This window comes from Osmerus mordax, chromosome 4 (genome assembly GCF_038355195.1).
Source record: "Osmerus mordax isolate fOsmMor3 chromosome 4, fOsmMor3.pri, whole genome shotgun sequence".
In the NCBI taxonomy this organism is placed as follows: Eukaryota; Metazoa; Chordata; class Actinopteri; order Osmeriformes; family Osmeridae; genus Osmerus; species Osmerus mordax.
Window position 1 is genome coordinate 4,473,983 of NC_090053.1, and position 122,206 is coordinate 4,596,188.

General features: G+C 42.2%; 15 protein-coding genes and 1 non-coding gene across 31 annotated transcripts; 6 read left to right on the forward strand and 10 right to left on the reverse strand.

Annotated features, from left to right (window-relative positions):
• The first annotated feature begins 4,230 nt into the window (after window positions 1–4,230).
• Window positions 4,231–10,196, forward strand: LOC136941930 (inosine-5'-monophosphate dehydrogenase 1a). Of its 4 annotated transcripts, XM_067234595.1 has the most exons (16): window positions 4,231–4,481; window positions 5,385–5,483; window positions 6,005–6,053; window positions 7,021–7,122; window positions 7,218–7,292; window positions 7,381–7,587; window positions 7,690–7,777; window positions 7,874–8,073; window positions 8,238–8,328; window positions 8,463–8,558; window positions 8,691–8,834; window positions 8,976–9,120; window positions 9,300–9,443; window positions 9,526–9,609; window positions 9,971–9,987; window positions 10,096–10,196. In XM_067234595.1, exons 1-16 carry the CDS (start codon window positions 4,243–4,245, stop codon window positions 10,194–10,196), a joined length of 1,881 nt encoding a protein of 626 aa, XP_067090696.1. In that variant the 5' UTR covers window positions 4,231–4,242. The 4 variants fall into 4 exon arrangements, with proteins under 4 accessions (XP_067090696.1, XP_067090697.1, XP_067090694.1 ...); XM_067234596.1 differs by lacking the exon at window positions 9,971–9,987 and having other exon boundaries at window positions 4,423–4,481; window positions 10,096–10,117; XM_067234593.1 differs by lacking the exons at window positions 4,231–4,481; window positions 9,971–9,987 and having other exon boundaries at window positions 5,386–5,483; window positions 7,218–7,277; window positions 10,096–10,117.
• Window positions 10,197–12,404: 2,208 nt separating this feature from the next.
• Window positions 12,405–16,106, reverse strand: prrt4a (proline rich transmembrane protein 4a). Its single transcript, XM_067234172.1, has 2 exons — window positions 16,100–16,106; window positions 12,405–14,993 (listed from the first exon to the last, which is right to left on the reverse strand). The coding sequence occupies exons 1-2, from the start codon at window positions 16,104–16,106 to the stop codon at window positions 12,865–12,867; spliced, it is 2,136 nt and encodes a 711-aa protein (XP_067090273.1). The 3' UTR covers window positions 12,405–12,864.
• A 4,082-nt stretch (window positions 16,107–20,188) lies between these two features.
• Window positions 20,189–23,893, forward strand: si:dkey-5i3.5 (uncharacterized protein LOC565091 homolog). Of its 3 annotated transcripts, XM_067234511.1 has the most exons (5): window positions 20,189–20,367; window positions 20,743–20,875; window positions 21,479–21,790; window positions 22,837–23,083; window positions 23,238–23,893. In XM_067234511.1, the coding sequence occupies exons 3-5, from the start codon at window positions 21,560–21,562 to the stop codon at window positions 23,597–23,599; spliced, it is 840 nt and encodes a 279-aa protein (XP_067090612.1). In that variant the 5' UTR covers window positions 20,189–20,367; window positions 20,743–20,875; window positions 21,479–21,559; the 3' UTR covers window positions 23,600–23,893. The 3 variants fall into 3 exon arrangements, with proteins under 3 accessions (XP_067090612.1, XP_067090609.1, XP_067090610.1); XM_067234508.1 differs by lacking the exon at window positions 20,743–20,875; XM_067234509.1 differs by lacking the exon at window positions 20,743–20,875 and having other exon boundaries at window positions 21,486–21,790.
• A 696-nt stretch (window positions 23,894–24,589) lies between these two features.
• Window positions 24,590–33,273, reverse strand: swap70b (switching B cell complex subunit SWAP70b). Its single transcript, XM_067234507.1, has 12 exons — window positions 33,140–33,273; window positions 32,507–32,647; window positions 29,984–30,157; window positions 29,033–29,260; window positions 28,175–28,321; window positions 27,861–27,969; window positions 27,305–27,486; window positions 26,446–26,553; window positions 25,907–26,073; window positions 25,295–25,493; window positions 24,954–25,050; window positions 24,590–24,810 (listed from the first exon to the last, which is right to left on the reverse strand). Exons 1-12 carry the CDS (start codon window positions 33,233–33,235, stop codon window positions 24,689–24,691), a joined length of 1,770 nt encoding a protein of 589 aa, XP_067090608.1. The 5' UTR covers window positions 33,236–33,273; the 3' UTR covers window positions 24,590–24,688.
• Window positions 33,274–34,164: 891 nt separating this feature from the next.
• wee1 (WEE1 G2 checkpoint kinase) lies at window positions 34,165–39,560 on the reverse strand. The gene is made up of 10 exons (XM_067234584.1): window positions 38,757–39,560; window positions 38,039–38,262; window positions 37,861–37,927; window positions 37,563–37,735; window positions 37,151–37,419; window positions 36,804–36,902; window positions 36,555–36,640; window positions 36,265–36,435; window positions 36,027–36,172; window positions 34,165–35,361 (listed from the first exon to the last, which is right to left on the reverse strand). Exons 1-10 carry the CDS (start codon window positions 39,234–39,236, stop codon window positions 35,205–35,207), a joined length of 1,872 nt encoding a protein of 623 aa, XP_067090685.1. The 5' UTR covers window positions 39,237–39,560; the 3' UTR covers window positions 34,165–35,204.
• Window positions 39,561–39,930: 370 nt separating this feature from the next.
• znf143b (zinc finger protein 143b) lies at window positions 39,931–47,073 on the reverse strand. 5 transcript variants are annotated; one of them, XM_067235316.1, is made up of 16 exons: window positions 47,004–47,073; window positions 46,062–46,177; window positions 45,706–45,798; window positions 45,381–45,476; window positions 45,137–45,217; window positions 44,714–44,907; window positions 44,504–44,569; window positions 44,299–44,415; window positions 44,084–44,159; window positions 43,628–43,753; window positions 43,264–43,443; window positions 42,895–43,122; window positions 42,538–42,674; window positions 42,066–42,218; window positions 41,688–41,834; window positions 39,931–40,436 (listed from the first exon to the last, which is right to left on the reverse strand). In XM_067235316.1, exons 2-16 carry the CDS (start codon window positions 46,165–46,167, stop codon window positions 40,353–40,355), a joined length of 1,884 nt encoding a protein of 627 aa, XP_067091417.1. In that variant the 5' UTR covers window positions 46,168–46,177; window positions 47,004–47,073; the 3' UTR covers window positions 39,931–40,352. The 5 variants fall into 5 exon arrangements, with proteins under 5 accessions (XP_067091417.1, XP_067091418.1, XP_067091415.1 ...); XM_067235317.1 differs by having other exon boundaries at window positions 39,933–40,436; window positions 41,688–41,837; window positions 45,381–45,464; XM_067235314.1 differs by having other exon boundaries at window positions 39,933–40,436; window positions 41,688–41,837.
• A 628-nt stretch (window positions 47,074–47,701) lies between these two features.
• akip1 (A kinase (PRKA) interacting protein 1) lies at window positions 47,702–49,574 on the reverse strand. The gene is given in 6 exon segments (XM_067235053.1): window positions 47,702–48,395; window positions 48,397–48,458; window positions 48,596–48,622; window positions 48,625–48,705; window positions 48,794–48,874; window positions 49,107–49,574. Coding segments are annotated over 6 exon segments (507 nt in total). The 5' UTR covers window positions 49,245–49,574; the 3' UTR covers window positions 47,702–48,277.
• Window positions 49,575–50,158: 584 nt separating this feature from the next.
• On the reverse strand, window positions 50,159–52,452 carry rpl27a (ribosomal protein L27a). Its single transcript, XM_067235482.1, has 5 exons — window positions 52,429–52,452; window positions 51,794–51,857; window positions 51,641–51,716; window positions 51,124–51,298; window positions 50,159–50,332 (listed from the first exon to the last, which is right to left on the reverse strand). The coding sequence occupies exons 1-5, from the start codon at window positions 52,429–52,431 to the stop codon at window positions 50,204–50,206; spliced, it is 447 nt and encodes a 148-aa protein (XP_067091583.1). The 5' UTR covers window positions 52,432–52,452; the 3' UTR covers window positions 50,159–50,203.
• Window positions 51,398–51,528, reverse strand: LOC136942629 (small nucleolar RNA SNORA3/SNORA45 family). The gene has a single exon (XR_010876624.1). It is a non-coding gene; the product is annotated as a small nucleolar RNA SNORA3/SNORA45 family (small nucleolar RNA).
• A 3,302-nt stretch (window positions 52,453–55,754) lies between the features above and the next one.
• On the forward strand, window positions 55,755–67,608 carry ca12 (carbonic anhydrase XII). The gene is made up of 12 exons (XM_067234173.1): window positions 55,755–56,010; window positions 56,386–56,513; window positions 56,624–56,737; window positions 56,861–57,013; window positions 57,265–57,400; window positions 62,251–62,430; window positions 63,404–63,546; window positions 65,258–65,353; window positions 65,440–65,503; window positions 65,741–65,898; window positions 66,101–66,227; window positions 66,935–67,608. Exons 1-12 carry the CDS (start codon window positions 55,755–55,757, stop codon window positions 67,606–67,608), a joined length of 2,229 nt encoding a protein of 742 aa, XP_067090274.1.
• A 4,798-nt stretch (window positions 67,609–72,406) lies between these two features.
• man2c1 (mannosidase, alpha, class 2C, member 1) lies at window positions 72,407–78,718 on the forward strand. Its single transcript, XM_067234604.1, has 26 exons — window positions 72,407–72,572; window positions 72,722–72,847; window positions 72,954–73,077; window positions 73,156–73,226; window positions 73,321–73,498; window positions 73,576–73,765; window positions 73,860–73,966; window positions 74,143–74,253; window positions 74,357–74,449; window positions 74,537–74,653; window positions 75,014–75,109; window positions 75,203–75,348; window positions 75,589–75,712; window positions 75,834–75,955; window positions 76,047–76,132; window positions 76,220–76,375; window positions 76,515–76,597; window positions 76,691–76,785; window positions 76,871–76,975; window positions 77,083–77,239; window positions 77,377–77,520; window positions 77,623–77,732; window positions 77,829–77,908; window positions 77,995–78,137; window positions 78,217–78,320; window positions 78,471–78,718. Exons 1-26 carry the CDS (start codon window positions 72,472–72,474, stop codon window positions 78,580–78,582), a joined length of 3,081 nt encoding a protein of 1,026 aa, XP_067090705.1. The 5' UTR covers window positions 72,407–72,471; the 3' UTR covers window positions 78,583–78,718.
• Window positions 78,719–78,740: 22 nt separating this feature from the next.
• On the reverse strand, window positions 78,741–82,383 carry neil1 (nei-like DNA glycosylase 1). 7 transcript variants are annotated; one of them, XM_067234611.1, is made up of 10 exons: window positions 82,339–82,380; window positions 81,171–81,651; window positions 80,947–81,066; window positions 80,069–80,159; window positions 79,890–79,980; window positions 79,564–79,685; window positions 79,444–79,471; window positions 79,267–79,337; window positions 79,082–79,190; window positions 78,741–78,923 (listed from the first exon to the last, which is right to left on the reverse strand). In XM_067234611.1, the coding sequence occupies exons 2-10, from the start codon at window positions 81,623–81,625 to the stop codon at window positions 78,880–78,882; spliced, it is 1,131 nt and encodes a 376-aa protein (XP_067090712.1). In that variant the 5' UTR covers window positions 81,626–81,651; window positions 82,339–82,380; the 3' UTR covers window positions 78,741–78,879. The 7 variants fall into 7 exon arrangements, with proteins under 7 accessions (XP_067090712.1, XP_067090709.1, XP_067090710.1 ...); XM_067234608.1 differs by having other exon boundaries at window positions 78,741–78,915; window positions 79,258–79,337; XM_067234609.1 differs by having other exon boundaries at window positions 79,258–79,337.
• Window positions 82,384–82,472: 89 nt separating this feature from the next.
• Window positions 82,473–84,256, reverse strand: commd4 (COMM domain containing 4). The gene is made up of 8 exons (XM_067235012.1): window positions 84,225–84,256; window positions 83,827–83,898; window positions 83,676–83,741; window positions 83,552–83,591; window positions 83,357–83,476; window positions 83,192–83,272; window positions 82,937–83,113; window positions 82,473–82,833 (listed from the first exon to the last, which is right to left on the reverse strand). Exons 1-8 carry the CDS (start codon window positions 84,225–84,227, stop codon window positions 82,793–82,795), a joined length of 600 nt encoding a protein of 199 aa, XP_067091113.1. The 5' UTR covers window positions 84,228–84,256; the 3' UTR covers window positions 82,473–82,792.
• Window positions 84,257–84,870: 614 nt separating this feature from the next.
• Window positions 84,871–91,844, forward strand: sema7a (semaphorin 7A (JohnMiltonHagen blood group)). Its single transcript, XM_067234689.1, has 14 exons — window positions 84,871–85,040; window positions 85,331–85,470; window positions 86,120–86,161; window positions 86,326–86,421; window positions 86,721–86,823; window positions 86,982–87,092; window positions 87,228–87,370; window positions 88,094–88,272; window positions 88,609–88,717; window positions 89,312–89,507; window positions 89,737–89,852; window positions 89,955–90,100; window positions 90,216–90,274; window positions 90,379–91,844. Exons 1-14 carry the CDS (start codon window positions 84,947–84,949, stop codon window positions 90,822–90,824), a joined length of 1,980 nt encoding a protein of 659 aa, XP_067090790.1. The 5' UTR covers window positions 84,871–84,946; the 3' UTR covers window positions 90,825–91,844.
• Window positions 91,845–95,012: 3,168 nt separating this feature from the next.
• Window positions 95,013–98,780, forward strand: islr2 (immunoglobulin superfamily containing leucine-rich repeat 2). The gene is made up of 2 exons (XM_067235090.1): window positions 95,013–95,036; window positions 95,764–98,780. Exon 2 carries the CDS (start codon window positions 95,773–95,775, stop codon window positions 97,918–97,920), a length of 2,148 nt encoding a protein of 715 aa, XP_067091191.1. The 5' UTR covers window positions 95,013–95,036; window positions 95,764–95,772; the 3' UTR covers window positions 97,921–98,780.
• Window positions 98,781–100,197: 1,417 nt separating this feature from the next.
• On the reverse strand, window positions 100,198–109,348 carry stra6 (signaling receptor and transporter of retinol STRA6). The gene is made up of 17 exons (XM_067233903.1): window positions 109,266–109,348; window positions 108,357–108,423; window positions 107,471–107,553; window positions 107,182–107,315; window positions 106,319–106,485; window positions 105,482–105,607; window positions 104,740–104,810; window positions 104,188–104,267; window positions 104,035–104,096; window positions 103,671–103,833; window positions 103,258–103,333; window positions 102,667–102,800; window positions 102,402–102,519; window positions 102,111–102,212; window positions 101,867–102,030; window positions 101,178–101,315; window positions 100,198–100,515 (listed from the first exon to the last, which is right to left on the reverse strand). The coding sequence occupies exons 1-17, from the start codon at window positions 109,346–109,348 to the stop codon at window positions 100,265–100,267; spliced, it is 2,019 nt and encodes a 672-aa protein (XP_067090004.1). The 3' UTR covers window positions 100,198–100,264.
• Between the last annotated feature and the right edge of the window lie 12,858 nt (window positions 109,349–122,206).

Below are 122,206 nucleotides of genomic sequence, written 5' to 3' on the forward strand. Positions count from 1 at the left end.
TACAAGAGAGATGAAGAGAGAGATGGAGCAGGAACCAGAGTGTCACTGGCGAGAGATTTTCCTGCTGAGCAGAGAAGGAATGAGGATGGGAGGGGGAGAGAGGGAGAGAGAACGAGGGAGAGAACGAGGGAGAGAGAGAGAGTGCAGACCGCGCCTATCGATGCAGACGGAGTAGATCAGACGCTGCAAAGGAGCCTGGCTGGTGAGTAAACACACCTCAACTCACTTAATAAAAGGTGTGTATGTGTGTGTCTGTGTGTGAGCACATGGCTGATGAATAATTCAGACAGAAACCATACCAGCCTTGCTTTGTTCTGTGTGTGTCTGTGTGTCTGTGAGAGAGAGTGGTGGTGGAGGGACTATTTAGGGGATGTGTGTGGTTGTAAAAAAGGTATAGGTAGTCTACATTATCAATAGGGAATAAATATGACAGACCAATTATTTATGAGTTAACATTAACGACTACCAAGCAAGCTGACAATCAAATCAGGTAGTCAGGTGGCTGAGCGGTTAGGGAATCGGGCTAGTAATCGAACTGGCAACTGAAGGTTGCCAGTTCGATTCCCGGCCGTGTCAAATTACATTGTGTCCTTGGGAAAGGCACTTCACCCTACTTGCCTCGGGGGGAATGTCCCTGTACTTACTGTAAGTCGCTCTGGATAAGAGCGTCTGCTAAATGTAATGTAAATCAGTACATTATATATTAATGTAGCTCAAAATTGTTAGCTAGCCTAGCTAATGTTGCTGCTCAAATGCTTAGATAGCTAGCCAGTGATAGCTAGCGACTTTTACAGTGTGAGTTACTAGATAAACCTTACCTTCATAATTGTTGATGTTGCTCGAAACATACAATTTGAACCCCTTTTCCCTCTTGCTTGAAGGGCATCAACCTAGAATCCGATGTACATCGTTAATTGTCATTTTGGTAAGATAACCCGAAAAACTGCATTGTGTGTGCAAGAACTAGTTCTAACGTAACTGCTAGCTACCGGAAGTTGTTAACCTGGCTTTTGCAATATGCGTAAGTAATGCATGGGGGTATCAAATAGTATAGAAGACTTCTTCCAAACAATATACTCTTTGCTTCTTCTATAGCTACTCCTTGGGGGTATGCAAGTTAACGCTGAAATGTCAGTTGGGCTACCGTCAACGTGCCAAACGTAACATTGGTTGATGAAGAATTAAATGCAAAATGTAATTTAAAATGTGTAAACATTTTCATAATTATATACCAATATTATTTAAATATTTTTCACATTTTAGTAATTGGTTTGGCGTTCCACCTGCATTACCCTTGCGGACCACTAGTGCACACATACACACAAACAAACATTTAAAACAATTATATGTTGTTTACACATGTACGTATATATCCCATGATTTTCTGCAGCACTGTGGATAGGCTACTGTCTGCTGTTACTTAGGTAACAGGGCTCTCAAGTCGGAGTTTTCTGCCGAGTTGATCTCGAGTTATACAAAGTTATATGCTACCTACCAGCTAATCATCATAAACATCACCAGCAGCATCCCATCCGTCTCCCAGATGTTTGCACCCAAACGATGACAGGTATGGTAATCTCACGCCAAATTTTTGACAAAACTTGAGAGCCCTGCTTTGGTAGGTAGACTATATTAGACATTAGTGAAACTGCTCACCATCATGAGATGATCTGTTTCTCTCAGGGCTAATTGGACCCATGCTGGGAGATGAAGCCTGATGAAATCGATGCCAAAAACAACACTGAGTGCATGGACTCAAGCTCTCAATAAATGGCAGAGGAAAGTACAAATGTGTGTGGTGTGTTTATGTACATCTCTGTGAGCACGCATGGTGTGTAATTCTCCTGAACTACATCGCCATCTAGTGGTTCCTAATGGCGCATAATTATTACTGATTATTACTTCCTTGTAAAGTATTTTATTTGCGTGCTTGCTATCTGCAAGACATACTATTGTTATATCATTTATATTGAGAATTCCTCCATCAGGAGGAATATTTATCAAGAGTATGAAAATCTGTGAAGACGTAGAATCGATTTTTCCTTTCAGATAAATAATTGTATCAAGGAAACATAATTGGGGTCCTAAAACAGCAGTCATGCACTTGAATGCTTTTGAAATATGGGCCATTGGGTGTACCTGTGCACGAGGCCTTAGTCATGTGGTCTGCGGTTTGCTTGTGGATGCAACAGCAGGTGGCATGGTATTCATTCCCATTGTGCTGAAGGGGCAGTCTAGAAGAGTAAAACTGTCAAGTGGTTCCACAGGCTTTTTCCTACAGCACAGGAACATGAATAGACATTGAGCCACACATCACCTCTACCACTTAGTCTGCAGTCTGGCAGATGCAACGAGAACCTTATCTCATTCAATACTTTCACTCTCAATATTCTGAAGTGTAAGCAAGACGCCACTACGTTGTATAATTTTTAGGCTATATATAACTTTCATAAATAATACATTTCCTATACATACTTTTTTTTTAGGTAAATGTTTGTCCTTTAGTACAGTATACCCCTCACATGTTTACATGGGACTAATTAAGAGAAGAAAGAAGAAAACATTGTGTAGCCACCTGCTGGTGGCAGAAGAGATGGCGAAAAGAGGTATATGGGGTCTACGTGCTGCAGTCTATGGTGAGAGGAAAAGAGGAGAAAGAGTGTGAGAAAGACAGGGAGGCAGACAAAGAAAGAGAGAGAAAAAGAGAGAGAGAGGGGGGAGAGGCAGAGAGAGAGAGAGAGACTGGGTAAGTAGGTAAGAGGCTTTTCTCTTCAATCCCCCAGTAACTGTCACTAGCAGTCAGTCAGTCACCTGCAGATGATGTTGTTGAGGGCATCCCTAGCAACAGAGCCTCAGTTTCCCTCAGTCAGTCAGCCTCAGTCAGTGTTTCACACCAACATCAGACACACACTCACCAAGCAGCTGTACTGACTGTTATTGTGACATGTCACAACCTCCTGAGGAGATTTGATCCTTTTAAAGTTGGTCAAGTTTGTCCAACAATATTTTGCAATTAACCAAAACAAAACCACATGATAAATACAAAAAACGAACACACAGATGCACTGGTGTATTTCTATAGAAACACACTTGATAAACACTCACACACACGCACACTCCCATGGAAGAGGTTCTACTTCAAATGGTATCCTGGGATTTGACATTTGTTTGTCGCTTTCAGTTTGGTTTCCTTGAGCACGCACAGCAGACACACACACTCACACACACGCACAAACATACGCAGAATGCACCATGGCAATACCAAGTGTGCAGCACATGATAAAGTTATCTTGGCCCCGCCCCTCCTGTACTCCATCCGCACTAGGCCCCCCTCCTCGTGTTTTAATTCCCCCAATCCTCTTTGAGGGAGTGACGTCTGCTGCTGTCAGAAACAGAGTTAAGCTCAGCCAGTTCTAACTGAGGAGACTGGAGAAAGGTCTCTCTGTCTCAGGAGTTTACAGTAGCCTGTCTCACCCACACCTCTGGTTCATCTGACCTAGCTCTGCAGGTCCCCAGGAGGGCTGACGCCCGCCCAGGCTCCCTCTACACTCTCCCTCCTCCAGGGCTTCGACACCAAGCTGACTAGGAGACAGCAGGGGACTTTCAACAGACGCATCTCCTCATCTTGCTCTAAATCTCCCGAGTCCCCCTAGCCCTTGTTCCCCCACCCCTCTCTCTGTGTCTCTCTCTCTCTTTCTCTGTCTCTCTCTCTCTTTCTCTGTCTGTCTCTCTCTCTCTCTCTCTCTCTCTCTCTCTCTCTCTCTCTCTCTCTCTCTCTCTCTCTCTCTCTCTCTCTGTGGGTCTCTCTCTCTCTGTGGGTCTCTCTCTCTCTCTCTCTCTCTCTCTCTCTCTCTCTCTGTGTCTCTCTGGGTCTCTCTCTCTGTGGGTCTCTGTCTCTCTCTCTCTCTGTTTCTCTGTCTCTCACTGACAGAACTCTGGAAGTGCTTGCAGACAGGGAGGCAGGCAAGGGGACACACCAAAGACGGCCCACAAATTGAGTCATCTGGAGGACCGGCTCAGGTGTAAGGAAACTGTGATGACAGATCAGATCCATCGTTACGACTAGCAACGTGTTGGAGGGCGTGTGTTTGTTGGAACCCTTCTGGACTGCTGTGATCTGCTGGGGGACTGGAAGTAGAGGGGAAGAAGGCACTTCCGGAGGAGATTTGGTTCGTGTGCGAGTGTGACCGTGCGTCTGAGGCAACAGTGACCGTGGAGGCAGGAGCCCTGGATTTTCCCGAGATGGAGGGTCATGGTTATGACCGCTTTGGGGACGGGGAGAGGGACACCTACCAGATTGACTATCGCAGGATTGTGGGAGAAATGGAGCCGGCCCGGCCCCGCCTCTCGCTCCGTGATGGAGAGCACCCCCACCCCCTGTATGGACCCTTCCCTCACTCCAACCCCCATGGGCATGGGCATGAGACGGCAGCACAGAGATACAACGCTACTCGCGTCCAGGCGGGATATGAACCTGAGAGGTCAGTTTTGAAGGAACAAACACACACACACACAGCAGAGAAACCCAGCAATCGACACTCACACAGACACACACACAGACACACACACACACAGACACTCACACAGACACACAGACAAACACACACGCAGACACTCACACAGACACACACACAGACAGACACACACGCAGACACTCACACAGAAAAAGTTCAACCCACACAAACGTGCAGTGTGTCGGTCAGAGCACTCTGGCACTAGAAACTGTTGAGCAAAATCCAGTCATCAAGCTAATCAAGTAGCCTTTGCTTGTGAGTTTGTGTTTATGTCGAATAAGCAGTCCCTTCCTTAGTAAGTCAACTGTTGGACGTCTTTCAGTTTGTTTTTCTTGTGTTTTCACTCTTCGCTGATGTTGGCTGGCATCTTATTATAAAGCCCCTGAGCTCCTACCTAGACACAGTGACGTAACCAAATCTGCTTACCTGGCCTATGGTTGTCACTTCTTCTTACAGAGAAGTTTCCATTCACCTGGCTACGTTTTTGCTGCTCATGTTACTCACAGGTGGTTATAGTGTCACAGACCAACAAGGAGTCTATTTACAAACACTTTCCTCAAGTGCATCTTTAGTGCCAGACTGAAAGTAATTTTGCGAAAGTAACCATAGTGTATTATATTTGCACCAAACATGAACAGTAAAAGAGTAATGTTGGCTGCAGGGTGGTACATGTTGGACTGGGTGTTGTAGTAATGGGGACATGACAATATCAGTTTCATAAGCAGGAGCTTATGTGAGGATACAGAGCGGGATTAACAATGCATCATAGCCATAATCTTTATATTTAAAATTACAAATCCTGGTTGAAAACGACAAGCCCTATGTGTGTGTGTGTGTGTGTGTGTGTGTGTGTATGTATTGACCGCACAGCATGGCAGACTACCTGATCAGTGGGGGGACAGGGTACGTACCGGAGGACGGACTGACAGCGCAACAACTTTTTGCCATCGGTGACGGACTCACATACAAGTAAGGTCCCTGTAAAACCTCATGTTCTGATGTGTTGAGCCATGTGGAGTTTTACAGTGAACATTCACCGTGAAAGCTGTGAGCCATCAGCTTGCTCTTACAGGGAGGATTATTGTGGGAAGGTCAACTTCGTTAGAGTGATGCCCATATGTAATGTGTACCCAGGACCATGTCACATGGTTGGTGTATCTTCTCTCCTGGAAAGGCTTTCAGGGTGGAAAATGTGAGCATGGGTGAATTGGTTTTGCAGACTAGGTTGAGTGGATGCAGGATAAACCGTTGGTTAATGGCAGAGGTCAGGTGTGAGTAGGCAGGGGATGTGAGAAGGAAACCATCCAATCTTTTCTCAGAAAATATTACCACTGCTGATGACTGCTTTGTCTGAAGCCGACCTGTTGACTCTTTCGTTGGGGCAGTTGTTGTTGTTGTTGTTGATTCGGAGTTGATTGTCTCTGTGGTTGTTGTTTTCTTGTTGTTTATTTTCCTGCTGCATCTCTGTCCTCTGCTCTTCCCTCACACAGTGACTTCCTGATCCTTCCTGGGTTCATAGACTTCACATCAGATGAAGTAGTGAGTATCCCTGGTTGTGTTTGAGACATAATAGTTTTTGGGCTGCATGTTATGGTCGCTCTGGACCCCATGCTCAGCCTCTCTGAAGACTATGTCCTTTTTCCCAGCTGACTCATGTGTAAAGAACTGTCCTCCTGGCCAATTTACACTGACAGGACCAGAACCATGACATTTGATTTGGTTCAAGGGGACCCAGGCGTGTGTGTGTGCGTGTGTGTATGCATGTGTGTGTGTGTGTGTGTGTATGCATGTGTGTGTGTGTGTGTGTGTATGCATGCGTGTGTGTATGCATGTGTGTGTGTGTGTGTAAGCATCAACCAGCTTTTTCTTTGAGCATGTTCATACTTGCATTCAGGATGAAATCTTGTCTTCTGAGACTTACATACATAACAGTGTCTGTGTGTGTGTGTGTGTGTGTGTGTGTGTGTGTGTGTCTGATTATCGCATTGTGACTCAGCCCTTTTAAGAAATTTACCATATTCTTGTATATTCCACAACAATTGATGCAATTTCCTAATTACTGGAGTAAGAACTTCTCAACCTACATTTCAATTTGCTCTCTTTTTTTGTTGTACTCTTGTGATCTCTACAGGGATAATTAATTTCCTGCTGAGGTTACAGGGTTCGTACTACCTGCTAAGCAACGCACACCTGGGTCGCCTAATAATTCTCAGAAACAAATGATGCTAAGCTAGCTCATTGCATAAGCAGACTGACTGGTGGCTTGTCACACTCACAACTGAGTGTGGCATAACTGATGACATCAGCAGAACAGGTCCCTTTTTACTAGTATCCACATGCTTTGGAATTACCACAGCAAATGCATGAAGAGGTGTTTGTCTGCTGTATGTTCATAGGCTACAGGATCAAAACAAATCATTTCCCACAGAGGCACTATGTGTTCAATTATGCAGATCAACAACACAGATCTGGGTGTGTTTGTGTATGTCCCAAACGTCATCACCAGGATCTGACCTCGGCCCTGACGAAGAAGATCACCCTGAAGACACCCCTGATCTCCTCCCCCATGGACACTGTCACAGAGTCTTCCATGGCCATTGCTATGGCAGTGAGTGCTGTTTTTCATCAATGTGTCTTTGTCGGTGCCTGTTGTTTAGATGACTGCCTTTTTTATTGTTTGTTGACCCGTTGGTTGTTTTTCAGCTCATGGGCGGGATTGGAATCATCCATCATAACTGTACCGCTGAGTTCCAGGCTAACGAGGTCCGCAGGGTCAAGGTGAGGGAGGTTTATTCAGCTTCTTTGTAGTCGAAATGAGCAGCTGTGTTTCTACACGGTTTGACCTGGGTTTTAATTTTGTCGTCAGAAATTCGAGCAGGGCTTCATCACAGATCCGGTGGTGATGAGTCCTCGTCACACGGTGGGGGACGTGTTCGAGGCCAAGGTACGGCACGGCTTTTCCGGTATCCCCGTTACTGAGACAGGGAAGATGGGCAGCAAGCTGGTGGGTATCATCACATCGAGAGACATCGACTTCTTGTCCGAGAAGGACCACGATAAACCTCTGGAGGAGGTGAGTTCAGGCCTGTGTGAGTACGTGAGTTTGGTCAAAATGTAGTCACTAAATATCCCTGATGATGTGAACCATGTTTGTGATTGAACTATTTTGTTCCAGGCAATGACCAAGAGGGAAGATTTAGTGGTTGCACCGGCTGGTGTTACATTGAAAGAGGCTAATGATATCCTGCAGCGCAGTAAGAAAGGTAGCTGGCACCCAGGTCACAACTCCACTGTCATATCCTCCAGGTCAGGTGATGAAGATTTGGTTCCTGAGCCTGCTGTGTGTGTGTGATTGACAGGTAAGCTGCCCATCGTAAACGACAGCGATGAGCTGGTGGCCATCATCGCCAGGACAGACCTGAAGAAGAACAGAGACTACCCCCTGGCCTCCAAAGACTCACGCAAACAGCTGCTGTGTGGTGCGGCCATCGGCACCAGAGAGGACGACAAATACCGCCTGGAACTGCTCATGCAAGCCGGGGTAGACGTGATTGTTCTGGTGGGTCTGGTTCTCATAAACCCGAGGTTAGGTTGTGGTTGACATGCAATTGATTGACATGCAGAAGAGCCCCTTACAGTAGATCCTCATGATGGTCTTCCAAGATGAAGGGGTCGGTGTTTAGCTTCAGCAGGATGACCAGCTGTGCACTGTGCTTCTCTCAGGACTCGTCACAAGGGAACTCGGTCTATCAGATCAACCTGATCAACTACATCAAACAGAAGTACCCTGAGCTGCAGGTGGTGGGAGGAAACGGTCAGTCTCCCCCCAAGCCCCGCCCCCTCCTCCCCCCTCGTCTCAACCCCCCAATCCCCTTCTCTTCTGCTTGTCCTGCGTGTTACTGTGGTTGCCCACCCTGTCTCTCCTCTGTCTGTCTGTTCTTTGTGCAGTGGTGACGGCCGCCCAGGCCAAGAACCTGATCGATGCTGGCGTAGACGCCCTAAGAGTGGGCATGGGCTGTGGCTCCATCTGCATCACCCAGGAAGGTATGACACGAGGAGGAGGGGTGAGGAAAGAGAGTCAAAGAGGTGAAGCGGGGTACGGAGACGTGGCATGTATGACGCCGAGCCGGGCCGGGGGGGACTGATGGTGTCGTGTTCCTTGTCGTCCCGACACAGTGATGGCCTGCGGGCGCCCCCAGGGCACGTCGGTGTACAAGGTGGCCGAGTACGCTCGCCGTTTTGGTGTGCCCGTCATCGCGGACGGAGGAATTCAGACTGTTGGGCACGTGGTGAAAGCTTTGGCCCTCGGAGCATCTACAGGTGTGTGTTTTTGCTTCCGCATGCATGTGTGTGTGAGAGATCGAGAGAGTGACGGAGTAAGCGGGAGTGTACGGATGAAAGAGGCGAAGCTGTGATCTGGCCTCCTTCCGCCTCGCACTTCCTTTTTCTACCCTCCTCCAGTGATGATGGGGTCATTGCTGGCGGCAACCACCGAGGCTCCTGGGGAATATTTCTTTTCGGACGGCGTGCGTCTGAAGAAGTACCGTGGCATGGGCTCCTTGGATGCCATGGAGAAGAACAGCAACAGCCAGAAGCGTTACTTCAGGTAGACATGGAGAGGGGTGTGGTGGGGTAGGGATAGGAGGTTGAGAGGTGGAGGAAGGGAGGGGTGGAGAGGAAGATTCTGTGTAGAAACACCTAGGCATGCAGTTGTACACCTAAAGTATGATATGCTTGGGTAGGGTGCGTGAGCAGTTTTTCTCTGCCTGTGTTGTGTGTGATTAGTGAGGGGGACAAGGTGAAGGTCGCGCAGGGTGTGTCGGGCTCGGTCCAGGACAAAGGCTCCATCCACAAGTTTGCCCCATACCTCATCGCTGGAATTCAACATGGCTGTCAGGACATAGGAGCCAAGAGCCTGTCCATACTGCGGTAAGACTGTGTGTGTGGGTGTTTATGTCTGGGTGTCAGTATGAGTGACAGAGTTGCACTGATGTGTGCGCTCCTCTCCCAGGTCTATGATGTACTCCGGGGAGCTGAAGTTCGAGAAGAGGACCATGTCTGCCCAGGTGGAGGGAGGAGTCCACGGGCTCCACTCGTAAGTCGGACTGATGCTCTGGCGTCCCTTCGCCGTCCTGTGCTCTGTGTGATCAGCGATCCACCCTGTGGCCTGTGTCTCTCCTTGTCTGTGTCCTGTCATCCGCTTGGCATGTCTGGTGCTTGTTGTTTCCATGAGGACGGGGTCTCTGTTGGTAGAAGCGGCACCTCAGACGGTTGCCTCTTTGTGTGACGTCAAGTAATCAAGTATAATGACTGTTGATGGTGTCTTCTATAATGCTATTGCAGTTTGTGCACTTTGAGTGCCCATGATCCCCCTGCGTGTTCTGTACAAGTCTTCATCTATAAATTAAACATCAACATGTGTTGTCTTCTCTCTTCTCCATATAATGCACACTTAGATATTCATTTTTGCCATGTAAGTACACCATGTACTCCTATCTGCTTCCTTCCGCTACAGCCCATTTGATATTTACAGTTGTCATAACCAGATACTATGATCTGATGTATACGTGTTGTCCCGCAGTTACGAGAAGCGACTATACTGAGGCAGGAAGTAAGGCCAGCGTGCGGGGGGGCCCTAATGTGCCGGCTCCCACAGCAATGAAGAATAATGGACACCTCTGACCAAACTACAACCACCTGATGGTTCAACCAACTGCTCTCTCTTCTATCTTTGGTGTTTTATAGTATTACACGTGCACACACACACACACACATATGCACACACACACATGCACACACACACAGTGCTCTATGAGAGATTGTTCCTGTGTGTGGCTGCCTGTACTGGCACATTGCAGAGAGCCGGTCATGTACAGCAAGAGGGACTGTCTGTGTAAATGGAGAAACTGTTCAGTCTGTACCATGAACGTGGGAGTTGTATGAGCCAGATGAACAGCTGTTCTTAAACAGCCTCTGCTCGTTTAGTTTTGGTCAACCCCCCCCCCCCCCCCCTCCTCCCCACCCCCCTTCTCCAAGCCCCAATCCCCAGAGTTCAATGAGAACCTCAGCCCTGTACACTTGTGGGACAGTGAAGCCGTGCTTTGTCGCTGTCCACTAGGACAGCTGTGCACAACTCTGGATAGCCTTGCACTGTGAGCTAGGTCTCCACTGTGCCTAGAGGTAGTCTTGTTTATGAAGGTATAGCAGAGATCTCTACAAGAGACAATAGAGCTTAGGAGATCAAAGATAGGCATTAGCCTTAAAATCAGGGATATGTTAAACCAGAGCGCCTTACAACAGAAAGGTAGTCTAAATACAATTAGTCAACGTCTGTTATTTTATTCTTCATTCTTATGGCAGTGTTGGGAATAAGTGGCAGAATGTGGTTAGTTGACCTATTAGTTTATCCTGAAATTGTATACTGTAACGTATCATTTGTGGATGTTAGGAACATGTTGTGTGCATTAAACTCACTAACGTTTAAGGAATAGGAAATGAAAAAATAAACATTTATGATATAATTATTTGTTTGTTCCTTTTTTCTTTGTTGGCTACATTGCATATCATTTAAAGCCAACTTTACTCTCAGGCTTTTAAATCTTAAATACAACATCCTTGTAAAGAGGATGAATAGGTCTGTTAAACTAGTACTTCCATGCTGTGTGTTTTGATAAAGCTTCCATGTTAGTGGGACCTTTATATTTTCAACAGAAAATCTCAAAAATAAATAAAAGTGATATGAAGCTAAAAACGGGATTATGATATTTCTATAATGATCAGGGAGTGACACCTTTAGCACCGTCAAAGAACATTAGAAAGCAGCCTAAACTAGATTCTAAGCGATTACAAAGCACTGCTGAACAGCAACAAACCACTCTCAAAGCATTACGTTACAAGAATAATTGAGTTTGTTGGAAATGTAGGCTTTTGAGTAAAAACATTCACAAAGCAGGCAAATTCACCTTTGACCTCTGAGTTTGTACTGTAAGTGCAGAGTTTTATTTATTTATTTGAGTTATGAATGTACAGAACTGTTAAATAAAAACAGTGGTTTTACACTTAAACATCCTATATTTATTCTTACCGAAATATCCATTATGTCCCCTTTTGTATAGCATTTATGAGACCATTTTAAATCTTAGTGTAGCATATTATTTACAGAGCATTTTGTATGGCATCTAACAGGCACAGCAGCAGTATGCATGTTTTACTAAAGCAATTAGAAAATAACCTGATTTGTTTTAGCAACAACACAAATGATCAAATCTGCACATCATAACAGCGGTATATATAGCACTGGATGCATCCCGTATTGTAAAGATAGGACTTGCAGAAATTTGGCAGTTCAATCCAGTACACTATTTCCATGGCATAATGCCTATGTTTCTCCAGTAGATGGCACTACAGCATCACTTGTATTACAGAAAGCAGTCTGTGCAGCTTTAACTGACTGCAGAGAGGGTGGGAACAGGCCCCCCACGCCTTGCTCCTCGGCTGTGTGTCATCTGGCTGCAGGCTTGAAGAAAAGGCCCCAAAGGATCTTGGGGGTATTGCATTTCTGTTTTGGCACCCAACTCGTACCGGTAATTTTATTCTATAAAATCTATTCAATAAAATTCTATATATTCAAGTCAAAATATCCCAAAACATCCACCAGATAAAACCCTGGCATTATTGCAAGTGTTTCATTTGTTGTAATTTTATGTTATTAGGTTGTAAGCTTTTGTTTGCTTCACTAATGTTACATTTACATTTAGTCATTTAGCAGACGCTCTTATCCAGAGCGACTTACAGTAAGTACAGGGACATTCCCCCGAGGCAAGTAGGGTGAAGTGCCTTGCCCAAGGACACAACGTCAGTTGGCATGACCGGGAATCGAACTGGCCACCTTCGGATTACTAGCCAGATTCCCTCACCGCTCAGCCACCTGACTCCCCCCTCTAATGTTGTTGTGTTGTGCACGGCAGGGCCACCTTGGTATTATCTCAAGTCCCCTCACTTGAATGTGCTTGCTGGGAACACAACTCAGTGGGAGTTTGAGTGTGTCAGTATAGAATCTATAGACATAAAATGGTGCTAATGGCTCTAATGTATAATTCTCTAAAAGGGTTTGTAACTGTTTCAGTTACAAACCCAGCATTTCATTTTGCAGACTCACAATCGATCTCGGTTGTTTTTGGAAATAGCTAGCACTACTATAACATGATTCGGCTTGTCTCAAGTTTCACTGAGGCATTCCATCTACCGCATTAATAAATATTTATGAGAAAATCCTCAACTTTTCACCAGAAAGATTTATATATATAAAGAGTGAAATTGGCTAATTTCGTTACCATTAAAATCTAACTTCCTATAGGTCAATAGTATCACTACACACGCTCAGAGAGTCTATCTGTCGACACACGTTGATGAACTCTGCCTGGACAGCCAGATCTTGCTCCAGCTGCCTGCTCTCGCTCAGGTGCTCGGTCCCCTCGAGTCTGCCCTCCCCCCGGCTGTACTGGGAGGCCGAGCTCAGGGTCCGGTAGCGTCTGTGGTGCGGCATGTGGGGGATGGCCCGTGGCAGGCTGCTCTGGGGGAGGTGCTGCCCCCTGGTGGCTCGGGGGCAGAAACGACTCTTCACTTTATCAATGGGACTAGAACACAGTCCCTGGGATGAACTGCTCAGAGAAGCCTGGCCCACAGAGCTGGCATTACTTCCCTTCCATCCACAGGGCTCAGGGGATCCTGGAGTTCTGTTGTGGTCTGGCTGAGGGAGCCGCGACTGGGACATGGAGTCATCCTGGTCCACGTCTCCACAGGAGGAGGTGCGGTAGAGGGGACTACTGGCCGAGTGGCTGCCTGGGTATGAGTCTCCCTGGCTGGGGGAGGTTAGGGAGAGGCTGGAGGAGGCATGGAACAGTCTAGGAGGGCTGAAAAGACTGTGGGGGAAGAGAGTTTCACTGAACAGGGCTTGGTCTATGCTGCGGGACAGGTTTATGGGAGAAGGGGGACGCAGGTCCACAGTAGAGTCACTGTAAAGAGTGACATTGTCCAGGGAGAAGTGCGAATCAACCCCATCTCTGGGTCTTCCTGGGGGGCTGGGAGGGTTGGGGAGGAGTGGGGGTATGGAGCTCCTGGTGTGGCTGGGATTGGAGGGCAAGCCTGGCCCATTCTGAGGGGGGTCCACCAGCGAGTAGAGAGGCAGGTCTTCTGACGGGCTCTTAGTGATGACTTCACAGACCACCAGCTTGGCCTGCTGGGACAGGGCCCAAGGGTAGTGTGGAGGGAGGTTGGGGGACTTGTTCTCCGCCTGAGGAGAGAGATTGGGCCCTGTGGAGGGGGAGACACAGGGCAGTCGAGACCAGGATCCCGGTCGAGGGTTCGATCTAGTCCTGGAGGAAGAGCTAGTGTGACATAAAAGAGGCTGTGCCCCAATGAGCGACAGGGACAGACACACCCCCACCTCGCAGAGTCTGCAGCCCATCTGGTATCCCCACCAGGGCCAGGGCTGGAACCCCGCCCCCGCACTGACCCCACCCAGTCCCAGGGCATGCAGTATCCCATACAGCTGCAGCCCTCCGCACCCCATCAAACAGAGGGCGGCCCCCACCCCCGCCCCCGCCGCCTTACCCCACTCCCCCACCTCCGCGAATGGACACCTGGCGGGTGGGCCAATGTCGGGAGACCCCCCTTCCTCGCCGGTGTCCCTCAGCTGGTAGATGTGCGTGTTGTCGGCCCGTACGTGGCAGTAGAAGAGGAGGTAGGAGCAGGAGAGGAGGAGGCACAGGGACACAAACAGGCCCTGGGGGAGCAGGAGCAGGACAGGGAGGCTGGGGAGGAGCTGCAGGAGGCCCACACAGCCCAGGGAGGCGCCGAAGTGAAGCAGGGAGAGGCCGAGCAACAGACAGGGCCGAGGCGGGGTCGACAGAGTGACAGACAGGGAGAAACGGAGGGAGAGGCGCATGCGCGAACGCTGAGAAAGGAGGATGAAGGAGAGAGAGAAGGCGGCGGTGAGGCAGGCTAGCGGGAGCTCAGACAGAAGAAGAGAGCCCAGGAGAGGAAGGCGGTCCTGGTGACTGTAGGCATCATAGAGGAGAGAAAAAGCTCGGACTCCCCCAGTGGCCAGGAGGAGCAGGTGCAAGACGGTGAAATAGGGGCTGCCGGCGGGGCAACGCAGGGGCAAGCCTAATAAGCAGAGGACAGAGATCAGACCAAACCCAGCGAACACAGAACCCAAGCCATAGACGTGAGCCTCCCAGGCCAGTCCCCATGTGGCCATGGCAGAGTTCCAATCAGAATACAGAGGCACAAAGAGAGGAGGGATCAAAACCAGAGAAGGACGTAGGGATTGCTTGGAGGTGATGTCGTCTGGGTCCACTGGGCTCAGGGGTTGGTCAGACGTGTTGCTGGGTAGGGTTAGGGAGCTCACGTTCCAGTCAGGCGAAACAGATGTCTCATTGGTTTCTGGGTCCCACCACTCCTCATTTGAAGACCTACCTGTGAAACCAAGACAAAGATGGTGGAAATGTGTGTGAGATCCTGACCTTAGCAGAGAACAGAAGACCCTTGTGAATGAGTGAGTGTTTCAGTGTGAATACTTCCAATAACAGCTCAGCCACTGAACATTCAGCCCTGGTAACATATCCTGATCTCTGAACGTGTGTTTATCTCCACAGGTCCATCCAACCAACTCTGCTTTCCGCCAGTGTTTATCTTAAGTATCTTACATTTTCATGAACTGGGCAATCAGCATGCTCTGATAGATTGTTGGATTGTTAGATACATGATCGGCATGGCAACTAATTGCCATCAGTAATGTGGTTGATTGATTCATGGTTCCTCCAGTTGGCTCTGATTGGATGGCCCTTAGCCCACTATCCGTCTGGAAAATAAAGCTTTCACACACTTACACAAGGTACAGAGGATGGATTGGTGGAGTGTCCTAAAACTATTACCATGTATGCATGCCATTGAATATGAAGGCAAGAGAGAGGAAGAAAGAGACACTGAAGTGTATGACATGAGTTTATCCATTATAGAATAACTGGCTTGGAACTGGGAATCTCTAACTGGGTCAAACAGAGAGAGAGAGAGAGAGAGAGAGAGAGAGAGAGAGAGAGAGAGAGAGAGAGAGAGAGAGAGAGAGAGAGAGAGTGGGTCAAACAGAGAGAGAGAGAGAGAGAGAGAGAGAGAGAGTGTAGAGGGACAGAGAGAGAGGGGGGGAGGGGGAGTGTATGGATAGATTAGGTTGTATTGACCTTTTTGCTGCACTGAACTATTTTTCATTCTACATTATTTCTAACATGACATGATGTTTTGCATGTGTGCTAACGTATTTCATTGTAGCACATCATCCTTGCGTAACAGATGTATACAAATACCCATAGCAGACCCCATACCTAAGTCTCGTGTGACACTATTGAGTCTGTGTGTGTATAAGCATTTGTGTGCCTGTCTATCTGGTTGGTGAAGTGGGGGAAGGGGGGTATGACAGACAGACAGACAGACTGTCTGACTGTCAGAGGTGGGAGATCGTCTAACCTAGTTCTGTCATGTAGTCCACCCCCTCAGACCTCTTCAACTCTGCGTGACTCTGAACGTACCTCTCATCCTGCTTCCAGAATCACTGGCCTCCTGTCTGTCATGTCAGGCCTTCATATTGTGCAAGATTGTGGCAGACCCCTCCCACCCTGGCCACTCCCTGTTCCAGCTACTCCCCTCCGGCAGAAGGCTGCGGTCCGTCAGGACCAAAACCTCACGCCATAAGAACAGTTTCTTTCCATCTGCTACTGGCCTCTTCAACAAGGCCAAGGACTCCCATTGACATTCATTCATTATTTAACCCAGTATCTGATTGCACTATTGTACTATGTTGACCACTCATGCTGCTCATTCCTATTCTTATTTTTATATATATTTTATTTTATATTTAAATTGTTTTATTCTTAGATTGTATAGTTCTTAGGAATAGTTAAACTTCTGTACCTTTACTTAATTTAAGATTCGTATATGTTTAGTGTTTGAACCTCCCTGCCACAGTAAATTCCGTGTTTGTATAACATACATGGCGAATAAACCGAATTCTGATTCTGATATGTGTGTTTTTATGCACGGTCTGACAGGACATCTGAGAGGACCGCAGTATACTACATGGTACAAGAACTGTAACTGCTTCCTGTTATGTAGGGCACAGGAGGAGCTGTGAGGAAGAGATGGGGAGATCGAAAAAAGAGATGAAGAGAAAAGGGAAAGGGAAAGTGAAAAAGGGGATAGAGAGAGGAGATCCTGGTAACTGTATTGCAAACTGCTCTATGAATGTAAAACAGTTGTACTTGCCAGCAAAATACATATCACACACACTGCAGTACAAAACAGCACAATAGCTCTGTGTTGTTTACTGCTATTTTCCAGAAACCAACTTCAAACAGAAACCAGACAAGCTCTGCAGTTTCCATAAAAAGCCTCATAGAATCATCGTCCATCATTTAAAGATATGGAGGCGGGGGAAAAGAGGTTGTTAAACTGGGCCAGTGCTTCCACAGATGGGGGAGGGGGGTGGTGGTGGAGAGTACCATACCTTTTTCTTTCCCTGTGCTGATACTGCCCGTGTTTGAAAAGTCCTTCGTAAAGTTCATGAATCCCTTTCCAGTGTCCTCTACCGTGGGTGCTGCGGCCCACGGCTCCTCTGTTAGGCTGTCTGGTTGGTCAACAGGTGGTTTAGCCCTGTCTGTCGTTGGAGGGGTAAGGATGAGGGGCTTGGAGGGAGCAGGGGTGGGCGGGCCTTCCCTTGACTCTCCAGTTGATGGTAAAAGGGAGGAGTTTGGGTTTGGGGTCCTCCCTGTCTGGACCAGGCTGGAAGGAAGGAGTGATGAAGAACTACCGGTGACCTCTCTCTGCATGACTGGGAGAGTCCAAGAGTTTTGTCCTAATATGCCCGTGGTATTGCTCTTAGTTGTCCCATGTCTGGGTGCTTGAGTAAAGTGGGGTTCCCTGTCCCTGGATAAAGTCCCTGGTGGAGGATGGGAATCTGTCTGTGAGGTCATACCTTCGTCTGTGGAACCGGAAACTTGTGGTGGTCTTCCACCAGGAAAGGAGCTAGTTGGCCACTCTGAGATATCTGCCATATCAGCATATTCACCAATAATTCCTCTGAACTCATCTGTGGCATCCTTCCAGATAAAATCCTCTGAGGTTGGTGTCAACCAACCCATAGGCACTGGCAGAGAGTCCACCATTTTGGTTCTCACTGGGAGAACTACAGAAGCCTGCGTGGTCCACACTGGGGGGTTTAACATTCCGGCAAGATTGTCTTCCTCTGCATCAGTGATTTGCAGTGGTGTGTCTGTGGCACCCTCTCTAGTGAGGGCCAGAGCAGGGTGGGCGAGGGAGAGCAGAAGAGACCATATCCACAGGGCAGTCATGGTGGAGGAGCTGGACACAACACTGAACAGTTACATGTTGTGTGTGGATGTCATTTTCCTATTACATGGTGGCCTCAGGTCCTGAACATGTCTGGTTCAGCTCATCTGGGAGGGGGGAGGGGGGGGGGGGAAACTGAGATCAGGAATTTGTCCACTTTATCCCCAGCCATGCTACAATGTTCCAATACTTCTCAAATATACAACTACATACATGTTTTGGCTTGCAAAACACACACACAGCAGGCTAGAATTCAGCAATGCATGGTAAATAATTCATTTCTACCATCTTCTGTCCTCTCTCTTACTTCTCTCTTACACTCTTTTTTTCTGGTCTGTTTGATAGTTCCTCCTGTCTCATAAATCCCCCCACATTGCCGCAGTCTGCTGTCTCTCTCTCACATGCCGCTGTGCACATTGCTGCTGTTATTCTCGGTCGTGCTGCGTTCTCTTGTACTCACTGTGGAAAGCGTTGCTCCCTCTCCATCGTCCGACGTCAGGCACATGGGACAAACTCCCACCAGTCACCAAGTCCAGCACTGCCGCTGCAAAGACCCAGCCGCCCCTTTGAGCCTCGATCCAACCTCCTCCTCTTTTCAACAGCAGAGTAACAGTCCTACTGAGTATCTCCCACCTCTCTGTCTCTCTCTCTCTCTCTCTCTCTCTCTCTCTCTCTCTCTCTCTCTCTCTCCTGCTCCGTCTCTCTTTCTCCTTACACCTCACTGAGCAAATTATTCATCAGAAAGGGGAGAGGGCTGGTGTTATGGGATGGTTCAAAAAAATGGATTGTGCACGCACGCACGCAGCCATCCACACACAAACGGACACAGTGGAGAACACTAGCCGATGTCACCGAGAACAAATGAGCCTCATTGGCTAGTGGGTGGTACACAACGCTGAGCTAAGATCAGATCAATAAATAGTATTTGAAGGGGGAGGGGGGGGGGGTCCTTTAAAGGTTGTACAAACCAAGACACAGTGCTAGAAGCACTATACTGTAATAATATACATTATGAAATAGTATAGAGAGGAATTGCCTAAATCTCAGCATGTAACATACAGAAACATAGCAATATAGTACTTTTAGGCTATAGAGCTTTATATTTCTGTGCTTCAGTTTATTTTGGAGCTTATTTGGTATAAACCTTTGCCACACTGGACAGTGTGTAGTTAGTGTGTATTAAAAGACAGAGTGTGTGTTTCAGCTCTTGTTAACATGATATTCTAATGAGTGAGGCAATGTCGCCGATTGCCATTCACATGACTCTCTATCCCTTTCGGTGATGGGTCATCACTGATGGCCTGCTACAGCAACATCTTCAGAAATCTGTCCTCTTTCATAGTGTTCTGTGCTATCACCCCCCCCCCCCCCCCCCCCCACACACACACACACACACACACACACTCCTCCTCAGTCCTAATCTTCTCCACATCTCCTCACATCTATGCTCAACCTGCTGTCACCACTACCACCACCACTCTGCCCCCTCCCATGTTGTCAAGACTGATGGCTGTTCATTTCCCAGTGGGGGAAGTCCAGACCCATGTCCTAATTCAATTCCTTATTGGCTGCCTCTAAAATAGATGCTGTTCCACATTTCGTTTAAAGGCTGCGCAGAGTAAAGTATGAGGCATTAAAACTGATTGGTTACATATTTTCCATTCAAATGTGCCTGTGCATTATCAATGAAAAGGATGAGGAACCAATCATTATACTTGACTTCAATAAAGTGCAGTGTGAACTCGGCGGCAACGAAAAGATTGGTTTATTGTTTAAACTTAAATTTCTCCATAATTTCTGAGAGAAGAGAACTCCAGTCTGGCTCTGGTTGAACCCTGGCTGTCTGATGACAGCACAGGAAGGCATCAACCCAGCGGAACTGAAGAGTCCAGAGAGGAACAATACCTGGTCAAACAAATGAGCTCAGCTCTGTGCATGGCCAACCACCCCCACATCTCACTGGCTACCCACACACACACACACACACACACACACACACACACACACACACACACACACACACACACACACACACACACACACACACACACACACACACACACACACACACACACACACACACACACACACACACACACACACACACACACACACACACACACACACACACACACACACACACACACACACACGGTAGCCTAGCTGGCCTCTGTTTTTACAAGTCACCCCCATGCCCATAACATAAAGTACATGTTACGAAATGTGTTTGTGCTCGTTTCCAGTGCTCGTTTCCAGGCTATTCATAGTTGCATGACGAACAACCAACAGAGAAGAGCACATAGTCTTTCCCTGTTCTAGGGAAAGACTGATAAATTATACGACCACATGCTCGTATAATTTATTTTGCGTCGTAAAATCGAAAAGCGCAACATTAGAATGTGAAAAGGGCCAAGCTCAACTCAGTGATCAGTTATTAACAAGATAGTTAAAGGTAGGTAGCCATTATATTATTGATAATAATATAATTCTCTAGCTCTATATGTATAGAGAGCAGCACGTCGCTTATTTTGAGTGATAAAGCATTGTAGGCTACATTGCATAACGCAAGGGCGGGCCAAAGTTGTTTGATGCCTGGTGTTCATGGGGGAAGTTCGACCTAACTAAGTAACTATAACCAATAGTGTAACTCGCTTTCCATGTCAATATGCACGTAGATTTTAGCATACCGATTACATTCGTACTTAATTGTCACTTTTAATCGTGATTGATTTCAGAATAGTAAGTCTTAACTCGAACATTGTGACTAGTAGCCTACTACTATCAGCGTTGTGGCAAGTACATTTACATTTTACATTTATTCATTTAGCAGACGCTTTTTATCCAAAGCGACTTCCAAGAGAGAGCTTTACAAAGTGCATAGGTCACTGATCATAACAACAAGATAGCCAAAAAACATGGCGAGTAGCCAAAACACGAAGCACACATTGTGAACAACCAAAGTAAGTGCCAAAGGGAAGAACCATAAGAGCATGTAGTTAAACAAGTTACAATTAAACAACATGAACCGCTATAAGTGCAAGTGTACCTGTGGAAAAAAGCAAGCAACAGTAATAAAAACAATATATCACAGCGAGAACAAAAATGTAAATCAGTTACCACTAACCACAAGAGCAACAAGTCTCTAAGCAAGAGTCATTGTGATCCTTGAGGAAACTAACATCGGGTCAAGCGAACCATTCCTAAGTACCGTTGTACTCCCGGAACAAGTGCGTCTTGAGCCTTTTCTTAGTAGTGATCTGGAATAGTTAGGTTTATTTAGGTTTAGGATCAATTGTGGTTGTTGCTGTAGTTTTCCCTTGCATTTTTTATTTTCGACAAAATCAAGAGTAGGCTGCTTGACAAGTTGATTTGTTTTGATATACCTACTGTAACCTCATCAAACATTTCAATGGCGTTTAGCCTACTAATTATGGCGCGGGTAATTGAGCTACCATGCAATTAAATCTTTCAAAGTTCCATGCTTAGATTTAAACGTAGATAAGAGCGTCTGCTAAATGACTGAATGTTAAACATTTTCTGCTTTCTTCCATTTTATTCATGAGAGCATAGTTTTCCCAGCGTCTTTGAACCCACCCTTTCCAACTGGCTCCCTGACCTCCGGTGAAGGACGTCTAGCTGTCACCATGCTACCCCGGGTCATCAGTAGTGGGGTCACAGTTCACCGCATCAGCAAGAACATCACCTTCTACCTAAACGAGACGGCTGCCCTTGAACCTACCGGAATTCCAGCCCCTGTCAAAGCTAAACCTCTCCTTCTGATGCTGCCGTGGTTGGGGTCTCAACCCCATGCTGTGGCCAAGTACTGTGACATCTACTTCCGCACTGGCTTTGATGTGCTGGTTGTGGAGAGTGAGGTGAGCAGGCATTGTGACTCATTTTGGGCAAGTTACTCAGGAAGGATAATAATTTACTTTTTACTCACTACTTAAAAGTATTACAATTGCTGTACATATTAATTGGTATCAAAAGCACTCAGTCGCAATATTATGTTACTTTAGCAACTTGCTTTCAAAAAGCAAGTTGAAAAAAAAAAAAAAAAGTGACGCAACCTGTTTAGACAGCTCATTTTAGAACTTAATCCACTTCACTAGAACAATAATTTACTTTATATGAGGTCAACAATCACCTTAACTGCAAACACTGCAGCCTCTCAACTCTTGCAAAACACCACATTTAGGCTTGAATTGTTGTGTCAAGATTCTTGTTTGGTTATTTCTGATCGGACATATCAAGCAAAGTCCTAATCTTCAGAAGGGAAACAATGATTGTATCTCATTAGCAGAAACTTCACAAACCTTTAGACAGTTTGTTCCTTCTAGTGAGCACCAATCTCCTAAGATTCTCCACAGGTGCGCTAAATGGGGTCAGTGATGTACTTCATGTAAAGAAGTTATAGATCTGGTTCAGTGTCTCAACCTCGTACACCCCCACAGTGGCTACCAATCTGCCATGCATTCCATCTTAATCTGAATTTCAATCTGAAATGTGCCTGCCTCTGATTCTTATATTTGGCTTTGTTGCGCTCCAAAGTTAAACTTCTGATCCAGTGAACCATTACACCCAGAAAACATGTATTAGCTGTCCAGATGAGCCGAGGTGAAAGTTTACCTCTCCGAGTGTACTTCCAATTAGATCCCATCACCGCATATTCTCTCGTGGTAGCAAGCAAACGTCTTTCTTTGAGGCAGCTTGACATAGCTCTTTGTCAGTTTTTCTTCTCCTCGACAACACCCCAATGACAAGCTTCTTCAGACCTTGTCCACTTATCGTCTCTCTCCACCGCTGTGTACTGCTCTGAAATCCAGTCTGTTGTTTTTCTGATCTCTTCATCCAAACAAGTTCATCCATGCCATCACTGAGTTTCCCAATATCTCTCTGTACCTTAACTCCTTGCCTTCAGGTGAGTCTGTTCCTGTGGCCTCGATGGGGGCTGGACTATGGAGCACGGGTGCTAGACGTGCTTCAAAGTGAGCAGTTTGTTTCACGCCCCCTGCTCGTGCATGCCTTTTCCATAGGCGCTTACACATTTACCCAGCTGCTGGTGCACGTGTCCCAGGACACGCTAAAGTATCAGGAACTCACCCAGAGGATTAGGGGCCACATCTACGACAGCCTGGTGATGGGCTCTCTGGAGAGGATGGCGATTGGTGAGTTTGTCTGGACAGCAGGCCTTAATGTGTAGACATTCAAGGCGAAGGTGGTTTAGAGTTATGTCTATAACTGTAGTGCTTTGGTTTCAACTAATTACTGAATTTCAAACCTCTGAAGTGTTTGTTCCAACATTTGTACTCCTTATCTCAGGCCTAGGTAAGAACATATTCCCTCGCTTCGAGTACCTAGTGAAACACGGCAGTATGCTTTACTTTTGGGCCTTCAAACAGCACACGGTAGCATACTTCAACAAAAGCATTGACGTATTCTGGAACAATCCGGTCACCGCGCCAGCCCTGTTCTACTTCTGTGAGAACGATGTGCTGTGCGACCCGCGGGGAATGGAAGAGATCAGTGCCTTCTGGAGGAAACGAGGAATGAGTGTCACAGAGAAGAAATGGGAGGATTCGACACATGCAGGCCACCTTCGGCGACACCCCGAGGAGTACTTGTCCACCCTGGAGAAATTCCTCCAGTTTCTTAGTTTGGCTCCACTGAGGGCCAAGATGTAACAGAAGGGCACAGGACTCCTAAGGAACCTCTTTTGAGCGACAAAGTGTTACAGTGGACCTCCAAATATAAACCTAAAGTTTGACCTGGAAAACATCTGCAATACTGACTGTTTTGTAAATGACGTCACGTTTGCCTTACATGTTTCATACATAATTAAAATGTAACGTAATTAAAAAGAACCTATGCTAGAGCATGAATGTACAAAAGCAATGGCAATTTGTTCATAAGAATAAGTAATTGCTTTTATGATATGCATAAATGAACGTATTAAGAGTTTAACAAGTATTTTTGACAGTTTCAATTGTGATATGACAAATGAAGGTAAAAAAGCAACTGAGAATTTTCAAGTCTATCACAGGCACAAACATGAACATTGCACTATAATTACAGGAATGTGTGTTTGTGAGTCACCGATATCATTGACTGCATTACAGGCACTGTGCACTAATATGTGCACAGTGCCTATAATTGCATATGTTTACACTTTATTACAGAGTTCAGTCTTCTATTTACAAGTATTAAAAACCGTAAAGTATAAAATCTTATAGTATTTCAATGACAAGACAGAAGTAGACCATAATGGTGCACAGTTTGCAACCATGTTTCAAGTGAGGCTATATGGAAGCAAATCAGTGAAATAACTTCATATTTCAAATTTAAAGACATTAATTCAAAACCATCAAATTCGGTGGTGTTTAAATTTCAATATTAAGTACTCAATGCCTTTTAAAATTCAAAACATGTCACTGATTTGCTTCCAGAAAACTGACTTCAAATTACTTTTGTTTGTGTTTTTATGCAAAGGTTCAATGTTATGTAGGTTTGTTTGAATGGTACCCAAGTAAAGGAATTTTTATGGCAGTAGTATGACAATGGGTTAGTGAATCACACAACAATAACTATACTTAAACTAAATTATTTCACTTAATTTTTTCAGTAAACAAGTTGCCAGAAAAAGACCAACATGTAAATCACTACAGATGCAGTGCAGAGCCAATTAAACAAAACATCTGTACTACAACATTGTTGTGATGTGTGTTCAGGAGGGCACTAGTGTGGACATGTGTGTGTGTGTTGGGGGGGAGGTACTACTGTGCCTCAGTGGGGGGCCTGTTCCTCTTTTCCTGCCAGTCCTTCTCCCTCAGGCTCAACTCTCCCTCGCTGAAAGCTGCAGGCCCCCAGTTTGTCATTTTCTGCGATCCTTTGGAACCTGAGGATGGACAAAAGAAGTTAAAGAAGAGAGAGGGGGACAAAGGGTCAAAGTCTAGAGCAGGGAACAGCTTAGTCACTCCCCCTTGATTGTGAAATGGCGAGGGGGTCAAGAAGGGGGAACGGTCTATTGACAGGTGGTACCTGGTTGAATGAGGCGGACCAGGCCCTCGTGGTGGGCCACTTTGTGCTTCCATGTCCTGGTGTTATTAGCTGCATCCTCCAGTTTCTTCATCACTTCCTGTGTCAAACCAACCAACCGCACAGACAGGAAGAGCAGACAGAAACAGAGAGAATACACAGTCCATTGAATAGATCCGTTAAGGTAATTAAGGTAATTAATTATTATTATTAAGTATTTAGTTAACCACCTTCCATTGGATTTTATTCTAAACTCAGACATCAGGATTAGAATACTCTGACACCAAAAATTCTAGCCTATAGGATCAACAATAGGCGTACATTATAGTAGTGAAGTATCTGACCTGGTATTGCTCTAGCGCCCCCTGCCTTTCACTCTCAAGCTGTCCGAGTTGCAGCATGGCGGCCTCCAGGGCACTCTCCTTGGCCAGCCTGGCCTTCTCCAGCTGCTGCTTCTCTGCCTCAGTCTCGGAGATCGCCCTCTGCTGGTGGATGTGGATCTGCTCCAGCTCAGCCCGCTTGACTGCTTCCTCCTCCAGTAACCTGCCCAGAGACAAATTCAGACTTTTGTTTACTTGCTTTAAATATGTAAAACTAACACGCATACATACACTTGTGGCCAAAGTCAAGTATACAATGACCTCAATAAGTAATAGGACAGTATAAAAAAAATGTTTTTTTTCATTCTCAAGGCAGGTGGATATTAAAACGTTGTCTTTAAAGACAGCATTTTTGATTGCGTTAACCTCTGCAAAGAGAGAAATTCATGCTCTTTCTGTAAATTATGCTTGCATTCCCTTTACACCTGACGGTAAGGGATGAGGGAAATCATTTTTGGTCCTGAAAAATATGTTTCCATTTCCCTGTGTATGGTTTCCAAGTTTTAACAACAACAAAGGGGTTATTTGATCTCTCTGGTGGGTTTTGCCCTTTTGCCCGCATTGTATTCCACTTACCGGGCCTGCAGCCTGCGCACTGTCTCCTCGTCCTGCCTGGCACTTCTCTCGTCCTCTAGTGCCTCCTCCAGGCGGTGATACATGTCTTCTAATTCCTTGACCCGCTGCAGGTATTGCTCCAGCTCACTGGACTTCTGGGCCACCTGCTCCTCCATCTGCTGACGCACCTAAGGAGCCACATATGAGGGCCACTGGCTTCTTTTCAGGTGGTTTCACTGCCTACACTTACAACCACTAACACTCAAAACGAGTCGAAGAACATCCCATCATGATTTACTCGGGTCGTCAGTCAAACAAACATACAAACAGTCGTTACCAACTGTAGGGGTTAGACTGCATGTCTGTGTTATGTATTTTCAGGAATTACAAACGGGAAGCTACTAATGTGTATGGTTCTTAAAAAAACAAGCTTGATTTTAAAATAAGCTGAAGTGGATGTATGATAACATTGTAAGCCCCTCCCCCTCTAAGCCCCTCCCCCTCTACAGATCTGGACAGACTCAGACAAAAGCCAACAGAGACAGATGAAAAATGTGTACCATTTTCTCTCTCTCCAGGTCGATCCTGTAGCGGTCCTGGAGCTCTGTCTGGGTCTGCTGTCTCTTCCGCTCCTCCTCTGCTGCGCTGGCTGCTGCCTCGTCTAGTTGCTGACCAATAGCGGAGGGGTACAGTTAATACACACAAGAAAAGAAAAAAAAGGGTACGTGATCAGCGGAACTTTGGTTGTGAAACGTCATCGTTCATTCTCATCAGAACATGAACACAGCTGTGACTATAGATATATATAAAGGCCTTTATATATATCTATGGCTGTGACTGTTCATAGGACCTCTCTTACTCCATCATCGCTGGGGCAAGTTGGTGAGGTGACCATCTGGAGACAGAAGGTTTTATTGTGTACATGTAAACCCAGGGTTCAACAATCTGTCTGTGTAAAAAGATCTGGTATGTACTGAGGAGCGAGGGTGATGAGCACCAGGGACAGGGACTGACCTCAATGGGAGTGTGGTCCGTACATTATGAATGGGGCACAATGGATGCTCAGACAATGTGAGCTTGTTGACGTAAGTCTGATGATTGTGCCTCGACTGCAATGTAGGTTGTAGATCACATATGAAACTGCTCGAAGTTTCACTTGTTGAAGTTGAGATTGCAATAGTTGATGATGACCACAAGTGAAGAACTTTTGCTCTCTAACTAGAAAAAACACCCCCCACAAAATACCCCCCAAAAACTGACGTTGTGTCCTTGGGCAAGGCACTTCACCCTAATTGCCTCAGGGGAATGTCCCTGTACTTACTGTAAGTCGCTCTGGATAAGAGCGTCTGCTAAATGACTAAATGTAAATATAGCCTAGTTTGCATTGTGCCTGTCAATAATATTACAAATGAAGTTTACCTTCCTTAAGGCATCCAGTTCCTGCTGCTTGTTCTCATTGGCTGTCTGCAGCTCCATCATCCTGAGCTCCAGCTCGTCCTGCTCCGCCTGCTGTTTCTGACGGAGTTCGCGACGCTTCTGGCGCGACTCGCGATGCAGCGCCGGGCGGCCTAGCTTCAGCAGGCTAACGCTCGTCTGGATGGCTGAGAGGAGATAACGAAAGGGTCAACCGCCCGTTTGACATGCTACGCTAATCGTTCGCTAATAGTTTAAATCATGGGAGACGTAATCCGTGTGTAGAGAACCTAGCCCCATGCAAGACATATAGAAAGCTCATTTTACTGACACGTCACACACACACACACTCTGCCTTCAAACAAAAGAAAATGTTCTAGCATGGCAACATATTAGACAATAAAAAAAAATGAATCTTGAACTATATAAAATGATTGGGAGTCATTAAATAGACCATTAAATATTCAACACAAAAAAATGCAAAACTCATTTTTTTGCGTATGAGGGAGAAGAGGATTTCTGCTGACTTTTGTGAAAATGACGAACTCCTTCCATCTCTTACCCTGAATCCATTCCTGCTTCCTCTTTTTATCCGATGCGCTGATCTCAAAACTTTTCTCAGAGCACTTGACGTAGAAGAGGCACTTTTTTCCTTCCTTATCCGGTAATGACTGATGGTGAAAGCATAAGCATTTGAATGTCTTAAAGGCATATTACTTATATGATGTGAATACCAGACCACGGTCAAATAATTATTGCTCAGTTTACGCTAAGCAGTTTCTCAGTATCATATTTTATGAAGCCAACATAAAAAGCCTTCATATGGAATTTGGTACATACTTCCCTCGAATTCGCTTTGTTACAATGCTTTCTTACTTCCACACAGCAGTTCTCGTCCAACATGATGTCCCCCTTCTTCTCCTTGAGGTCTTCGCTCACATAGTAGGCAACTGAGTCAGGCCGCAGGAGGAACCAACGCTCTATCCAGTTCTTCCTCTTGTGGCCCTTCTTCATCATGTAGCCCTCCAGGGTGAGACCAACATTGACAGTGTGAGGACCGTACCATCTGAGAAGTACACTCTATGACAGGGGTTCTCAAAGTGGGGTCCCCGAACCCCTAGGGGTGTGTGAACCATAGCCAGGGGGTCCACAAATAATTTGCTATAAATTATACAATTTTAAAATTGTGCTGTATCATTGAAAAGTGAAAAAATATAAAATGTATAGATGGGGACCATTTGCACCAATAAAACAAGAATATTGTGTCCATTCAAGAGCACAAAGGGTATGCTGAATGGATGTTACGATTATGGGGGGGTCCTTGGAAAATGTTTTCCCCTGTAAAACCACTCCTGGCCCCAGAAAGTTTGAGAACCCCTGCTCTATGACTCCTGACACAATCAGGCTATCATATCATTAATATCAGATCGTGTCCAGCAAATTAGATATGGCTGTGCTATGTGTGACACTATCCAATTCGGTTTCGTTTTATGATAACTTTCCGCGTAGGTTTGTGCAGTATTTTCGTCAATAACAATTGCTAACGCCATGAGGAAAGGAATGGGGGATAGGCCACATCAAAACAAATGATCTCAATGAACCACAAAGTGAAGTAGGGCGTCCCCTTACTACAGGAATTCAGACATTACAGCGAAAGAATTTTAGAGTGACCAATTATGCTAGACTACAATGCTTTAGTACAGACATGAAAGCAAACAACAGAGCCTGTTGAACCTGTTTGAGCACATCCAGGATTAGCTCTTGGTAGACCTCGGTGATGCCCATGGAAAGTGTCTGGTGGTCCATGCCCTTGCTGAAGCTCCCAGTGCCCACCAAGTGGATCAGCTCCCAAGCATTCAGACACTGCTGCTTGGCACTCAGCTCCAGCTTGTAGTCCTCGAACCTCTCCTCCACCCAGCTGCCCCCCATGGCCTCGGTCAGCTTCCGTAGGAAGTACTCAATCTAATGGATACACACATCAAGATATTTCAGTATCAGTATTCACCTATAAAAACATACACATATGCAGTGGAATCCAATCTGATCAACATGCATGAACACCCAATTGAGGGTTTAGGTTGGTTGAGGGGCAGTTCTATGGGCATATGTGAAGCCCTCTGTGAAATGCTTGCGTGTAAAAAGGGCTATACAAATAAATTTGATTTGATTTGATGAACACACAATTTTAATCTATTTAATAGTCAAAAGTATTTCATCAAAGCAACAGTACATTTATAACCCAACTAATGCATTGGTCGTATAATTAGCATCAACAATAAATCTTCAATTCAACAGGAAGCTGCAAACTTCCTTTTCTGTGTATGCGGTTGAGCAATACTGGTCACTACAAGGATCGCTACAGTATTTTTGCCATTAGTCACTGTGAGCTAAATCGCCCTTCTCCACTTCATTCTGAAGGCTTATGTTTCTGTCAGTACAAAAACAACATTATTTATTGTCTTTGTCTTCTTTATCGCATTTCTTCCTTATCATTTAAAGTCCCTAATTCCAAAGTAACTCAAACAATCAGTTTGTAGGAGCCAGGAAACTCTGGTTTAAACAATGTGTAAATGATTAACCCAACCTCTACACATAACTGAAGTGCACTGCTAACATAAGTGGTGATCATTGTTTATTTTAGGTGATTCTGTTTTAGTGAACAAAGGCCCTTCCAAGCATTTTCACCTCTTCAGTGACCATGGTCAGTGGATATTTATCCTCGGACAGGAAGTTGAAGATGCACCAGATCTTGAAGGCACTGTCATCCGAGATGAGAAGGTTGCTCCTATCCAGGTTCTTGCGAGCACACAGGGTCCAGCACATCCTGTTAAAGTCCTGACGGTCAAAGTTGTCCTGGACCTGCAGCGGGTGAAGAAGCTGGTCAGGTTGTTTACGTACACAGAAGGAGACACAGTTCAGCATACAGGGATCAGATCTACAAGCATCAGCCACAGCACTTCTCTAACTTTATGAAAATTACAGCAATGACAACATAGGTGGCATGTGGGTCACTCAATTTGTATTGAACTACATTACATTTACATGTAGTCATTTAGCAGACGCTCTTATCCAGAGCGACTTACAGTAAGTACAGGGACATTCCCCCAAGGCAAATAGGGTGAAGTGCCTTGCCCAAGGACACAATGTCATTTGACCATGAATCTAACTGGCAACCTTCAGATTACTAGCCCGATTCTCTAACCGCTCAGCCACCTGACTCCCTACTGAACTACATAGAAAACAAATGTTTCTCGTTTACAGGTCCACAGTGAACGACAGAGAGAATTGTATATTTATTGTATTTTCTCTCTGAAGCTCAGATTTCAGAGCAGTTGAGAAAAGGCCCTTGAAAAGTACAATCAGTGCAGTGGAGGGCAAATGTTTTCTCCTCAGCTCTAAATACAAGCGTTTCCATAGAGACTTGGCAAGTCCAGCGTGTGATCATGTGGACAGGAGCACATCTCGTACCAAAAGCAACGCTGGGCAAGCAACCTGTCCCAGTAGGACGTTCAAACCACTGAGTGTGAAATATAACACTTTCAAATTACACAATAGATCGACACCTTAATAAAAGGCAGAACAATCTGGTATGGCCTTTAATAGATAATAAAAGACCAAGATCAATTAACAGGTAATATAAGTATAATTGTACCAGTTAGGACTTCTCGGCTCAGAAGTTCTTTACAGAAGAGTCAACAAACATTTAGCAGAGAACAACTTGAGAAATACTATGTTTGCAGACAGACGGGGGAGAGATCACCGTTGTGAACGCAGCAGATTATCTTTCTTTCTTGTATCAACATGTCAAGTCTTCGTGCTCGTCAAGTTCTCTCTGCTTTCCAGACAAGTCAATACAGGCAGTGTGGCAGTGGCTCGTTTACTATCTCTCTTCTTTCTCAATCTCTTTTCCTTCCTCCATGCCACTCACCCACTCTCTGCACCTCGACAATGGGGGCTTTGTAAATGCATGCGCAGCAATGGGGGCTGTCTCTATCCACTCCACATAGCTACACATGTTGATTAGCATGCACTAGCGTGAAGAGAGAGAGGTCTCCAGGCATTGTTATCACTGGCCTTGGATTGTCAAGGAGACAGAGACCTACAGATAGAGAGACATCCCTTGTGTATCTAGGTCATACTTAGAGGAGGACAGTAAATAGTGAAAAATCTAAATGCAGACAGAACGTGTGAACTATTTATAGCTACTACCGTCTTTGCATTGTGGATTGTATTAACGTGTTTACACACTTTAGATCTGCTAAAACAAAGATGGTAAACCAGCAGCAATTGGGGCTACAAACATATTGATTATTTCCAAAGAAGTGGTGAAACAGACAACCTCTACTTTCCCAACTATAAATAAGTATGCAGATATGAGTAAAACATGAACACAGAAATGAACCAATCATAGCAACCTTGGGGCATGTAATAATAGCAGGTCATGTATTTGCGACCTAAAAAATTGGGTTGTCTCTGTTCCACATTATTTGACCGCTTCTCTGTCAAAACAGGTCCTAATCAACCATGCATTCCAAGAGTGCACAGAGTCAAATGGGTGACAGGAATGTTATGCTCCACACAGGCAGAGCGCGCTGTGTCCAAAATGTTTTCCGAAGTGTTTTTCAGTGTTAGGCTACTGCATTTGTAATTTGATTGGTTAATGAATTAATTTGGATTTCTTTACCATCCAAGTCATTTCAGGACACTCTTGTCATCAAGAACTGAACATGCCAGAATGTCTGTAGTACTTGGTGCTATGAGGGTAGAATGCCTGGCAAGAGAAGTGAGTCAGTTAAGAGGGTGACACCAAGGGGTCAGTAAGGGTGGAGTTTCCCGGTGGTGAAGGGGAGGTGGACAGACCAACACCCATGTCTGCCTGGTGACATTGGTCACAAAAAAGACCAGGTTCATGGACATTACTGCGTTCTCTGTACCCTATTTCCTCATGGCTGCCAGTCAAAAAGAAGCAGTCATGAAGTAATGTCCGATGAAAAAACTTTCCATTACCTATTCTGATTCTTCTAAAATGTATTATGTCAATTTTTATGCCACCAACATTCCAGTTATCTCGACATCTAACCATTCATGATGAATCACTTAATTACCACACAGTATTTCCAAGCTCTCAAAGAAACAAATCAATAAAATGATTTAAAGTAAACTCCAAAATGTATGATCGATAACATTCCGTGGCATCGTTTATCTCACCTTGTCCAGAATAAACGTATTCAAGTAAGGCATGTAACCCTGATTGGAAACAGGTCCCTCGTCGTCATCCTTAAAGTGCTCTTCAAGGGCCACTGGGTCGTGAGGGATCCGCATCACCGTGCATAAGTTGTGGGACAGCACCTACAATGGCAGAAGACGATTTATGAGGGTTTCATGTGTAACATTTTACTTACGAATATAGTAATTTCAGGTTCAGGTTTCATTCAATGTATTTCAATGTATTTCTGCTTAGAAAATCAAAAAGTCTAAATCGACGTAGCCTACTTCGGATTGCGCAATTCACTTTTCAAATCGATCAATCTTAAATTTGTTTTTATTCGTAACTACCATGCATTGCCCGCAGTTTAACACATAAATAAGACATCTCTCAATTTGAATACACAGCCACTGATTCACTTGACACGCACAAGAGACAAGTTTTGTTTTCTCACACATTTTAAACCACCATCCACGGTAAATGCAAATTGTACAAAAAAATGTTTTAAGTATACCAATGAAACACAAGTAATTTGGAAGTTCATGGGAAATTCTTAACTGTTAAACCTAGTCTGATATTCGGAGATGTTCAGATTACAAGTGACATCAGTTTCACAAGTATTCCGTAAATCGTACCTTTAACTGGGACTTGGACACTTTTCCGCTTTTGTCCACATCCAACGCTGTAAAAGCATGCCATATTGACTTCAGAAGTTCGTCTCGTAGTGCCATCGGTGTTTTTGTCAGTGCTCTCTCACTTGCTGTTTTCGCTTGCTCTTCTGTGTTGAAAACTTTACGGAGAATTCAGTTGAGGTCACATGACATGCTGTCAGATACTCAAACAATATCAAGTGCTTATAGCACCGCTCAGCGCTAATGATGGGCATTCCGGCTCTTTTTCGTGAGCCGGCTCGTATGGCTCAGCTCACTAAAAAGAGCCGGCTCTTTTGGCTCCCTAACGGCTCTTTAAAAAATACATGTTTTAACTATGAATTTGACTATGATAGGTGTGAAAACAATTTGATTACATTATGAAATGAAATCATACTCGACCGTAACCACATATCTTTAAAAATGCATTGATTTGTCATGGCTCTCCTCCGAGTTTTGACTACTCCGACTGTGTGAGTTGGCTCGGCCCTCCCTCATGCAGGATTGACAGGAACAGACGATGATCGTGTGCGCCTTAAAGCATACAAGTATTTTTTCGTTGTTCTTTGAATTAGTCAATTATTTTAGATACAATTAAATTTCATTATTTCATAATCATTTAGTTTTTATAGGCTGTATTAATCTATTAAAAATAGAGTCGGCTCTTCAGATATTCGAGCCAGCTCCCGACGTTCACCTTCAAGAGCCGGCTCTTAGAGCCGGATCGTTCGCGAACGACCCATCACTACTCAGCGCCTGACAAAAGCATTTAAATTAGGTTGTGGCAGACGCACGTAACTTTTAGTTAGTTTACTTTAGTATTATACAAGTGTTATCCCAAGTGATAACCATTCAGTGTGGTATGTGAATACCGATGTGATTGTTTAACGTGTACGCAATAAAACATTTAACCATGCCCTCTAAAGGCAAACTAGTTTACCTGTAATAACCAAATCTCATATTATGAGATTGAAAATGAAAAAAGACACTACAGATGAATTTTACAGGAATTTATTAAAAGAACTGACAATAACAAAACATTTGGTATGGCAATTCATGAGCTAGAAAATATTTAGGAGCTAAGAAAGGGGCATTATTTTTCCAGTGCAAAGTTGAACTAGACAAGCCCACTGCAACTGTTTTTAAAGAATGCATCATCTATTCACAAAAAGACTCCATAGAACAGAACAATGATTGTTTAATGCCAGACTGGGTCAGCGCCTCGAATTAAACCACACCTGAACTATATTTCACTAGTTGAAGCGTTGCCAACAAATGCTTTATCATTTCATGAGACCAGATTTGAGAATTGTTTACATGATCTATTCACCATTTCAAATAGATATCAGTTTAGAAGATAACAAAATATACAAATGCATATTAGGATTCCAAAAGGAAACATTGTCTTAAGAGCCAAGGATTTCAACTCACAGCAGTTGGAAATGAACAAATCCACCAACCTCTATTGAACAGACAAACATGAATAGCAGCAGGTTCTCTGTGTTTTTCTATACAAGACTCCACAATTATTTCCTCCAAAGTGGCTCCAGCTTGTGGCACCAGGCATATGACAGAAGCAGCCATGGAAAGGGCTTCCTCAAACCAAGGAAAGGGCTTTTGCTGTGGTCCACTTTTTTGAAGAGCAAGTTTAGGCTTAACAGAAAAAGTGCAGAAAGACTAGAGAACCATGGCCTTAAGTCTATGTGACTTTAGGACTGACAAAGTTAGAGTAGCTCTGTCGGTAATGGCTAGACTTGTCTTGAGACATGTCCATTACAATTGGAACTTGGTCAAGTTGAAGAGGTCATTCATACTTGACAACTTTGACCAAGTCTGGAGCATCGACTCATAGCCCACTGCAGGTCTGACAAAGGATATTCTCCGTGACAATGGGCAAGATTTCTCAATCTTAAGGAGAAATCGGTGTTCCTTATATCTAAAAATATACTCCAGGGATACCATTGGATATTTTCAAAGTCCATGATCCAGCACCCTAGGATGGACCAGCACCCTACTTAGGAGGGCATGAATTATCTTTATTGAGTCATTCTCAATAAATGGTCAAACTGACCGACCGGTTCATCTTCTTGCCAATAAGTCTGGAGGGTCTGGGATTGTGTTGGACTGTTGACCGTGTCAGAACCCTGTCTGTGGATAGAAACTTCTCCTCAGCAACAGCTTTGGCCATCTGGGCCTTCTTCAGCTCCCTGGGGAAGAGAGCAAAGAAACATCGTTAGATTTGGGAATGAGCAAACTCCCAAAGGTGACACAATTTATATGAAGAGCAGACAATAGCATTTGCAAGACCAAGTTCCTAAACCTGTAGAACTTGATCTATTCTTTTTAAGGTTCTTGAACACTGCCCCTACAATTGTAAGTAAGACTTTATTTATATAGCACATTTCATACAAGAATTGTAGCTCAAGGTGCTTTACATAAAATCAATAATACAAGTGATAAAAGTAATAATTAAAATAGCAAATAATAAAAACAATAATATCACTAATAAAAGTAGTAAAACCCTTCTGAGATAAAATTACTTAAATGCTTCGGTAAAAAGGTAGGTTTTAAGCTGTATTGTAATGTGTGCAGTTGCATTTTAAATGTTGAAAGAAAAAGGCGAGTGCAAAGTCCACAGAAAAAGTTGTCAAACATTTACAGCAGTAACCTAGCAAGCTATACAGACTTTTAAACTAAAGCTGCCGTTATAGTAATAAAAAACATGGTTGCAGTTAAGTTACCAGGATGAAATCACGTAATGCAGTAATAAGGCATTCACGCCAACACCAGCTTAGTGCGTGTGTGGGGGGGGGCACCTCGCTTTGCCGCACCACTTTGGGTACTGGAACTGTACTCTACAACATAGACTTACTTCTGAAGCAGGGCATTCTTGAACTTCTCAGCATTGAGTTCTACACGCAGTTGGTCAGCGCTCATCCTGGCTGCGGTCAAAAGCACCGGGTGTTTGATGAGATCCGAGGCGGACGGCCTTCTCCCAGGGTCAGGGTGGATCATCAGCTGCAGCAGGAGAAGAGGATGGGTTAGCACCTTGACCATGGACCCCCAAGTCTTATGAACTCTTGTGGCACAGTTTCAAAATAGATTCTTACTTTGAGCAGATCCAGGAAGTCCTTAGACAGTGATTGTAGGATGGGAGGCAGTTTCCCCTTGCGGATCTCATGCCATTTGTCCCCATTGGTGGGTAGAGGCTCCACCCCTGAGGCACTGATCACAGTCAGGGCTAGGGCAAATATGTCTGCCTTCATCAAGTTACTGTAGTCCTATTGCAAAAAAAAAAATTACAACTGTATTATAAAGCGATAAGATACAAAACTTGTGACTGGCATACTTCTTAGCTGTCAACAACAGTTTAATCTTTTTAGAGTGAGAGGAAACTTACCTCTTGAAGGACCTCATTTGCCAAGAACCTGCTGTCACCTTCTTCCACTTGAGGATTGTTCACCCTCGTCACATGACCAAGGTCACCTGAGCAATAGTGATTAGAATAAAAAATATTATTGACTGAATATTAAATGCACTCAGTCATAGAGTTAAATAGCAAGGCTGGGCACAAAGATTAAAAAGCTACTAAGAATGAATAGCAAATGCTATAATTAACTGCAATAAAAGTAACTCTGCGTGACCTTACCTATTTTATACACAACACTGGTGGTCAATCCATCCCCATTATCGTCTTCTTCACACTCATCAACACTGGCAATGGTCTTGCGTGAGATGAAGATGTTACCTGAGAGAGAAAGAGTAAAAAAAAAAGCAAACTCAAATTATCACACGGAGGTGGTAATTGGATAATTTCTTTCTTATTGGTGTGTTATATGGAACAATTTCTGACAACAGAAAAAAAAGTCAGCTCTGAAAAACACAGGAACCGGCCATTGGGCTTCCATAACTTCCAGATGAAAGACATGCTTAGTACTAGCACATCGGTTACTCAGATTGTTCAAGCACGTCTGTTTTACTCCCTGGAGTACTCACTGGGTTTGATGTCCATGTGCACCAGCAGGGTGGAGTGGATGTACTTCAGGCCGCGCGTCACCTGCAGCAGCAGGCCCTTCAGCTCCAGCTCTGTCAGGAAGCACAGCCGACTGTCGTTCTCTGCAATGACGTCCGACAGGGTGCCGCCGTTGCAGTACTCATTCTGGATGAGCATGTGGTCGTCCTCTGCCCATGCCGAGTAGTAACGCACCACGTGGGGGTGCTGGCCTAGCACGGCGTGAGCATACACCTCGCGGAGAGCGTTCTGCCTGCGATGGAGAGGGACGTTAGGATAATCTGTCAATACCATTTAACAAGCTTCAGTTGTTTTACTTCTGACTTGACACACATTTGCATCCATTCCAGCAGTGTTCCTGCTTTTCAAACTGACAATAAAAAAATATTCACTTACTCATCTACAGATCCAGCTAGAGGCTTCTTTGACCGCTTAATGGCATAGATGCAACCGTCCAGCCTTTTGATACACTTGAAGACAGCGCCAAACTCCCCGCTGCCTATCTTCTCCAGCTCGTGGAACTCTGAGGCATACCTGGACATCATGTTGCTCTCCATCATTGTAATTCTCTGAAGAAAGAAAAAGCTGTTAGAAAGCTTACACACCACAGACTATTTCACATTACTCTTTGTGAGAAGAAAATACAATCTCAGCCTTCTGAGTATTGGGTTTTAGGAATGAATAAAGAATATACCTTAGGAGGGCGTAAGATTTCTTCCTCAATTTCAGTATCACTTGCTTCCATGTCCTCACCACAGGAGCTATTCAAAAAGAAAAGACAGTACACATTTTACCCACCAGACGGTAGCAATGAGATTCATGATGCACTATGCACAATGCCCACTTGTGATGAACACTAGAGCTGAACATACTCATTCCAGTGTGCCCTCTTCCTGTTCTTCTTTTGCAGGGTGGCAGATTGGATATCGAGGGAATCCGGGGTAAAGGGGTTGAAGTTGACCATGGGGGTCCGACATCTCTTACTACTACTGCTGCCGTCCAAACCGGACTTTCCTGTGGCGTCTGCATTCTTAAACAGGGCTACCCTCCTGTTTGAGGATCCTGAGCTGCAGTCTCTGGCTCTAGATAGCAAGCTCTGCAAAGGAAATTATTTATATGGTTAGCATTTAGAAATTAAGGAAAAATTATACGCTTTGACACCAAGTTCCTGTAAATGCGTTATAAATGTGTGTATGTGTATATATGGACTTTCAATGACCCGTGTCTTATTTACGTATATTTTCAAAATATTTCAAGGCCTTGAATTTACAAACGTTCTCTAGGATATAAGGACACGTGACAACCATGTAAATGTCAACTAGCCAAAGACATGTCCAGACATTAAAGTTTGGCCCCAAATCTGTAATTCTAACGATCAAACCGAGACAATTGTTTTAATGTAGGCTAATTGACAACTTTATTTAAACTATTTCTAATGTATGAAAGTGCCAACAGGTCACCACATCTTGTTTAACGTTAACCGCCCCACATGTCTGGATATAACCTCAAATTATCACGATGTGAACAAATTCAGAATCCTAAATAATCCATCTGGCGCACACAGCAAATTTAATAAAGTGAGAAACAAACCTTTGGTGTGTGTGGCGTATCAAAAAGACGAAGTTTTCTAAAAGTTTTGTGCGGGGGTGTGTCGGGACAGTCTGGGATAGGTGAAGAGCTATCGTCCTGATTAAACGGCCGGTCTGGAGAACTACCATAGAGGCGAGAATTTTTCCGTGGAGACGGGGAGCCTTTCATTAAAATTGAGAGACTTGGGGAACGTAGATGTGACGGGGAATCAAATCCTTCTTCGTCCCAAAGTTCCACATCATCCTCTTCTCTAGTCCGATTCAAAGGGCTGCTGTCGTCGACAAGTTTTGAGGTGGATTCACGCCGCTGATGCATTGGCGAGTCAAGTTCTGTAAAGCCCGACTCTGCTCCAGTGCTGTTATTTCCATCTTCTACGCCGGGGTCGTCCTCTCCGTCACTCGTTGCCTCAAACTGTAACTTTTGACGAATAGGTCGAACATTTGGAGATGGAGTTCCATGTCGACGGCAACTGTAGCTCATTATGGCTAATTGTAAATTCAACGCAAGCTAGCTAGCGACTCGCTTGTAAGCTAGGTTTAGCCAGCAGCAACTTGATAAGTAAAAGTCAATTATTGGGGGAAAAAATGGCTGCACGGCAATTCTTGACGTTCCAGATCACACACCCAAATGTAACACTTCAAATACTCACTGAATGCAATCCAACGGCAGTATTAGAACTGAAAAGTAGGTCAGTCGCTTACGTATTACATAATCGTTTGGAGATTTAGCTTCGTAACTCTAGCTCTAACTATATGTTTACAAAATAGTTTGAAAAGAACTCACTCCTCCTATCAAAGGTGTGGAGGTCTTCCCGCGACCGTTGGTCAAGTGATCCAGCTCATGGCCAATAAGAGTGCACCATGAGGGTTTGAAACAGAGGGCGTTCTACAAGGGTTACGTCACCAACCCAAAACGTCAATTTGGCGCGAATGAAACCTTTCATCTAGTCAAATTAAAATAAGCATGTTATTGAAGGCTGGTCTTTTGTTTGGAGTGGATGATACCGAGAACATATTTGGTTAATATTTATTATTAGCTATTTATCAAGTGTTTCCAGAGTAAAAAGCACATTTATTTTCTATGCTGCTACTATCTATCCAAACTTCCCCCATGTTGCGAGCGTACACTTGCCCAGCACCTCGGACGCTTTCCACATGGATTTTCGTAATTAGCTGTATATGTATCTGGAAATCTCGTGATCAAGACAAATCAAAACGTTAAGATTATGGTCAAGTGATCCAAATTTTTGTGTAGGCTACTTCATTTGCGTTAGAAGTTGTTAACTTTGTTTTTACTTGTTGACAAAGTAAAATGACAGTTTGTGCTTTATCAAACCAAATGAGCAGTCACCATCTTTTATTTATTTATTTAGAAACACAATTGCCAAGTGCAGTGTGCACTATAAAATATTAGAAATACTTCTCCCTTCAGCATGTCTGGACAATGTGATATGCAAACGGGAGGTTCCAGTTATCAAAACTTATATACACATAAAAGATCACTTCACATGAGTCGGACTTAGAAAATAGAGGAAGACGTGATTTCATGTTCTCTTTTTGCTAATAGGTTTAAAGTCCATTCTGGTTGGGCTTGGTGTCAATCTTCCAGACCTGGCGACTCCCCTTGCTGTATTCTTGATGCAATGCGGATGGCTTCTTCCAATGAGGGCTGGTCACTGAGCTAGAGGGGGAATAATTACAGTGAAGTCATTAATACAACATTGTTAAAACCTCACAATCCTGAAACGAAACCTGATTTTAACCATATCTTCAATCGTAATCGGCACCAGTTTTGTTTGACCACAATCAACATTAGTGGGTTTCTGCATTTTCATTACCATGACAGAGGGGGAAGAGAGAAGCTGCCAATTGTTTAACAATGACGTCAATAAGTTGTTCACTTGAGCCGTTCCATACACCCTTACAGGGTTAGACGACATTAGACGACGTTATTCAGAAGCTTGTAGTTTTGATGGGTCATTAATCAATGTAAAAGGATTACTTAGGGAAATTAAGATTTCTCACACAGAATACAAATGGTATTTACAAGAACTATTACATCATATAATGGTTTACTATATCCTTATTTGGTTGGTTCTTTGTAGGTCAATGTCAATCGCTTTGGATAAAAGCGTCTGCTAAATGAATAAATGTCAATGTTTACCCAATACATTAATCATGTGAGATCATCAAAATAGATACTGGGACAGCGTTTAACGAGACCTAATGAGTAAAGATCCACAGACTTCCCTCTGTGCTTTGTAGATAATATTTAGATGAATGCATTGGCTCTGGATCTGGTACTGTAAAGCACTCCAAAATATAGCACGCCACTGTGAGACTTTAAGGCAACACAACAAAGGGGTCACATGTAAACCCTTTATATCCTGTGACTTTTAGCCTCTGGGTGGTGTCACAATTAGGTAAACAATAAACCTGGCCAAACCTAGTATCACCTGTGCGTTGGAGCAGACAGCCAAGCAGAGTGGGAGCTAGGACTGGATTATCCTACAGCAAATAGCTTAGACTAACAGCTCATCCAGAAAGATCTTGGCATCACTACAATGGTCTAAGATTAATCTACTGTGACTTGTGTATAGTGAACCGGAATATTACTTGAGTATCTGTATAGAGTTTCTGTATCTGTATTTTTCTTCAACAAAAAAGCTTAGGAAAAACTCTATACATTACATTATAATAACACAGGATGGAAATGAAGGCCTGCATAGCTAAATGTTTGTTGTTTTAAAATGTGTATTAGAAAGACTAGTTCTTGTCACAAAGGTTCATAAAACAGGAGATACAATAGATTTATCCTCAATAATCATTACTCGACAACCATTACAATCATATTACCCTTTACATCTGTAAAAGTTAATTCTTGCCTACATTTAACAAACCAAATACATAGTTTGCAATGTTTATATCATACCTGAACGGCAATATGAGTGCCATTGGAGGTAGCCAATAGGGTGACAGGGTGAGGGCTGGATGAGATCACCTGATGTTCCTGTTCCTGCCCATAGACTGCCTCATCCATCGTTTGAAATGAGGTCATGTCAGGTGTCATTATCGCCACCTGCTGTAGACACATATACATATAAACTAAATGGCTAACCTAAAATACACTGCAATAGCTATTAGTGTATAGTGCAGCCATGGTTGGGTTTCACTTGAAATTTGATTTTTTGATGTCATGGCTTCAAAGTAGATATTCTATAATAGGCTGGGTGAAAACCACAACGTACCTACCTTGCAGTAGGAAACAATGTCAAAACAGCTAGCTAATGGAAAAGACTTATGTAGATACCTGTCCATCTGAACCATCTGTTGTCACCATGGTGACAGAGTGAGCCCCTTGTGATGTCAGCTCATGGGCTGGAATGGTGATGGTGGTGCCCTCTTGCGTGACCATGGTGATTGTGCCACCCATGGCTTGAAGATCAGCTTCTGAGATACTGACCTGTGGAAGGAGGCATGAATCAGCAAGATTTTTCAAAGGCAACGTCAGTTCCTTTTGAGAAAAAATAGCATTATAGAAGCATCATATCCTCATTATGCTCTCTGGTGAGTCAAATACAAATGTTCCTCCTCCTAAATGGCTGCATTACAACCTCATGAATCAAAAATATATTAACAAGAGATCAGTGACTAGGTGTTGGCCTATATGTGTTGTAAATTATATTCAACCTGACCTTTCCTGGAGTAGATCCGGTATCAACAATTTAGACGGGCCACACCACTTGCAAACATTTCCCCCAAACTCCAACCTAGTCTCTGACCTGTTGCGTTCCATCTTGCGAGACTAGGACGTGCTGCTGTGTCATGATGTCCGGGGGGTCGGCAGTCACCTGCTCCGACCCCGAATCGTCCCCTTCCACTATAGTGGTGTAGGTCACGTTAGGATCATCCAGGGCATCTGGAGTCAGACAGGGACATTAGAAATACAGTGCACATCAGAGTGATAAGTATGTTAGCTCAACAGAGCGACAGAATCCATTTAAATGGTTAAGTCTACATATCTGTTCATATAGCATTGTCTACATATTGCTTAACCTGTATGAGGAACTTTTGTCAAGACACATTCTTTCAACTTTGAAAAGTGAGTTCATATTACACAAATGGAGACACACACACACCTGCAGGTGGTTCAAAGTAGGCCTCCTGCTCCTCTTCAATGGGCTCTGTGTCATTGTGCGCTGTGCGCTTGTGCATGGCCAGAGTGGAGATTTGCTTGTAGGTCTTCCCACAGTGGTTACAGTTATAGGGCTTGCATGGCGTGTGCACTACATGGTGCTTATACAGGCTGGAGTACTCTGTAAAACGCTTCTCACATCCAGGCACAGTACATACATAGGGTTTCTCTCCTGAAGATAGAGATGTGAATGAACATTTGAAGTTGTTACAATTTTGGGGGAGGGCTCCATTTTAAAATGTAAAAGTAACAGGCAACATTTCTATGGAAACATCTGGATGTTCTCAGGGAGTTATCAATAAGCAATGTGTACCCGTGTGAATTCTCATATGGTTCTTGTAGTTGGTGGCGCTGGCAAACGAGCGTCCACAGCTGGGCTCAGAGCAGTAGTAGGGACGCTCTCCAGTGTGTGTACGGATGTGGACTTTGCGAATGTTTGAGGTGGTGAACGAGCGTCCGCAGCCCTCCACTGGACATTTGAATGGCTTCTCCCCTGCAGACAAGACCAAGATATACCAAAATGTTTACTACTACACTTTTGCCAATTATAACAATTGAATTATGAACATATGATCCCCCCCAAAAAAAACAAAGCTCTGTGTTAGTACCGGAGTTCATGTGGTCTACAATAGTGTGAAGTGTATCATTTCTATTATTGTACAATAGGCATGTAATACCTGTGTGTGTCCGAGTGTGCTTTTGGAGGTCTCCTGAAGTTTTGAAAGACTTGCGGCAGTTCAGTTCCTGACACCGATAAGGCTTTTCCCCAGTGTGTGTGCGAGAGTGACTCTTTAAGCCATACCCTGGTAAAAGACACCAAACAAGAATGACAGTCAGTCAAGTTCCATCATACATGTCCACAAAATAAAAAGCAGCGAGGCTGTATGACCCAAGAATACATTTACATTTACATTTAGTCATTTAGCAGACGCTCTTATCCAGAGCGACTTACAGTAAGTACAGGGACATTCCCCCGAGGCAAGTAGGGTGTGTCCTTGGGCCTATGCCCAAGGACACAATGTCAGTTGGTATGACCGGGAATCGAACTGGCAACCTTCAGATTACTAGCCCGACTCCCTCAGCCATTTGACTCCCTATAGAATAGAGTGAAAGCCCTCACGGTAGCTTGCTACCTGTGGCAAACTTCTTCCCACAGCCAAGGTATTCACAGATGTACGGTTTATCTCCAGTGTGGGATCGCTCATGAACCTGTAGGAAACCCAAACAAACACTGTTTGGCATCAACAGTGAAACAGACCTATTGGTCTAACGAAACAAAGACACCAGGTCTGGCTAAGTAGCTTTAAAGAAGAGAGTAATTAAACAATACACACACCCACAGTCTTACCTTAAGATGGTGGGCAGTAGTGTATAGCTTTCCACAGCCATCGTGGTCACAGCGGAATGCCTTCTCCCCAACGTGTGAGACCCTTCCTGACCTGCCCTCATGACCCTGAAGCACAATCTAACGGGTAACATAAAGTTAGACCATACTGCCTGAACCTAAAACAAGGAATGACAGATACTTGTCATGGGTATTGTATTTCTAGTACCTGCATGTGGACTCCATTATCTGCCTCTCTGCCAAACTGTCCCAATGCAGTTTCTACATTCTCTACCTAAGGGAACAAACAAAATGGTGTTGACCAACAAACCATGGTTATACCACACTAACATTCCTAGCATTACCTTTTTATTCAACTCTATGGACATCCACCCCAGGAACAAAGCAACTTTATTAGAAACCTGTCACAAGTCATTACCTTGGTAGTGTACTGCTCCAACACGCTGATGGTCTCCGGGTCGATGCAGGCATCAGCCTGCAGGTCAGAGATGGTGCCGTCAGCCTGGATGGCCAGGATGGTGTTGGACTGGGGCATGTGCAATGTGTGCTGGATGTATGCTGTGCTCCCATCCTCCAGCTGCACGGCCTGAAGACCACTCTGGTCATAGGTCTCTATGGAGATGAATAGGGTCATTTTGGGGGGGCTTTTAACTTAATATACAGAGGTTAGTTTTGATGAAATTGAAAATTTGACTTGACCATAATATCTGTGTTATTAACATAATTCTCATGTGTCTGAGCTGGTTGATTATTTGGGAATAAAGCATTTTACATTTGTTTCATTCAAAAACATGACAACTACTGCTACTTCAAACTGTGTGTATCAAGGGTTAAAGTGTACCTTTGGGTGCATGGATGTAGGCTGTTGTCCCATCTTCCAGCTGGACGGCCTGTCCATCTTCCAGCTGTAAACTGTCAACTCCTACACCACAAAAATATCCAAAACAACAATGTTAACGTAAATAAGGCACATAAAATCGATCCGTTTTTGTTCAGCTTTGAGTAGTTCCTCTGGGGGCAATGCAAACTACTCTAAGGCAGGCTCTTGATTGGCCGACTGTTGTTTGTTTTACCACGCTTAGTACCTGCTTTAGGCATAGATACATGCTGAACGTAAGCAGCTGAGCCATCTTCCAGCTGGATGACCTGGCCATCCATGATCTGGCCATCTGAAAAGGAAGCTACAAATTTCAATTAGACTGACATTGAACCTGTCCTGTGTCACAGAATACCTGTTATGACGGCAGTCAGAACACTGACCACCATTCATTACAAACTTTATTTTGGAACTGATGACGCTGTGGTCGGTTAACTTTACAAGCCCTTTTCCCTCTTTATTTACATAATTTGAGGTAATCTTTCTGGTTTGTGTCAATTATGCACATGATCTTATATTAGCTAACTGCTTACCTTTGGTGTCATGTTGTATGTAGGCAGTGGAGCCATCAGCTAGTGTGACAGCCTGTAGGCTCACCGTGTCCATACTGTCCATGTGATCACCGTCTATGTAGGATGGCAAACAATGGTTATGATTATATGACTACAAAGCAAACCTCAACAAGCAAAGTGGATAGACATTTTAGGATTGAGATTTGGATGAGAAGCATAGACAGGACTGGGATTAAAACTAGTTTACGCAGTATGTTTCAACCTGCAGCCTTTTGGACTCAAAGGATTCACTCGGACCAATGTAGCAGAACCACCTCTCTTACAGTTAGTCTGACCTTTGGAACTTTACTGTGTTGGATAAAAACTTTGAGTCTCACCTGCCACAGTGACTGCTTCCGCCAAACAGAGGGTAACTGGCTGGCCATCTGCGTCTTGAAACTCTGCCATCCCCTGAGAGTCACGGCTAATCTGAGCCAAGAGCATGATCTATTTGCTGAAAGTACACATACACTGGTGTCGTTACATTAGAGCTTATGTGGTCCCAACTTCACAGTTGTATTAATTACAAGAAAACATAAGGAAACGTTTTCGTTAACATTATAGCATTTCATTTTACAGCTATTTAAATGAATAAGACAATGCAACAGAATTACGTTCTGAACATAATTTTTTGCTCTGACCACATGCACGTGCTTATTTTAACTATTTTATTAGATGTCTCATATTTTAGCAGGCAGAACATCGTTTTCATAAAGTTCTGAGAAAACGTCATAAGGTAGCTAGCTACGTGCTACAGTTCGGAAGTGACTTGCAACATCTGTTAAGTGGGTAAGAATGGGGAAAGGGGTAAGATTGGTAAGAATTTAAGAACGTAAGTAAGTAATCTAGCTCGGTAGCAGTCCAGGCTAACCCTATCCAACACCAAAGATAGGCTTTACTAGCTTGCTAACTTGACAGGTTACAGTCGGGGGTTAGCCTACAATACTACACGAAATAAAATGTTCTAGAAGATTCCACAGGCTAGGCCCCCTAATATTGATATTGCACATCCTTCACTATGTAGCAACCCCGTTTGTACAAACTAACAAACTAGATGGTTAATTCAGTATCATATTTTGCTGAGAATGCAGTGGGACGGTAACGACAAGTGCACGGAATCCATTAGCTAATTATTGAATCCATAAGAATGATGTTTAGTATAGAATTAAACTTTATTATAATGTAATTCTTTCCCATCCTTCGCCTAGAATCTCTGTTGTAGTTCCTTTCAGAGATGGCTGAAGGAATAATGCACACTGGGTAAAAATGTATATACGAACCTCAGAAATTTTCCAACAATCCCTTCGTTCGACCACCATGCATCAGTGCAGGAAACGTTCTGCGATGCCTTCAACCCGGTAACGTGTATGACAACAATGCACTTTGAAAAGTCCAGACCCACCATCACTACACCTAATTTTTGATTGGATGTACACATTGTCACTCCACAATTATTGTCCTCCAATTGGTGTAGAGATAGCTCAATCATAACGTAAGCAAGTTCTTCTTCCGTAGTTCATCTTCATGGGCCCCTTACAGACGCCATTCCGCGTTGGCTATCGTATTGTTTGAAGTGTTTTACTTTAAACTGGTTTAATTGTACACACTCAGTGGGCACTATTAAAACGGTAATGGTATACATTAAATTAGTTATCCACACTTGTTATCGTTTTTTCATGATGTGCTTTTGAGACCGGGCTCACTGTAATTCTATCATGTAAACAACGCGGTCAGGGAAATTGTTGGGCATCCATGTTGAAAACAAGGTCGTGTGGGAAAAAATGGGGATATGTGGGCAATGCAGTGAACTAGAGATCTGCCTAGAGTAGACCCGCTTTCATTGATTCGTCACTGGCCTTTGGATTGCAGAATCGTGAAATCAAGCATACAGTTAAAATATCGTCGTGCAAAATGAAGGATAGAATAATCAAGAATACGGAAATCTGCAGAGCAATGTTTAGATCACCTTTTGGTGATTATTAATAGTTTATTTCTCTGAGAGACATGTGATCGATCAAACCATGTGATCTGACTCATCTAAATACAGAATGCATGTATTTTTGCAATGTAGTTTAATTTGTAATTCTCTGTAATCTTGTACAAGCAGATACTGATACAGTATAGAAAAAAACATTGAATATTGATCTTACATAAACCAGGGCTCTTAGGTCTTAGGCGTTTGACGTGAGACTCACGCATTTCAAACGGTTCACACGCTCTCATCCAACACCACACCAATATTTGTCCCGCTATATGGACGGGACGCAGGCATAGGGAGGTACATTATAAGGCGAGTTGATAGCTGTCTCGAAATATAGGCTAGAGTTAAATGTCACCTACCAGCCAATCAGAAACAAAAGCCGCTGATTCTTTAATGCAGACGTGACATTCATTCTATATAATTTAACACTGAAGTATAACCAGGATTTTATCAATAGTAGCAAGAAAAGCTGCCAATAATTTAACACAAATCCTTGTTGGATACAGAGCAACATAAGTAATATGGAGAAAAGTTCCTGTTAAGGGAAGTTTCAGATGTAAACATTTAGTTTGGTCAAGCATGTAACTGGAGTGGAGGGTCAAGGGTTACATGTCTGTGGTTAAAGGTGAGGTTGATGCTCTGTCCAGCATTAATGTGGACTTGTCGGATATGTTCATTGGCATCCATCGTCTGGTGTTATGCTGTATGTCCCTGGAGACACCTCAATGTGGAAGACCTCTGGTCCCAACTGGGCCTACTGAACACAAAGCGCTTTAAGAAGTAAATCCCACCTGTTGTATGTGCCATGAACAGTCATGATATGTTGTCAACCAACAGTAGAATGGGATATTTTATAACTAAGTAATACACACTTAAAAGTAACTTTCTTACGTGTTTTCTGGTCCCAAGTGCAGTGCCAGCGGTCTTTGGTGTGAGTGGTATCTACACACATGAGCCCTCTCATTTTCAGTGGCGTTATGGGTAGGGTCCAAGTAAAACTTCTGACAATTCCACACAGATTTGGCATTTACTACATGTTGAATTCAGTATAAGCCTACTGTACTTGGAGAAAGGTATGATACGACTGACCTTGCATTGGTTTGTAGTCTGTGTCATGAATTCTGCTATGGATTCCAATGCATCGTCCAGGGTCGTGTGGGTTGAATCTCCCTGAAGCCATACAATCATGGTCAAACATATCAATAATAAAATGAGGGTGATAACACATTACGTCCACGTGGGGCCAGTTGCTTAAGAGGGTTCAAAAATGTCACTTTTGTAAAATGACATTTGGATCAGATTCATCAACATCTATAGCCTACATTTTCTGTAACTGGCACAAATATTTATTACCCTGATATATATGCTGATGAATTTGTAAGAAAATCGAACGTAGGCCTACTTCGTCCGGTTCTTGGGTTGTGGTCTCATACGGATTTGAAGTCCAGTCTACACTCCGTCTTGAGGCTCGCTCGAGTACATCCAGGCCGAGTCTGGCGCAGCGGCGTAAGGAAGACTCCAAACTCGCTTGACTCGCCATTTCACTGCGAATCAAATCTCTAATAGCCTACACTCGAGCTCCAAATAAAATCTAGATTTTACAGAGCTGTACCAACATATAACTTAAAATCTTAATACGACACAATGCTGACATCACAATCGGCAGTAAACACTGACAACAATCAACAGGTCGAATTTATCATGTAGCCCAAGTAAAAAAAACAGTTTAAAAACATATAGGCTAACATACAGCAAACTATCGCACAAGTTAACACTAAATACCCACACGCGTGATCAATTTATCAATTTACAACCAAAGACTACAAAGAATATATTGAGCGCCTTTTAAAAAGCACGGTGTTTAGTTCAACTCCACTGCGGTGCTTAATGAAATACAATTTCCGGTCTGTTAAACACCGCCTTCCTAAATTTGAATGTGACCGTCACCAGCACAGGGAAATTCAATAAAAATGGGTGCTGTGGAGAACCCAAAGGTCCCATTTCCAACCAGAAATCGTAAACTATAGGCCAATTAAAATAATAGCATCCATGCTCAAATCAAGAGGCTACTGCTGTCAAAAGCAGGAAGGAAAGCTGGCCCCAAAAATTACCCTGTGAATGCGTAATAGGCTTAGGCCCATCAATAACACTGGACCTAAGGCATATGGATATTCATATTCAAATGGGTCGCAACCTGATTGGACAGTTTTTGTGGTTCGTTTGGAAGCAGACCGAGACCTGCTTTCCAGGCGGTCTCGGTCCGCATGTTTGGTGCGTACCAAGGTTCGTATGGCCGAGTTCACTTATTCAAATTAACCATAGTAACAGATCAGAACAAAGTTCGATTTAATCAAACCAAACCTGCCAAGTGTGAACACTACTCTACAATTACAGTTTCTATTGTCAAATTCCACTTAACATTTTTAAGTGGAAGGACAAACACCAAGAGTCAAATCCCATTCATACATTTTTATTTATGCAAAAAACATTAGCAGGAGCTTATGCCATCAGCACACAGGCCCCTCCCACTGCCTTGATCTTCTCCTCTGCCCGTCGGCTGAAGAACTTTGCTTTAACAATCACGGGCTGCTTGGGCAGCTTGCCCTTTCCCAGAACTTTGAAGTAGCCCTGTTGAAACACAATACAAGATGTCAACGAACCATTTCTAACACATTGCATAAGTCACAGATTTGCTAAACTAGCAGTTTTCTTTCCACAATTCAGGCACCAAGTAACAGGCACCATCTCAACTCAGTTATTAGTAAAAGTTGAGATGAACTGACTGAGTTCAGAATAGTCTGGGAATTCATTGACTTTTTATTGACTAATTAACTATTATAAAGTAATACTGACTTACTAAGTCTTAGGACTGGGTGCTACAGTCAAATTGTACCAATGTTTTTTTCTTTAGTTTGTTTTACGATATTGCCTACATATTTAATCATAACATGGCTACATTTACACCTCTAAAGAAACCAGGTTAGTCAGTATGCTTGCCATCAGCAAGACACTAACAACATCTCACATTGCCATTATAGCCATCATTACTCCTCCTTAGTTTAGCCTACGTAGCCATGAAAGGTGTCAATGTGTGTCACATTTATGCTTGTGTTGCTATTGCTTTGTGAAATGATGTTACTAGGCTTCAAAAGAGCTTGATGACAACCCATTCATTTGAAACAGGTGTATTGGGTGCTCTACACACCTTATATCATAACAATCAATTGGTTATTGGCTAGGCTATGGCTTAATACACATAAAAGGAAAGGGTTACTAGAGAACTACTTTCCTGTTACTTAGAAGAAAAGCATCACTAATATCATGTTTTTAGAATCCTGTTCCTGTACAATTGATGTTCAGCGCACACAAAGATAAACCAACACACAAAGTCCAGAGACATCTCTGCATTCAGTACTTACAGCACGGACAGCATCTATGATGGGGGCAGGTCCCTCGGGCTTCTTGCCGTAGTTGAGTCTGGTCTGCTCGCTCACCAGTGTCCACAGCTTGTCCAGGTTGATAGTGGGGCAGTGAACTGTGTTCTTCTTCAGATGATAGTGTCTCATACCAACCTTTCCAAAGTACCCAGGGTGGCTGTGAAAACGCAGTCCGAGTTATTGAAGAAAATATAAACAAAACACAAACCTATAGTAACAGGCTGCATGCAAGTCAGGCAAATTAAAGGAACTTCATACTTGTAACTGCCCATGTGGTTGACTAACCTAATAAAAACAGGCCAGTCGGTGAATAGGATCAGTCTTTAATCTTAGAGTGCTCTAGCACACCAAGACAAGTGTATGTCAGGATGAGACTCTAGCCTCTGAAAGGTTGGTTTAACATTGATGCCCATGCAACTACAATTAATTGAAGCACAATGCCAAATGCATACAGTACCAAAAGCTTTGCAAGTCAAACCTGGGAGAACACTTTACTCACTATTTGTCAAAGTTGATTCTGTGGTGATGCATACCACCAGCATTACCACGACCTCCAGGGTGCTTCCTGTGCTTGCCTAGAATGAGTACAGAGCAGTTAACTCACTGTAAAATAAACTGTCCAATTTAATTCATAATTAAATAAGGCACTTACCAATACGACCGTGTCCATGGCTCACATGCCCTCGGAGCTTCCTGGTCTTCGTCTTCTTGGTTGGCTGAAGTCAGATAAGTTATGATTCAATGTTACTGTAGCAACAGCTTGTTTCCCGATTGACAGGACTCAAGTCTACAGACACTATACCGTAATGTGAACTGTGATCCACGAGATCTAGTATGTCAATTGCTGAATAATCTGGGCAGCCAATATGAAACAACTAGCCTAGCCTGGGTTAGTTTACAGTCCCAATTAACCCACGGCTAACTGTTAGCTTACTACTATTACCTATTATTTCCTAATTATACGCACACTTTTCTTATTCGATCACGCGGCAGGTTTACAGTACATTTAATACGTTTATATTAAAGAAATGTCCTCAATTTACAACAATAACGTGGGAAAGGGGCTGAGTGAGCCAATGGCCGTGCTGAAGATGACTGGCCCTGCAACAATTCATCAAAATCTACAATAATTTGGACGCAATCATCCGTAATATTACCAAAGACTGAAACAAACTTTTATATTCACAAGAACTTGTGTCACGGTATGTCGCTTTCAGCTTGTACAACACGGGATGGACATAGATGTAAACCTAATTTTGCAGTACAGAAACACATTATAGCACCTACCATCTTGGAGGCTAGTTGAAAGAGGAAAGGGAATCGGAAGTCTCACGATTTTGTGCGAGATCTTGTCTCCAACAGAACGTTACAAAAGTGACAGCGACTCCATGCGGAAATACTTGGGATTCATAAAATAATCATTAATTTAGTGTATTTATTTAAAATGTATAGGTATACACACTATTTACAAACAATTTGTTTATTTATTTATTCATGTATTATTCATGTTATATTACACATGACATTTTCTCCAGTAAATAGTCAACTTTGTGCTAAACTGATTTTTAGACAGTTAATCAAAGTCACATATGCCTTATATAGGCCTACTACTTGCTTTTATACTATCATTCACTATGTTACTTTGAGCTGCTTTACTTTATTGCACTAATAATATGTATTATTCTTTACTTAGTTGCACTAATATGCAAATATTATGTTGTGTAGCATTAATACAATTGTTGTGTAGCATTAATACAACCTTATATCCAGGTCTTGACTCCGGATAACATAAGTGCAGGGAAATAGCCCTAATGCACGCACTGCTAGTTACAATAACACAACCAGGCAGTAATGAGGTACTGGGGGATTAATGGGGCTGGCCGGAACAGTAGAAGAGCTGCACAAACAGTCATACATCTGTTCAGCACTGGAGACATCACAACACTTTGACACTGGTTCCCATTCACAGTCCATTTATCACCAGCCTGTTTCTACATCCATTTTGTAAATATATCTTTGTGAGCCAGAACAGGTAAGTGACAAAATTTGTTCAGTCTATTAATGTTGATATCAAGATCCAAATAGTGCAACAAAAATATATTATATAAGTAATGGGATAAGTGTTTTTTTTTCTTCCTGGTGGTCAGGCATTATTCATTGAATCAGAAACAGTGTAGTGTCTAAAGACCTGATGTAACCTAAGAACTGATTTAACCCTATATTGTAAATTGGTTGCAATTGCACTGAATTGCCTAATCTTTTCTGATTGCCCAGCCAACAATATTAACCAAACGTGGACACAGTAGGTAGTTATGTTGATGATTCCACCATAAAGCGACACAGTTGTTTTGCTTTTAGCTCATGGCCCTTAGACTCCATCTTTGTGAGATTAGCCTGTGGCTCCCCTAGAGAACAATTGCATCAGTGCTGGCAGCATCGACCCACAGATGCCATGGCAACTATCCCAGAAGGCTGGCAACTCTGATACTGTATTTCTGGGTCACTAGTGCTCTATAGCTAGGTGCAGGTGAGTAGGATTGGTACACAGGAGGCTTAGGCAGTTTAGACCGGCTTAAACCAGGAAACTCCAGCAGGGGAATGGAGCTTCACAACAGAGAATGTAAAGGTAAAACATAAAAAGAAAACATAAAAAGAAACATATTACTATAATACCAGGAAACGCTGTACGTCTGTCTGTGTGTAGCTGGATTCTCTTGCAAACCGGGCACTGTATGAGGTGTAAATGCCAGATGTACATCTCAAGACCTGACGACACGCAGTGAAGCAGGTGAAGTTGTTTGGAGGCAACATTAAATGAAATAGGCTAATGCATATTTGAGGTGGTATAAAGTGCACAACAGGCAAGTCTGGGCCGTTAGGGGGAGCTGAAGGGCTGACAAACTTCACAAATGTCATCCGTAACATTCTAGGACAGTGCTTCTCAACCCTGATCCTCAGGGACCCCATGTCCTGCATGTCTAAAACATGCAGGACAGGGGGACATGCTCCAACACACATGAGTATAAGGAATTGGTTGTTATCAGGCTTCCGCTGAGCTTCATAACTACCATTTATTTAAATCAGTGTGTGTATAGGAAGAGGAAGGTAGAGACTTATTTGGAGAGAAAAAGGTACAGTCTGGGTTTTCAGCTTTGTTAAAGTTTTTAACTTTCACAAAGTTTATAACTTTGTAAGTTTGACGTTGTCATGGATGATACTGGTCTTCCTCTGATCTGCAGCCTGATGGTGCTCAGTCCTCAGGGATGAACATGGAGCCATGCTGGTTACTGCAGAGAAAATCCACGATGACTTTATCTTCCTCCCAGCAACAACAAAGACATTTCAAGCTACCTGATACAAAAAAAATGTTTTCTCCCTGCAAGAAAGTGTGCGAAACACAGAGTTCAAATGGTATTTCAATGAGAACTGAAATGGATTTGAAATGTAGAGGTCAATCATGTTGAACATTCTTTTCTTTGTAAATTGTTTTCAGTCAAACTATCCTATTATTCTTTAGGAGGTGCATTTGACCAAAATAAAACAGAAATGGACGGGGGAAAAGTTAAGATAGTATCTTCAACAAAGAGAATTAGGTATGTTTAAATCTCACACATAAAATAAAAAGCAAACATTGACAACACAGGTACGATAGATTTGTATTTATTATTATTCCTTAGAGATACAATATAACACTTTCTGATATATCCTTATTAATTCCCTCACTGCTGGAGAATGTAAATCATTTGTTGTGTCTGAGCATGTTCACAAAGATCCTTGGTAATGAGGCTGATGTAAAGCTTTGTGTTATTTTCTACAGGATCCACCCAGAGGCAGAGAGAATTCTGGGAAGTTCCTGCATAGCTGTTGTGTGTCTGGAACGACTGACTTTCCAAATAGACCCTAATGAGTCCGTATTTCTAGTAAATAGGCAGCCATTGTTGTCTATGGTTACACCATGTACACCTCAGATACACACGGAACAGCAAGGGGTTGTGATCCAAGAAGAGCATTCTCAGAAGGTACAGACCTTGATAATTGTCAAAATCAGCACAAGGGTCATTTGAACTGGGACCCTACATTAAGGCCAAAAAAGGCCATCAAGAATATAATGCTCTTGTATCTCCCCAAAGAATAATGTTATCGATACTTGTTTTTTGTTGCAAAAATAATTTACAAATGTTTCAATTTGTCTGCAGAGTCTATTCCATCAGGATATTGAACAGAGTACAAAGTGCATAAATGTGTGTCCTCAATCTGAACACGGGCCAGCTCAAAAAGAAGGTATGGAACTTGTTTCAACAGAAACACACGCTCTTTACATATCCGTACCATCAGTACCTGTTACAGCACAGGCACCAGAATCTGGTATGGGACAAGACTATGAATCTGGATTTGAGTTCCAAGATGAGTGGGATCCAAGTATGAAATTCGAATCAATGCTAGACCTGGAGTCAGAATTGGAACTGAAATCAAAATCTGATTTGGAACCAGAACATGATATGGTTCTGGAGTTGGAATTGGAATCCCCAAAATCTGTTTGTGATCCAGTATGCAAGGGGTACGGTGAGTGGCAAGAAGGGCACTGTTCCACTCATCACAAGTACTTAGTGTCGATGGAGCTGCATGGAAAAGACAAGGGGACAGAGAAGATAGAATATACGAATAAGGGAGAAGAGACAATAGAAGAACAAGAAGATACAACCGAGGAAGGTTACGGACAGATAGGAGGGAAAGAAGACACAGTGAAGGAAATAAGAGAAGCTACAAGAGGGGTTGTCAAGGTGACGGAGGAGAGAGAAGAAGATGGTAAAGACGAAGAAGTGACAGAAACGAGAGAGGAGGGATCTTTGGAGAGAAGAGAGATGGAGAGTGAGGATTTCTGTGCTGTTTGTTTAAACGGAGGGGAACTGCTATGCTGTGATCGCTGCCCAAAGGTCTACCACCTGTCATGTCATATACCAGTTCTCATGTTCTTCCCACTGTAAGTAGTGACAGCCATCTTTGTATTCCTTTTCATACACTCTGTTTATGTTTTCCTTTGAGTTTCATAAACAACTTTTGATCACACATCATACATAATGTTGTCTGTAAAAAAAAAAATAATATAAAAAAAAACACAAAAGATTCTATACACTGTCATGTACTTTGCCCTTGTATTGCTATGATAGCTTTATACAAATGTACTCTCATATTAAGGTAGGCTCTTGCCTATTGATCTATTTGCTATGTCTGTGTGTCCCACAGGGGAGACTGGGTGTGCACACTCTGTAGAAGTGACCAAGAGCCCCAGGCGGAATATGAGTGTGAGAACACATGCTCCTCTGAGGGAGCTGGAGCACCTTATACTCTGTCCAGAACACACCAAAGAGTGGGTAGCACCTATTAAGACATGCAACTTTCAAGACACATCAGAGTGTAGATTGTTTCGGCTCAGAGGGACATGGAGTGTCATTCAGCCATTTGTGTTTCTCCCTCTGCTCAGAGATGTGAGAAGCTGACTCTGCTGCTTTCCTGTCATATCTCAAGCGCCCCATTTCAGGAGCCTGTTAGCCCACTCGTGAGTGTCATCTTCATCCCTGATGCAAAGAAGGTGGTGGTAATCATGAGATAGGAGGAGGAGGATAGTGGGGGTGGAGATAATGGTGGTGATGATGATGATGATGATGATGATGATAATGATGATAATGATGATGATAATGGCTCTGTGATTGGGTTCCAGGCCCGCAATTACTACCAGATCATTAAGAGGCCTATTGACCTCTCAGTGATCAGAAAGAAGCTGAACAAGGGTAACACCCTTCATTACTTCACCTTTGAGCAGTTTGTGGACGACATCATGCTAATGTTCAGGAATTGCGCAACATTTAACTATGTAAGTCAGAACTACGGTATTAGAATTATTTAATTCATTCTGACTTCTCAGAAAATACAAAATATTAAAAACCAAGATATAACATACATATACAAATTTGATATCCTAAACATGCTACAAAGACAAATATCCACGTATATATATTTAATTATGTGACTTTTTATGCCATTTTGAGATATTGTAATAAGGTTTAGATATGGATACAATCAAACATTTGGGATTTAAAAAGAAGCTCTTCTTCTTGTCTCCAGCCAGACTCAGAGGTGGCCCAGGCAGGCCGTGACCTTGAGGCTTTCTTCCTGATTAAGATTCAGGAGGTGTTCCCAGACCAGAACTTCCCAAAGGCCAACCAGGACCGAGCTCAACTCTCCTGGCGTAACAGGAAGAGTAAGAAGCATGTTTTAAGTGGGAAGAAATATTATCTTTAAAAGATTGCTGTTTGTAAGGGCATATCACTGTTCTATTTTATTAATTATGATCTAATCATGTGTAACCCACATATTATTGTAAAGTACCCCTAGTTCAGGTGGGGAGGGTGTGTGTAGTGGAGCTTAGAGTGAAGAATACGTTTAATATGGTAATTAACATTTGGTTACTCTGGCTTGAATTCATCACAGGGTTGTTGGGTGTTATTAAACCATAGGTGCAACTAAACCATAACATAACCGTATATATATTCTATTTGTACATCAGATGAGCTATAATAAAGGATTGACTGAGCAACGCGATGCTGAATAATTTGTTTTATTTTCATTAAATATGAAACCCTACATTTTACAGAGAATACTGTGAGCAAGAGAGAGATAGAGTGAAAGTGTGTGTGTGTGTGTGTGTGTGAGAGAGAGAGAGAGAGAGAGAGAGAGAGAGAGAGAGAGAGAGAGAGAGAGAGAGAGAGAGAGAGAGAGAGAGAGAGAGAGAGAGAGAGGGAGTGAGTGAGAAAGAGAAATATGCACGGAATGTAAGTGTTTTGGTGGGAGTACTGTTGCTGAGTCTTGATAAAACCAGGGTAATGCAATGAAAGCACGTGGCCACTCAGTTCACAGTTTTTGGTGTCTCAATCACAAATCCCATATCACTTAATTCAAAATGATGTGATGGGTAAATAGGAAACTGTGCGTGCACGGAGGCAATGGTTGTCTTGCTCACTAGATTGGAGGCTCGTCTTTGATTGCTCTGACGTCAGTTGACGCTATAATGTGGCCGACAAGACTTCTGTAAAAGCCGGTTTCAGCGACGTTGATTTAAAGATTTTTTCCCGGTGTTTGGAAAGTCATCGACATTCGTAAAGTCAACATGCTATTTTTTATCTTTGTGTCAACGCTGATGGTCCTTATGAATCATGTCGTGCATGGTAAGTACATGTATGCTTTGCTTAAGTTTGGGCTGAAACTAATTAACTAGCCTATGTTTGTAGAGCTTGGTAACTCCAACTTTTCTTAGTCTAAAAGAAATACTGATGGGATAGGCTGATGAATGAGAATAAAGTTATAGGCTCAGTTAAGTGATCGATATGGTAAGATCGTCCATCTAGTAAAGTTTAGATATTTTAACAACAAAAATAGCCATATATATTTGTGACTCCGGTCAGGGATAAAGGGATCAATATTTGAAAGGTAAATATAGAATTACTGACACTCGATGATGTAACTATGTTTCAGAATGAGATGCATGTCATTTTTACTGGGACGATAAATCATTGATTGAGAAAAGTATATGTGACTAATGAGAGAGCAGTTCTTAGGTGGATCTTTTTCTTCATTAATTTAAGTGGACCAAGGAATTACCACTGCTTCACTATTTGTGGTGTAGCAGTCGGTTTTTGTGAAATACATTTAATGTAATCTAGTAACAACGTTAATATGAAGATGATTGATTGACATGAACTTCTTCTCTTGCAGGTGCAAAATGGACTTACATGGGTAAGTGGACTATTGCCTGATTTTATTAATGCTTTCAATGATTGCAACTGTATCATTAACTCCAAAAGCTAGTTACAATCTGACTTTCAATTGACTCCTGAGTCGTCTATTCTCAATACCGGTGTCCTATCAGTGTGTACAATCACACAATTTGGCTACTGTGAGAGTTTACTGTACAAGAGTAATGAGGCTGAAGTCTATTTGGTTTTCAAATAATAAAAAATAACACAATTAACATGAACGACATGATGAAACACAATACAACTTAGTGACTAGCACCCGGTGGAAAATAAATAAATTATACAACTCTGAAACATTGTTTAAATGTCTTAAAATAAGCATCAATGCAATATCCAGCATGACTTTGAAAAAAACTTCTGACAAATGAAAATTCAATGAGTCCAGAGTGATAACCCCTCAGAGGGTGTTGGGAAGACTTTTTGAATTTAGTTTACATTTACATTTAGTCATTTAGCAGACGCTCTTATCCAGAGCGACTTACAGTAAGTACAGGGACATTCCCCCGAGGCAAGTAGGGTGAAGTGCCTTGCCCAAGGACACAACATCAGTTGGCATGACCGGGAATCGAACTGGCAACCTTCGGATTACTAGCCCGATTCCCTCACTGCTCAGCCATCTGACTCCCTTGTTCAAAGTAATTTACACCCCCTTGCCAAATGGTTACAAGGTACCCTCTAATAGCCTACAACCTTGATCCAGCATGGGATCTTCACCCAACCTTCAAAGCACACCAGGACTATCAACTATCTGTCACCACATTTTTACACAGCTCTACTATCTAACCCACACAGCTAAATGCATCTGCAATTTACTTCACCTTGCCTGGTAATCATACTATAAGGGCAAAGTGAAGAGACCACTTGAATGATTACCAGCTCTGACATAAACAGCATTTAGCTTTACTGTATGGAATTTGTATTCCTCAACCCTCAGTCATCTGACCTGGTGTGCTATTTTCTGTTTGAGGCTACCATATCATTTTAAAATGTTGGTATTTGTCCAAAGCCAGGTCTTGTTGGCAATAATAATAACCTAAATGTAGCTCTCATAAGAACAATTCCCAATTAAAAAAATAAAATAAAAATAAAAATAAATATATATATATATATATATATATATTCATTGTTTTATGACTACTCTGTAATTTGAGGTCAAATATTTATAGTGGAAGGAAATTATACTTGCTGCATTTAGCAGGTTTTGTGTTTGCTGGTCCCCATCATATTATTAATAATAGCAGTAACATGCAATTACAGAGAATACCTGTCTGCAGATTCTGTTCAATCTGCTGGCCACCCTATGATCACTGATAAAATAGACTTCCTGAGAAAAATCTGATTCAGATGGTTATTTAGCTTAGTGGCAATGTCTTTACCATTTGATAACATAGCCAAGTAATGTTAGCAGCAACTGTGAGAATGCATACAGTCAGATTTGAGCTTTAGTTGCTGAGTCGTGGTGGAAAGTGACGACAGTGAAAACTTAAAGAACCTCAGGCCTGTCTTCAGTACATTGTGCATGTATGTCCAGCGGGGTGGATATCATCCTAAGTTACAGTCAAACAATATGAAGACACCCCTACTCAGAAGCTGGTGGCCCACAGGGATGATGACGTTCTCTGCTGACCCTGGCACTGCTAAGTCCTGTGACTTCACCTCCCAGCTCCATCTGGGTGACAGAGAGAACCAAGCTACCCTGGAGTATGGGAAGTGACTCACCCCAGCCCAACTCCCGTATGGTTAAAGCTTAAGTCTCGAAAACCTCAACTGAATGTGCAAGTGTTCATAAAGCCAGAGCAAAACGCTGCTATTAGTATTTATCCTTCTGGCAACACTTTACATTAAGGTCATCTGGGGGCTTTGCTGAATGTTCATGTGATGTGCCTCAATTCAGAGTTCATTCAGTCTTCCGAATGTATAGACATTCGGAGGGATTCTTGACTCAGGGCATTTGATGCCAACGGTTGAAACATTACTAGCATTCAAATTGTGCAAAAGAAGACTTGGGGGTTACCACAGGTCACTGGTGTAATTATGAGACCGAAAATTGGCCCTAATTAAAACGGCAAATGAATTGTACGGTAAGTAATTGTCACCAAAATAGTGTGTTGCTTTTTCTTGAGACATTTGACATGAAGCTGAACGTTTTGAGCCCAGTGATTTTAGAGGGTAGTTTCCCTCATGTTCTGTACTTTTCTTTTCAACATGTCATGTGGAATCAATTCACTGGGCTCTGTGATGTGATTGGGAGGAGAAGGTTTGCATGCCACACCATGCACATCAAAACACAACTGGCATATAATATGGTAATTGTGGAAACAGTGAATGACATCTGAATGAATTATGAATGGGTCGTCACGCTGAATTATGAATAGTCAATATGCAACATGCAGTGGAGCGAGAATAGCAATTTTTACTTGAATACATGTAGTACATTGAGCTGTCTATTATGTTTGAGTGCTTTTCTTGGAGAGACATGTTTGGATATCACACCGGAAAAATCCACCAAGAAACCATTCTTCTCATTTTACTGACTGAATACATGTGCCATGGAGTTGGGACCGTATTTATCTCGTGCTCAATGAACTAGACTTCACAGTGCATGCAGAGTTATCTTGGTCATCCTTTGGTGCCTCCATATCACAATAGACTACCGCAAGCCTCAAGTCCTCTCGGTCCCACTGGATACTCTACTGTGACAGGAGGCTTGACTGCCGGCGATACAGCACTGGCTGACGTCATGCATTGGTGAACTGTGCTATAGAAACCTTTAATTTGGAAAGGGATGGTATTTTCACTGGTTGTCCCAGCTAACGACATTTTAGTTCTCACTGCCTCAGATTGATACTGGTGGCCAAGAGGGCCAAGAACAGGCAGAACACAAGCCACAGGCCTCTCCCATGCTGCTGTGTAGTCAGCCCTGCACATCACACAGATAATAATACTTCACTTTGATGACAGATAAAACGTTCTGCTGGCCAGGATAAATCCTGGCACCCTTTTTGAAGTTGTCCCCTGTTGCACTTAACTTTAGATCATGCTTTGTTCTTGGTTTGCCCTTTAAGAAGAGCTTAACATTTAAAAGGTTTTCTGTTGATTTTCAACTAAGGACTTGAATCATAGCAGAAATAAAGCGCAGGTCGGGAAGTGTCCCCATCGTGTCAGCCAGATTGTTTTCAAAGGCCAAATGGATGCTTTTGTGGTACTTCCTGTGCTAATATTCAACCTCTCATATCTAATTGGTAAAAGGTCACATGGTCTCCTGTCAGCAATTTCTGATGTGATGATGATGTTACAGGATCTCATGGAGAAAATGTCTGGTCCAAGCAATATCCTTTCTGTGGAGGGGCATTCCAGTCTCCCATCGACATCCAGCCAGACCTGCTGAGGTTTGATCCAACTTTGCGACCAATTGAGGTCCGGAACTACAACTTATCAACCGATGAGCAGCTTACACTAGGAAACAATGGTCATTCAGGTGAGTGGAAATTGTTAACTATGTAACACGCATGCAGTAAACCAGTGCACATACACTGTAGATGGTCCTGTAGTGGTACACAGGATAATGGCAAGAGTGTCATCAAAACCTCTGTTTCTAGAGTTGTGAGCTAAATGGGGAGACAAAAGTACAGTTTGTATACATGATATCACTTTATCCTGAGATGTCTTTCAGAACATAAACAGCAACAAATCTGTAACACAGGAGCAATGTCTCTTTTGTGTTGGTTCAAGACATGACATCATATTGACAGTGACATCAATGGAGATACAATGGCAGAGGCTGCTGTTTCACCACATGTCATCAGCCAGCAGGGTGCTTGGACCAGACAGATGCTTATGCTTGCATGGCTAATGTCTGGTTGTGCTGTTGGTTAAATGGAATTTGCTCAGCGACTGTGTACTTGAGGTACAGTATGCTGATACAGCTCTCTCTCGAACATGCACTTACCCAACGGGGGGCTAATCATACACCCTGACAGTGGCAGGTGACTGCGTCATTCCGGATTCTCACAAACGGACTTGAGGTTGCTTTGACAGTTTGACAGCAGGAAACAGTGGATGCTTTGGCAACCCTAAAAAAAAAAACGATAAAAAAAAAAAAAATTCACATCAAGCTGACATAGATCATCTACTTAAAATTCACATGAGCTGCTCTTTTAAGATGCCATCCTGTGGGCTGAATATGCTGGAAATGAGGAATCAAATCTCTGCATGTTTATTCCAAATTTTAGATGGGTTACTTTAGGGAAAAAAGCTATCCATGTGAAACCTACACCTGCAGCAGGTAGTCCGGTAGCTTGTTGAGGCGGATGAAGCGTTACAGGTCTGGCTGCCAGGTGTGTATGTCAATATCCTAAGGCATCATATCAACAACCTGAAAAGAAAAATGTCCTTCCTCGGTTTCTCTAGTTTTGTAAACGGAAATATTGCCCTCTGTTTTGTGTCCACAGTGCAACTATCCCTGCCCTCCAGGATGCACATCACCGGCCTCCCTCATCACTACACTGCTGCCCAGCTCCACTTCCACTGGGGCTCATCTAGACTGCCTGCTGGCTCAGAGCACACTGTCAATGGCAAGCAGTTTGCAGCAGAGGTAAATGGGCTGGGACAATGGGTCAGCAACAATAAACAAAAACATTACCACCAGTTATGTATTGAGGGGTAAACATTGAGGTATGCTGGGGGCTGTAACCTGAAGTTGTTTGCCAGGAGACTGGATAAGATATGACAGACTTGTTGAAAGGACTGTAAATGTATTGTGTACATTCTATCGGTATACAAGTACAGCTTATCATATAGCTTGACTGAGGACATCTAGCAAAAGTGACTGTGCCCTAGGCTGAGTTTAATCATTTGATATTCAGCGACTTCAGCATGTGACATTTGACTGTCACAGCGACCAGAGCCAGTGACACCCTTCTAGCATGGCTTACTTTAAGAGGAGGAAACTGCTTGGAGCTGCCTGTCTGCATATCTGTGTCCCAGTTCTCTCAAACATCAAGTGGCAGATGTGCATCTGAAGCGTCAACCCTTTTGGCAGTCACAGGAACGGCTTATTGTGCATCTTACGCTTCATGGTGTAATTTAATGCATATATAGGGTCTGGATTTGTGGCTTGGACTCCATCATTGCTATCCAACACAGATTTTCTCAGTAGGCCTTTTCCTGGTTTTAGACATCAAAACATTACAATTTACTTACCACTACTGTAAGTTAACAGGCAGTTGCAAGATTGAGAGTTGCAAGATTCCATCTTCAGACCTCAGACCTACAGCATTATCTGCTGTAGGTCTGAGGAGAGCCAAGCACAAACTATTTGGTTGGATATGTCAATGAAAATCATGGTTGCTTGTAACCTTTAGGAGTCATTCAGTCAATCCATGGTGTCTGAAGTACAAGATTGTAATGAGTTGCTTTAGAAGGCCAGAGCATTGCCTGGCCAGCGACTGCAAAGTAAAAGGTGTTCTTCCACATCTTTACACCTGAATTTGCATATTTTATCACATGGTTAGTGCCAAACCTGCTAAAATGTAATTATACTCCAATGCTGTAGGGAATTAACTAGAATGCTAGACTATTATATGTTTGAATTTCCAATGACCTCTTCTATGTGGCAACGTTGTCATATCCATAGTCCAGTAAACGTTTTTTTGGCATATAGTGTCAGTCACATTGAAAACTACCTCAGACGATTATGCAGAAATTCAGGTGTTACAACAGGTATAATTTCTTTCTCTTTTTCTAAAGAGGAACATTTGAATTCAGGCCTGGGTGTGTTTACTATGTAAAGGAATAAGGCTTTTAATATAGTTAAAATGACCAAGTTAAATCATGTGTCCTTTTAAAAGACCATACCCTTCAATTCAAACACATGACTTCCATGACCTGACACAGGACACGTAGCAAGAGAGCCTCTTTTCAACTGCCTCCAGGCAACCGAACCACAAGAAAACCTACTTACTTTGATGACATGTTGTCGTTGCAGTCCTGCATGATGCCATGTTGAACATTTCCCAGAAGTAGTAAAGCCTTGCCCCTTTTCTCCCAAGACATTTTCTGGAAATACACTGACATTACATGAGTGTTTGCATCAATTCCTGCCTGCTTATGTGGGACACAAAGCTGAAACACCAAGCAAAAAGATTCTCCACAGGTGCCGTTGACCAGTGTATCGCTGACTGAATGAGAGAAAACCACGACTTTAAAATGGTTTATTAACACCGAGATGTTACGCCCATCTATCTTTCCTGTCATTTTGTGTGTGAACATGGTGGATGACTCCCTGTGTATCTCTTCTTTCTCAGATGCATGTTGTGCATTTCAACTCAGACAAATACGCCAACATCTCAATGGCAGTTGACAAATCTGACGGACTGGCTGTGCTGGGTGTTCTGATAGAGGTGAGAGCCCATAGATAAAGACTGGATCAGAAGGACCAACCTCATAAACAGATTGTGTATATAATGTCAGCCTCTCTCTGATACAGATCGGGGAGTTCAACCCAGCATTTGACCAGTTCCTTAAGTATATCAATGGGATTAAATACAAAGGTGAGTTTTACATTGATGGTTATCTCAATTCAAATAAAAATAATGGTGGTTGAAATAACTACACTGACTGCTGCTCTCACCTTTTTTGTTTTTATTCATTTCAAACTGATACAGAACATTAATTTGCCAGATCAGGCGGATCTACCAGGCTGGAATGATTCATAGAAATGTTTACACTCTTGATTTTAAAAGAAATATAACCCCATTGATGGGAACTACTGTTTGTATTTGACTTAGACCAGAGGGTGCAGGTGGCAGGGTTTAACATCCGGAGTTTGCTGCCTACGCGTCTGGATGAATATTACCGCTATGATGGCTCCTTGACCACGCCTCCATGCTATCCCAGTGTGCTCTGGACGGTCTTTAGGTCTCCCGTCTCCATCTCTGTCAAACAGGTGCTGAAACAGTTGATGTCACTTATTTTTCTATAGAGTATATAGCTGGGTTGGGATTTGTAGCATCAAAGTTTCATGTTCTTTAATGTGAAATGAAATCTAGGCCAATCAAAGCACCAAAAATGTAATGTACACTGTAGAGCTTCAATTGCTCTAAAATGGTGGGAAATGTATGTCATGTCCTGTTTTGTTGTCTGCTTAGTTCCAAGCCCTAGCAACAGCAATCTACGCCTCTGGTCCCCAAGATTCAAACCCTGTGCCTCTCAATGGAAACTACAGAAAACCACAGTTGCCCAACAACAGAGTAGTCCTGGTATCTTTTAAGGAGGGTAAGTATGGTCTTCCTGGCTATGCTTTGGTATTGTGACAGAAGCTAAAGATATGCTGTTTTAGTGAATGGCAAAGCTTATGCTGCAACAATCCAAAAATGGCAGAGTACCGGCTGGGTTCAATGGGGCGGACGTGACATTTGTGGCCTCTTTGTGATGAAAGGCCATCGAGCTTGCATTTGCTTCTTCAGATTCCCCACCTTTTGATTTCCGCTTGACTGCATCAATGCAGCTATTTTGACATTCTTGACTTCCTTGTAAAATTGATTGACAAATGACTTCTGAAAAGTGGAGAACAGCCATTCTCCACAACACGCTATACATTACTTTAATTGGGATGCTCCTCAGCACATAAATCTGTCTTCAAAGGCCTCGTTTTAGTCAGCGGTGGTTAACCCTACATTATGGACCGAAAAACCATACGCAGTGGAATGACAGGAATCTGCACCTCTCCTTCATTTCAAGAAATTCTCTTGCACAAGTACGCTTTCCTAATGTCTGATCTCTTCAGCATGGCACGTTGGCTTCTTCTTCTTCTCAGCTTGCATGATAAACACTTTGCAGGAGTCGGCATTCTGCAGTCACTGTACCAGCGCAGGCAGTATAACTGCATGTTGTTTGTCAAAGCCAAACACCATACACGGGATGCCCTCTGAGTAGAGATGTCTAACAGCCTGATCCTGTATCTGATCCTGTATCTGATGCAGGCCGAGGACTGTATGGTATTATCACTGTCACATCTCCCCTCTTGAGGAGGCAAACCATCCGGCAGCTGCAGCTTGGTGACCTTGCGGATCTGGCCGACGATGGGCTGCAGCAACTGCTGCCCAAACTCAGACAAAAGCCCCAGGCTGGAAACACATGGAAGAAACACAAGCCCAGCTGGGGCCAGACCGGCTTTGAGAAACAAGGGCTGAAATTTAAGGTGAATGGAGACACCGCGTTCAGCTCCTCACCTTGGAAGCACACCCAGGCCGGGCGCTATGGGGCTGGGCTGAATGAGGACGCGCTGTGTTGCGTTTCTCTGGAGCAGAAGGTCATCCATCAGCTGAGGAGAACTCACACTGAGGCCCATCTGGTCCAGGCTCTGAGAGAGGTGATGTTACCACAGCTGAACTTCAGGAGTTACCTGCACGGCCGGTCTGACCTGGCCCTCCCCACCATCAGGCTTATCCTCAGTGGCAGGCCCACAGACGAGGCCTTTGAGCTTGATCGCTCTCTGACCAAGGCCTATGTGGGGCAGAGGAAGAGTGCAGCGGAGCAAAAGCCAAGCTTGGCCCTCACAAAGTATTCAAGCCTGTCTGTTGATACTGTGCCTGAAAATCCCCACAGCCCAGTCCAACCATATCTATGGATCCAACCAATGGAGTGGGAGGACTAGAACTTCCTCACAATTCGATATATATTCTAGACCAAAGTAACATTGTAGCCGGACATTCTCTAAACGTCCTGTGCATTTACAGCGTACACCTAATTTGGGGTCTTTTTGTAATTTCTGCTAAAACGATGAGATGTCTGCAGCTCGTACCGACTGTGGATATTTCTTCTGACTATGCCAAATTGTCACTATCACTCTGCTTTTATACAGCTCAAGTTGTTCGAACGGCAAACTGTCCGAACCCGTGGGTTATACACATATTCACGGTTACCAATATGCATAATATACTGTATAACCACATTTCTTAATGATGAATAATGGGTATTTTGTTTTTGTGGAACAATTGCCATTACCAGTGCATTCATATACAGTGTGGACTGCAATTTCAATGACAAGGGCAGACCTGTTTAAGGAATGATATGCTACAGTGCTTTGCGTGGGAAGCTAAATGAACAAAGCTACATATAAATGGAATGCATACAAAGACAAGTGACGTACTTGTCTTTTAGAATTCTAGAATTTTATTTGGAAAAGTAGTCATATGTTGCAGTAATTGTACATTGATGTGGTTAGTGTATTGCACTACAAAGAAAGAAAATTTGTATTTAAACAGTTTCGTAATGCTGGCTATAGCTGCTTGTGATGTGGGTTGAAACGGTTGTCTGCTAAATAAAGTCATATATTGAACAAATACTCTGAACAGACAGTTTTACATCCTAACACAACACCAAGGGCTTTCTCTGTGGCCCTTAACCCATTCAACTGTGTAATGAACGGTATGGAAATGGAACAAGTCATAGTTGTTGGTTTGTGTACTTTTCATTATGTGCATATAATTTCTATACTCTTGGTTGCTTATGAATGTATGCATGCCCATGATAACCCAGATTTACTGTATTTTTCCTCTTGAGTATGATATTTCTGTCTGCACTTCTAACATTCCTCTCTGAATTTTGCTCCTTTACCCAGACATCCTGTCCTGGATGAGCATCGGTATGTTACTTGTGTGTATTGGTGTTTTCTATTCTGGTGGCTATGATTGATGTCTTCCCATGCATGCACACTTCTGCTCATTTTACATTTACATTTAGCAGACGCTCTTATCCAGAGCGACTTACAGTAAGTACAGGGACATTCCCCCGAGGCAAGTAGGGTGAAGTGCCTTGCCCAAGGACACAACGTCAGTTGGCATGACCGGGAATCGAACTGGCAACCTTCGGATTACTAGCCCGATTCCCTAACCGCTCAGCCACCTGACTCCCATGGCTTCATCTTAAATGAATCCATCTTGACATTCTTATTCATACTAGCATGTTTGTTCTCTTTCGTCATGAATTAGTTGCTGACTAATGAATGACGTGCAAAAGAACTACATCTTTCTGGATGTGTCACCATTGGAGTTATGTAAAGACTATACTGTTATATACATTATTAACACTCATCCATTAGCCATGCTACTAATACTTTCATTCTTGTCCTTCTATATCAAGTCTTGGTATTAAATGTGTACTGTAAACATGCACTTAAACCTTTTTTTCTGGCCTTGCATCTGGGGCTTGCAGAATCTAACAATTAAATACAGTGCCAATACAGTACAAATTAAAGTGTGAATACTGTATACTGCCCTATTACATGGAGACACAAACTGACTCAGAACACAAAATGGTATTTTGAGATTCTCAATGCATTCATGCCTGCAGGTATACTGGTCTCCATAGTTGTGGCTGTAATGCTTGGACTACTGCTAATTATCTCCCTCCTTTGCTGTCTATTACGGCGAAAAAGGTAAATATGATGATTGGTTATTATATAATCAATATTATATATAATCAATATTATATGTCTATTTCCATAATTTCCAAAAGTCAGCGCTGCACTTTTCTTGGTATGTTCTGGACATTTTATATACTTAACCTGAACGTCACTGAAGTCAGACAGTCGTATGAACTATTCAAGTAGTTTTTATTCTTCCCCCCCCCCCATTTGGCTTCTAATACTGCTGTCCAATACATTTTAAGGCAGAAGGGCAGTACAGATAGTCAGAGCAGAGACTTGTTCTCAAATGCCATCTGTCCTCTAATGAAATAGACTGCCTTAATATTTTTGGACAAGAACCAGTGGTCCACTCCCGGCACTTCAGAGCTGACTCATTTAGAGGGTTATGTAAAGTTGACAATGGCGTGATTTCAGCTGACAATTTAAGATTTAAAATGAGACATTTAGGCAGTAAGTTAACCACAAAAGTGTGGTGGCCAGACACATTAAAAACATAAGTTTAAAAAGATGGTACTCTTAATTTTCTGGGGCAAAGTGCTTGCTTGTGCCACTGTAATTGTAAATTACTCTATTGTGATGTCTAGAGAACTCGAGTGCAAGACGAGACCACAGCCTTGAGACGTGTTGTAGTATTGTGGTTCTCGTTAACAACAATTGTACCCTTTGACACACAGTGTTCTTCCTGGAATTGGGATTGGTATGGCAATGGGGAACAACCCAGTTAATCCACAGGAACAATTAAGGCAACACTTTCACACTTATACAGGCAACTAAATCTTCATTTCATTAAAATCTTTAGCAATGCACACCTGGTGTAGAACATGCAGAGGCTCTTTCAGGTCAGGAGAGGTTGTGATGCTGCCTTACAGATGGGCAAGCTCTAGCTCTGCTGACAGGTGGTCCCATCTTCTCCTGCAGTCGGGATCCTTTTATCATTCACAGAGAGGATGGAGATGGACTCGGACGCAATTGTAGGTTTGTCAGTAACTAGACTCTGTCTAGTTACTGACAAATCTTTAGACTCTGTCTGCATTCATAATTTTGTATTTCATCCTCAGATCTGGAGCAGAGCCAGAAAAGAGTAAAGCTGTTGGCTATAACCTCGGAGAGAGGGAAGAGCCAGAGTATGGATCAAGAGTTTAGCTCACCCTGCATCCCTGCATCTACAGATACCTGGAGACGAGAGAACTCCGTAAATAGAAACTGGAACATTCACCGCCCTCAAAGTACTGTTGTAGTTCAGTCTAATTTGTGATGCTGAGTCTTTCGCGTGGGTCAGTTCGGACCCTCGTATTTGCATGACGTAAACTTAAACCAGATGGAGACATTTTTATGCTGCTATCCCACTGGTAGGTCAATTATTTTTGTTTTCATCTCATCCATTAATCCTTCACGTCAGAGTGTACGGGCATTTTAATACAGTGCTTTAGGCAAGGGGGAATACAGCCATCCCAATCATTTATCAGCTCACCCCAATCAATTCTCAAATCACAGTTCACTAGTGAAGTACCCAGGCTGACCTAGGAGGCTGAAGCTACGACCAAAACTCTCAGGTCAAGTTTAATTATGACATCTGTTCCCTTTGGCTGTCCAGACTTGGTGGAAAAAGCATAACCACAGTCCAAACAATAGGGGGACACATGGAGACAGACTCCCACTGATGGTAGGGTGGCCTGAGAAGGAAGGGCTGTACCACAGCTTTATCCACCCTGTACTTAAAGCTGCTCTATGGATTTCATAATAAAACGGTACCCAGCTCCACAGTCACACAACAGTCCCTTCCCTGTGAATAATGCTGAGAAAAGGGCTTTGTTCCAGCAGGGTGTATGTGGGATGACCTCTGAACCCTCTCTGCCACTCTGATCATGAGACTAACTCCTCGCCACTTCTGACATTCTCTGTAGACAGAACCTAGTCTACCACAGCTATGTCTGCCCTACTATGAGAATGACTTCACAGGGCTCACCTTTTTAAATACATAGTGGTATGTACGTACATGAAACTGCCAAAAAAAAATCATTTGGATCACAATTGTTTCTTGATAGTTATCAATGTACTTTGACAAACCAAAACTTGATAAGAGTAGGCTAGTAATGCATGCAGAGGATTTTAACCTAGAAATGAACTTGCCTGGAATGGGAACTATACTTGGAATGATATGTATTAGATGGGGGAATACTGGGGATGTATGACCAACACAGAAACAGTGTTGATTCCTGTAAATAATCATTCTCTTTCTGTTGATTATTGTAAGAGGGCAAACTGAGGCACATACAGTGTAGAGGGAGAGTTTGTCCTACTTAGGTCGTAGTCGTGGCATTTCATGTTCCATCACACCGTCAAATTTAAGGATTCCCTTTACCATTCCTCTGCTGCTTGTAGTGTCACACTGATGTTATGTGCCAGTATCTTCACCTCCCAACATTAAACCCATGGAATGTAAAAAGAATGTCATGTTCTTGACGACCTAGCACCTGGCAGAATAAGCTGGAGTAGTGGGGGATAATGTATTTCAGGATTTCTTCTGATTGTGGTTGGTGTTTTTGGCGTTGTTTGTGTACAAGTGTTTGCAAATAATTCGTGCTTTTGTTATTGTTTTGTGGCACATATTTGTGAATGTTATGCATTTAATAAATGTTTTAATCTCATACTGCATATCTTAGGTCTTTATATTTAATTTAAATACCAAAGGATGTTTATAGAATGAAACATACTTGAATGGCAACGTCGCTGCCTTCCTATTAGACCTACAACATCGACATCTAGCGATTAGTCTTTGTAAGTACGACTACATCTTGTCTTCTACATCCAATTGGCTAGCAGTACATACGCTCGAATAACTGAAATATAATCGTAGCTTAGTCACTATAGAATAATTGCAACCAGTTCATGGAGAATATTTTGAGGAAAAAAGACAAATCAAAGTTTGTTAGATGTTTTGGGACAACAAATCTTGCCGTCCTCGGTAGACATTGGATATAGAAGTTACCATATTCCATTGCATTTCCCGGTCCAAATTGTTCTCTGCAAACTCGAAGTTGCTGTGGTTGATCAAGGCAGAACAAGTTATAATAGTCAACCACTAATGCAATGCATCACCAACCAGTTTTAAAGAACCGCCGGACCCTTTTGGAACGGGCAGAGAAATTTATATCCGATATTTATTTCACGGACTGCAATCTCAGGGGAAGGTAGGCTATCGCAACAACGCATTCAGTTATATTGTGTGTGCGAGATACATTTATTTATCCTCTTTGACAGCATAACTGCATTATATTTGGATTCAGTGTCCGGTTGCGAAGAACCGGAACCAAGCTGTATTCTGTATTCACTAAAACAGACTGTATGGAAACACTTGTCCACTGGAATCACTTTCGTCCTTCCTGTCACTCAAACGAATTCCATTCTTGGAGGCTGTCAAGAAGGACTTTGTGCCATATAAAGTTGGCGATACCTTTGGACCTACGTAAGTAGCAAATGCAGTGTATTACCAGTTGGCATCTAATAAACACATTGTTTCTACTTCTTGGTGGTGATGCAAGTATTTCTGATCTAAATCTCTGCCTATTCAGATGGTGGACTTGCTGGTTTGAAGTGTCCCTGAGAATCCCAGATGCATGGAAAGGGAAGGAGGTCCACCTCCTTTGGGAGAGTGATGGAGAGGCAATGGTGTGGAAAGATGGGCAGCCATTCCAGGTAAGGGTATTAAAACACTATTATTTTAAACTGTTGCTGTACAAAGTATTGCAGAATAACAATGAAATGCATTTACAGGGATTGACAAAAGAGGGTGAGAAGACCAGCTACATCCTGACTGAGTGTCTGAAGGATGAGGAGCCACATAGGTGAGTGAGCGTTAGGGCATAGCCAATGTTACCTGTTCAATTGCTTCTCGTTGTTTCTGTTTTTCATGGTGTTTCACTGCTTTCTGTGCTCCAGTGTCACCCTGTACGTGGAGATGGCCTGTAATGGACTCTTTGGAGCTGGGAATGGATCTATGATTGCAGCCCCAGACCCTGACAGGAAGTACTCTGTTCAGAAAGCGGAGCTTGTGGTGTTCAACAGGAACGTGAGGGACCTGCTGACTGACTTTGAGATGCTGGTTGACATTGTGAAGGTAATATTTGAGGAACAAATGTTATTGTCAGTATGATCGTTGTATTTGATCTTGATAGTCTCCCATTGTCCTCTCAGCTACTTGGAGAAGGAGATCAAAGGGGCTACCAGGCATTGTTCATAGCCAATGAGATGGTGAACCTCTGTGAGCCAACCAATCCTAGCACTTTTCCAAAAACCCATAATCTGGCCCAAAAGTTCTTCACTCAGCGGAATGGACAAAGCCAGCACACCGTTCATGCCATGGGCCACTGCCACATAGATTCAGGTCTCAATCTCCGATATACTCTTTTCTAAATCCACTGTTTTACTAAATATGTTAACTTAAACTAATCAATGCTCTTTGCTTGTCGTCCTTTCAGCCTGGTTATGGCCCTACGAGGAGACCATCCGTAAGTGCGCGCGCAGCTGGGTGACGGTGATCCGCCTCATGGAGAAAAACCCAGAGTTTGTGTTCACCTGTTCTCAGGTACCTAATCACATTGTTTATTTGGCCTGCATTGGTCCACCAGTTTGTCGATGGTAACAAGTTCTGAAATCTTTCTTTGATCTGAGATTACTTAATGCATCCCTTAGAGGCCATTGCACAGCTGTAAATCAATGCAGGTTATGCACAAGGTTTATACACAATACATCTTTGGTCAGGCTCAGCAGTTTCAGTGGGTGAAGAGTTGGTATCCAGGCCTGTTCTCCCAGATACAGCACTATGTCCAAAGAGGACAGTTCATCCCAGTAGGAGGTACATGGGTGGAAATGGTGGGTCTGACATTCAAAAAGCATAGATCCCACTGCAATTGCCATATTTATCCCTTGGTCAGATAACATGATATGTAATAGCTGAATGTCTGTCTATGACCAGGATGGGAATCTACCATCAGGTGAGTCGATGGTCAGACAGTTCCTGGAGGGACAACGCTTCTTTCAGCAAGAGTTTGGAAATTACTGCAAAGAAGTAAGGCATCACCATACTCAACATTGTATTTGATAAAGGATAGATGTGGATATGGATGCATATGTGTGTGTGTGTTCCTCTCTGCAGTTCTGGTTACCAGACACATTTGGCTACTCAGCACAACTCCCTCAGATAATGCAGGGCAGTGGCATCACACGCTTCCTTACACAGAAGCTCAGCTGGAACCTTGTGAACGATTTCCCTGTGAGTGCCCCCTTCTGCCAAGATAAAAACAACGACCAAGGGCTTAAGCGCCATATACAATTGAAAGGAAACACCCAACTTTTTAACCCTTGTGATGGGTCATTGTGACCCATCAGTCATTGTGACCCACCATCGTATTGCGACAACTTTACCACATACAAAAACAAAGTGAAGCATCTTCTTTTAACCGTCGGGCTGTCTCAGACCCCCCACATACAAGGTTAAAAGAAAATGCAATTTATTTGTTTTTGTATTGGTTAAAATTGGGTAAACACAACAATGGTTTGTTGTGAACCTTTGGGTCATGTGACCCGAGGGCAGCACAAGATATTCATGGGATTCTTTTCACTCTTCTATCAGCACAATACGTTTTTCTGGGAGGGATTAGATGGTTCCCAAGTCCTTACCCACTTCCCGCCAGGAAATTCCTACGAGATGAAGGGCAAGGTTGAGGATGTGAGTTATTCAATATTTACCTTTTGTGAACCACCCCACCTCTTGTGATGACGTTCGTACACTGACTAAGTCCTTACACTCTTACTATTACAGCTGGTGAACACTGTGAAAAACAACAAAGACAAAGGCCGAGCCAATCACAGCGCAGCCCTCTTTGGGTTCGGGGATGGGGGTGGTGGGCCCACCCAGCTGATGTTAGACAGACTCCAGCGGGTTCAGGACACAGATGGACTTCCAAAGTCAGTTCCTCTTCCACCCCTGAGTCAATTTGAGTCAACAACCACCCATAAAATTAGCATTGTGTTTACTGCTGTCTAGACATCTAGAAATATAACAAAGTAGGAGTAGGGTGTTGACCAAATACAGGAATTGTGAACCACTCACTGTGACATCATCACTGTGTGGTAAAACGATTGTTTCAATCCCCCATGCCTTAGTCAAAACCACGACCATTTCCTCCCTCTCTTACTGTATCGCAGGGTCCAGATGTCCAGTCCTGACAGGCTGTTCTCCCAGCTTCAAGCTGACTCTGCCCTTCTGTGCACCTGGACTGGAGAGCTCTTCCTGGAGCTTCACAACGGTACCTACACCACACAGTCACAGGTGATTTACTGAAGTCTACTTAACATCTCCATGTAGCTTGGGTCTGATTAAATAGAGGCCGTAGCCCTTTACTAGATACACATACCTACGTAAAATTTACATTTGGTTTGTGTTTTCACAGATCAAGCTAGGGAACCGCCAGTGCGAGACACTGCTCCATGATATAGAGGTAGCCAGCAGCTTGTCCCTCTGCATGGATAAGACCTTCCAGTACCCCTCCAAACAGCTCCAGGAGCTCTGGAGGTAAGGACATGCTAGCTCACTAACTAGGAACAGTACGCATTGTAGCAGCAGGTGCTCACAAGTAGACATGCTTTCTGTGTTCTACTTACAGGCTGCTGCTTCTCAACCAGTTCCACGATGTGATTCCAGGCAGCTGTATCGAAATGGTGGTAGAGGACGCAATGAGATACTACCAAGGTAAGAAAAAGGCATGCCTGACCAATTGCTTTGTCCACGTTTAATCACTGTTTAGGTAAAAGACCGATGACACGTTTGGTGTTTCAGATATCCGAAACAAAGGGGCCACACTGCTGCGTGAGGCTTGCAGTGTGCTGGTGTCAAAAGAAAAGATGAGAGATTGCACTGCTGTGTTTAACTCCCTTCCCTGGGAGCGCAATGAAGTCATCCAGTTGCTAGAGGGTGCTACTGACCCAGGCTTAGGTAGACACACGTCCTTGAGTAGACACAATCACATTCAAACTGTGTTTTTGTCATTTGGTTGTGTTATGCATATCGGCGAGCCCTGTCTATTTAGAAACTCTTAGCTTGCCTGATTTCCATGTTTTATGTGTTCTTATAGCCCTGGTGAGAGTTCCCAGTGTGGGTGTGGCCACTGCCAAAGAGTCTTTGCAACCTGAGACTCCTGTTACTGTCGCTAAACAGGTATCATGGAGGAGATTTGGTTTAAGGAAGCAAAATGCCATTAGCTAATGTTACATTTTAAGTGGTCTTGGGTGGTCTTGTTTTGCATGATAGGACGATGGTACAATCTTAATGGAGAATGGGATTTTGCGCACTGTTGTAAATAAGGATGGCACTCTGGCTTCATTGTACATGCTGAAGGCAAACAGGTGAGACAATCCCAATTTAATGACATTCTACAATACTGTGCATAGGTCCCATCTCTTGATCATCTGTCCCTGTCTGTACATTAAGAGAGGCCATATCAGACGGCTGCCTTGGAAACCAGTTTGTGTTGTTTGACGACGTCCCCCTGTACTGGGATGCCTGGGATGTTATGGACTACCATCTTCAGACGAGGTGAGAGAAGCATTAGCATTTCAGCATTAGCATGTCATAAGCATAGCCTGTCATTCTCATAGGTCTTCTTTTTAAGTGGATGCTCAGTGGTGCTCTTTTCCCCATAGGAAACCAGTGATGGAGGTGGTTCGGCCGATCCAAGTAGGATCCTCAGGTGGATTGCGTGGCAGCGTCAGCTTCACCCTCAGGATCAGTGACAAGAGTACTGTCACCCAGGAAATCATCGTGGATGCCATGTGTCCCTACATTAAGTTCAACACACAGGTACAACACCAAGAAAAAGACTATGTTTTCTTTTAACAGAATAACTTTCTTTAGCAATAATCAGATTTACAATGTATGCATGTAGTTGGCAGGAAATAATTGACATCAGATTCTGGTCTGGTGGTTGTTTGTGGCAGGTGGAGTGGAGAGAGTCTCACAAGTTCCTTAAAGTAGAGTTCCCAGTACGAGTTCGGAGCCCTAATGCCAGCTATGAGATCCAGTTTGGCCATCTGCAGAGGCCTACACACAGAAACACCTCCTGGGACTGGGCCCGTTTTGAGGTACACGGCTTGGGAGGAGCTGAATAGCTGCCGACTGACACATCCGTTTGCCAAAATGTGAAATATCCATTACATCTTTGTAACATGTGTTCTACTTATCAGGTTTGGGGCCACAAATGGGCAGACCTATCAGAGCATGGCTTTGGTGTGGCTCTGCTGAATGACTGCAAATACGGTTACTCTGTTCACCTAAACGTCTTGACACTATCCCTGTGAGCCACATTTGTTTGACTGAATTTAAAATTGGTAATGTTCAGCAGAAACCATTAGCACATTTACTTGAACTAACGGCAATGATTCCGCCTCAGGCTTCGGGCCCCTAAGGCTCCCGATGCCAATGCTGACATGGGGACTCATCAGTTTACCTATGCAATTATGCCACACACTGGTGAGTTTCACTTTTCAATTATTTACAGTTCACTGAAGAAAATTAATGAAAGTTTCCAAATAAGAGTGTACTGGGCTTTCCTGCAGGCTCTTTCCAGGACGCATCTGTCATTCAGCATGCATACAACCTCAACTTCCCTCTGCGACTGAGCCTGGCCTCCTCTGACTTGGCCCCTGTCAGTGCCTTCTCTGTCGACTCCACAGCAGTCATCCTGGAGACCATAAAACAGGTGCTGTACCACACCAACATTAACAATAATTACCCTCACTCAGTCAGCCCTGACCAGAATTGACACTGTCCTTCCATAGGCTGAGGACAGGAAGGATGCACTTCTGATACGCATGTACGAGTCACATGGGAGCAGTGTGACCACCTGTCTCTCTACCTCACTTCCTGTCAAAGAGGCATGGTAGTGAGTATTCCAGAATCAGAATTTGTTTTTATTCCCCCCCCCCCCCCCCCAGTCTATCCTCAGTTGGTATTCTGATATTATTGGAAAACCCAGAAACTGGATCAGCAAAACCAGGCAACGTTGTAGTGCTTAACACTCTTCTCTCTATAGCTGTGATCTTCTGGAGCGACCTGATCCTGACCATCCTGCACCTATCACAGCGTCTGGAATGACTTTGACCTTCCTTCCTTTCCAGATTGTCTCCCTTCTCCTGTATCTGTAGATTCATGTAAATCTTTTCTTGTGGCCCACTATGGGTTTTATTACCACCTTGGCACTATTGTTCTGTCCATATACGTATGGCTAGAAACATGGATAAAAGTAGTTTCATATAATTGTAAAAACAAATAAAAGTTTTTGAATGAATATATCTGCTCTTAATCATTGGTGTGCAAAAGGGCATATCCCAGACAATTTATTGAGAATGTATTTCGAGTAAAAAAATAAGGAATGGATTATAAAACTATAAAAATGTTCCCATACAGTACAAACCAACACTACTTGAATTACATGTAGTAGTCTATTTGCTGCTCTGTCTGGTCACACGTCCACTCTTCTGTAGCACTGAAAAAATAGATTCATGTAGTCACACAAAAGCAGTATGCTGTAAATGTGTGTCATCTTCCAGAGGAACTCTTACCCATCTACCCAATACCCTCTGCTGCTGCTCTTCCTAAGAGCGGCCGATCTTTTGTTTTGCTGTGGAATGCTCATTTCCTTACCATTTTGGATACGTTGCCTTTTCGATCCGGTCTGCTTCTCAGGAACCTTTTCTTTTTTTACTTTTTCCGTCAACGTTTCCTGTTCAACTGTCCGTGCCTTTGTGACCCCCTAATACAAGGATGTGTTACTGGACTGTGCGCTACTTTGGAAAGCTACATTTCTCGTCATACTGTACCTCTCCCACCTTTTTCTGCGTCGCGTAATCGTGATTGTCCTCTTTCTTTACTCTCTTCTTCGCCTTAGGGGATTTTGAATCTGCACAATGACAAAGTGATGAGTAATGTATACATTTACTGCAGACGATTACCCTTCTAAGTGTGGAAAAACATGACCATGCTTTTTTCATCAAGGAACACTTTACTTTTAGGCGCCATAGGACCTGGATCACCCTGAAATGAAAAAAAAAATAGGAGATCATAAGAGGTCAAAACAAATGGTCACCAGACATGGGATGCATTTGCATGTACTTCTCATATTTCACCTTAAACCATATGGTTCTGCTATTGTGATCTCTGATTGACTTCATCCCATCCATGCAGTAGCACTGCAGCCATGCCTCAAACACAGAGTAGTCTGCCTTCTCTGGATCATATCCCTTTCCACCTAGAAGTGTAAAAACAATCACACAGGAAGAGAAAGGGAATAATAAACATGACCAAATTTAAGACAGTTGAAGTCCCCTCAAATTACGATAACGTTCCTTAGGGTTGTAAAAAAGTGATAATTGGTAGTAATTGCGATTTACAGCCTCACTCAGTTTGTAGCTGGACTCGAGGCTTTAGGAGATGGACAGCAGATGAACTGTACCTTGCTTGACAACCTCAAGGGGGACTGTATGACACAGGGAGAGAAGGTCAAGAGGCTCAACCGCTGCATTCTTCACAGCTTGGTCTGAAATCTATGACACATAGGATACAAAGCAGTATTTTTAAGCTATGGGAGTGAATGGTGTTTGCATGAAATGGTCACTTAGTTAGCCCTTTCACCTCTGTCTTAGTTGTCTCCTCTGCCTTCTTGTCTTTGCACAGAAGTCCTTCCAGCACAGTTCTTGCCTTCACAAAGGGTTGGATGTTTAATCTTAAAAGAGAAGATAATTTAATAACCGGGGATAATTCCACTAGCATTCAGAGGAATCTTTGTTTCCCACAAAATGAACAACATGGAATCAGTAAAACCCTTTTTTCCACTTCTAAAGAATGGATGAATCTGTAAGTATCATATCAGTGCCTAAAGCATGGAAGGGTATAATGTACTGCAGTTTATGTTCTACTTTCAAAGTCAAATTATTGATACTCTCTTCATTAAATAATGAATTTTGCTGACCGTTATTCCTAATGACATACCATAGGCCCATAGTTTATTTATAATTTGATAGACATTCTTATTCAATTATACACGTCTTTTAAATGTATTCTATTCACAAAAAAAATCTTTAATTTAATAAATGATGGTTGACATTCTTTATATTGTGTGACTAGGCTTTGTTATAGCTATTCTCTGTCTGAAGTGTCTGCAACCATATCTTTGTTTTTAAATCATCGGTGGAGATCTCAAGGCCGCTGGCAACACAAGCTCCATTGTGAACTGTAAAGAGGCACCAGGAGTGGGCGTAAGGGAGGGTCTTGCACATTTGCTTGGGTTTCTGATAAGGTATAATCAGCCTGAAGTCCTTGGGACACTTAAGTTCCCTTGTGAACAAGAGAGAATGAAAATTTCCAGAATTAATGGTGTCCTGAGTGTATGGTGACCTGTTTTCCTTTAGGCTAGTGTGCATGAGAACAGCAGTCTTTTGATCCATTTAGGATAAAATGTTTGTTGTACAAAAGATTTGTGTACTGAAAGTATTTGTGAATGTTTAAGTCACCTGAAAAGAATTTCGGCACGCAGATAGTTCCCAATACCATTAAAGTACTTCTGATTCAGGAGAGTTTCACAGATGGGCCTGTCAAATGCTCGGTCTGAAAGATGCGTCAAGACATTCTCCCTATAGCAAAGAAAATAGGTCTACATGAAGGACTTACAGGAACAAAATATGGTGTAAAAACATACTTGTCTGTCAGTTACAAATAGTTGCCCACTACATCCTACCTGAAGGTCTCATACTCAAACATTATACAAGGCCCTCTGTCAGGTTGCCAGGTCCCATTCGGTTGCCAACCACCAAACCTGCGTGCATCCACAAAGCTGAGCACCCTGCTGGGCTTCTCATTGGAATAGAACTGCAGATGAGCATGCTTGGGGAGCTCATCCTCTGGGGTGAAACGGAAGAAGCCTGACATCCCAAAGTGGAAGATGATGTCCATAGGCTGGTCAGAGTGCCCAGCCTTGACACTCTGTTTGACGTCATCACTCTTGATGGGAGTGAGAGTGAGCCTCACTTCCTTCCCTCTGGACTGGGCTGTGATGCGGTAGGCTTCAGAGGTGAATGGTACATCAGGACGCTTGCTGACCTGTGACTTCTTCACTGATCCAGTGAAAACCACACCCTCACACATCCTGTTAACAAAAAGACTGGCCAAGTGAAGCTCTGGTCCCTCTGGCATTTTAGAGCTGTTGAAACAGGATACAGCTGAAAATATATTGATAATAATTGGGTAAATTAAAAAATATATACAGTACTGTGCAAGTCTTAGGCACCCATATATACATGAATATCGTCTTAAATATTGTACAGTAGCCTATTGTATATGTTATCCAAACAGAATAATACAAATCATGCTGCAGTATAAAAGTTAAATAATGCTGCAGTATAAAAGTTAAATAATGTGTTTAACAGCCAGTCAACCGCTCTCTCGTTTGAAAGTTAGGAATCTTTCTGTCTATTGTCCACTCTAAGTAGAGATCCATTATCAATTAAGTTCATAATTTCACAAACAAAAACGCAGGAACCTGCATAATTGCTACGTGACAGCCAGGTATCGTCTTGCAATGAAAGAAAAACTGTAAGTCAGCGACAGAGCATAGGCTCACTGCTAGGTATCATGTGATCTTGCGGTAAAAAATCTTCAATTTTTTAAGGTGTTCATATCGCTAAATCTCAGGATGTTATCACGAGCTATTGAGTTGAGTATCTGCACATGGGTGACTGTTACCAAACAAGTTGTGCAACTTATGCTGTGTGGCCACTGACTAGAAATCGACATCGGGATAGTAAACAGACTTAATTCAGTATTGCTCAGGAGTTTAATTGATGGTGTTTTCAGTAAGCATGTTTTTTTCTAGCATCTAGCTAGCTGCCAATAATTGCCTTACTCACCAGCAAAGATAAATTTCGGCCTACAGCAGCTCACGTCAACAAAACAATGCTGTGTGCGGCAAGCAGCAGGAAGCTGAGAAAGGCCCAGAGGATGATGGGACTTGTAGTGCAATTCAAGCTGTACAAGTTCATTAGTATTAAAATATTTTTTATTTTTCTCTACATACAATCAACATTTGATCAACATGATCAAAAAGGCACGCAAAACTAAAATGTTAATGAAATATATTGACATGAATAAGGTTATTTACAGATTTTGATAATTTGGTCATATCTTTCTTGATTTTGTATATTACATATTACAGGTAATACGGGTGAATCAATTACTAACAATAAGTAAGAAGGATCACATACCTAAAATGAGCTCTGACACTTTAGAAAAGGACAGCTTTCATCAATAAATGAGAAATTCTGTAGATGGTTCTAAACATTTGTTCATACTCATACTCCATCTTCATTGCAGTGCATTCATCATGGCTTGAGCATGCTTTAGCTCTGTAAGAAAAATAAATAATGCGATGTAATCTCACATACGTAAAAGGTAAAGCAGTGTGTTATTTACCAGAGTGGTGTGTTAAGGACCAGGGTCAAAACATACCTGTCAACAGGACTCTAAATTTGTCTGCGGAAATGGACACAATTGTGGTCTCTGTGGAGCCCGACTCTGCACCTTGCGCCTGCAGTTTAAGCTGCACCGTTGGCTCGTTCACCTCCCTCATTTCACTTGAGCTTAGTGTGTAGTCAACCCTCCATGACACGGCTTCCAGACGTCCAACTGGAACACACCATAACTAGCAGCTCAAAATCCTGACTCAAAGAAGTGGCAAATATTTCAAGCTGGTTCAACTCTTACGTCTCAAGCTGGTCTCTATCAGTTTATCCTGCAGGGCCGTATGCTTGTCCTCATATGATTTACACAGGCCTGTGGTGTGCTCTGGGATATACAGAGACACAAGCAGGAGTAAATATCCATGATTCTGAGGTTAAAAACCCCCCAAAGATATCCGGAACCGTTTACCTTTTGGAAGGCCGAGCTGTTGCAGCTCACTTGAAAGTGAATCACTGTCCACATCATGTTTGGCAGCACTTGATAAAATGAAGCTCAGAACTGCAACACTGGCTTTGATATCACCACTTTCTGGAAAATCCAAAGACACCATTAACTCTCAAAGAATAAAGATGAAAAGATATACAAGAAATAAAAGCTACTTACCAAACTTTGCATCAGTAGTTAGCTTTGTGACTTTGTCATACTGAAAGGAAGAAAAAACACGTTTATCTATTAGGCATTACTATTTCGTCTGCAACACTTAATGTAAACTGCAAGTCACACTTACATCGATGCCCTCTCCAAGAAGGTCTTTTAACACTTGAGCACAGAGGAGTTTCATCTTGACACTTGACTATGGCAAAGAAAAAAAGGAATGAAAAAAATAAAAATAACCAAGCACAATATAGATCGAACACTCTTTCTCCAATAATACTTACTATTTTTGCCAATGTGCTAATTTCAGCGAGTACCCAATCTGGACAGTCTAAATCACCACAAAAACGGAACCGCTGAAAAAACCAATGACAAACATTGTGAATCTATAGCTAGATTTTGCAGTCTCCAGTCCACCAAGACTTCAGCGGGCTAGCAAATCAATTAGTTCGTCTAGCTAGGCTACAATAGTACAGTCAGTACAGCAGCAACACCCGATTCTTTCTTTTTGGGGGCTATATCTTCTAACATACTATAGTATGTTAAATCCAAATTATATTTTAAAGGTACAGAATATATAGAGCTAATGATGATTAGTAATATACACAATAAGCAGCTACAATTCACAGTAACCGATTATTTTGCGAAATAGATATATATTTTTTAAAGCTTAGGCTTTTACCATTTTTACTCTGCCTGTCAGGTGACTTGTTAGCAACGATAATAGTACATCCGGGTCACGGTTTTTCAAAGTAAAGGCTCTGTTTTCATCTGATTCCACTGCCGCTCACATGTTTGTAACTTGCTCAAATTAATTCATACATATTCAATTTTAATCATAGTTTGTCAAAACAATTTTAATCAGTAAACATGAATGGAATCGTGTTGCAACATGCGGCCAAAGTAGCCTATTGTAGTCTATGTAGGCCGTAATTACTGTGCTTTTGTTTTCTCAATTTTAAGAAACCAATTTCCTCAATTTTAAGAAACCAATTTCACAAAAGCGCACGGAAAAGTGCGCTTTTCAGTAAAATGGTCTTCTACGCTACTTCGTCAAATACAAAATTGACATATCGTAAGGTCTTTAGTAATAAAATACACTTTTTTTGTTTGGAAGACTTTTGAGTTACGACCTTTACCGTATTGAATTGTTCAATCAATTCAGTGCAAATCAGTGGGAGAGGGCTATTTCTATGAGAATGAAGCGCCCCAGGTGTCTGTTCTGTTAACAACGCCATCGTCATCCTTTCGCCCTACGCCTTTTCCCCAGTAGGCTATATAATTGCAGTGGTAAGGTGTAGCCTCTCAGTGCTGGAGTCATTTCTGCATGCTGAAGGATGTTAATTTTGCAGTCATGGCAATACGGCTGCCTTCTCCCAAGTGATTGATCGACCGAGTAACAAAATGAAATTGTTTATTCAACTGAACTTTTTTTTGGCATGGACTTTTAAATGTTCTTTTGCATGGAGGGAAACACCGAGACGTATCCTGAAACAAGGTAGACATGCATCCCACAGCGCGCTATAGTCTTACGGGTAATTAATTTAATAGGCTATCTCTACTGTAGGTAGCCTATAAGTTATTTAGCTAGTCATAGGCTGTTACTAGGCTAATCAGGTGCTTCTGTAAACTATTCTTAAAGCATTAGCTAAGCTATATGGACTTGCCAGGTAGTCAGATGTAGACAGCAAGTCAAAGCGTTGTCTATAATTGATCCCTAAGTTAAGGATCAAGTTTCAAAACACATTATTTTCTACGTCGTTTGATACTGATTTTTCTCTCCACTAGACCAGGAAAACACAACCCTGCAATATCCCATATATCAGAACCACACAGTGTTCTTTCACCCAGATGATTCTGATGATCTATACGTTGGAGGAACGGACTTTGTATTACGGATTGATGTTCAGAACTGTCGGATCATAGAGGTCCGTATAGCCTACATTATTTTTTAATCGACTGCTGTTCTTCGATACACACATCAATACATCCATCAAGCCACCGACCAACAGCAGTAGCAAATTATAAGTTAACATTATTAATAATTTACTGGCCTGCGTAGTGAGCCTATCAGTTTCCACGGAAACTTTAAATGTCTCTAACCTGATTTCTAACCTATAATTAGACCTAGCCTTACATTAGGTCGGCATAAAAGAAACATCGGCATATGTGATGAAAGCCATATGCCGATGGTGTCATCAAATACACCACGACGCAGTCAATGTCAGTAGCTGCTGTTTGTGAACAGGCTATTCAAATTGCATTTCAACAATATTAAATTAATACAGAACATTATAGGCCTACATATTAGCCTACACAATTTCTTTCAATTCCTAAATCAATCTGCACTGCAGAGTTACAGAATAAGTGAAGAAATAAGTCATCAAAACAAAGGTAACATACAATGGAATATAGAGCAGCGATGAGTATCAAAATAAATGATACAACTGACCATACTCGAAATATAATGTAGAGTAACCTAATGTCTACATACTAAGAAAATGGCTTTCTTTATTGCTTGTTCAGGTTGACATGTATAGAATTGTCTTTGATGTATTAATCAATTTTCTTCGACAGGAATTTACACTAAACACGACAGGTGAACAGACATGTACAGAGGTTAGTATAAAGTTCAGTTGAATAAATGGATCTTTGCTAGACTGGATGATCAGTTCAACAAAAAGATTTACGATAGCACGCTCATTTAAGGCATTGTGACAAAACTATTTGTTTTATTTTAAATTGACTTCCTTACATACAGATGTGTACATTCCTTCATATAGGGACCATGTGAGAATGTCATCACTGTGATCCAACATTTTCAAGATAGTCTGTTTGTATGTGGGACCAATGGACACAAGCCACAGTGTTGGAAGCTGGTGAGTTGGCTGTATAGCTAGCACTGTTTAAAACTTCCCACCACAGTCTGAACAGTCTGGCTTGTGGTTATTCCTTTTCTCATAAAACTTTGGTAAATAACAGGGCTCCCAGGCTCATTTGAAGTGGATGTGGTGGGTGTAGTCTCAAAATTATAATTACAAACTGTAATTTGACATCACTTCATCTAATTTACTTCCAGTACATATTTTTTAATACAACATTTAAGGTCTGTGTTTATTGTTATTTGTGTTTATGGGACCTCTGTTGATGAATGTTAACTGTATTTTTCTTTGAAAAGTATTCCCAGATCGACAATCAAACACATGAAATAGTGGAGAGTTATGAAGGGATTGGGATCTCGCCACACATTTACACACATAACTCATTGTCGCTCACAGTAGGTATGTCAGATCCTGTACTGTAGCATACTGTATGACTCATTGTAGTTGTTTCATAAAGAGTTATATAAGCATATAATCAAGTCAAGTCAATTTATGCTTGTCCATTGACCTGAAAATAATCTCTTGTCCTTTTTGTGCTGTTATATATGCAAATTAAGAGGGGGATTTATATGCTGCTGCTCCCTTGGATAGTGATGGAAGTTCACTTCAATTCAGAAGGAAAGCAGGCAGCAGAACCAATGTGTGGATGCACAACACATGGGTGTCAGGTCAGTAAGTGTCATCAGAGTTGGTACAAACCACTCTGCTGTCTCATATATGTAAAACGATACATGTATAAATAACTCTTTGGCCAGCAGTAATCACAATAGGTCTCCTTGTTCTGGTATCTCTTGCTCTTACAGAACCCACCTTCATATCTGCCAACTGGATCCAGCGTTTCGATGATCCACATAATGAAAAGATCTATGTCTTTTTCCGAGAGAAGAACTCTGACAATAGTCCGGAGGCTGATCCCTGGATATCAAGGGTGGCCAGAGTTTGCAAGGTACGAGTACAGGTTTAGCATGGTGTGTGTGTCGAGGCTTTGAAGGAGGCCACATCACTTCAAGTAGATACATTCCTTGTATCTGATGTTATTCAGATCTTCATGAGGATAAGAAGTGTATATAGTGTGAGCTGGGACAACCATTTTGTTGTGGATACATTTTAGCATGCAGGTAAAATAATGATAACATAGAAAGTGCTGTACTAAGTAGAATACGGTAGGGAGAATGAATGGTTCTAGTTCAAGTAGGAATGAATTACTTATGAGATTGAAAATGGAAACCATGGTGGTGTTAATATCCTCACGTCATAATACTTTTAAACTCTGCCAATGTGAAGGTTAGGTTTCGGCTGATGGCAAGACCAGGTTGATTCAGCTCACATTCTGTGTCTAGTGTTTCATTATTTCAAATAGTAACCCCTTTTCTAGCACCTGTAATAATGCATTGTTTCCCACGTACAGAACAGCTGTGACAGCACCTTCTGAATTTACCTAACTGAAATACAAACACAGGAAGCCCAGCAGCGCTGTTGATTGTTTTATATTAGATAACCATGTTCATGGCCATTTGTGTATGGAAGCAAATCGTTACCAAAATTCAAATACCAGCATTTGAATTTTGGTAACGATTTGCTTCCATATTTGTGAACATATGCAATCATGGCAGGTTTGTTGGTATAACACTAGTTTGGCCGAGGAAATTCATAAATTCACATTCTGCAGATAGATGAAGGTGGGTCAAAGAGATTCTTCCAGAATATGTGGACATCTTTCCTGAAAGCTCGTCTTGTGTGTGGAATTCCAAAAGAGTCTCTCTATTTCAACCGTCTTCAAGACATCTATGTGTTGCATTCTGAGGACTGGAAGGGTTCAAGAGTTTATGGCCTTTTCACAAGCAGCTGGTAAGATAGCCAACCTCTCCTTTTATCCTTGTCATTAATGCCCCAGACATATCACACTTAAGAGGTTTACAGGACTTGAACCAAATACCGATTGAGATAAACATAGCAGTTTCCGTGGGTTCTTCCTGAGTAGTTGCCAACATTCCAGCCCACCAATTTCCAGCCTTGTAAATGTCAAGATTTTGACGCAGTTCTAGAATGTGCAGTCATTTTGGTCATGTGTTTTTTTAAATAGTTTTTCTGTAGAAGGAATTTATAGTAGACACTGGTGTTATACACTCGTTTAGTTTAGGGTAATTAGGCAATAGCAGTAACTTTAGTTCTTTCCATTTACAGGAACTCTACTGCTGTATGCGTATACTCAATGGAAGATATTGATAGCATTTTTGAAAACTCCACCTTCAAAGGCTTTGATAAAGAAATTCCTAATCCCAGACCTGGAAGGGTGAGTTTACTCTATTCTCTAGTCTTTCTGTGTTAAGTTTGAAAAGGTTTGTACTGTAGTCAGTCGCATGCAACTGTACTTAATATTGTAAGATTTTTTGGAAGCAATGGAAGGTTTAGGGTAGGCAATAGAAAAGCAGTGATGATTAAAGTGGAACATTTGTGTGTGTATTCCATGTATGAGCTGGATGTCATGGGAGGACCCATTTTAGCTCATGGAGCTAAAATGGGTCATGGACTGGGTGGGCTCATTGAGTCCACCCTGTTCTGAGTCATGTAAAAATAAATATGAGGAAATCATAATAATAATAATCAAAACAGCCCCACATACTGTCAATCCAGTCCAAAATATCACCTTACATTGTACTTTTGTTTTATCATTCTCGTCTGTCATATTGTTGTCAAGATGTATTTCCTGTAGAAAGGCATTGACTGCTTATCAGTATTATTTATTTGTAAACTTGTAAAAGATTTATTTGTGGAGTGAACTTCCTTGCTGAATTTTTTTTTTTGCCATTCGAACCTTGCGTTCCTGAACTGTATGTAAATGTTAATGTTTGGACTGAACTATTTTTTATGTGCACATACCTCCTAGTGTGTATCAAACAGTAAGACCTTGCCATTGGATACCATCAATGTAGTAAAGGATCACCCTGAAATGAGTGACTGGATCCATTCCATACACCCCCGTATTCCTTTCTACATAAGCAGCAACAACTATACCAAGATAGCTGTGGACCAAGTTCAGGCAGCTGATAAACAAATGCATAATGTGCTGCTTCTAGCCACTGGTATGTTTGCATTATTAACCATCTGGCCTGTCCTTTGCTCTTTATGTTCTTGTTTTAAACGTTCTGTTTACTTGGTGGGTGGAAATTTGCTTCTATTGTTTATTTGTACTGAGGTCAGAGGATGTTTTGGAGAATGGGCTAAGATTAGGTTTCAGGTTATTTTTTATTTTTTTATACAATCTGTAGATTAGTCAGTGTTGTCCATCTACGATATACCTGCATGTTTCAGACTCTGGAAAGATACACAAAATTTTAGAGGATGGCTCAGAACCCTTCATCATCTCAGAAATACGACCCTCCAACCACTCAGCCATTATTCGATCGATTAAACTGGAGTCTGCGAAGGTACTGTAAAGTAATGCAATACTGACAAAAGTTGCATGAAATACATGATTTGTTCTGGCATGCATTCATGTTTAGAATGCTTACACTTTCCTGTGTATCTAGAGAAAGCTGGTCGTGGGCTTCTCTGAGCAGATCTCTACCCTGGACCTTGAAAGGTGTCAGGACTACAATAGCTCCTGTGAGGATTGTGTTCTAGCACGGGACCCTTACTGTGCTTGGTCCAAATCCGGCTGCACCCCAACTGTTCTGTGAGTTTGATCGTAGACAGACATGATTGAGACGATACTCTTGTGCTAGCTATGTGATGTAGTTAACAATGCAAATGATTTCCTAATGGCTCCGTTCTTGTTGTTATGTTTGCAGTGGAAGCATTCAAAACATCCTTGATGGACAGACCAGTGTGTGCCCGAAAACCACAGAAGGTATACTCTAATCAATATTTTCGATCTCATACTATGTACATGCCCATGAATGACAGTATACATTTTGTTGTAAGTGCGCTATACATTTGAATCTTTCTGTCCAGAGTCAAAGAAACTGAACAGAACCAAACGAGAGACTCAGCCTCCTTCCTCAGAGCCTCCGACAGCTGTTCATGAAGTCCCGCCGAATGCCCCTTTCTACCTTTCCTGTCCAATAGACTCTTACCATGCTGTCTATACATGGGAGCAAGGAGGCCACAGCAAACCCTGTCTGCCCATGCAGGCCAATTGCCTGCACCTCATCCCTGCCATGGCCCAAGAAAACTACGGAGGCTACATATGCGTGTCCAAAGAGAGAGACTACAACAAAACAGTGAAAGCGTACCAGCTCAACCCAAACAGAAACATCAGAAGCCCATCCGTCCTCAGTGGAAGCACCAGTGCTAAAGCAGAGATGGCCCTGTTAAATCTTAAAACTGTACTTTCCACCCTTTCCTCCTTTATCCTAACCAATAGGCTACGTACCTGCATGCTGCCTTGTGACATTTAGCAGTTAAAGGCTCAGGTGCAAAAAGGTTTGTGCTGAAATAGAGAGCATGTGATTCGAGAGACTCAGAAGGATCTGTTGGCCTGTGCATGTTCGCCAGCCTCCCCAGAATAAATTCTTGTTTGAATCCCTTGATCCCTTGATTGTTGGTAGTGGGAACACATCTGATCTAGATGGTATCAGAGAGGGAACAGGATGGAGCACAGGAACAACACTTGGGCATTTATTTAATTTCCAAGTCGTTTTTTTACTTCTGGCTCTATAAGATAAATAAAGCAAATAAAGTCAGAGACTTTGGTACCATGTCATTGAGTAATAATATGGTAAATTGAATTTACTATATGGATTGGAATGTGTAGTTACAGTATGGATTATAGCCAATGTGGAGAATGTGTTCTTATTGCTTTGCATCTTTAATTTCCTCATAATTACTTTATAATTGTCACGGCCACAGCCGTGCCCCCTTGTTGTTTTTGGTTTTGCCCTGCCCTAGTGTTTCCCTGTGTCTGTCATTGTCTTCACCTGTGTTTCGTTGAGTGGTTTCAGTTCTCGTTAGTCTTATTGTGTCCACCTGTTTCTTGTTTGGTTCTGTGTATTTAGGTTCCTGTTTTGTGTCCAGTCTTTGTCTTGTCCTTACCCTTCTTACTGTTTAGTACCCTGTCTGTTTCCCTATTATCAAGAATGAACCTTGTTTTATGCGCTACCTGGCAAACTCTCCTGCGTTTGGGTCCTACCCTCCCACACACCGTGACAATAATATCTCTATTCTAAGTGATAGATATCATAGTTTACAGAGAACTTTATAACTTTTGGTTCTAAATTGATCAGCCTGATCTGCTTATCTGTGTTACTGAATTAACATAAACCGCACCTTATATTTATTTTCAAATTGCGTTTTTTTGTGTTAATTATGTCATTTAGAACAACCCTTAGTTTGTTCTGTGATTGTTTGTCTGTTAATTTACAAACAATATATTTTTATGTTAAAAGTACAATTATACTCTAATAAATATACAATTATATCCATGAAAGTAAGGCTCATATTTCCATAACGGACTGACCAGTTTGTGCCCTAAACATGCCATCTCCTGCCATCCACATGGACAACGGCTCACCCCTGTGCTTCTTCGCAGTCTTACAGTTTCTCATGTGATTACTTAAGTACAGATTGTAATGTCACTTAGGCTAAACAAAGTCAGTGACCCCAGACTGTGTGTCTGAAATAGACACAGTGTCTCTGGGTAAGAGTGTACATCTCAGATTTGATAGTGTGACAGAAACTCAGCTAGAATGGTACGAACTACGTCATAATCTTCCAGCACATTTTAAAATCTAGATCCTTCAAACGGTTTCCTTCTCGACATGCTTTACAACCCACAAATCAAAACCTCTCCGGAGAGAGAAAATTCGGAACAATTGTTTACCAAAAAAATGAAGGTAGGTAACATAACATGCAGAGAAACGACAGCTGCCCATTACAGTCTTTACAGCTAAAGTCTGCAGGATGCAGGTGGCCCTTCCACGTGTGTTATTCATGACCTCAGGTAACTTTAATGAAGATCATGGTCTCAGCCTTAAGCCGGAGATGACACAGCATCGCCCTTGAGGTCTTTTCCCAAAGCCAATGGTTACGTGTCTACTTGACCTAATCCTATGGTGTGCTCTGATGATGGACATAAATAAGAAAATGATTAAGTCACCATTACTCACTTTAATGACAGTATTTTATTATTTAAGATATCTCGTTCGCATTCTTAACTCTGTTTGGCTAACAGCATTTTGGGCTGGCAATAAAACAATTTACTTGTGTCTGGAGTATTTCAGTAGTTTGACCTGAGTCAGCGATGCCCCAGGAGAATTTACATCAGGCAGTTGCAGTTCCGCAGGAAACATTTCTTCATCAGCACCACAGAGGCCTGAGTCTGCAACCCAATAGCCAATCAGCTTACAGCTTAAAAGACCGTCCTCTGGAACAAACACAAGTTTATTTCTGTCCTGGACTGACCTAGAACAGTCTCAAGGTCAACTCTGGACTGAATTACAGTTCAGACCAACTCCTCTGAGACTTGGGTGTTTCTATGTGGGTGAGACTGGGTGTTTCCCCTTAATTGTGGTTTCTTGTTTTTTTTCCTCTGATGTTTGGTACATTGTTCAAATAGTGGAACTGAGTGGCCCAAACCATTATAAATAGCCCTCATTGTTTGACTTGAGGGGGGGGGGGGGGGGCGGTGGTGGTGGGGGGGGGGTAGGTACAATGGTCATTACATTTACATTACATTTATGCATTTAGCAGACGCTTTTATCCAAAGCACTTCCAAGAGAGAACTTTACAAAAGTGCATAGATCACTGATCATAACAACGAGATAGCCCCAAACATTGCGAGCAGACAAAACATGAAGCATATATTGTGAAAAAACAAATAAGTGCCAAAGGGAAGAAACATAAGAGCATTCAGTTAAACAAGTTACAATTAAACAACATGAACCTCAAAAAGTGCAAGAGTGTACCTGTAGAAAAGCAATCAACAGTAAAATATTTCACAGCGAGTACAAGAATTTAAATCCGTTACAACTAACCAACAAGAGTAACAAGTCTCTCAATAAGAGTCATTGTTATCCTGGAGGAAACTAGCATCAGGTCCAGCAAATCATTCCTAAGTACCGTTGTACTCCCGGAACAATTGCGTCTTAAGCAGGGGCGGTTCTACACGGGGGCCTACAGGGGCCAGTGCCCCTGTAAAAATGTCCCTGGCCCCCACTGTGGCCCCCCTGAGCTGACTGAATAAAAAAAAACGTTTTTCTTCTTCTAGTAGTCATCATGAACCGAGGGTGGGACATTGCAGCCTTTTTTGCCCCAGTAAATAAAATAGTTAGAGAAACATATCAAGGTATTGGGAGGGCTGAGGAGCTGGAAGAGGGAGAGCCAGAGCCGTTTGTATGATTTTTATGTAAAGCAAAATTAAAGTATTTAATATTTAAATATAATTTGTTTCTGTTTTTTAATGTGCCCCTCTGATTAAACACTGCCCCCCCCCCCTTGGCCCCCCCAGTAAAACTTGTCTAGAACCGCCACTGGTCTTAAGCCTTTTCTTGACGGTGGGGATTCAGTCAGTGTCTCTGATGGAGGTGGGGAGGTGGCTAGACAGGAGAAGATGGTCAGGTGGTATCCACATACTTTTGGTAAAATAGCGTACATAATATATTCTGTACTATAGCCTTTCAACAGTAGGTGTCACTCTTATAAAGATACAGAGAGAACAATACTGGGCCAGTTTCCGAAATCCGTACAATGTCTGAGGTGCCAGCAATATTATTACCTCAAGATGTCAGTATTTGAAAGGAAAAATCCATCCAAACCCAGAGATGACCAACATACACTGATGCTATGGACATACTTCAAAAATAATACTTTCGACAGCTATAATTGAAAATGTTTCTTTTAATAGCAGGACAAATTCATAAGTGGCCATAATGGATCAGTAAGAATATTCTTAATTTAACCTTGACCGAACACCAATAATTATGCACAATGCAGTTAAATCACCGTCTACATGAAACAACATGAAACATGAACGCTTAACCTTTATGTCAAATATATTTTATTTTTGCAGTTTTTAAAGACAACACGTCAATTGCGTATCAAAAGATAATGGTCAAGTCAATAAAAGATTTTGCATGCCATTTGAACCTTTGGACATTCTTGTTCAAAGCAATGGATAGCTACAAACATGTGTTCGCTTGGCCTGTAGAGGCGGGGCAGAACTGAATGAGGTCAATTAAGTTGCTTTTTAGGTTGACAGAATACTGAATTAAATATCCGTGTCTAAATTATGAATTGTCTTTGAGGATTGTAGCAGAGTTTGCCCGTAGCCTCTGTATCTTTAATACAGAAGTGAGAGATGGGAGAGGCTGCGCGTCCACAAGCACTCCTCTTGGTCCGTGATGACGGGAACGCGCACAGATCGTAGCAACTCCATCAGAAGCAAGAAGAAAACAGCGCTCGGACTGCAGAGCACCATACCGAGGGAAAAATGTTTTCTCCACCACCCATCATCACAGTTACCACCGTTTCTAAAAATAATGCGAAGAAATCATTACTCGAGGACACTACTTCTTTCGACAACTAATAGTGTCTTTTAGTAGACAGTATTACATTTTAGACACAGAATACAAAAAAAAAAAAAAAAATAACGACTGGAAAGTATTCTCTGAAAGGTAAGATTATTAAGTAAATTGTCACGTATTCTTTTCTGTAAAACACTCAACTCGTTTGATATAAGTGGACACTGCATGGGGTTTGATGAAACAATCCTGAGTATGCCTATCCAAACTTTGAACAACAACATTTTGACATCTAACTGGTTGGTACAGAAATAGTTTTACTTGGTACACTATTTTAAACTGATAATAACCCATTTTTTAAATGTCCTTAAATACGCTTACTTCTGCCAAGGAGGTTAGGTTCAGAACCTTGGACCTGAAATCTCTCCGCTGATAACCTACCACTTGCGCCTCTGAGCTGCATCCCATACAGCATCCTATTCTCGTTTAGTTGTGATCACACGTTTTTATATTGTAAATAAAAGCTTGACATTTTTTGCTAATCTACTTGATTTCGGATCCCGACGTATTTCCCAAAATAATTAAAGTGTTTTATTTTTTTTACCCTCAGAATTATACAACTATGTATTTTTTTCTTCATAAAATAACTTGTATGCTACAAGCTCCAAAATCTATATGTTCTATATCAGAGACATTCTTGAAAAGCGTCCCATATATTTTAAAGCAAGCAACAGGATGTCATTCTACATTATTGCATGTGTGTTCAACATAAGCAGATATTTTGCCTCTATGGGACACTCTCAAATCTAACAGATCTTCTCTCTCTAATAGCACTGTGAAGTTGAATATCACTTAATATGCTGTCTCCAAATCTTTTCAGGTGCTGAAAATGGCCTCAACGCTTTTGCATTTCCTTGCTTTGTGGACTGTTGTGATTGGTATTGTGCAGTGCTGCCCTCAGCCATGCAGCTGCCTGGATAAATACGCCCATCAATTTGCAGACTGTGCTTACAAAGAACTGCTACTGGTGCCTGTGGGTTTGCCCTCTAACGTGACTACCCTCAGTCTCTCTGCCAACAAGATCACATTACTGAAATCTAAAAGCTTCATCAACGTCACTCAGGTAACTTCTCTTTGGTTGGCCCACAACGAGATAGTCACCATCGAGAGGGACACCTTAGCCCCACTGATCCAACTGCGCAACCTTGATCTCAGCTACAACAAAATTATCAATTTCCCATGGGAGGACCTTTACAACCTCACAGCCCTGCAGCTTCTGAAAATGAATAACAATGAGATGATCAACCTGCCCAAGGATGCCTTTGCTTCTCTCAAAGATCTGAGATCACTGCGCATCAACCACAATAAGTTCACCACCATTGTACAAGGTACTTTTGCTTCCCTCACGTCCATGTCTCATCTCCAGATTTACAACAATCCATTCACCTGCTCCTGTAGCCTGGAATGGCTTAGGGATTGGATCAAAGAAACCAAAACTTCTGTCCCTGAACAAGACACCATTTTGTGTGAGGCCCCTGTTGAACTGAAAGGTGCTTTGGTTACAAAGATGCCCGAACTGGACTGTCAGGCTCCCACCATCACTATTACCCACCAACCCAACATAGAAAACACAGAGCTGTATGAGGGTGTTATGTTGATCTTGAATTGTGAAACAAGTGGAAGCCCAAAACCAGAAGTCAGCTGGGAAGTGAAAACAGGAAGTGAAAAGTTCAATTTCCATGTACCCCCCATTGTTGAAAGAGGTGATTTGCCTATTAATGATAAAACCACCAACAATCGATTTCTTGTCTTTCAAAATGGTACCCTGATCATCCCTCGTATGAGTAAAAAAGAAGATGGAAATTACACATGCTCTGCTGTTAATGATGTAGGGATTGCAGAGAGCACTGTCAAAGTGGTGGCGGCAAGCACCCAGAAGCATGAAATCAACTCAATTCTCGACACTACGGCAGACAAAACACGACCATCCGGAAACAAGCCTGGGCCTAAGACTTCCAACAACAATGTAATCAACTGGCCTAAGAAAGATGAAAAGACCAAAGGCATTTCAACTGGTTCATTTGACAAACATGATGGCATTAAGGAGATTGGCGAGGATTCAGATGATGTGCATTTTGCCAGCAAATGTGGTAAAAGTGATGGCAACCAATGGCAACACGTCTCCAATCATGCCTTTAATATGAGCTTGGATGACCAGAAGCGGTATACATTTGACTTTGGTGTCATTGCATTGGAAGTGTCAGAAACAGAAGCCAAAGTTCAGCTAAATCCTCTCCAACTTCCAAAAAGCAAGTCTAACCTTCACCTCAGTCACACAGAAAACCTAGAAACTGTGAACAAAGAGCCTTTCAGTCTCATTCAAGCATCAACCAAAAAAGCCCCCCTGGACATGCTATATCTATGTGTAGATACTGGCAATGGACACTCAGTAGTTCAGTGGTCCAAGATAGAGGAAGGAATCAATGCCTATCGTTTCCAGGGATTACAGCCTGGCACCAACTACACTCTCTGTCTCACCTATGGGGGGCAGGACTGCCAGGTCCAGGTGGTTTTTACAACAAGAAACAAAATCCCATCATTGTTGATCATAGTGGTTGTCAGCACTTTTCTGCTGGCTTTAGCTACTGTTCCATTGCTCGGGGCCACCTGCTGTCATTTATTATACAAGTACCAAGGCAAGACATACAAGCTGATTATGAAGGCTCAGAATCCGGATCAGATGGAAAAACAAATGGCTACAGATTTTGATCCCAGAGCGTCTTTTGTTGAGTCCGAAAAGACCTTCAACCCTAGTGAGATGGGTGAGGGAGAAGGAGAGATCGACGGGGAAGATGGAGAGGAGGAGGGAGAGGTGGAAGGCAGCCTGGTAACCGAATCAATCCCTGGCTCAACATCCAAAACTAACCAGGAGGAATTTGAGGTGGGTTCGGAGTACAGCGATAGGTTACCCCTGGGGGCAGAGGCAGTTAACATCTCTGAGGAAATAAATGGTAACTATAAAGAGCCTAGTCGCTGAGTGGATTGTTGTCGGAGTGGAGCTTGTAAAATAGTTACTTTCAACTACATGTAAAGGAGATAAATTACCTATCATTACTTCACGTAAATATGATAGCCCTGATAATGGTGGATAGCTCAATTTACCTCAGAAAGAGATCTGTTAATCCAAAAAGAGATTCTTAAAAGACGTTATGCATTAGCTACCATTGGTTGGCTATTTGACCGAATCAATTAAAAAGCAACCCTGAAATGCAAGCACAATTTTTTACAAATTGTCAGACCTCAAATGCATAAGTTATTAGAATGTCCCCTTTATGCAGGGCGTAGGTTAGCTTAAATATTGTGATCTTCAAGCGTCTGTTTCGGGAAGTTACAGTGCTGGACAGCGCTTCTGAAACGCATCCAATCACTGACTGTTCCGTTTCATTGTTCTGTGTGATCAGAAGGGAATTCACTTTTAACTGTTGTCAAGGCATGTGCTGTTCATGGGTAATCCAGGCAACAAGCAACAGATATTGTTAAATGTAATGTTGGACTTCAAGACGTGTGACTTAAACCTCTAAATCAATCGGTGCTTGCTCTACGCCTTTTTCAACAATACTGAACGTGTCCTCTTTGAGAAACTTGTCCATGGCATGTCACACATAGGCCGATACGTATTTTCATGTGTGGTTTTTATTAGTGTAGCCTAGAGGACATTATAGATATTCTTCATGTCAATGTGATGTTATCCATGTGAATATAAACAATGTTCTCTTTTTTATGAAAGTAAATGACAGTATGGTATCATCAACGGACGCAGGAGACCGTCTGGAAGTTTTTAAGTGTCTTGTAATTTTATGCATAGTGAGTTTTTTCTTTGTGAGTAAATTGTAATATTCCAACCTTTCAATGCTTTTGATATGATTTTATGTACTTGTAATTAATAAAACACTAAAATAAGACAAATGCATAGCCTAGAGTATTTATTACAACCGAAAAGGCTGTTTGTAGATTTCCGGATTAAATAAAGGGAGCTGTCTTAAATTGTGTTCCTTGCTGATTCACTTTCGTATTCAGAAATATCACATCTGTTAGTAAAATGTTTTCTATTTTTCTTCGACCTATGTATTTTTTGGTGTCAGCAACTGGACTTTTTACCCTATTGCACAAAATGTCTAAATTTGTTGGTGATTTTCTCCAGTCAATATTGTTTGCACGGATTTAACGTTTAGGATTGTTTCAGCCTCTTTCCTTTCTCTCATTCGATTTATTATTTAAATACATTTTCTAATTAAAAGGATAAAAACGCCATAGACCTTTAACGGGTCAATTTATGTTTTTTTGATGCGTTTAAACCAAGAAATCCCGATTGCAGAGCCACAACAATGTTTGGCTCACTAGAGCCTGATCATCAAAACAAAACTTTATATTTCCTTTCGTTAGAAATTTCACGATAAAAAAACATCAATTCCGCTATCAGACACGGCCAAGAGTATTGTAGCCGATCGCACATCGTTTACTTACACCTTTGTACTGCAAAAAAAAAAACATGTACAATACCCCGCCGTCCGGAATTTATCGAGAGAGATAACACTTTTCTACAAGAGAAAAATTCATTTTCGTTTCATAATAATAACCAGGAATGCATCGTTTTTATTCAAAAGAATCTTGAGGCACTTTTGAACTAAAATGCAACACACAATGTAAAGATGGATATCAAAATTAAGAATGCAAAGCCAATGAGGACGATCCTGAACCTTAAAGTAATTTTTGTTTCTAGTAGAAATTCTGTAAAACATCAGCACAAAATGGTATAGTGTGTTGTGAGTTACAAGCCATAAGGATAGACCAATATGCAGCTATATTTTTTGTACCTACAGGAATGTCCCTGTACTTACTGTAAGTGGCTCTGGATAAGAGCGTCTGCTAAATGACTAAATGTAAATGTAATTTTGAATATTGTTCATTACACTTATTTTAACAATGTAAGTGTTAATTACACAAATACGTGTAAAATTGAACACATGGAAAATTTACATTTACTCAATCTTCCAAAACAGAACATTCTGTACATTCATAAATAGTCACACATTCTAACCTTGTAGCAATGGTTAGATAGGAGTTCAGTGCCACACTACCTTCGTTAGACAAGAGACTCAGCACATCCAAATAAACAATGGAACATTTGACAGAACAAACTGGAAATAACCCTCAAACAGCACTTTCTTAAGCACTGGTCTGTAAGTGCACTTATCTCAACAAATCCAGACAGATCTATGCATAGAAAAAATACTATAGTATATAATCTGCCCATGATCCAAAAACCAACAGGAGCCTTGTTAAGCACAATAAGCCCAGACCCTCAAGGATCATGTCCCATTTCAGTTAGTGGCAGCTGGCTCCACCTCCTTCCCAGCATCCTTGGTTCCTGCCTTCTTTTTGCTGTCCCCCTTTGTGGTGCGGTTGAGGATTCCGTTCACAAAGCTCTCAGAGCTCTGGCACTGGAAGTGCTTCCTGGAGCCCACCAGGGAAGGGTTGTTGACCAGGGTGTAGAGGAGCAGCCAATGTCCTCGTGCTCGCTTTGCAGTGGACACCTTGTTCTGTTTCTTCTCCTGCTTAACCAATTGTATTCCTGTGCACAGTTAGAGATGCATTAAATGTGGGCACAGCAAGTTAAAAGTCTAAGTTCTCATTTAGGAGCTTGAAGAGCTTCGAGGAAGGCCATTTAGGACCTACAAGACACCACAGAGAGTAATTATGCAAAACAATCATAATTTGAATCCTCAGTTAGAACATATTGAGTTTACCATTAACACACTTTATGTATGTGGCCCAAAGGGCTTATGCAATTACAGCAGGCTATCTGTGTAATCCAGTGCTATTGCAACCCTCTCTGTAATGCAATAGATAATTACCAGCTATGCATTATTTTCTTTGCTAGGTAAAATCCTCTACCTAACAATCCTCCCCAACACACACACACACACAGAACAGAACATGAGCACAAAATATAGACAGCTGATTAGTTTACAGAAGATCCGATTAAGGGTAGTACCAGAAGCTTGGTGTAAATACACAGACACATACTTTATAGATTCAGATTGAATTAGACCTGCCATGATTACAGTGTGTGCAAAATCCAATGATTGTGTGATTTACGTGCTCACTTCTGCTGCCTAATTCAAGCAATCAACACACATTTTGAAAAGCTGGACCTTTCCCTTCATATAAAGTCATAGCTATCCATCAGTTTAAGCATTGAGTAGGTTGTGTGGTTCCAGCACAGGTACAGACCTTCCTCTGCATCTCGTGCCTTCGGTCCAGCACTGCCCTCCTGCCCTGCACACTGCAGCAGCAGCCCACAGAACGCCTTCATAACAGGGTGAGACTGGCTCACCTCAATCTTCAGATAATGAGCATAACAGCGGTAGGCTGCCGAGAATCACAGGGAAAAAAGTTTCAGACTGACTGGAATGGGAAGCAATGAGCACAAAGATGGCACAAGGATTGCCTCCACTGTCAAAGCACATAATGGCCACATCACTAGTTTTACCCATCTGCTTTCCTTACAACGGTTGTCTCATATCAGTGGCCATTTCTGTGAGTGGTGTGCAATCCCAGCTCTGTTGCATAAAATAAGGATATCATATGAGTCATATACTGCTTCCATCACAGGTGGATGAAAACCCAATTTTAGGTCTCTGAAAAGGATCTCTATGTATGCATTTATTCAGGGGAAATTGCTTCACTTAATTCAGATCCATGCTGTAAAAGCATCCCAAGGGGCAGAAACATGGAAAATTGTAATTGTGAAAATGATTTGGCTAAGAGCAATGTGACAATGACATAAAATGATATTATGATATAATTGCGTGCCTGTACTGTGGCCACAGAGCACAGTCATCTATGGAAGCAGTCTATACCTGGGGGTATATCACTAGGAAGGATCCACACAAACCTTACAGTGCGAGGGTCAGACTCACCAGGGTCAAAAGCCTCCACGTTGCGGTTGAGCAGGCTGATGTCCATGCGCCCCAGGTGCACGATGTTGAAGAGGGCAGTGATCGCCAGACGCCACAGGCCCAGCAGCACCCCAATCAGAACATTGACTGGGAACAGCAGGTAGGTCATCAGGAACAGGCTGCCCCTAAAGCACAAGATCAATCTTAGCATCACATTTTCTTCTATTACAATAGCCGAAATGGACAATCATGCTATGCACCATACCTGTTGTTCAGGTCTCGCGTTCCTGCCAACTTTTTGATGAAGAAAAACCTGGCAGCTACATGTTGAACCACGACAGCCAAGATCAACATCAACAAGAAAGGCCTGTTGTATGACATGAGTCCACAGTTACAGTCCGACACCAGCTTATTAAACAACCAAGTACCGAAGAGACATCTCTTCATGAGAACCTTTTCGAAATGTGCATGCATAACCACAGCAACAGATGTAATCTCAGTCACAGACGGTAAAAGTGTGAAGAGATGACAGGGGTGAGAGTGTGGGAATGCTTACCACATGTTTCCTACGACTTGGAGGAGCATGAGATTTTGTCCATGAAAGATGGGAATGAGGATGAGAAACACAGCAATCAGAATGCAGAGGAAGAACACCATGGTCTGGATGAGCATGCCTGGACAAGGGAAGACAACCTTAACAAAAAACAACCTCCTTCACCTACAGTGCAGCATGCAGTAAGCTGACATAGGCACGGCTGTTTGAACTCAATTCTTGCAAGCAGCCTTTGCATGCATGAGGCCTGGTTGTGGTGGTGTGTTACCCAAGCAAAGGTGTGCAGCTTGGAAACTGGTGAATCCCATCCAGCAGACCAAGGCAGGCCGTGATGGCCGGATGCTTCTCTGGCAGTTATAAACATTGTAGATATCTCCCCTGTACAGCCCCTTCAAGTTTGACCTAATAATTGTCCCCAAAAATGTAGAGCAAAGATCATCATGGAGGTGAGACCAGTAGAGGTCTATGTTATAAATCACATCCACACACACACAATACACTGCAGTATTCTCTCAGGATGTGTAGCATCATTAAAAAAGAATGCAATTTAGATACATGAGTTGGGAACCTCATTACTTTAAAAACCTTATTATCAGCTATAATAACGCAATTTTCATTTCTTATCATAACTGGTTTCCATTAGTGCAAGCGGTTTTCTGTGAGTGAAATTGCACCTACACACATAAAATAGGGCACTGTGTGGATAATTAGAAGTTGAGATATAAAAAAATTGGCAGGCACTCAGACCAGCACAGCATGCAGTAAGACGTATGTGTAACAGGTTTGTGGAGCAGTGGTAAAAGACAAGCATGAGGAGGTGAGAAGGGAGAAGAGGAGGGTGTGCTGTTCCCATGCTCACCGATGCAGGACCATGGACCTCATGAGCATGGCCAGGTTCACTAAGCAGGACAGGGTCATTGCTGACAGGTAGCACACTGTCAAAACAAATATCATATGACAAAGGAGTCACTATGACAGGGTCACATACATGAGACACTCAGCATTTTCAAACATTGCTGATAAGGAGACAAACCACTGCGAAAACATGAATCGGTTCAGCAGTCCAAATCGGTGAGTACATTATCCCATTTTCCCTGTAGCTCGTTTTGGTGCTGATTAACAAATCTGCCCCCATGTCAGCATGACAAGAACTCAACATATTAACAACATGCACTTCAGTGCATCACAAATAGCCATTTTGTTAGGAACGTTCAAGAAAACCTATTACCAGTCTAGAACATCAAGAAGGGATGTTTACCAGTATTTGCTTACCTTCCACACACCACATGTAAAAGACCACAATCCTGACCACTTCATCCCGGTCCTCTGACAGTACTATGTTGAAGCCAGCCAGCAGGAAGGCAATTTTGTCATCGACCCCTCTGCGGACGATCTGGAGAGTTGGCACGACGCTAGTCACCAGTATCAGTGCCATCTGCGAAGAAGTAGGTTCATTCAATGTGGGGGAAAAGGACCACTATCATACCTGAAAACTGTAGACATGTACAGTAGCTGTAGGTTTTTCATGTCGTCAAGCGAGAATAAACGTCCATCCTTGAATGACCGAATTTAAATAGTTAATTTATTTTACATACAAATGCTGAAAACACATAGTGTAAACTCATTTGATTATTACCTGGTATATAGCAATAAAGGACACCACAGCAGATATCGCCAGCTTCAGAGGAAAACGGAAAACTGGAGAAACAGGAGACAAAAACGGTTTAAGAGAGAAAAGCAAATCAAGGACATGAACAGAGACAACACAAATATGTACTGCCATCATTACCCTCCTCTGGTGTGTAAATGTAGGCCTTCACAGCATCAGTCATCCGCTCAATTCGAGATGGCTTCTCAGTGCCGGATGTGCTGAGAGAATCAGATTGACATTGAGTATCTTAAATGTTGGGTTCATCCATAATTAAACCATTTTTTGCTCATTGCCCCATGCATACAGTGTATTCTCTCGTTCTCTTACTATGAAAGTCATATCAGATGATGCCTTCCTCTCTGGAGGAAATACCTCCTTTCCTGGCTCCCTGTCAATACGACAGGGAACCGTTTCCACTGGCTAAAGAGCTCCTATTCATTATCTGGCTGGATATCAGATATAACTAGTTTCCACTTTCCATTTTGTCAGTTGGGGATACTGCTAATTTGCACATTATAATTTCCCATTCATTTCTTGGATGTTTATCTGGACAGAAACACAGGGAAGCTTCCTGACCAGGAACCCCCTGTTGCCAGTGATGTCATGGCTCACTGCACACTGAAGGGACATCCTCTGCCTAGTTTATCAGATCAAGCTTAGGTTGATGTACCAAGCGACAACCATTCTAACCTGTCCTTTGATGCCTTCTTCTTTTTGAGGATTTTCTTGACATAGTCTTTGTAGTAGCTGCTGTTAAGATCCTATGGGGAAAAACAGTTGCACTAGGTTAGGAACACTGTGACAACGGTCTCGTTTGTCATTTAATACGTCAGGCTATTAGTCATCACGTGTCATGCAAGGAGGAATGGGGTGACCAATGGGTGATCTCCCCACACAGTTTCATCACATAACCTTACAGAGATTATCATCCAAACAACACAGCATTGTACCTTGTTGAGAAAACAAGGCAAACAAGGCAACCTTTTCATAACCTGAACGGGAACATAACATAAACCAATTACGTAAAAGCTGCTTACAATGATTAGACCTCTGGTATGCCCATGTGGAGTTGACATATTTCCCTCTGCCTAGATTGAGTTAGCACAGTAAGCTCCTTGATTAGCAGCTATGGCCACTCATGATGGTTTCCCACGTGCACACACAGAGAAAATGTCTAACTAAGAAGCGACATTTATCTTTGTAAAAGTTGAATTTCATGAAAAAAAGTTGAACAGAAAACAGGCCGTTCAGTTGACCATGTAAATTTGAGCAATAGTGACTAGGACCTAGAATCACAAAAGGTACTATACAAGTCCCTTAATATACACACAGGTGCACACATGCAGTCATAATGTGTGTATATAGAGACACATCTCGATCACACACACTTACTTTACACTCAAGAGGAATTTCTCTCAGCTCCCACACTCACCTCAGTGGCATTGTTTTTCTCTGTGCCCTTTAAGCCCTTGAACAAGAGAAGCGGATACTGGAAACTGAGGAATGCCAAGCAAGCAATTTGGGGCAGGCTGGTGAAGAGGGAGTAGTACTTGTAGATCTGCAATTAAAAACAGAAATAGGTCAATGTTTCCTCCTCCAAGTGCCCATCTCTTTCTTTACATTCTAAAAATACAAATAGGAAAAAGGCAATCTTGTTGAACCCATCAATGTATTGGTCACAGTACCACTTGATTTAGAGGCTAAAAGAGCTCAGGAAACGCTGATCAGTTTGTTTTCCCTGTGGCTTTTGTAGCCTGCCAGCACACTGGTGAAACAAATTCACCGGCCAAGGCTTTTCTTGAAACACTGCACAATGTGAGGTCTAGATGTTTCTTTCCTACAGTAACTGACATTAAAGTAATTAACTGTGATAAAGCCTCTTGATAAAGATTGACCACAAGCCAGAACAAATATATACAATTCATTGCATTAAACCTGAAATAATAGCCAGGGTTAAGCTTCAAAATCCTGAATCAGACTAAGTTCCCAGTGACAGCATAGACATTAGCATTACTCCCCTTTGTCTAATGATATCAATAGGTACCCAAAGAGCTGACAAACTCCTTGCAACTGAGCCAGGCTTGTCAAAAAAGATAAAGCAGCACAATGTTTCACTGTCTTATCTGCAAATCTGGGAGAGAAAAAAAACTGCTTCAACTAATAATAAGATACTGTAAATTGACCTCCTTTCAGTGGTCCTATTACAGATCAATGACTCATAAAAGGTTCATAGCATGATGATCTGTACTGATCTCTGACACCTTATTACCTCTGGTGTCTTGGGGCAGTCAACTTTCTGCCAGACGAGAACACCAAAGTGTGTCCAGGAGAGGAGGCTTCCAAGCACATAGCCAACTTGATTATGTAAAGTCCCACATGCTAACAGAGGATAGTACAGAGCGGGGTAGTAGAACAGGGACAGGATCATCCAGTTCTCTGCAAATGAAAACACACAGGAGTGTTGAGGGAGGAGTAGCATCATACCAGGATGGTCCAATACTTAACGAGCGGCTCTGCGAAACTAAACGTTATTGGTCTGGAAAGGCTGTATGTGTGAGTGATATGCCTACAGTGCAATGTGCTATACATTAGTTTGAATCAGTTTGGGTTTGTATACTTAATCAGCAAAGTATCATTGCCTAAACATGTTACATAAGTTGATTTGAGAAAGGTTTCATCGAGCAGGGCCTTACTCAAAATGAATTGAGACATATGCAAACAAGGTAATCCACTTATGCAGCTCAAGTATTGTGAAGGGTTTAGCTGGTTGTAAAAGTGAAGGTGTACAGTCTAGTTTCTAATATTAACACTGTCTAGTGTGTAGTTCTCTTTTTTCAGTCGAGTCTAGATTTTGGACACATGCCTGCTTCTTCAAAGGGGACCGGTGAATCAGGTTAATTTGATATCTTGCAGAGAAGAGACTCACAAAATGAGTAATATAACCCATAAAATGGGTGGCTTGAGTCTCAACAACATGAAAACAGTACAATGGACAATGGGAATAAAGATCTATGAGCATATTTTGTTAAAGAATATAGATGTTAGTCAAGAAATAAATGCATTTAATAATGTTATAAAAATTAATTATGCATGATGGGCCAAAATTACTACTGTTTTTGGTCTACAACTTACGTTTATTTCCTGCATCTTTAGTGAACGGAAGAGGGTTTGGCGCTATCGCTAGTCCAAATAGTTTGCAGAAGAGCACTCCAAACACAGCCACAGCCAGGCCCTTGTGTTGGGTATGGTCCAGGAAGTTGACGGGGCTGTTGGTTCAAACAGAAGATATTTAGAACCAACCTGTTACCAGCTGCTTCTTCTTTGATAGATGATGTCATGAATAACGGCATTAACGGTCGATATTTGACAGTAGACCACAGTAGAAATGTCAATAAATAGTGATCAAAGGATGCAACTGTACCTGAGTAAGCCAGGGAGTCCTTTCTGACCATCTCCCAACTTCATACGTCTGGCTAAGACTGCTAGGATCAGCATGACAACAAGCTAGAGCAGGGGAGGACATTCCAGTTAGCCCCATGTGCCTTCAACTGACCCCTGTGCTACATGGCCAGTGGGCCCCATGCAGCTGTACACCCCCCAGGGTTCTATCCCCATCCTCGTTTCGACCAAATAAGGGAGGGGGGGGGGGGGGACCTCGACACAAATGGCAAGACCCCAATCTTTCCAAGTGGCACCCACCATCTCTGATCTGAATGAGTGTCCATCAGTCAGGATCACGACTGCTACAACAGTTTACTGACCTGTCATGACCTTTGACACATTTAGGAAACAAAAGACTTAATAAAACACTAATGCCACAACATGGGGCATTACGGACTAATTATAGAGAAGACAATTTTCAGACATGAAAGGAGAGGCTGAAGAGACTGCTTCCAAGAGGTGCTTGCAGTAGCTTGGAGAATGCTGGAGAGCAAACATGGAAAGTGAAAGATGTGGCTTACGCCTGACATAACCAAGCTAATATATATTATACGACATGTAAGGACAATGGGTCAATTATTATTGAGGACTTTTTAAACTCAGAATGATCAGGTATTGTACGTGATTAATACGCAATTGAGGAACCCATGACTTAATTACAATTCAAGTAACAGCAGTGATGCTTGAATCTCACTGTTCAAAATCTCTTTCATAAGAAAGGCGACTAGAAAACGACATGGCAACAAAAGGCGGTTATCCTGCAAGTTGTTGAATCAGTGGGCGAGCACCTGTAAGTGTGGGTGATGGTAACGATTGAACAGTTTAACGTGAAAAGCATTCTGATTGGCAAATGAGGGAGAACTCACAGATATTGCAGCGATGCATATGTGGTAGAGTCTGTCATCAGCTGTTGGGTCACATGGTGGGATTACCCTGAAAAAAGTTACAAAACACACTAATCGTAAATTGCTGGATTCTGATGGTGTTACTCAAGACACCGGGAGTCAATGAGCACGCCCCACACTCCCCCTAAACTACTCACACATGATTTGTGGCCACAGGACCATTTGTGAGAGGAAGCTTTGCTACTAGAATCGCAAAGCACAGATTTACATTTCAACGGATTGGCGTCAAGGTGACACCAGAAAACAACTAATGACCAGCTTCCTGTTCCTGTCCACATGAGTGCGAATGCTCATGGGACAGACATGATCGAGCTTTGTTGTACTGTCAGGGTAGCCCGCAGGCATTCGTAAGGACATAGGCAGCCTATCAAACCAGGATGGGTGAATTTTACAAAAGTTCACGTGCCAAAGTGTATCACCTTGCCTCTTTAGTAGGGCACTCATTGACTGCACCAGTGACATTAAAGAGACCAAGGTCATCAAACTAAAGTTAAACAAACTTCTTTTGCACAAAATTATAAAATGTCAGCGTGTGTTAGACTTTAACTGAATTTGACACCTCAGACGCCCACACAGCACACCCATATAATAAGAATATCTCTCTACGGTAGATCATATTATCTTACATACTGTACAGGACTAACAAGAGCTTTGATGAAGAATATCATTTTACTGATCAACGTTTTATGACACCTTTTTGTATAATAACTGAGAAGTAGCCTTTTAACCTCACAATGTTTAACTTCAGTCAGTTTACTTCTATACCTTTGTATTAGAGTATATTATCGACACAAATCCACCCACAAGTACCGGACAACAAACTTTAGGAATTCCAAACTTTTGACATGAGGGGAATACATTTGTACTCACTCAACTGGCACCATGGTAGGCACTGCATTCTCCGAGTACCAGTCTTGGTAATCATAGTAGTCCTTAACAGTGTCCTCACTCATTGTTCTATGTCTATCCAAGTGCTAGTTGTGTTTGGAGATCCCCCAACTCTGGTACAGCTGAGATACCCTGAGCAAAAGAGGAACAAAAAGTTTCTGAAATGCTTGGTTGCTGCTGCTGCTCTGGTGTCCTTTTCCCCTGGTTTCAGTCTCCTCTTTCTCCTTCTCAGTCTGGATGCAGGTGCCCTTGTCCCTCTGTGGAGTGGAGAGAGATGTGACAGGTCCTGGCTGCAGAGTGCCACCCCCTCACTTCGGACCCTTTTTCAGATGAGGATTACCACACTGGGTGACTGGGGGAGAGAGCGAGAGTGAGACTGAAAGGAGGGAGAGAAATGTTGAAGACAAGGCAGCCAATCTCCTCTACCACCTGCAGATTACTGGGATTAGATCTACTTCCAGGGCTGTGCCACTGGACCTTTGGCTGGTAGGGAGAGACGGTAGAGAGGTGCTCCGTACTTATATATGTAAAATTCAAGCTGCCGCTGTGTGGGCTACTGATGACTGACCTATCAACAATGTTCCACTGGTGATAACAGGGGAGATTTCCATTGAGTTTTTCCAATTAGTCACAGTGATGATTCCTGTGTAAGGTCACTGAAGGAGTCACATTTGGAAAACCAAAACAACCAGGAATCCCATAAACATTTCACACATGCATTGCAGCCTGCCACACCTGTCCTTCCCGGCGCAACCCTTTGATAAAAATCAAAGATTTGTTTGATGGCACCAGTACTTCAGTCTTCAGCAGATAAGACAATTAAGATAAGTCAGGTGTATATATATATATACTGTAGTCTACACAATTATAGAAAAACACATATGTATAATATATAATATATATATATATTAAATAAATAAATAACTTGCTTGTAAAGAAATAACTCTTCAGCATTTGGCCAAACAAAGGGAATAAGAAACAGAAAATTCTCATAGCCCCCCCAACCTTAAAAGAGACGTAACCATGTGAGTGCAACGAAGACAGGTTGAGGTCAAGGGTCAGACCTAAAACCCCAACTCCAATTATATCCATAAAACAAGAGCAAGCGCTATGCAGAGGTTTATGCTCTGACTTAAACTCTGATACTGAATAGGCACTACTCTTAAGTGTAAAACGTTGACCAGTGCCAGAAAGATCTCCTGTGGAAGTTTAGCTTTTGTAACATGTAGAGACTAGCTCTCACCTCCTGCCTGTGAGCTGAGACTGAGGAGGTTTTGCAACCCTGCTACAGCGTCAGAGTTCACTCATTATGCTGGGATTACAGTCATAGATTGTAAAAAAAAAAAGAAAGAAACAAAAATCCATTCCTAACACTCCTGAGAAAGCAGAGTCTGGAGGCTAAAGCTCCCAAATCAAATTCACTCCTCAAGAGAAAAAAAAATGCCCTTGCAAATAAAGGGGTCGCTGAACAAAGAATGCTTTGAAGGGTTATAATTACATCTGCGAGATGGCATCATGATTGTGCCAGACAGTTTGCTTGTATCAGGTTTGACCATGGTTGTTGCTTGATGGGCTCACCAAAGTCCTTTGATAAGTGGAACAAGAAGTGTGATTCCTGCCAAAATAACTGTAATTGGATTAATACTACAGTAGTTTACTAATCCATTTTTAGGAAAACAAATACTTACATTATCACTCAAGAGTCTACTCATCTAAAAAGCATACCATCTTTCACAAAAACTAGTGAACCATTTGACACATTTAACAAGCTTAAATGGCCTTTTACTGAAATACTTACAGCATAACTTGATTGTCATACAGCTAACTGGCTTCAAAGCCAAATGGACACAACTAAATAGGATCCAGTCTCTGTCTAAGGCGATTGTAATTATGTTCCAAGGCTTCATGCGCGTGTGTCTGATTAAAGATACCCAAACAGTGAGTCCAATGTGGAGAAGATTGATGCTTCTCATAATGACTTCATATCCACCATCATCCCTCAAGGCCCCTGGGGAACACTTATAGACCTCCATAAAAAAAAAACTGTCGTCATGGTTAACTAGGTGTCCAATTGACGGAGCAGAGTGTTTAGTGGGGAAAGGAGAAATCTATAGTCAAGTAACTGTGATAGTTAACTTCAATATAACAAAAATCACTACTGTCAGTGAATGAGAAACTGAATTGTTAAACAAAACAAATGGTGGTAGGCCAACATTGTAGGATAGTTTAAAAGTATGACAAACATACACATCCAGTTAGTTCAGTAGATCATTCCTAAATTGATCAAATACACTGATACAAATAAACTCAAATGCGATTTAAGTATCCAACTAATTTACTTTAGGCCTTGACATTCGTATACACAGTCAGGCTTAAAGTAAAGGCCAACAAACTCCTCATTGACTCGAAAGATAATTCTTGATTACGTTTTATGGGGACACATGACACATATCCATGTCTTTGAAGTTTTCAGTTTGATCTTTCTTGCTGCAACAATAGGGCTTTCAGGAGACTTCACAGTGTCAGTTTACCCTGGACACCGACAGGTAAAAGCTAAATAAAGCCCCGCTTCAAAGCAATGTGGATTTTGGTATTAGCTAGAAGAGATACAAATGTGATGCCACATAAGTTAGATTTAATATTTTATGTGAAAATGACACAATGCTTGAACTCACCTGCAGCAAATGCCATTGGATAGGATCACTTATTTATCGAAGTATATTCGCGACGTAGAGAAACAAACACAGATTCTGTCATGATTCTTACTCGATTGTATAATTTAACCAATGTATCACTGATCCAATTAAGATGTCCTATGCCACCATCGACCAAACAGCACTAAATAAGCGTGGATCAGTAGTGTCAGAATCACTTGCAAAAAAGTAAAGAAACACATCGTTGGTAAGTTAAACTTGAGAAAAGTTTGAATTTTTTAATCGTTCAACTGTATGCATTGAACTGTGCAACGACAAAATGACGTTCGGATAAACATAATTTACCGTTTGTTGATTACAGTCGGCGCCGAGTCCTCCTAATCCATTGATTCTGAAACATAACAAATCACCTTGCACGAAAACCGAGAGTAGATTTTGGCTTGCATGACAACCCCCCCTATTATAAGTTGTCAAGAATATATGTAACAACAAATTCTCTCAAGATATTAAATATTATCTTCACGGAAGACTATTCTAATCTCTTTTAGGACTTTGAACTATCTCTATCTTGCAGTGACCACAATTTAAGTGCTGGTCTAAGCGTAATGGGAAAACAAGTGGAAGAGAATTTAGGCATGAACGATAGGCCTATTGAGTGTATGCATGTTCAATTAAAGTATTCACTTTATAAATGCCAAAGGCAATTCAATGTCAATATGTCGTTTCACTAAACCATAGCAATCTAAAGTAATCAGTTTTATTTGTTGATAGCCTACTGAGTGATCATTTAAATTTTGATATTTTGTCAAGCCAATAATAATGATTCTGTACTACTATGTGGATCTATGTAATCTGTACACCTAGATCCAGAATTGTAGAATTGCTACGTGCTTTCCCTTAAAAATCCAACCATTGTTTTATTTGCTCACGCATTCAGTAGGCAGCCATATCCCATGTTGTGTTTACATTGGGATTGGCACTCCGTAGCTGCAGCAACATACAGTAACAAACTTAATGGACACACAAACTGCACCTCAACAGTAGGAAGTGCTGCATATAGTAAAGTCACATCTGTTGTGAAAAAGTGTGGTTCTCATAGGAACGTGTTCCTTACTGTCCTGATGCAGAGGAATCGTTTGAAGGTGGAGGAGAAGGATTTGGACTTCATTTTTGAGGTGGCAAATGTTCAGTTCAATCAGCTTGGAAAGTACATTCTGGTATTAACCGTAGAGAATCCCTTGAGGAACGAGTCTGGAACTGGATTGAAGCTGAGGATCAATGATGGAGATGTCCTTCAGTCAAGCTCTGGTCACACGGATGCTATTTTACAGACCAACCTGGATGAGTTTTGCACCTGCATGTGCAATAAATTTGTTTTCACTTTGCCCAAAGGTAGGCTTATGTGAAAGTATGGTACTCTTTATCCTAGAACTGTTTTGGACGCTTGGAAAAAATACTGAGTTTGCCCTGTTTTTACATTCACAGGCTATTGTAAAAATGACAAAAACCATGATGTACGTCTCAAGGTGGAAGCTCTACGTATGACAGACTCAGATGAAAAGGATGGCATTAAATCTGGAGAAGGTTTCTTTGCTATCTACCCACGCACCAATGCTCCACGAATTAACCTTTATGCTGATCAGGAAGAGGAGTTGTATCAGTATTGTGGCGTCATGGCTTTGCTGCGAGTGCATGATGATCATCTATCCATGCACTGCGGTCGACTGGTCTACTCTGTGGCCTTCCATGAGGCCAGGCCCTTTCTCCCGGAAGGAGGCCGTTCCTCTCGGATGTCTTCCCTGCTTGAAGGTGACCTACCTGAGGGAGTGCCATCACTTGGAACCTCCACACTCCAAGTTCCTACATTGACTTTGGGATCTTCACAGCATCAGAGCACTGTAGTATCAAGGCGCCAGGATCTTACTACAGAAGAAGACTTGAACATTAACCTTGTGCCATCTCCACCAACTAGTCCTCAAACTTCCCAGGTGGAGCGCGTAAGAAATATTGATAATGACTGGATTCATAAAACACGATTGGGTTGTATTATTCTATATTGAATGATTAGTACTTAATCAATCCTGTTAACTGTCATATCCTTAGAACTCCCCAAAACCTGAACCAGAGACCAAGATGGACATCTCCAGTGATAGCCTTCCTTCCACCCCAAGGAGTGAAGCAGCTTCATATCCAGAGCCAACCAGCCAGACACCAAAACCTGGTGACCCTGTGCTCCTAGAGGATACACCTGCCCAGACACCAAAACCGCTCCAATACAAGCATGTAAGTAGATATTCTCGCTGTTACACAACAGAGCACAACTTTGTTGAATTTTAAAGAGGGTCTGTGTTCTTGGCCGTAATAGTGTCAGTTGCTGGAACCTTGATATGGTCCCTCCATAATATGACTTATTATTGTATTTTGAGGGCATGATGTTGGACTGTCTAGATGAAACAGACAGGAAGTGATGGCAGTATTCTCAAGTCATCTATTGTTGCTTCACTATTAAAAACCCAGATGTCCCGTGGGTCATCAAACTAATTACTGGGGTTACGTATTTGCAGCCTATTTTATTTCATGGCACTATTGTAATCAATGAGCCTTGTAACACTCAATTAGAGCATAATTGGATTTGCGTATGTTTTCCTGGTGCAAGCTCATCAGACACAACAGCTTTCTGTGTCTGCACTTGTGATTCTGCTAGACACAACCACATTTTTGTAATTATATGCAGTCTATGCATACTCTCACCACAACACCCACAAGCACAAAAAAATACTAAATAAAAAGACTTAGTAGGTTTTCATTTTTAAAACGTTGCAGGTAAATATCATTACATTTTTTTCTATCCTCACTGAAATATAATATTGTGTGACTAGTTGTACACTAATCGTCTAACAACACAGGATCTTGGTAACCCAGAAATGTGGAAGCAGAGAGCTCCAATGACACGTCTGACATCAAAGGTTGAGTCAATTTTCCAAATGGAACCAGAAAATAAAATAAAAAATCAATTTCAGTCATGGAGGTCATTTGTATTTACCACAGTTTTTTTTAGGTGAGCGTGCCTGATTTATCTTTGTCTGTTATGAGGAGTGGAATGTTATAACTGAGGAGTTAGTGACATTTACAAATCTTCCTGATGGTATTTAAAGCGGCAGTGATCATCCCGCTGCAGACCAGACTCTGAATGGCACTCAGCCTGTCACTTTCATGCTGCAAACGGCTGACAGGCACTCTGACTTACAGCCAGGAGACAGGGTGCTTGTGTCTTACAGCCAGGAGACAGGGTGCTGGTGTCGGAGTTACGGTGAAATAGATTTCTTCACATCTTGGATTAATAGAGACATCAGAATTCTGTTGTTTACCAAAATAAAAACATAGACAGCGTGCAATTTCCTTTAAGAATTTTTTATGATTAACTCATGCAAAAATCTACCCTTTTAAACCAATTTGCAGGAGAACCTTTGATATCTTTTTATTTTTTACATTTTGATAAATGTCTTATAAAAGCACATGATAATTTATCCAAAGCTATAAATGCTATCACTATTACTTCTGAGATTTGAAGTGCCTATCCTCTGATCTTACAGCATTCTGCAGTGTTTTCTCTGTTTAGGGAGAATTTGTTTTGCACCACTTGATGTTATCTTCATTACTTCCATCTTCTGGCAAATATTTTTTTCTCATACTGTTTTTATTCTCCTGTGATATATTGTGTCACCTAAGCATTGGCACTGCAGATAACCTGTAGCCTAGGTTCTAATGAGGTTTTTTGTTACTGCACAGCCAGGTTGTAAAAACATACTCAGATTCCGTAATTAAACCAAGCATTTATGGCTGTTCCTGGGGGATATCCTATGAGCCTGTGAGGACCAATTGTGTGTGATAGTTTTTACAGGCACAGTGATTGATGATGTCATTGCCAGGTCCTCTGCATTATGGCAGGTAGTTGGGGGTTGTGCATCGTGGCTTGTGTGTCCATATGCTTACAGATCACTCCTTTGCATTTGTGCTGATGTACCCCTATGTCACTCAGAGTGTGTATTTAATTGCAGGTTTAACAGGGATGATTTAGCCTGACTATACCTTACTGTGGAAACAGTCAAAAAGGAGACTTGGTGGATCATCAATTTTATCTGTTTCACTGTGGTGCCTGTAGTCTAGATGGTACTATTGACATTTATTCGTTTAGAAAATTATGTTGTTCACTTGTGGGATTTTCTTTTGTCTAAAATGTAAAACAAAACAAGTCAACATGTTGTTTTATCCTGGGAAACATTACAAATCTCCCGTCTCACTGAAAAGGCAGTTGGTTACATTGTCCATTACAAGATAAATTATGAATGTACACAGAGGGACACTATTCCAGGCATAGCCTTATAAATATGGATTTCAAACTAGATAAATTTACATTTATTTAGCCGCCAAGTTTTTAATTGTGAAATTAGATTTCTACTCAGCATGCCGTGATTGCTAGTGGGTCTCTAAAGAGCCGAGTTTGAGAGAGTAATGACGAGCACATGATTCTCATTGGCTTCTTTGTTCATGTGTGAAATGTTTCTCTAAGGACAGGAGTTGTCTTGCAATTTATTGTTTCTGTTTAGAAAACATCATTCCATCATCAGTAGCTCTGATGGAATTACCCTGGTTGACTAATGTAAGCCATTATTTACTTTAAGTAGTTATGGGGTATAGAACGACACAAATCAGTTCACATTTTATTTGTAGGCAGATTTGTAGAGATAATGCTATATTCGTGTAAACCAAAACGTTTATTATAGAACGTGGATTCACTGGTTAATATTTGGTGGATTTTGACTTGTTAGAATCAAAGCAGATGCCATTTTGTTTGGGAACGGAAGACTGTCGTCCCCTCTGAGCTTGTATGTCTTTCTTCTAAGCATTGGTTTTGTCAGGAGGCCTGAATTTCACCAAAACCCATTCAGAGGATTTCATCAGATTCTCATCCGATTCTTCTGATGAATAATATATTCAGACTCTAAAGATGGAGACTTCTCCAACTGTGTGTTTAGAGACTCTCACACATCTCTGCAGGAATTAATCTGAAAGCTGAATGAAGAGCTTGCCTTGGTTACCAGCCACTGTGGGGAATATCCTATTACCCACAAAGGATGTGGAAAGAAATGTGTGCCTTTAATCATTTGGATATTTAACAAACTGTACAGATAAACAGCATTATTTGAGAGGCACAAGTGCCCATTGTGAATGCTTATGAAATCTTTGTTTGGAATGCCTGCTTCTGTTGGTTTATATGACATTACTGTGAAGTTGAATTGGAGATATATTGAAGAATACACCAATTCTATTTCATGACTGTAATCACATTTTATGTTGTGTGTTGATAGGTATTGCAGTTGTGTGTGTATAGGGTTTCTTCATTGTTAGATATTGGTTGCTGCCTGGTCTCTTCAGTTTGAACTGAAGGATTTTGACCCCAGTCATAAAGCTGTCACATTATGAAGTCTGTTTACTAGAACAAATGCCATCCTAGGAGAGAGATAAGCTATATACCTCTCCAAGGTAATTCAATTATTGCCTGCAAAGATAGTGGGGAAGCAAACTGTTTATGTAAATACATTTAGTCCAATTTGATCCAACCAGATTACACTGGCATGTTGATGTCCCTCCATACATGTAATCCTTGATTACATGCAGCAATGAGCTATGCAGGATTTTACAATGAAGATTAATTGATTATTTTGTTGGACAGTACATTGAATGACATTTGTAGAGTAAGCCATTCCTGACAGTGAATGCCTAGAAGGATGTTGCAAAAATAATCTGAGCCTTGTCTACCAGGACAGTGTCAAGGCCTCAGTTTATTGCTTTGAGATTGACGATGTGGTCAGTATAATGTTTGTAGAACTCAGGTCAGTACAAATGACAGGCAGGACTGACTGTCTCATCTGGGTGTTCTGGGAGATGGAGGGTAGGTCCCACTGAGCCTGCTAGAAGCCCCGCCCAGTTGAACCCCTACTGGGATCCCGACCCAGTGGAGCCCCTGCTAGGATCACTCAGATGAAACTCCATTAGCAAAAGGCTTCCTTCTACACTTCACTGCATAAACAATAATAGGCATCTCCATCTGAGAGCAATGGGCGACGCCCAGGGCCATAAATAAGGTGTGGGTAAATGTTCACACCATAGTAAATTGAGTAAGGTTGTATGAATAAACACAACTTTGTTTGTATTCTGTAAGAGACTTCTGGTGGCACTTGAGTTACATGTTTATGCAGGCAAACCTAGTGGAGAAATTCTGCTGTTGAAGACAAGGGCTTTGATATCACTATTTACATATTGCACATGCTACCATTGCATGACCTTCCGCTGTGTTGTATTTGCAGTATTTCACAAAGTTCAAGTACTCTCAAGGAAGTCAATTTTATGAAATGGCAATGGCCGGTATATAGTATAGACCATGTTGCTGATCAAAGTCAGGGCTGTGTGATGTAACAGAGATTATAGATGGTTTACGACGGGTTTACGACGGGAGCAGTGGGAGGGCTGTCACCTCCCGCTAAGGTGTTTGTGTTTGTTCTGTTAATGTGTTAGTGAAGCACATGCTCATATGTTCATATGAAGCATGGAAGGTTCTTCCTGCTGAATACAAATGTAATACCATAAAATACAAAGTTATAAAATACACACTAGTTAATATTAGGATGACAATGGGTGATTCCACAACAGATCCTGATCAATAAAGATGGTGGATTATTTCATGACCTTTGACATTACACTGTCTTTGAGAAAACATCTGCCCTAGTATTGTCTTACAGCGTGTGGTACTAGTGGTCGTCATTTGCCTTTCTTTATAGTGACATTATTGTATTGATTCCTGTCATGATCACATACTCTGTCATGACACGTGAGTCATGTTTCCCGAACACAACCCCAGCGGCGTCAGTAATCAGGGGCGGAGTCAGTAATCAGGCCCCCATCTTACTCCTCTCTACATTTACATTTGACATTTTATCCATTTAGCAGGCACTTTTATCCAGTGTGGTGCACAAATATTGCATTTAGAAAGTACAGCAGAAGATAAAGGATCTGATCTAATTCTTAATCTGAATCTAATGCTGTCCAGAAGCAACGCGACGCATGCATGGTGCCTCCCAAGCATCCATTTACGGTACGGCACACTCCACCGCCTACAATAGGGTATAGAGTTCTGTAAAATCCTCGTTCTCAAGAGCCTTAGGAGTCACAAAGCTCATGTGACCCAGCCCTTCATTAGTAGAACAACAGATTGTAATTTACATGCACACGTCCCACTGAGGGGATGGGGGGGTAGTGTGTTAGGGGGGCCAGTGGGTGGGTGTCACCTGCTCAAGATGATGATTTGCAGACATTTGGGGGTGATTTGCTCAACAGACCCTAAAGGCACTGTCATTTCAGGGGCCTCTTCATATGTGCTAATTATGAAAGGGGGGGGGGCAATCATCACCTTTCAGTGGCTGAAGAGACTCTACAGTTGGAATCTGATTATCTTTGTTTTTGTTATGGACTTCATTATCTTCAGCGTTATCTCTGGATGTACATTAGAATGTCATATCAGTGGTATTATGACTGCGTTCAGATTTAATTGTGTTGCAATTCATACCTGATAATGGGTTTCATCCACTTATTGATTTTATGTAAAGCACCTTGAGCTACAATTCTTGTATGAAATGTGCTATGTAAATAAAGTGTTACTCTTACTTACAAAATGAAAATTGTCACTTGCATAATACAGTTAAACTTATCTTGTGCTACTGATTTCCTAATTGTCTTTTTCTTCACAGTGCCATTTAGAAGTGTTTGATATGAATAATAGGTAGTGACAAACTCCACAGACAAGTATCATTATTTTTCAAAGCCAAACCCAGAGAAACGGCTGATAAAGGACCCCCCTTTGCCTGCTGGGAGATTTGTCCTCTTGAGAGTTGAGCTGCAGAGCACTGTCAGCCTTCCTCTTTTATTTATCAGTGAGTCACATTCAGAAGTGTTGGGCTTTTGGCTGTTTGCTGTAGTTTAAAGAAAGACCCATGTCTGCCTAGCTTGCTCCCAAACCCATCCTCTGTTCTAACATTGATTTAACACCCACTGGGCTCCTATTTTTTGAGTTCACAAAATATGGCATCGTAGCTTCTCTTCTTGTAATGTGCGCTACTGCATTGAAGTTACAGTGAGCGTTGTACGATGAACTGATCTCAGGCTGTTCTTTTGATTCAAAGCTATGACTGTAGATGACAGCAGACTACATATCACAGAACAGTTGGGGGAGAAATGATACCCCCTTTGAGAACACCTGGACCAGAGATCACAGCATTTCTGAGTAAAATGGCTGGTTTCATCTTCTGATCCATTTGTGCCCTCACTACATTTGTATGAAATTTCTTTTGTCTTTGTCTTGAACAAACATCTTGATATACTGATTCTATTGGGAAACAACAACAAAAAACTGTCTGTCACCAAAATCACCCCTCTCTCTCTCTAGCTACAATGGCTTTGTTAAGCACCCATGTTCTAGGGGTCATCTGCTTATCAACTCTGTCTTTTCCGGGTTTGCTGCCCATGATTCCTTTATTAACACAAATCATCATTCACACATTTATTTTTATGCTCCTAACAGATGCAAAATGTCAGCAATGGTAATAGGTTGTGAGATGGGATTCTAAATTCTAAATTAGATGTGTGCATACGTTAATTGAATAGTGATTGCATTCCTGTGTCCTAATTCATCTGCAGACAAATGTGACGAAGATATATCCCCTGGAGAAAATGCAGCATTGGTTGTTGTCTCATTACCTCCTCTTTGCCTGTATTTAAATGTGAATAATCGGGCAACCAATCTGTATAGAGAGTCCAGGTCACATGATTGGGGAAGCAAAATCTCCAAAAGCCTGACATGTCACTACTCTGGGCCACGGCCAAGACAACCCTGTCTTGTTATTGTTCTATTCTTTTGTCCGACATTGACTAAATCAGACTCCTCTCCTCCCCCTTATCCATCTTTCCCCCTTTATCCTTCCTGTTTTTCCCCGTGCTGTTTATGAAATGTCTTCTCCAGCTCTGAATTATTGACCAGACTGCAGTCCAGTGAGACTGAGCATGTGGTGAGCTGTTGTCCATCTTTAGCTGCACCGATCCTTCCCTTTTTCTCCGAGAAAACATAGCTGAGTTTCCTCGTACAAGACGTGAGAGGTTGAGTGTAAAGGAAAGTAAAAAAACGAAGAAAAAAACAAACAGTTGGTGAATCTTCCTAATATCAATGAAAACTGTTGGTTGTCGTTTTAACCTGATGTATTTTATTTGCAGATTGGCCTATTACATCTTGGGTCGGGAATTAATTTGTGGTGTTCTGCAAATTATGTATACAATACATCACATATATTGTCTGTCTTTTCAGACATTTGTATCCATATATTGATTTAGCAGTATATTGATGTGATTGTTAGTTTGAACATTGGCACACAGTGTCTGGGAAGGCCAACCTGTTTGTTTTTTTAAATTGATTCGTGAAATTATCAGCTTGCTCAGTTACACTATCAGTGTTGTGGCATTGATTTCATAGACCAATGAGTTCAAGTGTCTTAATCAGGTCTGGTCTTGCAGTTTGCTGACCTCCATTTGACTCTTAGATACTTTAGGGAACATTTACTAGTTATGGTTCTCTACATTAGCTGTCTTGGCCTTCTCTACATTACCTTATTTTCTGGAAGATGATAGGGCTAAGAATAAGGCCTAATTATGTTCATTTGGCAATCAAGATTTTACCTGGTGGAGGTAGGTTGAAACAGGTGGATGCATGTTGTGTAATGCTGTTTCTTAATTCCACCGTATTTTACAAATCTGCCCATTTTGGCATCTGTTTTCTCCATGTATAAACTCAGACTTAATGAATAAAGGCTTAAAATTCATACAGAATGTGGATGAGGTGAATGAACATTTTTAAGAGGCTTTTCCTAAAAGCTGCTAAACTTTTCAGGGCCAGGTTACAGGTTTTATTTTGTAAGAGCAGTTTCTGCCGGGAAACCACAGTCAGCGTAGGGGAATGTTGATTACGCTGCGCACTAGAGAGAACCTCGGGTTGAAGATGGATGCTGTTTTATTGTCCTCAAATGATTATTCCAGTACTGGGTGCTGCATTGCCCAGACACTGTGAACAGCACTGAGTGACTCAAGGTTGCCTTCTGACGCATCTCTAAATTGACTTTCAGACCCCACTGAGGAAAGCCATTTCTTGTGCAATAGGTTGTATTGTGA

Excerpts from the sequence above, each read along its gene's own strand:
- si:dkey-5i3.5 (XM_067234511.1), top strand. The coding sequence starts at position 21,560 with ATGCTACCCCGGGTCATCAGTAGTGGGGTCACAGTTCACCGCATCAGC. Across the intron at positions 21,791-22,836 it reads TGCTGGTTGTGGAGAGTGAG|GTGAGTCTGTTCCTGTGGCC; the intron begins GTGAGCAGGCAT and ends CCTTGCCTTCAG. Across the intron at positions 23,084-23,237 it reads TCTGGAGAGGATGGCGATTG|GCCTAGGTAAGAACATATTC; the intron begins GTGAGTTTGTCT and ends TCCTTATCTCAG.
- znf143b (XM_067235314.1), bottom strand. The coding sequence starts at position 46,167 with ATGCTCTTGGCTCAGATTAGCCGTGACTCTCAGGGGATGGCAGAGTTT. Across the intron at positions 45,799-46,061 it reads GGAAGCAGTCACTGTGGCAG|ACGGTGATCACATGGACAGT; the intron begins GTGAGACTCAAA and ends CATCCTACATAG. Across the intron at positions 44,160-44,298 it reads CTACTGCCCACCATCTTAAG|GTTCATGAGCGATCCCACAC; the intron begins GTAAGACTGTGG and ends GGTTTCCTACAG.
- swap70b (XM_067234507.1), bottom strand. The coding sequence starts at position 33,235 with ATGGCACTACGAGACGAACTTCTGAAGTCAATATGGCATGCTTTTACA. Across the intron at positions 29,261-29,983 it reads TGACCATGGTCACTGAAGAG|ATTGAGTACTTCCTACGGAA; the intron begins GTGAAAATGCTT and ends TGTATCCATTAG. Across the intron at positions 27,970-28,174 it reads ACGAGAACTGCTGTGTGGAA|TCATTACCGGATAAGGAAGG; the intron begins GTAAGAAAGCAT and ends TTTCACCATCAG.
- rpl27a (XM_067235482.1), bottom strand. Across the intron at positions 51,717-51,793 it reads CCATGGACACGGTCGTATTG|GCAAGCACAGGAAGCACCCT; the intron begins GTAAGTGCCTTA and ends TACTCATTCTAG. Across the intron at positions 50,333-51,123 it reads TCATAGATGCTGTCCGTGCT|GGCTACTTCAAAGTTCTGGG; the intron begins GTAAGTACTGAA and ends GTGTTTCAACAG.
- wee1 (XM_067234584.1), bottom strand. The coding sequence starts at position 39,236 with ATGAGCTACAGTTGCCGTCGACATGGAACTCCATCTCCAAATGTTCGA. Across the intron at positions 38,263-38,756 it reads ATACGCCACACACACCAAAG|AGCTTGCTATCTAGAGCCAG; the intron begins GTTTGTTTCTCA and ends TTTCCTTTGCAG. Across the intron at positions 36,173-36,264 it reads ACTTCCTGGATCTGCTCAAA|CTGATGATCCACCCTGACCC; the intron begins GTAAGAATCTAT and ends CTCCTGCTGCAG.
- islr2 (XM_067235090.1), top strand. The coding sequence starts at position 95,773 with ATGGCCTCAACGCTTTTGCATTTCCTTGCTTTGTGGACTGTTGTGATT.
- stra6 (XM_067233903.1), bottom strand. The coding sequence starts at position 109,348 with ATGAGTGAGGACACTGTTAAGGACTACTATGATTACCAAGACTGGTAC. Across the intron at positions 104,268-104,739 it reads AAGAAGGCATCAAAGGACAG|CACATCCGGCACTGAGAAGC; the intron begins GTTAGAATGGTT and ends TGATTCTCTCAG. Across the intron at positions 102,801-103,257 it reads AGGTCCATGGTCCTGCATCG|GTCAAACTTGAAGGGGCTGT; the intron begins GTGAGCATGGGA and ends GACAATTATTAG.
- neil1 (XM_067234606.1), bottom strand. The coding sequence starts at position 81,625 with ATGCCAGAGGGACCAGAGCTTCACTTGGCCAGTCTTTTTGTTAACAGG. Across the intron at positions 79,981-80,068 it reads AGGAGACAACTAAGACAGAG|ATTTCAGACCAAGCTGTGAA; the intron begins GTGAAAGGGCTA and ends TATGTGTCATAG. Across the intron at positions 79,472-79,563 it reads GCAGAACCATATGGTTTAAG|GGTGATCCAGGTCCTATGGC; the intron begins GTGAAATATGAG and ends TTTTCATTTCAG.
- ca12 (XM_067234173.1), top strand. The coding sequence starts at position 55,755 with ATGGAGCTGCATGGAAAAGACAAGGGGACAGAGAAGATAGAATATACG. Across the intron at positions 57,401-62,250 it reads CTCCTGGCGTAACAGGAAGA|GATCTCATGGAGAAAATGTC; the intron begins GTAAGAAGCATG and ends ATGATGTTACAG. Across the intron at positions 62,431-63,403 it reads AGGAAACAATGGTCATTCAG|TGCAACTATCCCTGCCCTCC; the intron begins GTGAGTGGAAAT and ends TTGTGTCCACAG.
- sema7a (XM_067234689.1), top strand. The coding sequence starts at position 84,947 with ATGAAATTGTTTATTCAACTGAACTTTTTTTTGGCATGGACTTTTAAA. Across the intron at positions 87,093-87,227 it reads GCACAACACATGGGTGTCAG|AACCCACCTTCATATCTGCC; the intron begins GTCAGTAAGTGT and ends TTGCTCTTACAG. Across the intron at positions 88,718-89,311 it reads CTAATCCCAGACCTGGAAGG|TGTGTATCAAACAGTAAGAC; the intron begins GTGAGTTTACTC and ends CATACCTCCTAG.
- man2c1 (XM_067234604.1), top strand. The coding sequence starts at position 72,472 with ATGCATCACCAACCAGTTTTAAAGAACCGCCGGACCCTTTTGGAACGG. Across the intron at positions 73,499-73,575 it reads TGCTGGTTGACATTGTGAAG|CTACTTGGAGAAGGAGATCA; the intron begins GTAATATTTGAG and ends TTGTCCTCTCAG. Across the intron at positions 77,733-77,828 it reads AACGTCTTGACACTATCCCT|GCTTCGGGCCCCTAAGGCTC; the intron begins GTGAGCCACATT and ends ATTCCGCCTCAG.
- commd4 (XM_067235012.1), bottom strand. Across the intron at positions 83,592-83,675 it reads TTCTTGGAGAGGGCATCGAT|TATGACAAAGTCACAAAGCT; the intron begins GTAAGTGTGACT and ends TCTTCCTTTCAG. Across the intron at positions 83,477-83,551 it reads AACTACTGATGCAAAGTTTG|AAAGTGGTGATATCAAAGCC; the intron begins GTAAGTAGCTTT and ends TGGATTTTCCAG.
- LOC136941930 (XM_067234595.1), top strand. The coding sequence starts at position 4,243 with ATGGAGGGTCATGGTTATGACCGCTTTGGGGACGGGGAGAGGGACACC. Across the intron at positions 6,054-7,020 it reads ACTTCACATCAGATGAAGTA|GATCTGACCTCGGCCCTGAC; the intron begins GTGAGTATCCCT and ends CGTCATCACCAG. Across the intron at positions 8,835-8,975 it reads GGCCCTCGGAGCATCTACAG|TGATGATGGGGTCATTGCTG; the intron begins GTGTGTGTTTTT and ends ACCCTCCTCCAG.